This window comes from Dermacentor albipictus, chromosome 1, assembly GCF_038994185.2.
Source record: "Dermacentor albipictus isolate Rhodes 1998 colony chromosome 1, USDA_Dalb.pri_finalv2, whole genome shotgun sequence".
NCBI lineage: Eukaryota > Metazoa > Arthropoda > Arachnida > Ixodida > Ixodidae > Dermacentor > Dermacentor albipictus.
In genome coordinates, this window is record NC_091821.1 from 150,063,034 (window position 1) to 150,207,212 (window position 144,179).

At 46.2% G+C, this 144,179-nt stretch overlaps 2 protein-coding genes across 2 annotated transcripts; both read left to right on the top strand.

The window, feature by feature from the left end:
* The first annotated feature begins 36,390 nt into the window (after positions 1-36,390).
* Positions 36,391-52,270, top strand: LOC135902995 (MARVEL domain-containing protein 1-like). Its single transcript, XM_065433322.2, has 5 exons — positions 36,391-36,613; positions 37,800-37,937; positions 40,947-41,108; positions 49,460-49,564; positions 51,015-52,270. Exons 2-5 carry the CDS (start codon positions 37,809-37,811, stop codon positions 51,084-51,086), a joined length of 468 nt encoding a protein of 155 aa, XP_065289394.1. The 5' UTR covers positions 36,391-36,613; positions 37,800-37,808; the 3' UTR covers positions 51,087-52,270.
* Positions 52,271-70,934: 18,664 nt separating this feature from the next.
* Positions 70,935-111,897, top strand: LOC135902993 (lysosomal aspartic protease-like). The gene is made up of 7 exons (XM_065433321.1): positions 70,935-71,092; positions 90,340-90,439; positions 90,930-91,053; positions 92,767-93,208; positions 98,164-98,308; positions 109,791-109,889; positions 111,279-111,897. Exons 1-7 carry the CDS (start codon positions 71,031-71,033, stop codon positions 111,432-111,434), a joined length of 1,128 nt encoding a protein of 375 aa, XP_065289393.1. The 5' UTR covers positions 70,935-71,030; the 3' UTR covers positions 111,435-111,897.
* Positions 111,898-144,179: the final 32,282 nt, after the last annotated feature.

Sequence of the window (144,179 nt, forward strand, 5' to 3'; positions counted from 1 at the left end):
CGCGAGCTGCTAGCTTCTGGGCAGAACAGAAAGAGGACGATTCGGCGCGCTATGTCGGGAGGCTATCTGAAAGTACGCACGGAAGGAACGTGCAGACAGATTGCTTCTTCATGAAAAGAAAATTAATCACCGAATGCAGAAGCAATTGTTGTTGCCTGAAACCAAAAGGAAAGGAGGTTTAGAACGCGCGCACGACAGATCGTGAGGGACACTTGTCTGAGGAAGAAACCAAGCAAAGGCTTCAGAGCGTAACGTTAAGGTTTGAAGCACCGGAAACAAGGAGGGACCTAAGAAGTGTGCTGAGCCTTGTTAACTATAACGGCGACAATGCTCCTGAATATCCTAAGGGAGTGTGCCCGCTCCCTGACTTGTCTGACCGTGGGATACCCAAGGCGATCCTGCGGAATGAAGATTTTGCACAGTAAATAATGCCTTAGCATCACTGCCGTAGGTGGCGGCCCTGGTCATTGTCACGATTTTCTGTTGATAACCAATGCCTCTGAGGTACCGGTAGGGATCTGCCTACCGTAGTTTGTAAAGGTAGAACAAAAACCGGTCGCATTCCTCAGTAAAAAGTTCATGGTAGCGCAGGCAAAGTGCTTAATCATAGGCATGTTTGCGGTCGTGTCGAGACAGCGAGAATAAACATGGTCACAGATCACAATCCGCAAGCACTTCTGTCGGGCTATAGATCCACCACGCCGAGGTTGATGCGCTGGTCCTATGCGCTACAAACTTACGAATTTTATAAATGTTAAGGTGAGTAACACGTGATACGGGGAAGCGTGCGGCCAATGTGGCTCTCCTGAGCGTTTGTGTGTATATGCCTATGTGTGTGTGCGTGCGTGCGGGTTAGCACGCACGTGCCCGTTTCCAGTGTTCGCGAGTGCTGCGGGCGACCGGCCCCAAGGCCGACAGCGAAGATATTTGTGTCGCTTTGACCGCGGATACATGGTGGACCTGATAGAAGGTTTGTGCCCTTCATTCATGAACGGTAAGTGCGGCACTTCGTGGTGAGTCGTGTAGTGTTTGCGGAGGGTATGTGTGAAATGTCACGCCGATAAGTATCCCCGTGACATTATTGGTTGGGAGGAATGGAGTTCAGCGTTGTTTGTGCAGGTGGCTACACGTAATCGCCACGCGGTATGGTGAAAAGAGACACGAGGTTCGACCCCAAGACGGCGGCGGATAGGTATAGCCGCCGGGGGGGTGGGGGAGCCGCGGTTTACAGAGAGCGCGTAAGCGGTTTGACTGCGGGTCGGGGCTTCCGCCATTCGGTTCGCGGAAGCAGCGACGTGGCTTTGAATTCAACACCTCGCCACTTTACCGCCCCCATGCCGAGACATTCCGCGAACGGACTAGATGCCCCGTCGTGCGTGGAAGTGTTTTCTTTGGGCTAGTGGGTGTTGCGAGTTTCTGAGACAAGGGACCCGTTGCACTGCAAAAGATTTCTAGCAACGGCCTTGACGTATTGGAACTCCGGATAGTGTCATCCTCGAGCCCCGTTGTGTGCACACTGCGCGCGCCGCAGTGTGATTGGACGAACGATGGGGCGAGGGTGATGTTAGGGATGCTTTTAGGTACGTGCATGACCGTTGGGAGGGGATTCGGTGGAGATTTGGCTAAGAGAAAGAAGACCAAAATTGTAAGATCATTGTACCTTTTGACTCGTAGTCTGATGTCTAAGTAAATACTTTCCATTCTATCACTTGCCTCTTCTAGCTTAATAAACAGTTAACCCTTCGCAATCAGCGTCATAGCTTTGCCTACTGTAATGTGACTTCGTGACATCCACAACACCTTCAATTTTCCCTCACCGAGGTCGAGGCGAACATCTACCGCCAGCAAGCTCGAATGATTTGTTGGTTGCTAGAGCTCTGGAATATCGATACTTCTTTCCCAAAGGCATGTATGAATGGTATGCCATTTATTGTATGCTAAGGTGTGAAGTAAAACTTTCAACGTAATTATCTATGTCAGCGTGATCGATGAACTAATATAATTTATCAGTTAGTTCATATAAACTCAATAAATCCTTGAATTTATGGGACTGGTACGGAGTACGGAGCAATCTAAGCAACTGGAAGCAACGACAAGCGTTAATCGATTTCTTAAAGTTGTACAGATTCTGAGGCCAATTGCTGCGGTAGATTCTCAGCCAAAAAACGATCACCTGTTTCAACGGACCAACTACATCAGTCTTCAAGACTGCCACCATGGTAGCTACCGACTGCACCTGCGTCATGGAACGGCGCTGTGATAGTCAAGTCATGGACGCCACCCCCCATAACCTAGAAAAAGAGCTGTAACAAGTGCAAACTTCGCCGCTCTTCGCCAATCTTCGCCAATCTAGGCGGCTGGAAGTATCGGCAAGGGTTAATTGCTTTCTTCGAATCATGCAGGTAAACCAACTTGCATCTTTTCACAAACCAGAAGCACCTGGAATTCTCCGTGACTGCTCTTTTAGTGCATTATTTTATTGTTTGTTTGACCACTGCGAATAGCCTTTGATAATGACTGAGAAGCCACCGACTACGATTAAAGAATCGGAAAAATTGATTACTGATCCATCAAGCAAGGTTGACTCATGGAGGCGGGGTCGTGGCGCAAACGTCACGAGGGCGCAATATGGTAGAAGGCCAGGGAGGAAGGTCGCTTATTGTTATTAATTTGCTGACGCGATGGGAGAGAGCGTCTGTTGCAGGAAGGGTAGCTTGTATCCTCGCCTCACCACCTTGCAACATTTAATTTGCTGCTGGCTTATCTATTACTAAACACGTTTCAACATTTTTACTGTGGAATGCTCCCTCGACGGTACTTTAAGACTTCCAGTGTTAAAACAAGATTTACTAGGGGGCTTGGTGAGGGGCCCTTCGAGAAACAAGCTTTTATGTTGCCCTTTCTATCAAAGTAAATAAATGAAACAGGAATGTTCATCATGTACGTAGCAGTGTGCGAATATTCGAAATTTCGATTACGAATTGAATTATTTGCTATTGTTTTCGCATTCTTCTTTCTTCGAAATTGGTAAATATCGTTTCATTTAGAATATATTGGGGATCACAACACTTAGTGAAGTCTCTAGGAAGAGAAACCGTTGCAATTGCGGACTGCTCTGGACGATTCTGCTGCAAGAAAGTCGCGGTTGTTGCGCAAAGCGAAAGCATGTGGCAGATACCTTCTGCTCAATAATTCCCCGTAATTTAAGAAGAATGTCCCATTTTTAGGCAGCCTATAACGAATTTGTTGTCGGGACTTAGGTAGGTCAATTTATTATTTGGCCAGATTCGCCCATGTTTGGTTCCCTTTAAAACAATGCGCGGTGTTGTGCAGTGTTACAGTCATCGTCTTCAACGAACACAATTCACATGCATCTAGGGACGCGTTGTCCCCTTGTTTCATTACTGTCTTTGCCACGATGTACCAGATAAATGAAAGCAGTTTTCTCATTTACAAGCACTTCAGTTGATCGGACGCCCTAGTTACAAACGGCATTGCATGTATGTATAAAGTAGTAATGCACGTGTTGCATAATAAATAAGACAGAACAGAGATATGAGGTGAAAGGTGGATAGGTTAACCAGAATAACTGTCCGGCTGACAACTCTGCATTGGGACAAATAATGTAAACATGCCTCTTTCAGACTAAACGAACTCCCCGCAAACTTTGTTTCACTTTCTTTAGAAATGTGAAAATATTCGATTCGATACTCGATTTGATATACGGAGGTCGTTTTTGCGAATATTCGGTTCGATTAGAAAATTTCCCTATTCGAACATTCTTAATCTTAGGCAATCGCGGAACTAATTTGAATAAAAATATTTTCCATGTAAACTTCAAATTGCAGGTGTTGTTGGGACCAAGTATCGTTTGGTTTTGAAGTGTTTGCTAGAACAGGCGTGCGAACGCAACCTATAGCACGCACCCGAATTCAAGCGTCCTTACAGCGGCATTTAGTAACATGTTCACTCTTCCTATAAAATATGATTAGTCAAAATAGGGCAGGGATGTGTTGAATAGTGTGATGCTTAAACCTCAGGACGGTTAATTTGCAACCCCACTGCTTAGCTGATGCAAGCCCGGACGTACGGCTGAACGGCACAGGCCAGGATGCCGCAAGGTAGCATGCATATGTTTTGTGGGCAAGTTGGGCACGGATTGTTCACGCTATTTCCCTTGCCAGCTCACCTCGATGCAGGCCTTTCCTTCGAAAACAGTCGTGTTACCTATAACGCGTGATTCCGCCGTCGCGCACGTGCCCCGAGACAAGGCGGCTCTCGCAGCGCAACGGTTACGGGCGTGTTTCAGTCCTCACACGACCTTTGCAATAGTGGCCCATAGATAGCCACTATACAACCGATGACGCGCTCTCATCGCCGCCGCGTCAGCACGCGTCAACCGCACACGCACCGCTCCAGCGAGCGATGTATCGCGCCGGCTGTGGCGGAAACGGAGGCAGTATATGCATACACCGCCGCCACTTGGCTCCTGCCTGGCGTTGGCGTATCCGGTGCCCGTTTCGAAAGCGCCAAGGCGACCGCCGCCTACCCTCTCCTGCTGCGTTATCTGTGCCAGCCGCTTCTACACGCGTGAGGTGCGCTCGTCCACGGAATACGAATGCTTGTTGACTCCTGCCAGCGCGTGCTTGCGCGGCGAGCTGCTGGCGAGATGCGGCTCGTCGCCACGAGGGGATCGGACGTGCTAACCGTGCGAAATGTTGGCGGCGGCAGCACTTTCCTTCTTTTTGAAATGCTGCACGCACGTTTCCTCCGTGTGCTTTCTGCAGGCGTTCTTGTTCTACAAGCAAGGTTGATCACCCTGATTTAGTCTTCCCCTTTTGGATGCTTTGTTTAATCGAGCGAGCGCGCCGCGCGTAAACACGCGCACGCACGCGCAGACACACAGGCAGGACAGAAAAAGGAATCATTGAGAAATTTCGAAAGACAGCATCAATTGCAGCGAAATTTACTGCGCGCAAAACATTGACCCTATAAAATGACCCTTCATGCATGCACCACGTTTTTACTGAATATGAATGCTGCACGGTGAAAAAAAAAAAAAACTGACAATAATGAGAAACTATAAGTTTGAGCTATCTAAGAAGCGTAACTATGGTCCATCAAGGACGCCTGTAGCGGAGAGACTGCGTTACAATCTCCACAGTCGGGACATTCTAAAGAGCATGGTTTCGGTGTCCAGGGATGAAGTCCCCAATTGTACCGAACAATAGAATGTTAACTGCATGCGTGCTTGATTTGGGGTGTGGGGCGTAGTTGCATTAAATCGGGGGTTTACTTACTTTCGTAGTAATTTCATCTCTGCTCGGGTACGTCAGGTGTTTCAGCGAAGCCATTATGCCATTGAGCCATTAGCCAGTTCTTAAACGTAGTGTAATAGCAATAAAAATGTTCTTGTTTTTTTCCAGCACGTCACTTGCGCAGAAGGACATCAGAATTTGTGTGATGACCTACCGTTCGCCAATAATCGCCCATTGAATTGTTCTGTGGTGCATGTTGCGTGTCCTATCCACTAAGACACATCTTCAGGCCAACACCGCTCTCCAAGCATTAGTTCTGAAAATCTGCCGCCTATTCATTGGCGTTCCGCGTGCAAGTTTCATCAATGTTTTCGTTACTAAATGCGTGAAAAGACTGTTAGTAAATTAAAGAGCATATTAGGGAGAGGAGAAAAACTAGGCTGGTGAGCACATTCGATTTGCTTCCTTTCACTGGGTGAGGGACGAAACTTAACGGCATATTAATGCATTTAGTTTCACATTACGGAGGTGAATATTTCGAAACTGGCACTATTCTGAGGATACTTACCAAAAGAACACGCTTCGTACATTTGCCGGCTTCAATTTTGCCAACAGGTTTGCAAATTACACATTTATTAAGGTGGATTTTGCGCGAATTTTAACTAAAGATTGTGTGACAATTGTCACCAAATTTTGGGCGACCACATTCACGAATGTATATGGATGTATTGAATGTATGGATGTATTGTAATGTATGAATGTATGGATGTATTGTAAAAAAGAAAAAAAAACATAGAAAGGCCCTTTGATCTATAATGCAGTGTTCTTAAGGTATAACCTATAATGTTGCAGAACTTTCGTATATTTGATGAAAGGCTATGAATATTTCGTTAGAATAAAGCTTGACTAATTCTTACTCTACCGCAAATGTTTCCAAAGATAATGAAGCTGAGGTAGTAGTAAGCTACGTCAGGAAACTATTGTGACCGTGTAGTCGTGGTGAAGAACCAAATGGTAGCAAAACGCGCGTTGGTAATCTAATTATTTATTGGGCGAAATTGAGCCCAGAAATACAAGGAACGCTCGAATCCCAACGATAGCGGCGAGCACAGTCGTCGGCTGTCGAATCAGAACTGTCGGGTTAAGTCCGCAGGCTATTTATACATGCAAGGTACACTCCAGAGTAATCGCTGGTGTTTGCGTTTATTCACGCATATACAGATATGCAGAAATAAAGTATATACAAGGTACTTTCACGTACATTCGGGAATATACAAATCTCATTAGAGAACACTCTTTCGCTAAAGAATTGGCAGCAACACTCAGGAAGTGTTGGTTACAGTTAGCGTGTCTTGCGCCGAGCGATTAGTTGATAATGGCGATGATCCGCTGAAAGACGCTCGCCGGCAAAAAAGAAACAATACACGCGCGAGAACACAGAGTTTAGCACCTTTCGCGATTGTTTGAAGGCTGTCCGCAGTAAATGTCGCATATATGTAGCAGTTACAACAGGCGGGTACAAATGAGAGTAATTGGGGGAGTCTTGTCTTTATAAAAGAACAAGGAAAAAACAAATAAAGAAAGGCTTTGTTAAGTGTGACGCTTGTGCACGGAACACTGACCGCGAACGCGCGTCACGTGTTTTTTGTTGCCCAGTGACAAGCTCATACCACATATTTCGCTCAACATTCGTACCATCATGTAATCCTATGTTATTACGGCACAAATACTCACGTGTTGAGTGCGTTCAGTTGTGGTACGCTAACGCGACAAGCGTTCTTTAATGCTATGTGCATTACAAGGTCGTCAAAATTTGTCCACTGCCACTGGGAGTATGTCACGTGAATTTCATTAAATTCTGTCATCACTTGTTGTTCTTTTTAAACGTGTATTGCAAATTTTTTTGGTGATTCAAAACGTCCGGATAATAACTGTGTTACCCGTCGATATGCTTATCAGAAGCACAGTTTCGGACAACTATGATGCCTTATCGTTTCTGTAACAGAACTTATGCTGCACCTTACACAATCCTCGTCTACCTTCGCCTACAGTATGGCCCAATTCTAATCAAGAACTCCAGTCTCTGTTTACAAATTTACCACAAAGGCATAACCCCCTCCTCCCCCCCCCCCACCCGCCCCTCTAGAAAAAGGGTGCTGTTTAAGAACCCAAAGCGACACCCCGGCTACGCGAGATCAACTTGAACCCAAAGCAAGCTACACGAGCGCCCCACGTCCGGAATCAATCCCGCGACTTGGTTATCAGCAGTTGTCTGAGTAAAGCAAATAATACAAAGTAGGCAAGATATTGGCCAACTCTTCCATGACACTGCTTAAATAAAAAAAAAGGGAGGGATACTGAGTATACTTTGTTGAGAGCCCATTCTCTAACGCTGTTGGTGTTTTACACCTCGGCTTTATCGACAAACATTTTCCGCCAGTTAAAAACTCCGCGAATCATCGTGACAAAGTAATTGGAGCAAACCATTGTTAAGACCTTGGAAGGTTGTGGACCTCCCTGGCTTTCTGTAAAGAAATTTCTCTCCCCCTCTCTTTCTCTCTTTCTCTCCTGAAAGTTTGCAGTTCCTACTGGAGGACGATTCAGAATGCCTATAGATGTCTGTCTTTCAAGCAGGAGGTACTCGCTGTCTCGTGTTAATGCCCAGCAAAAAAGTTGGAGTTGCGCTTCCATAGACAAACTTAACTGAACGTTTATCCACGTATCATGCAAAGATTAAAAGCAAAAAGAAAATCAGGCAAGCAAAAGTTCCAGTCAGAATATAAGAGAAGAAAGTTGCCGTCCTTCGCGACTTGTCGCATCGCTGTCGCTGTTGACTTCCACCGGCACAGTCATATCTGTCTACGGCTAATCAAAACTTCGATGCAGGTTCCGTCTAGCTCTTCTTCTCAGGGAGCGACCTGACGGAAAAGGAAGCAGCGCGAGGGCTTGCACGCTGCGGGATTGTTCTTTCTGCGACACTTGCAACTGGTCGCCAAATCTGCCCGATCGACATCTCCGGCCCGGCAGCCCGAAAGACGTGCCCGGCTCCACTACGGCTGGCAGTGCTTCTTTCTTTGGAGTTGCCGATACACAAAGACCTCGGCGTCCTGCGGAGATACCAGGATGTCGTTCTTTCTTTGTAGACACGCAGCGAGGGCGGGGATTGCGACAGAATGGCGGTGAAAGTTGCCGCTTTCAGGTTTTGTTGAGCGTTTCTTTGGGCAACTTGTTATAAAAAAGGCACCTTGTTATTAATAAAGTTAAGATAAAATGTATATATTTTATTATAATTTATATTATTATACATATCTGTTATGTTCTTTTTTACCTTTTACATCTTGCTTAATGGGCAAGCGCCAATGACTGAGAACAGGGATTAGATTATTTGCGTACGATGAGCCGAGGTACGCGGGCATCGTTTATGCCATCCCGAACATCATGGAGCTTCGTGCAAAAACCACTAGAGTTCGTTCTACTGATGTTTGTGGCGGATGAACGCGTTTTTCCAGGGCTCCGCGGCGGCGACGAGAACATAAGCTTTTTCTGCATGCTTTGAGTTGGCGACTGTTTTGGTTTGCTGATTTTCTTAGCCTTTAAATAATCATTGGCTAGTTTTCTTTTTTCCTCTCTTTCTTCGTGCGCGCGAGTGTGTTTCGTGTATATTTGGTTTTGCAGGATAGTCAAAGCATCCTTTCGAACCACGTGGTTCAACACGTGCAACCATGTGGGACAGGAAGTATTTATATGCTTGAAATAGTAGTTTGGAAGTGGCAAGGCTAATAGCTATTAGTGGTTTTACAGTGTGTGCATTGGTATGGGGAATATTGCGTTGGTAGGATAGTGAGAGCGTGGCCGCGTGGTTGAACAGGTGTGAACACGTGTCATACCTTAAGTCTGTGCGGCATTTATTGCCTTTAAAACATTGTTGATAATTACTTTGCGGCATTTTAGGGGTTTAGATTCTGTGCGTATCGGCCTTTGCTAGAAGGCTCGTGCTCTGAAAGCTTCGGTGTTTGCAATAGAAAAAGTTAAGTGCAACACATGACAAGAAAGGCAGTAAAGAGTGCAGTGTGCTGCTGGTCCCTCGAGGTAGACGAGGCGATGAATGAGAATGGAAAGGAAATCAAGCCAATCCGCAGAAACTATGATGTCGGTGCTAGGCTAAAGAAAATGGAGGATTTCCAGCATGAGCTCGTGAAACAGGTCGAAGAGCTCAAAAGTGAGCTACATATGGAGCGCGATACACGCAAGGCGATGGAAAAAAGGCTTCAAGCATCCGAGAAAAAGCTGAACAGGGCCGCCATCGTGAATGAGAATGGTTGTGACAATGGAACGCAGGCTTCCAACGTGACAGGGCAGGGAGTATCAGCAAAGCACGTGGAATGCGTACAACGTGGGGAGGGGGTAGGTGGAAAGAGCTGCACCTACCTTGAGGCCGCCACAAAGGAAAAGCAGCAACGCAGGCGTCAATGTCCCTTGTCAAGTCCGAATTACACGGAAAAGGATGACAAACAGAAGCAGGGAGAGGCCTCGGCAATAGGAGAGAGTCAAAGGGTGATTAACGCCGGCGACTCAAACCTGGCAAGGTGCTGGCTAGGTCACCGCGCTGATATCTTCCTCTAACTGTTCAGCCCACTGCTCTAGGCTAAGTGCTGAGTCATGTGTTTGTGCTCGCTCTTCCCTAATCTTGCGAAAGTAATCCCAATCTGTAAAAATGAACTCTTTGAGGTCCCCACTTCTCACGTTGACGGAGGTGGCCAGGATGTTGTGGTCACTGCCAAGGTCCACTTGGAGGTTGGACCAAGATGCCAATTCCACATTCCGTATGAAAAAGAGATCGGGTGTGGTATCTCTAGAGCAGGAGTTGCCAATCCTGGTCGGAAAAGCCGGATCTGTTATAAGCGTGAGGTTATTATTGACTGTAATTTGCCATAGGTCAACGCCCTTGCGGTTAGCTTGTTGGTACCCCATGCTTGATGCAGAGCGTTGAAGTCTCCGGCCACCAGGAGTGGAAATCTCTTGGCCTTGCTTGTAGCCCTGTTGATAATTGCCGCAAATCTTTGCCTGATGAGAGTAGGCAAAAATAAATAGAAACCTTATCAACTTTTGTTTAGAGACAATCTATAAACTGGGAGTAGACAAAAATAATCAACACCTTATCGGCTCTCGTCTATAGACAGCCTATATAAGACGAAGAATGAACAACAATAAATAGAGACTGTATCGACTTTTGTCTAGGAAGTCTATACAGCGGAAGCAGACAAAAAGAAACAGCTTATCAACTTTTGTCTATAGACAATCTATAAACCGGGAGCAGACAAAAAGAAATAGAAACCTTATCGACTCTCGTATATACAGTCTATAGACAAAGAATGAACAAAAATAGAAACTGTAGCGACTTTCGTCTATAGGTAGCCTATATACTATAGAGGGGAAGTAGACCCAGAGATACAACCATCTTATCGACTTTTTCTATGAACCGTCTATAGAATGCGAGTAGACAAAATGAATTAGAAACCTTATCAACTTTCTTCTATGGATAGTCTGTAGACATTGTATCAGAAAAAGGCTAAATCTATAGAAAGGCAAGGTCGTCTATAAAATGTCTATAGATTTTCTATAGACAGTCTAAACTCATTTTTATATGGGATGACAGCTTCAAGGAATCAATACATCAGAAATAAAGGTGATTGTGAGCATGGTACGTTAATTTAAACATGGAAGTTCAGGAAGTTCACGTTTGGGCTCATTAGTAAACACGGAAGAGAATATATGATTAAGCACTTCGGCGATTTCATGAACAGGAATAGGTTTATTTTGCTCGTCACACAGTGAAAGTAGTTGGGAACTCTTTCGATTTATAAAATTCCAGAAATGTTTAGAGTTATTGCGCAGAATGTATGGTAAGGAAGTCGAAAAAAAAGAGCGTTTTGGTTGACTAGGAAGATATAGGTACGTTTTTTCAGCGGTGTAGTATTTATGCCATGCGCACTGAGAGTCGGAATGCCTAGGGCGCGGTAAAGCCCTTTCTTTTTATTGTTGAGTCGCTTTAGTGCCGTGCTGAACCACGGTGACGAGTGCTTTTTGGTTACAGTGATAATATAGGTATGTAAGTTTTTATCAGTTCATGTATATTGTTTTTGAAAGGAAGCCAGTTAGTTTCAAAAGAACGTTCCCAGAAACGGGTAAAGAGCGAGCTGGCAAATTTTGCGCGTTTAATATTCACATCAGTATAGTTGTCTTTGTCGTAAAGCGTAATAGTTTTTTCTACCTTTAGCGAAGGCAGAGATGCCACATTGGAATGAGGTATGTAGCACGGAATGGTCGCTAAGGCCGGGTAAATGCGTTCGTGGCGAAACATTATCGGAGTGCAAAGTGAGGATGAAGTCTAATCTGTTAGAAGACATCATTGCGCCGCGTGGGTTTACGGACGATTTGTGTTAAGCCAAAGGTAAGACACATATTAATGAAATCACTTTCAACGGTGCTTTTTGAGGCTTTTTCAGCTACGTTGGACCAATTAATGGCAGTGAAGTTGAAATCGCCGAACAGCATGATGTCAGATGGGGGATAAAGCCCTTTTACCGAGTGAAGTACCTCATGGAAGTCAGCTGCGAAAGAGCAGTCTGCGTCGGGTGGACGATAGCATGTAACGATAACAATGGTCAGGCGGGAAGCATTGCTTATCAAAAAGACAATTTCTAAGGGCATTGTTGCTGCTCTTTCAGCACACTCACGACTTTCGTCTATCTATCGCAAGTGATCAAATTTTCGTTTGGGTGACGTGAAAGCAAGATAAACCTTATCTACAAGGGCAAAGGTGATAAGGATAAGACCAGCTCGAAGAGGACATTTATGTAGGTGATATATAGCATGGCTATGCAAGCCATAAAATTATAGCTATCGAAATGGGTGGGGAAAAAAGATATGCTTGGGGAACTACAGAATGGGTTCAGGCCAGGCAGACGCTTAGAGGATAATATCTTTGTACTACGCTGTGCATAGATATTTCAATAGCTCAAAATAGACGTTTATAGATAGCATAGATATTAAAGGAGCTTATGACTACGTAGAAAGGGAAGTGCTCTGGGATATTCTGAAGCCCGAGGACATACGTGGAGCTGTTGAGGGAGATATATAGGGACGACGGACTACAAATCACATGGGAAGGCGGGAAATGCAATGAATTTGTGTATATTCACCGAGCGCTGCTCTGTCTCCATTGTTGCTCACGCTTTATGTCAAGGGCACAGAAGACGACTGGAAAGTAGTGAATTAGGGTTTGATCTATCTTACATGCTTAAAGGGGAAAATTTGCAACAGAAGGTTCCTGAGCTGATGTGTGCGGATGACACAGTGCTACTAGCGGACAATACAAGGGATTTATTGAGGCTTGCGAATATAACTGGCAATGCAGTGACAAATTTAGGCCTTAATATTAGCTCAGTGAAATCGGGAAATTTTGATATTTGATGAAGGGACGAATAATGACGTCGTATCAATTCAGTAGGAAATCATATCCATTGTCAAGCTATATAAATACCTCGCTGTTTAACTAAAAGAAGGAACGACCAACTCCAGCACCCACCGAGATATTCTAATAATGAAAGGGAAATGGAATGTAGCAATAATGAAACATAGAGAACTTTGGGGCTGCAATGACTACGAGGTGGTGCGAGGGGTTCGGAAAAGTGCCGTGGTGCCAGCGCTAACGTTCGCAAAGGAGTTATGTGCTATAAACCTGAGATCTTGTCGTGGTTCTAGATTAACCACTGGGCGGTGGGCCAACTGGCTTTGAGGGCCCACGGTAAAATCCCAAATGAGGCACTGCAAGGTGACATGAGTTGGGCTTCTTTTGAAGCCAGAGAAGTGCTGAGTCAGATCAGGTTTGAAGAACGACTAAGGAACATGGATGTAAATAAATGGGCGGCTAAAGTGCGCAATATCTGTACCTCAAAAGCTTAGACACAGAATGGAGGAAGAGGTCAAGATAGTCGGCAAGCAAGTACAGGGTAATAGAAAGTGTAAGTAGACAACCAGGAGTCATAAAAAGGAAAGTGAGAGAAACAGAGGCGGTGAATTGGATGCAACGAAGGAAAAAAAAGACCATAGAGATTTACAAAATCGGTAAGAATAAATCAGCTTGGAAAATCTGTATAACTTAAGAGGACAATAATAGCAAATATTAAGACAACGTGGGCTGTTTAAATACCATTCCACAAACCTTGCAGCGCTTGTTTCGTGGCAAGGAAAGTTCGTTTAAGAGAAAATTGCACCTGAAGGGTCCCCACACCTTTAGCGCAATTCAAATCACCCGCCCCCGAGCGGTGGAGTGGTGACACTGTGTGCGCTATCTCCGCCCTTTACAGCCGTCCGTGAGTAAAACGGTGCCCTACAGATGGTGTTGCAGTTTTTTTTTTGTGCAAAACGCAAACGCGCGGCCATGCAGAAACCAAGCCAAAACAGAACCTTGGATTCACCGCTGCAGCTGCTTTTGCACAAGTAGCGTGAACCATTCGGGCATCCCGCGACATCATATAGACGCGAAAAACTCTGCTACTTGCATTTTGTGAAAGTTTTGCGAGCCAGCTAAACCAGCGCAGCAATGTGCGATAACGAAACTACTGAAACGCGAAGGCGCGGGTGGTGCAGAGTGGAGCGATAACGAAACTTTTCGACTGTCTGAGTCGTTGTCAAGGGTAACGTCAATGAGTTATTTTTTCTAAACATCGAATAGAACTGCGCAATCAGCATTTTCTTCCGTCTCATAATAGAATGAAACTATCTCTTTATAACGATAAGTTGAGTACTAGCGACCGAAACAATAGGAGTGCCTTACTCATCGTGCTAGTACTTGAATCTCCCTGGTGAGTAGCAAATTGTGTCCTGCATTTATCTCAATGTATCGATTACTAAAGCATTGTTGGCGATAAAATTGATGCCTTAGGTGTCCTCGAGCATTGAACGATAAGTTTAGCTTGGCTTAATGCCTTTAGTGTCCCTTTAAAGAAGAGTACATGCCTTGCTATTTGAGGCCCAAGCTGGCTGCCTGAGGACAAAAGCATACCGGAGCAAATATGTGCCACAAGATGAGGCATGTGTGTGCTGCCAAAAAAAAAAGAAAGGCCGGAAATGACTCGGCGTACCATAATGGAATGCATAGATATTGTTACGCGAACGAGGAATTAAGCATCGTAGGCTATTTACAAGGTATATTTACAGAAACAAGTGTAGCCGCTGGCCAGTTCAGCCGAGAGACTCGGGAGCAGTTCGTCTTCTTCATCGGGGCGCCCGCGCTCAACGTCCAAAAGAAACACGCAATACATATGTAGCAATATCGACCCAGCGAGACCCGTAGGGAGTGTCCACCTTCCAGAAGCGTTGGAATTCAAAAAGATGGAAAGATTAACTGTTTAGCGGTCAAGATAAGCAAGAGAAGATTAGAGTATTGCTGGAAGAAAAGCAGGGAAGAGGTTGATAGAACCGGAGTCATGCAAGTGTAGGTAATAGTACAGTATAGGGATACATGTTTTAAATACGAAAGTTAAGATCGAGATCAGATAGGCGAAAGACTAGATATCAATAGATGCAGAAAAACCTCATTTAATCAAGCAGGATATGGGACTGGTTGTAACCGCCCCGTTTCACAGGGGATGCTACTAAACATCATACTCATCTAAAGGAAGGTGCAAGTATGGCGTTTCAGCCAGCACGGGGAATGATGGGCAGTATGCATGGATGTGGCAAAATTTCCTCCGTTTGTGTTCGAATGATCTTGTGCATTCACAAGTTGGTGGTTTTCAACAAAATATTGCGTTATAAATGTAACAATTCACGATAACTGTAGCAATGTCTTGTCGCGTTCCCCACGTCCCGTTCTTTTGCACTGTTCTGTAAATGAACCAATGCCGACTCGCCACAACTTTCAATTCTAAAGTACCCTCTACTAATTCTTGTAGGAAAGCTTATGCCGGCCCTACATCAGCCGCTCCCAGACAATCGAATCCTGCTATCTCTGGCTGTGAAGTCTATGTAGAGGAAGCCTATGAATGTATAGCCGAAGCTCCCATTGTAGACCCACGCTTTCGAAGAAGACGATCGGGATAAGTGTCGTCTGCATACAAGATGTCTGAGCTGCAGGCCCAGTATTCTCGTGTGATATCATGGTTCAAAGGGTAAATTCTTTCTGTTATCTCCGACGCGCTGACGCCACCCTACCCAGCACACTCGCAATCTCTAGAAGAAAGGGGAAACAAAGAAACGGCTACGTCGACGTGGCAGGTTACAGCACTTACAAGGCGGCAACGCCTGTGCACCTAAAGTAAAATTGTACAAACTTCTTAAGCGCCCAGTGGATCTATGCAACTATTCAGCGCTCCATTTTTCAAGGGATGGAACGAGTCTCCACGAGACAACCCTTCGTCTTAGGCACTTGCATAACTACGGATATCATTGTCTGTACACGAAATGTCTTGCGCTTCTCTATAACATAAAACCATCTTATACAGTAAAGGTGGTTGTCAGTCAGACAATATTGTGTTTGTCTGATTGAAACTGCAGTATAAACTGCCAGCTCCCCCCCCCCCTCTTATTTTTCCTTTTAAGGTTACAGTGGAAACGAATTGTACACTTCAGTATATTCTGTAGGATTTTTGTATTTTTGTAGACACGATATTTTTTTAACGAAAATAATATTTTGGATCGCGACACTCGAGCGTGTTGATTTCCACATGTCTGCGCAATATGTGTGCTGCGTACGGCCTGCGATCCGCATTACTGCAGGAACAGACGCCTTCGTCAGGACATACGGCCTTCATTCTGCTTCCTTTCTGTTGTAAAGAGAAAAAATCAATTCACTTCAATTGTAAAAATACAGGAGAGGAGCTGACATGGTCCCCATTAGGCTGAAATGTTTCTTGCAGTTTCTTTTGGGTGCTGATCGTGTTGCCTACCAACGCTTTCTGAGAAATCAGGGAATTGAAAACCCTTTGCAACGATGCATCTCAGGTCACAAAGCAGTTACCGAATGTTCGCGCTGTGATGCAAATTCTACAGATAACCCTTCTGTGTAAAAGACACACCGCAATTACTATTCCTGGAAGACGCAGGACGATGGCCTGGACATAAATGCTTTGATTGTTTTTTTAATTCTGTGGTTTTACGGGTCAGTACCACGATCCAATCAAAAGGCACGCCATAGTGACGGAGAGAAAGAAAACTTTATTAAATGTCTGTGCTGGGGTCAAGGGAGGCAGGAGCCGGGAGACTGACGCTTCGATTTGCCAATTCAGATTAGAAGTGACATAAGCGGTATTGCGAAGTCGCATATATGCGTGTTCCACAACGGTGTTCGAGCTAGTAGCATGCTGGCGCGTCATGGGTAAATTTTTTTCCCATAAAGCAAGCGGGCAGAGAAATGGAGGCTCGGACTTTGGTATAGGTAAGAGAAATTTATGCAGATGATGCGTGCGTACACACGTGCACGTGTATCAGTGAGTGAGATGAGTGAAGCTTTCTTTAGGACGGGCCAGCACGGCCTTAAACACTCTTCAATATCCTTCGCTCACCAGTCTATCACTGTACTCTTGCCCACGCTTGCCATCTTGAGTGCGGCAAAGCGAAGCAGCAGGTCAGGGTCTTTTACCGTGAGGACGGGATCGGAAGAGCAGGTTCAGTCTAAGTTGCCCGCATCACGTGAACAAACAGCAGATTCTCTGGCAGAGCTTGACTGCACTCAAGGAGTTTCTATACTAGACATTTTAAACATTTAATTCAGAAAGCACGAAAATCATTTTACATGAGGGAAAATGACGAGTTTATCAACTTTATTTCTGGACACAGGTGGTATAAATTCGCGCGCGCACGCACGCACGCACGCACGCACGCACGCACGCACGCACACACACACACACACACACACACACACACACACACACACACACACAAACACACACACACAATATTTGAATTATCCATAATTCGTGTAGCAATAACTAATAAATAATTAATCTTATGAGCTATCCACAGCTGGAACTTCTATAGAGCGTGTCAGAAAAGGTACTATAGGCTTCGCGTTATTTTTTCCACACTTATATCATCATTATGAGGTATAGAAATCAGCGGAACAAAAATGAAACGTTGTGCTTTCTGGGGTTAACCATCAGAAAGCCCAACATAATCTACAGAGTAGCCCACAGTGTAGAGAATGTCGCCTTTTCTTGTTATTGAAAATAAAATAAAAGAAAGATACAGTCACCATATAATCGTGACGGCTACTCCTTTCTGTAAAGCAGAAACAACGATATAAAAAATATATGTAGTAAGAAAATGAAACCGCGTCATAGGGTGTCAGGATTGGGGGCTCAATCCCATCGTCCGTGGTCCTTTGCCCAGATTGGAGTACGGCATGAATTCGAAGGTAGCTGGCCCATGCCGTCGTCCAACTTATTTACGCTGAGATCGTTGATGAAGTGAAGAACTGTTTCTCATCGAGAACGAGGAAAAGGGTTTATTTACAGAAACTAAATCAGTCTAACATGACTGCTTGAGAAAAAGAGAATTAGTCCAACAGGACTGCATGAGAGAAGTGACTCAGTCTAACATGACTGCTCAAGAGAAGTGTCTCAGTCTAACATGACTGCTCAAGAGAAGTGTCCTCAGCATTCGCACAACCACAGTTTTTATACACTCGATCCGCCGGTCCTACGACGCGGCGACTGTTCGTTTACTCATCACCAACTCGCCGCGGCTCTGCAGATCAGTTTACAGACACAAAGGCAACCGCGCTCTGATGCCCGACGACGGCGTTGGCGGGGTGCCGAAGCGTGAGACGCACCAAAATACGTTGTCCCCACGGCAGCTTGTCCATGCGTGTCAAATCAGCTCCGCGTTGGGGAACTCCGGAATCATTGTTCACACACGCCGAACTAGTTCCGTCACAATGTCGATGGGGCGGGTGGAAGGCGGCGGATTCCAGCGCAAAGGCCGCTTCTTTGAACGCCTCCCAGCTGCAGCGACGGAGAGGGAGAGGTGCGCGTCGTGTCGCCCTGTCGTAACTGTGTGGCAATCTTGTTTCGCAGCTCGCCATTCTTGACAAGGGCCAGAAATCCACAGCACACAGTCCTATACACACACGGACATATAAATATAAAAGGCAAATGCAAGTCGCACCCCAATGAGGTTGTAACACACACAAGCGGCCGTGATGTAGTCTGTTATCAGCATGTAAACTAATGAGAATGCACAGAATACAAAAGAGTGTATCACGTAATATACGAGCGCTAATAATTGCAAATAATAGAACCAATTTCTTGTTACATCGTGCGACTATTCAGCGCGATATCTAGTACTTGTTGAGGATGCCTGTGTCTTCGTAAAAATGCTCGAGTGCGTTCAATGCTTTTCGCTGTGCTATTTTTGATGGCCACGGGCCCCAGGAATTTCGCGAGTGAGAAAGCTCGATGAGGATCAATGGAGTGTAGCGCTTGTTCCAGCTGCCGTCTTTGCGTCGCGTGTCTGGGGCATTCGAGGTGGAGATGGCGGACATCCTCATCGTCGCTGCCGCAAGAGCAAGCCGAGGAAGAAGCCCGTTTTATGCGATATAGATGATTGGTCGGTGTATGCTGTCCCAAGGCGCATTCGATGAATTAGTGTGTCGGTACTTTTCGAAATTTCATATCCAGCTGGTATCTTAGTTGAGGGTCCCCTTCGTAAAGAATCGATTCCTTAATATTTTCATTGAACCAGGTTGACATACACAAGTTATTCTTTAGTACTATTAATATTAACATGCGTCGAGACAGATGTCGATCCCGAAGGGTCGGCTGGCCTTTGGACTCCGCCAACAAGTGCGTACATTGCATGGCTGCGCGCGGTCGCACGCACCGTATCTTGACAGGGATCTGCAGACGGCTCATACCTTTGTGTGCGCCGTGGCAATGTCGCCGCTCTTGCGTTGAAGCGACATACCGAACGTAGGTCACGTCGCTCGCTGCAGCTGCCGCGCTTCTCCACACCAGCGTTTTGACAGCGAGTGTTCACACACATCGAGTGTGATGGGTTTATGTTGGCTGGCGCGCGCTGACACCATGCTTGTTAATTAAGTTAGTAAGCGAATGTTTCCAAGTTTATACGGCCGATAAAGCTACTATCCTTATTTCCTATAGCTGTGTACTAATTTGCTCTCGCAATCGATGTTTCGCCTTTCGGGCGAAACTGTGAATTTGTTGCTTTAGCATGTGTAGTGTCATTGCGTGTTCCTTCTGTTTTTCTTGCACGCGTCTCTACTTTATGATAGTGTATTTTTCCACGTGACATAGATTTTCTAGCGCATTTGCCTCACTTTTTTGTTTACATTGCCACCTGGCTTGTGATAATATTGCTATCGACTTGTGTCAGATGTGTTTCAGAAGAGATGCTGCAACTGCTGCTGATTACTGTAAAAAGCGGTGTGGTAACCCTCAAGCAAAAGTAATTGTTGCCTTTCGCATCACGCTCCCATCTTAAAAGTGCAAAAATAAAGTCGACTTCGAATGTAGGAGGTTACAAGTATAGACGGTGTAAGCTGGAAAGGGCAGCTGATGAAGTGGGCCTCGTGCCCGTGGCGGAGACGAGTGCAGGTAAGTGACACGACCTTTTGGTCGGTGCGATTGCCAGTCAGGCGGACCGTATCTATATATTTAGCAACTTCACATGCCCCGTGTTTCGATTCTGCGGAGGTTTATGACCGCATTTTGTTGCGCCATACGGCCTTCGGTTCCGCATTAAGTGTGCGATTGTCACGTCCGGTGAGATGCGAGACGGTAGTGGCCGCATTGCTCACACCAGGTACTACAGGATGTTTCATCACGTTCCTATACCTTCGCAGTTGCTATACTAGATGACAAACTGAGTTCAGGTGCAAATCCGTTGCGGTCCAACTTAGAGCGTTTGTATAAGTACGTCAGCCAATTACGTTTGCGCTCTTCTATATTACATCATGGCGAAGGCGGGCCAGGGCGAACTTTTTTAAGTAAGATGTTTTGCCACTGTAAACAAGAGTTTATGTGGATCTGAAATATACCAAGTAGCTTCCGAGAGTTCTGTGACGAATTTCGTGTTCACTGTCCCTCACTTACGTAGCACAAATTGTTGTTTGAACGTCCTTCATTTTCGCTTCCGGATGTTGCCTTTCTACGCAGTGAAAACTTTGTGATATTGTCGTCTAAGTAGTACGAATGCTTTCTGATCGAGTGTTTCTTCTATGGTTCTTTCGCCTGAGTCAATAAGTTTCAACACGTTATGTACCTTTCTCGGGTCCCTTGGCTGGTTGCTGCATACAGATTCGTCTGAAAATCACTGCAGTCATTTAATCCCAAAATTAACGATGGTTTCATCTGAGCCAGTTGGTTCATGATTCCTGTCATGTGCAGCCTTAATGTACAGAGAGTGCATAAAGGAGACAACACGACACACGTCAATAGCAACTGAAATATTTTATTTAAGGCACAATAAATACATAACAATGGGACCATCTAGACACGCATAAATGAAAAATTTATTCATACGTAAGCATTCACACGTAAAGTTGACTGCTGGCTGGCCTAAGAAGCTATGCCATACTTACTTCACGGTCCGTTATACAGACAATTGGCAATGCCTCCCCCTTCCCTTAATAAAAACAAACAAACAGAAAACAACGTTAAAAGAAGGTAAGAAATGTGTAAGCAGACACAAGAAAGGGTGCATATGAAACTTCAAGGTTAAAAATATAACCACCAAAAGAAAGCTTTTAACATCTATTCAAAACTAGAAACAACACGTGCAGGTGAATTTTTTGGCTGAACGTGACATAGTTCGTATCGAAAATCTCGCTTCTCGTTGTTTATGGGTGAAGTTCAAGGAGTGCTGATGGTCGTTGTCTTCAGTGCGTTCTCTTGAAAACTGGTCCTTGTTACCAGCGACCAAGATTGGTGTTATGAAAATGTTACATTTCCAGTGTCGTATGTGGTAAGCCAAGGCCCGCTGAAATAGCCTTAGCTGAACCTACGTGCCCTCTAATTGAATCATTTCGGTATGTTCACTATGTATTTTACCACGAGACAAAGGTACCTAATATAGCTTTCGGGAACTTAGAACTAATGATGGTAGAAAGCATATAAACTACCAAATCCTCAATTTGTTAAATTTAATAGGGCAGAAAATTAACTTTAGTGAACGTTTAAATACAGAGCACTTTAGAAGTTTTGTCTTAGAATATGGTACTGTACAAAATTGAGTGCTTCTTCTGTTTATCTTGGAAAATTTTACTTATATTATTGCATGTGCGTTTTGAATACTATAAATGTATGCGTGAATGCATTGTATGTTCAAGACTGTTTCAGATAATTATTGTTCTCAATAGTTTTATCTACAAAGAGTGCATTTACACTGTGTACGTGGAAAACATTGTATTTGCATGCAAGGACACACTATCTGAGAGGAATGGGCCACGCTTAAGACATAGCCGGCTTCATTACCAAGACCCTACCTTAAGCCTTTGGTTACCATCAGGAGTGCACTGAAGAGACTTCGCAGACTATTTTTGGGCATAGCTTTCCCCACTGCCTACGATTTCCGTATAGTGTAGCTGCCACCGCACCCTGCGACAATTGCGGTAAACTTATCAGTTATATTCTGTGCCAGTGCTCACAGTATTGTGTGCAGAGTCGGTCACTCACCTCTGTGCTAAAGGAGTTGAATGACCGGCCTCTGTCAGAATAGATAATCCTTCAACATACATAGACGTGGCTCACCATCCCATCGAAAGACCGTGTGAAAGTATTGTGTCTTTTGCAAGCCACCGGATTCTGCGAGCGTCTAAAGTGCTTCCTGATTTTTTTAGTTGCATGAGCATCGAGTGACATTCCTGTTTCTTGCGCAGCGCTTCCGGTTCACCTCCTGACACAACAGGGGAGGAAATTCAAAAAATACCAGAACAAAATATAAAAAATAATACAGTACAAAATTCATGGGTTTCATTATAGATATGATACCAGAGCATAAGTTTAATGACAAGTTGAGTTACTGAAGTGTCTGGAATAATTAGAATTAATTAGAAATCACCGAGACGACCGGAGACGAAATTCAAAACTAAACAGAAAAAAATTGAAACATATTGTACAATACAAAATTCATGGGTTTTATTATATATATGATATCATATCATAAGTTTAGTGACATGTTGAGTTACTGAGCTGCCTGAAATAATTAGAAGTAAGTAGAAATCACTGATTACAGCACACCAAAGCACGGAATCGTAGACTATATAGAGACCCGCCACGTGAGCACGACATTGGCGAAATTCCTGGAAACCCGGAAGTAGAAGTCGGTAGTAATGACGTCACTAATGACGTCACACACAAGAAGGTAGTATGATATTTAACCTTCTAATTAATGGAAAAGAGTTGCCTCTGAGTGCGGCTCGTGCGTTGCGTTCGCCTAAAGTGAACCTAAAGAACACCAACGTCGAGGTGCGAATGCCACTAAGAGACACCCAAGTCAAAGATTATGGTCGGCTACCATTTTTATGTGCATGTATTTCTTATTATATCTGCATTCGTTCTAAACCACCTTTCTAAAATATCTGTATTCTTTCCAAACTCCACCTCCGTGCAGGGTAGCAAACCGGAAACTTGCTTCTGGTAAACTTCTGTCTTTCCTCTCTTTCTCCCTCTGTCTTAGTGCGTGGGCATCGTTTCGTTAATGCGGGAACTGTTTAACTTAACTCGTCGACTCCTTCATGCTGCGTCGGAAAAATACAAGCGCAGATCATTAAAGAACTGTGAACGTATAGAAACCTATTCTTGACAGATTTTTACATACTTTCAAAAATTCCTGCAACTTCGATTCGTCGTTACCTGTTAATGTGTGTGCAAGCATGACTGCGGAAATTACATAACTGTCTTCTTCCTCTATGGTGTACGGTGATTCGTATGCTCGGCCATGGTCATAACGGTGCCCAGACGTGTAGTGAGGAAACCGTAATGCGCTCATCTTATTTCATCCATGTTATATGTTTTAAAAACACGCAGCGGGACAATCTTACCTGAAGTGGTTTCGTTTTACTCTTGGACATCTCAGAATAAGTCAGGCAACTCACGTCCACGACGGATCCTCAGGAACAAATCCAGGACGTTTCCGGCTCTTGGTGCAACTATTTCCAAAAGCTTGAGACAATATTCGAGATAGACTTTGCTTTGAGAAAACGAAAAAAAAGCCACCGTTTGGCCCGAAAGGCGAAGCATCAATTAATCAATTACAATAGCAAATTAGTAGACAGCTGTACGAAGTAAGCCATAGCAGTTTTATCGGTCGTATAAACTTCGAAACATTCGCTTACTAACTGAATTAACAAGCATTGTGTCAGTGCGCACAAGCAAGCATGAACACATCACTCTCGATGAGCGCGGACACTCGCTGTCAAAATGCTAGTGTGAGCAAGCGCGGCAGCAGCAGTGGGCGAAGTGGCCTTCGTGCGGTCTGTCCCTTCAACGCAAGAGCGGCGACTACACAGCGCGCACAAAGGTATGAGCCGCCTGTAGATCTCTTTCGAGATGCGCCACGCGCGGCCGTGTAAAGTGCGCACTTGTTCGCAGAGTGAAAGACCCCCGCCCCCCCCCCCCCCCATTCCCTTCCGCGCTGTCTCCCTGCTTTCCTCCGCAAGCGAGATTGAGCCGTGATCGCCAGTTCCCCTTGCGCCCGGTCGCGAAACGTGCAGCTGCTGCCGGAGCAAAACGATGCTCCCATCCCCCCACGGCCTTTCGCGCTTTCTTTTTTTTCGCGCGCGCCAGATTGAGCCGCGATCGTCGGCTCCCCTCGCGTGCTTTCAATTGCACACACAGCATAAGACGCGCGGCGACGGTGTTATCGCCCGAGGACTTTCTGCGGAAAATCACGCCAAAAATGTGCCTGGAGTGTCCATACAACTACTATCGCAATAAAATGAATGATTCAATCAATCAATCAATCAATCAATCAATCAATCAATCAATCAATCAATCAATCAATCAATCAATCAATCAATCAATCAATCAATTCCCTGGCCGCGCTGCAGCGAATTGCGATATGAAGTAGGAATAAAAATAAAAGAAGCTTGGATGGTATAAATGAACTTGAATTCTCCACTAGGGCTTCGCCCATAACTTAGCTCGAACTTTGGGACTTAAAGCCGAACTTGTGGTCATATACTGCAGATTTGCGCAAAGTAACAGATCCGCCTTAAATTCTAGACATCCCCATCAGGTTCCTCGTCATCTTGAGACAATAATAGGTTTGATCTGAACGTCGCATACAGCCGTGTCTCCGTGGACTAGGCATCAATCCTTACGGTTATAATGTCGTGTGTCAGAAGCAGTAGAAATAGCAGAATATCAAGCTTTGTGTTCGGTCTTCTTTAACAATTTCTGCAATAATTTACCCGGTAACGTTATTTTTGTCTTACTGTTGCATGCCATGACGACGGTAAGTACGTTGTTGCGCACACCCGGCCAATATTTCTTTATTCAAGGTGAAACTAGCCCAACTATCAGTTCTGCTGAAGAAGACTTTCTGATTTTCAATAAAGAGCGTTTTCGTCTCTCTTTATTAACGAATCTCAATTTCACTTTGCAGCTGTGAGTTGTTATCACCTGACGGCACTATTGTTATCCAACACGAATGTGTTATGTGCCGGTTTTCCGCGAAAATCAGAGCTGCTTATCTTAAGTGTTAGGCCAAAGCGCTTGCACTTAGACCGAAAACGATGCCGCGTCGCATTGGTACTTCTGGGAGCGCTTGCGTGAGTTCGCTGTACAGATGCATATTACCGCTACTTAGATACATATACTCTATCAAAACAGAATGGCGCTAATGAGTACAGCGCCACCACGAAGTTTACTTTCCACCAAGATGAAATGGATTTGGCTGGAAACTTGAGGCGAGCGACATATAATTTAGGCACAAAGAGAGAGAGAGAGAGAAAACGTATGAGGAATAAAAAAATAACCTGCACTGACACTAAATCAGCGCGTCAAAATTTGTTAACCTGGTGGCATAGGGAATAAAATCTACTAAGCCATCAACGCACCATGCTTTCCAAGGTCGAAAAACGAATTCAGTTATTACAGGGTGTTGCGTGTGCCGAGGTATGCGTGGCCGGCAGGAGGTCAGGACCCCACTTCACGCAGAGTCAGAGACGAGGAGAGCTTTCTCGGCGAAGAATTCTTTATACAGTATGTACAAGTTGGCGTGGATATCAGGAGAGACCAACCGAGCAGCTCCAAGCTGCTTAAATAACACTTCCCCGTCCCCAGATTCCCCAGATAGTCCCTAAGGACGAACAAGTTCGAGAGAGAGAGGGTCCGGGCAGCCTCGGTGGTCCCAACGCCGCTTTCAGTGGCCGGCGCCTCCGGGCACCGCGCTGCGCCGTCAGGCTAATCTGGCGGTCGGTCGGTATGGGCGCCGGGCAAGTTCAGTGGCCCGGCATACGACAAAGGGAACGAACGATCTGCAAGGCAAGGTGTCGAAACATAGTCCTTGGGTGGTCGGTAAAAGGGTTGCCCCTTGGCGCCGCCGCACGAAGGAAGGGGTGGGGTGCATTGCTGTCCGCACGAGGAGGGGCCGAATAGCAGTCGGTAAGCCGACGGCCGCTTCCGTCGTTGACGCCGTGCAGCCGCGAGGACACCCACGCCGCGCACTTAGTCGTCACGTGCCCGAAGCGGGCACCATGTGGGGATTAACGCTGCCTCCACGGTCGACACACCACCGCACTGGCCTCCCGTCAGGCAAATCCCCAGGCACAAACATAACAAGGGGCCTGTTGCATAAGTTCTTCTTCGTGAACCAAACGTGAAGTGGTCCAGCCATCTTCTATTGTGACGAAAAGTCCACACAAAATCGACTGTTAACTGCGTAAAGCTGCACATACGTAGATCCAGCACATCTGGGCGAAAAGAACGAGATCCATTCTTGTATTCCGTCTTATGTTCCCTCCTAGCTCCTGATTCTTGGCCTGTCCCCGTAGTGTAGTAGGTACGTCCCATAGTTGAGGATGGCAGTCTCCATCGTCGCGAATGTGCGTCCCTGGCATGAAGGAAAACCTTCAAAGCGAGATCTTATTGCGCCAAGTTTTAAGGGAACAAGTATATCAGGTGTTTTTTGTTTAAAGACTACACCGAATTTACAAAATCGCCTGTAGTAGACAGCACAATTCTAATTCTTTAACTGGATTACTCGAAGAGGCTGACATTACTTGCATGATGAATCAAAATGCATAATTGACTAATTAACGAAATTGCACTAATTATGTTTATATATAACACTTTATGGCGCACAATGCAATTTACAAATTGTAGCCGCTCAGTTTGCAAGGCGTGTCACTTGGAACGAATTCTGAGGATCGCAGCAGTTTCAAGATATGCGCCGTCAAATTTGTGGTAAAAATGCGTTGTTGTTCCACTTATTTCTTTAAGAAAACGCCGTATTTCGCATTGAAGCGCAAAATTAACTAAACCGCGAATATACGTATTTCGTAGCACACTTTGGGAATGAATATCTGAAAATTGGTGTCATCTTGAGAAATCATTCTGAGTGGACACACCTTGAGATGGCGAACTCACCGGTAACAATTCGTAAGCTGCAATATGTGCCGTTACTTAGTTAGATAAAAACCTAATTAGATAGTTCTGTAAATAGTATAATGTGCATTTCGATTTCTCGAGAAAGTAATGTGCGCCTCTTTTAGTAAGCCGGCCCAAGGACTAGAATATTGCTACCTGGAACAGGCGATATTGAAAAATTACATTGGCTGGCCAAATCGAAGGTATTGGATGATTCGACCAGCGAGAGCGGGTGCTCACTGCAGACGAGGACATAGCAAGTATCAAGCGCAACGCACCGCCATTTACTAAACTTGGACGCCGTGAGAAGTTTCTCGCGAATGGAATACAGGACAGGAAGTTAATGAGGAGTCCAGCGCATCGATCGAAGCCCCTCGCCAACGGGAAGCTGGAAGGAAGGCCAAGCTGCGAGAATGTCATCTAACCGAGAATCGCGTAGGCGTCCACAGAATGTTTCACGAACATCCCGTCCAACATTCTTCTTCTTTTTTTTTTTTTTGAGAAGGAGTGCCAGAGGCTGCGGTGCTGATTTGTACAGTGCTATAGAGCGTGCAGCGTAGTGCCTTTGAGAAATGTGTGATGACCGCAAGTAGTTGGACAACATTTAATTGTCCGGCAAGCCAGCCAGCGAGGGTGGTTACGAAAACCGGCGCATTCATCAGGGTATGGTCAATGGCAGCGAGGGCGGCTTATCTCAGTGCTCTCATCTCCTCATTACTTTTGTATTAACTCATTCCATCAATATTTAAGCCAGTAATGTGCACATTGCTCGTGTCTCGCTCGGTCGTTGATTGGCTAAATGTCGCGAAACCGTGCACAATAGCAAGGCGCTTATCAGGTCAAATTGAAACTGTTGCACAGACCTGAAAGTTTTGGTCCAATCGCATTCAAGGCTGACGATCCGGTGTGGAGGTGATGTGGCACGAGGTGTGTTCGTAGCCTTTGGCACGAATCACGCGTCATGGGCTACCGGCCTTGGTAGAGCAGTGTCTACGGAATTTCGCTGCTGAGCTAGAGGTCTCGGGTTCGATTCCGGTGCGGCGGCCGCATTTCGGTGTGGACGAAACGGAAAAAGCGCCGGTGCACTTACATTTCGGCGCACGTCAACAAAACACCGGGTGGCGAAAAATTAATCTGGAGTCCGCCACAATGGCATGATTATGACGTGATCGTGGTCTGGCACGTGAAACTCCACTATTAAATTTTATGTACTATGACGTGCTCCAAACGATCATGTCAATAAAGATTCACGATGCAGAGGAAATGGGGCCATACAAGGGCTGTGCATCTGAATTAAAATTCGTGGACGAACAACAAAATCCCACTATTTCACAACACAGACATTGCAGGTTCGTGTATTGGGTGATTTCTTTGGAAAAGTAATTAACCTGCAAGTTTATTGTTGTGATCTTGTAGCACCCTTAATAATAACATTTAAATATGAACCGTTTCCTTACATAGCCTAAGTACAACAGAAAACGATATTTTGCTTCTCGTTTCTTTTAAAAACACGTCTACTTAGTAGAATGCCATTCAAGCTGAAAAGAGAAAGAAGAAGAAGAAGTCCCTCCGAGCGGCCGCTGCTTCTTCGGTGAGATATTATTTTCTGTTTTCTTCGAAGAATCAGTGCTGTGTTGAGACTTCACTGTTGTCCAGGGAGAACACACATCCCGTGGGATCCCTGTGTGCTAAAAATCACGCACAATATCGCGTGGTTTGGCTGCGCTCCGCAGCGCATCTACGCCTGCCACGACGGTGGGCAGCAAAGAACACCGGCACGAGCCATATGTCCGACAGCGCGTTCCTAGGCGCATGAGTGCCGCAGAATCGGCGCCGTACTCCGAAGTGCCTCAGCACGCGCCCAATGTCATCAAGCCGGCGACGCTAGTTTTCAACGCTGCCCTACCTTCAAGCGCACCTTCAGTGAATATGGCTGAGACAGGCGAAAGTGAAGCCAAGAAACCACGGGTTGACGACGACAAGACATCTACCTATGAGCTAAGTGATGATGAAGACATAGACTGCGATGAAACGCCGTTCTCCTTGGTAACATATAAAAAGAAGCGGCCTGAGGGAATTCCAGTTGTTTTTCGACCCTCACAGGAAGGACGCAACTTCTGGCAAATGAATCCAAACCGCGCTGCGTCGGAAATTGTCGCCGCGGCAAAGGAAAAAGTACAGTCATTCCGTGTGAATAGAGATGGAAGTTTTTCTGTTAACGTTACTTCAGTCTCATCTGCAAGACATCTGCTGTCGATGGGCGAAGTGGCTGGTTTGGGAGTCAAACCATTCATTCCGGCATCTTATACCAAGAATGTTGGCAAGATACGCCATGTGCCAGTTGAGTATACAGAAGAACAACTGGTTGACTTCCTGAAGGATTTTGGCGTGACATCTGCCCGTCGTCAGGCACGCTACAATCGCCAAGAAGACGGAGCGGTAGAATCACGCCCTCTGAGAACCGTCATCCTCCATTTCAGAGAAGACAAGCCAATGCCGCAACGAGTGCATTTAGGTTTCACGAGTCATCCCGTAGAAGAATATCACGGCCCTGCTCTGAGATGCTACAACTGCCAGAGATTTGGACATTTATCGAAGAACTGTCGCAGTCCACGTCGCTGCAAGATATGCTCCGAAGACCACGACCATTCAGAGTGCAAGTCTGTGTGTCAGCCAAAGTGTGCCAACTGTGGCGGAAACCATACAGCTTCCTTCTCCGGGTGCCCTCAGAGCAGAGCTGCCTCAAGGTTGCGCAGAAATGAGTTGAAATACGGAAGGCTACCTCCTCGTAATGCGCCACCACCCAACCTTGATGCTGTAAGAAGCGCGCCTCCAACTGCCAACAGAGAACAAGAACAAGTGGTCAACATGAACTATTCTGCAGCTCTAAAGCACTCAGGTCGACAACGCTCTGACAGCGAGCGACACGATCCACCACCAGAGAACACTACTCATCTTGCCCAGGCTTCGAGTGACCTTCGCCGACCTTCTAAACAACGCCCTCTGCCAGTGACACGGCAACCTCACCTAACATCTGAACAACTACCCCAACATTCGCCTCAACCACACCTGTCACCCCAGCGACCATCTCAGTCCGCTCTTCAGCGACCTGCTTCGAGCACACATAGAGCTTCAGCGTCGTTTGGTGATTACGCGTCTTTGCCCGTGGCACAGATGATCCTGCCCATGCTATTCGCAGCTCTGCGTGCAATTCTCAGCGCCATTCCACATGCAAACAACCTTCCAGAGGTAAAAGCACTGCTTTCTATGGAATCGTTGGTGCTTCCACAACCACCAACAGCTCCACTGCAGGCCTACAATGAATAATCGCTATAACAATGTTTTCATATTTCAGTGGAATGCTAATAGCCTTCGAAATAAGTCAGCTGATTTCCGCAAACTACTAGCTCAACATAACTTTCCTGTTTTATGTATACAGGAGGCAGGCGTACGAGATGACTTTCGTCTTTCGAACTATGTTATATATAAATCATCGCGCATTGCTGGAAGTAGCAGAGCGATGTTATGCGTGAGAAAAGACCTACCGTCCTATTTAATACAGTCGAGCGATATAAATATACCGGAGTTCGTAGCATGCAAGATATCTTTTAGAAATACAAGCGTCACAGTGATTAGTCTTTATCTGCAATGTTCTAGCAAAATATCAGTAGACAGCTTGGTGAACGTGTTTGGTATCGCGAACTCACATGTGATAGTTTGTGGAGACTTCAACGCACATAACGTCATTTGGGGTAGTGAATACAACGATTCCCGTGGAAGCATCATAGAGTCTGCCGCAGAAAAAAGTAATCTTATCGTGTTAAATGACAGCTCTCCAACGTTCTTGCGGGGGTTTCGTTACTCAAGCTGTATAGATGTCACACTCTGCTCACAAGACCTTCTTGATGGCGTTGAATGGTCAACAGACATAGAAACGCACGGCAGTGATCATTTTCCGATCCTGGTAAAACATCGCCTCATACGGAGTGAGGGGACCCGGCGCTACTCAAAATATACTAATTGGCAAGGTTTTCGGCACCAGTTAAGTAACTCATTGGGTGAAAACCCGAACTTTCAAAGTTTTGCAAATATATTGTGCGAGTCTTACAAGATCTGCACAAAGCAAGTCATTGTTCCGAATGAATACGCTGCAGTCGACGGGGAATATGAATGCCTAAGGGCAATTCGAAGACGCGCAGAACGGGCTTACCGCCGCAGTGGAAAACTAGATGACTACAAGATGGCACAGAAAATTCAGTCAAATTCGCGCAGACGCTTACAAAAATTAGGAACGAGAAGATGGCGAGAATACTGCACGTCGTTGTCTCCGTTTACTCCAGTTCCCAGAATATGGTCCGTTGTGCGATCTTTTAGTGGTCCAGTTACCCAGAGCCATCCCTTCCGAGCCCTTGCCGTAGCTCGAAACACTCCGTAAACATTTGTTGCTGACGAATTCTGTCAACTTATATCCAGACCGGGAATTTCATATACTTGCCTACAATTCGCAAGTTCAACAACACTAGCAGACCAGAAGGTTCGTGCATGCTTTATGTCACAACATCCTCAACTTGACCGTGAGTTTAGTTTAAATGAATTGAAAAGTGCTCTTTCGTCATGCCGTGCAAAGAAAACCGCAGGCCCAGATGGTGTTACGTATGTGATGCTAAAGAACCTAGGTCCAGTAGGAAATATGACTCTTTTGGAGATATTTAATGATATCTGGTTAAAAGAGACCCTCCCGGATTCATGGAAATTAGCTCGGGTAACTCCAGTGCTAAAACCAGGAAAGACCCCACTTTGCCTTGACTCCTACCGACCCGTCAGTCTCACAAGCTGCCTTTCCAAACTAATGGAGAAGGTGATAGACAGTCGATTGCAATGGTGGTGTGAACACACAAATGTGTTTTCCGACCACATGACCGGATTTCGACAAAATCGAGGTACAATGGATGCAGTATTAGACATTGCCACATGCGTCGAACATGAACGTAGTTGCGGAAATGTGACAATAGCAGTATTCTTAGACATTCAAAGAGCATTCGACACAGTAAGTCACATACACGTCCTTGCTGGTATGTTAGAGCTTGGCCTACACGGTCGAACGCTGCGCTGGGTATCAAATTTCTTGAAAGATAGAAAAATATTTATGGAGACAATTGAAGGAGAAAGTAATTATCACAGCATCACGCAGGGCGTTCCGCAGGGCAGCGTTCTCAGTCCGTTTTTATTCAACTGTGTCATGGCAGCCTTGCCACAAAAACTACCGTCTGGTCTACAGTATTCTCTGTACGCAGATGACATCTGCATATGGGCCTCTGGATCTCACATACAAGACATTCAAAGAACGCTGCAAGAGGGTCTTGATAGTATCGACACCTTTTTAAAAGAAAGAGGCATGAGTCTTTCATACGCAAAGACAGCCGTACTTCCTTTCACTAGACGACAGCTGAATAATTTCCAACTTACGCTTAACGGGCAAAGTTTGATGTTTGTGAAAGAGCATAAATTTCTTGGAGTTATTCTTGACCGCCAGCTAACATGGGCATCACACATCCGCGCAATTGAAAAGCAGACCAACGCAGTAATAAACGTACTTCGGCGACTCGCTGGCACAACGTGGGGAGGATCAGTCTCTTCGCTACTACAAGTTCACAATGCACTCATAAAACAAAAAATTGCTTACTCGGCCCCTATTCTCCATGGATTATCGCAAACTTCCGAGGACCATCTTCAACGTTTACTAGCAAGGGGGCTACGAGTGTGTCTTGGGGTTCCGCAGGCTACCTCGAGTTCTTTAGTAATTGCTGAAGCTCGTCACCCTCCATTTCCAGTCATACGAACGGTTGAAACATGCCGACATATTTATCGCATCTTAACCCAACATGAGAAGCATCCATTAAACCTCGCGCTCACCGAAAGAAACAAAAGCAAAATTCACGATGTTGTTCGAGAACATAGAGCATTGTTACCAAGATTTGAATTATGCAAAGTGGATGTTAATTACCCTCCCTGGATGTTAACATGCCCTAAAATAGAATTATCGGTTGACGGGATTATATCAAAGAGAGACATGTTCATAGTAGCCGCACAGCAACTAGCACTCTTCCAAATTTACTCATTATATCCCCAGTACATCCACGTTTATACAGATGGTTCGTGTCATAAAAATTCTTCGACTTCAGCATTCGTCATTCCACATTTAGCGCTAGAGCAAACATTCAAATTATCCCGGGAAACATCTTCCACCATGGCAGAACTATTTGCAATCCTGTGTGCTTTGCGTTTCATAACATCAGAAAAACACTCGCAAAAATGGGTTATCTTTAGCGATTCGCAAGCCGCTCTCACATTACTACAGAGCAATAAGAAAAATTCTCTGGACACTTCGCTATTGTATGAGACGCTCAAAGAACTTACTAAAGCAAACGCAATGAACCACGTAATTGCATTTCAATGGATACCTGGGCACTGCAATATTCCCGGTAATACTGCAGCGGACGCAGCTGCGAATCGAGCGCACAATAACGCAGAGACAACCAATCTTCCCCTATTGCGTAGTGAAGTCCGTCTGATCCTGAAACAGATTTCTTGTCGCCTCAGTAAAACTACCTGGTTTGACCAGCAAACTAAAAACTCGGAATTATACTCTATAGACCCTTGTATAAACTTATCAATGCCGGAAACTCTAAGAGACAACAGAAAATTTGAAACATTGGTACACCGACTGCGTCTTGGTACTGCATTTACGAAACACTTCTTGTGCAGAATAAAACGTGCCTCTAGTCCGCAGTGTTCTTGTGGCCACCCAGACGAAGATGTGCATCATCTTCTCCTCGAATGCACGAAATACGCTACACAAAGAACGGTACTGCAAGCTAATTTGTGTATATTAGACAGAAGACCATTCACTCTTAAAAAGATACTTGGCCCATGGCCAACTGCGGGCCTTCAAAAAAGAGCACTTCTTGCTCTGAAAAAGTTTTTGGAGGACACCAACATTTTGGGAAAATATTAGGTACCCGATATTCGAATACGCTAAATGAGTTACATAAATGTTGTTCGTGGTCCATAATTGGTTTATGTGATGATCGCAACTTTTACGCGATATGTATGACTCTGTTTTGTACTTGCAGTGTATTACATGTGCTGTGTGTTTTGGCTGTTCAAAACATCTGTCTTTATATATGTGTAGGTGGACTGAACTAATGCACAGAACTTTGCGACTCATGCACTGTTGGACCGTATAGTTTTTATTCACACAGTGTTCTACAGAGTGTTATATTTTGTGTCACTATTCACCCTTTTTACGTAAATTTGTTTCGTTTGCCAAGTGACAAGGAGTAGCCGGTGCCACCATAAAGGCGCCAACCTCTCCTAACATTTCACTTCAATAAAAAAAAAAGCTGAAAAGAAGACTGAATCAATATTTCTTGCACTTGGAGACCACAAAAGGGGTGGGGGATGTGTTGCAGTGTACAGTATCAATGAATGAGAGAGGGAGCCATCCTATACACGTCCCTTTGACGTCATCAAACGGGTCACGCCTGAGCGAAAGAGTGCAGGGACGCCGACGGAAGAGAAATAAGAGGAGGAGAGAGGGAGAGTACACGCGTGGCAACGTACCCCACTGTCCCACGCAAATTGATTGAAACAGAACAGGCCGCGAGTGAGGTACCGTAGAGACGCCGAGAAGTATACAGTGAATGTGTAGCTCACTGCCCCCCCCCCCCCCCCCCAATCAGCGATAGGCATAATAGGTTCGCAAGGCAGCCTGGAAATCAACATGCTTATTTTCGTCTGCAGGCATTGACCCCTTCGTTTTAGGCGGCACTCGTGATACTCCGTGCAGTATATGTTGGAAGAAAAGCTGGAGTGCATCTGTAATTTACTTGCATGTGCCCACAATCTTTATGGACGCTTCTTAGCGGCAGTTAATCAGAAGTCCTGTGAGGAGCATTGGACAGCTCCTGTGTAGTTTGTTTTAACTTAAAAAAAGGAAGCAAAAGCATTTCGTAATGGAACGCCGCGGCAAAGAAAGCGAGAAAAAAAAATAATCACCGCCCCTTCAAGTCCGTGAAGATGATCGAACAGCCAAGTTGTGTTAGTTACACCGAGTGTTACACCATACAAGTGAAACTTCGCAAGCAGCCTGTATTGTAAATATTTTGTTTCGCCATTCTTTAAACTCATTTTCGCTTTTGCGTGTTTCGCTTGGTGAGCGTGCTTTAGGAACGCTGCCGTTTAAACTCGGCATCTCTGGCGCGCAGTTCGGGGTCGGCCCTGCGACGACGAGCCCGTTCACGAGCCAACTCTCGCTGACGCTCGCGGTAGGCAGCTTCTTCCTCAGGGGTACGCACTACTCGTGGTCTTCCCACAGTTGTAGCTGGGATGGAATGTGCCGAACCTCGAATGCAAAGTTCAGCATATTGGTCGCAAGGCCCACCACTGGAGATGCGGGAGTTGCAATCGTTTTGACGATTGGTTGGATTGGTTTGACGATTGACGTCGCTCCTAGCACTGCGTTTCAATAGCTGGGTACAGTTCGTTGGCCGCAGAGATTTGCGTATAAGATAGCATTCTAACAGGGGGAAAGGGGTCACTCCAACCATTTTCCCTGTTGCGTTCTTCTTTTCCTCTCCCGCTGGGTCACGTGGCCCGTTTTTAGCGAAGTCCGACAACGACGGCACAGGGTCCGCATAAAAAGCTCCGCCGTAATAACGAACATAATGTTGTGCTTGTATGTCTAACAGTTTGGCGTATTTTTTTGGTCTCTCAAATAAATTAAGTCAAGCACTGTGTTTGGTCAGCCTTTGGAGGAAGAACAACTGAGAAATTCCAGTGTTCTGCAGTGAAGTAGTTTACGTGGCCGCCTTGAGTGATACAATTACGGTGTCCGTGAGAAACCCCACCAACCTGGCCCTCTTTGGCTTTCATCGAGCCGAGGTTATCGGGAGAAACGCCGCAAGGTGTCGATGATAACGAAGCTTACCACTTTTCCGTCTACAAGGCAGGAAGCCCTTAGAAATGTGTGTTGGCCCTTGCCGTTCACTCCACTTGAGTCTACAGGTCCCTTAGAGAACGTGAATGGAGTTTTGTAAAAAAGCTATAGCTTTGGCCATCGCTGGCTTCTCGCAGCACTGAAAACTAAATTCTCACCTATTGCACACTGCTTGATTAGACCCAGCGACAAGACAGAACAGTGTTGCGCATTAGGCGAAATTTATGTCGACACTGCCCCTTCGTGTGGTTGTCTTAGCGCCGACCCAAACGCAGGTTCTACTTGCTTCATAGCTGGACGCGCGCGGCGGTGGCGGCGTGAAAAAACAGACCGAGAAAAGAAGCACGCGGATCGGCGGGGGAGCACTTACGTTGGAGCGCTTCAAACGGGGGTCCCCGTATAAACAACTTCCCAACGCGGCAGCTCTGAGCCGAGCGCGGCCTTGGAGTGCGCTCCCCCACTCTTTCCTTCCCCCCTCCGGCATTCCTGGCAGATGCGCGCCGCGCGCAATATCGCCGCGTCTCGCAAACGAGCGCCTCTCCCCCAAAGCATACGAGCGACGCCCATCCTGACATCACATCCCGTTCTGGGCTGCCGGAAAGAACATCGCTGTTGTTCCGGAGCCAGCATTCAAGCTTCGCGCTCTGCGCAGTGTCGCGCGTCCCACTTCTGCGGTGATCCTTTGCGACCCGGCCGAAGTTTTCGCTCGCCAAGCTTCCCGCGCATCTCCAGTGCTTCACAAGGTAGGCTCGCTCTGACCTACTCCGATGCGCAGCACGCGTCCGACTCCTTGCTGATTCGGAACGTGTGCGCTATTATACACGAAGGGTGCGGAATGAACACATAGTGCCTCTGCACGTGCCTTTTGCCTAGTCGTAAGAGGGAACAGCTGGGCGACGTACGTGAAAAAGAAGGGTTCGGCACAGCTCGCTTTCGAGCGCTCTCAGCTGGAGCGATTCGCCGAGTCCTTAGCGCAAGAAGTGGGCGGGGCAGTTTTCCCGAGGTGCGCCGCGCGCACTGCTGTCGATACGAGGAGCGAATGAAGAGAACGCGAGTTTTGTTTTGTAAGCATGACGTATAAGTTATCCGAGAAAGAAATAAGGAAAGAAAGAAACAAAAAACGGCCACGGCGGCCGCATTTAGATGGGAGCGAAATGCGAAAACGCCCGTGTACTTAGATTTAGGTGCACGTTGAAGAACCCCAGGTGGTCGAAATTTCTGGTGTCCTCCACTGCGGCGTCCCTCATAATCTGAAAGTGGTTTTGGCACGTAAAACGCCATAATTTAATTTAATTTAAACAATAAAAGAATACCCTACACTCCGGTGAAACATGTATTCCTTTAACGGAATTACTGCAAAAAATCAGCTATGGGCCTCCGACTCTTCGGTCCATTTAAGAGACTCGCACGTGATTCTAAGGATCACCTGAAAAGCTCCTCAAAACAGTACGAGCATACCCAAAACTCTTTTAAAAGACCTTTCTACAGTCTTCTCTTTCATCAGTTTACTTACGTTTCAAACCAAAATTATTTTCGATGTAATATTCTGCTATAGCCGATCAGTAGATTATTCGATGCATTTCATACCCCCTTCGCTTCCCATGAGTATACGTAAAACAATTTCCACGGTAGTATTAATTTGGTTGTCCTGCACATTTTCCGATAAGCAATGGCGATTTAACGAACGTGTCAAAACGTTATCTGGTAGCTTGTGGAAGGTAAATGAGGCGGAGTGGTTCGAACGCTCGATTTGAGACCCATGATTGCTGGTTTGATCCCAGGTATATTTGCGTGGAAAAGCTGTACGTTACGGCGTTCTGTGTCTGAACGAAAGCTTGTTGAACGAAAGAGCACGCAGTAACTCTTTACAAGCTGCGTAATAAAACGTGAAAAGAAAAACACAGTGGCGTGCGTTATGACTACATGCAGGCCATTGCGATGTCGTCTAGCACCACAACCATTCGCCAAACCACGGTGACGACGTCCGGTTCGTCGCCAGTGGTTGCCCTGTCGGTGAATACAGCGTTCCTGACGAGCATTGGAGGCATTTTGACACTGCTTGAGCTGGTAAGGTGAACTTCTCGCGTCGTCAGGTTTTGTTACTTCGTTTCGCTCCCACGCATGCGCGTGACCCGCATATCTAACTATCTGTTTTATCTTCCATTCTTTCTACTCTTCGTCATAGGTTCTGACGCCGCCGTTGACCCGGCGCTGTATATAAGAGAGCAATGGCAAAACAGTTCTGAATCATTCTGGTAGGCGCAGAAAGATTCATGAAAGAACAAAATAGTCATCCACCTGACGGTATCACGAAGCTTTATGAGAAACCCGTATGGGTTTCCGTTGTAGCTTCGTGCTACTCTCAAGTTGATGAAATTTTGTTTTCTGTGGTAAAAAAACAAATGAAAATTGAACGCATCGTTATAAGATACGACTCAGAGCTGATTTTTGGCAGTGAGTGTGTATCGTAACAACACAAAATCGTACAATGGTCTGCAGAAAAAATTGCTCTCAGCCTTGGAAGTTTGGTGTGCCATGAGTGGCTCCAGAAGCCCCATCACACGGCCCAAAAGCACAGGTCACGCATGCACCGGTCTAGAAGTTAACAACGATGGCACCATGCAAAGGCTTGGGAGGAAGACGAGCAAAGTTTAAGTTCTGCCACCTGCGAAGGCCGCTGAAAGTAGCTGATTGATGTTCTCCGCATGAGCGATGGCGATATACGGACAGGAGTTGCTCATTCTTCTGAACATTGAAAGGGCAAATATGGTAAAGACGGCAGTTAAGGGGCTCCGAAACTTATCCGAAGCCGCTGACCTTGTAGGCGAACCAGTAGGCGAACCACTCGTCAGTACCGAACGCTCTTGTTTGAAAACGCCATCAACTGCTGCTTATCAGGAATCAACGCTTTTCGGCTACACGCTGCTGGCACCACGTGCGCAGTGCAAAAAGCGCTACACGAGGTGAAATCTGCTGATTGTGCACAACATGAAAGCGAGACGGCGAGGAACAGCGGGAGTGCGACTGCATGGGAAAAGTGTGCTAGTAAATGTATCAGAATTGATGTCCATCTTTTACAGACCGATGGACAGCTTCGACCATTGTGACGGTACGTGCATGACCTTGTTGGTGTCACGACGTGAATAATATTAAGGGACCGAAAAAGCCCGGAGAAGGAACGCGCCAGTGTGTGTGTGTGTGTGTGTGTGTGTTTTAGTTGTCGGTGTTGATTTAGGGGACTTTTAAGGAAGCATAACACGTAAGAGATTTTCGCAGTGTCCTGGTTCTGCACGTTTGGTCGCAGTAAATGTGGCGCCGACTGATTTGGCATTGGGTTTTTGTTGATTAAGTGTTTATCGTTTCTTTATGTTTTGTCCATGCCCAAGCGTCTGCACCACACCAACAGTCTAAGTGACATGTCTGACATTCGTTGCCTTTCGTTTATGTTATGTTAGCAACAGTACTTGAAATAAGTCTGCGTGCCGTTCTTAATGATTCTTTTTAGATCACTCACGCATTCAAACACTGCATGTGAGAATGATATCGAAATACAATAATAGCATTAACACAAAGTCGAGAGGTAGTTTTCTATCGCGAATGAAACGGTAAGTGACGACGCAATTAAACCACAGTGGTCGAGTAATGCTATCAAAATATAATAATAGAACTGGTGACTCATAACGTATCAAGCAATAAACACGACTTCCAATGTGGAAATGTTTTGACAGTCCCATTGCAGTACTTAACGTGACGCGTCACTTCATTTCCTCGACAAGTAATCAGCATATAGCAACTTCCAATCAAGAGGGCAAGTTTTCTTGTCTGGTAAATAACGCATGTACACTCACTCACTCACTCACTCACTCACTCACTCACTCACTCACTCACTCACTCACTCACTCACTCACTCACTCACTCACTCACTCACTCACTCACTCACTCACTCACTCACTCACTCACTCACTCACTCACTCACTCACTCACTCACTCACTCACTCACTCACTCACTCACTCACTCACTCACTCACTCACTCACTCACTCACTCACTCACTCACTCACTCACTCACTCACTCGCGTAAATCTGCACATACGTGTATGCGTTAAATTTGACCTGAACTGTGGCGTAAGTACCAAAATCTCGCTGAAGACACTTAATCGTTGTGTACATCATTGTCCGCACAACTTTGACTGCCAGCGTGCGTTGATAATACGTAGCGAGTCAGCCGCAAGCGCAGGGAATGACGTGGAGGCCATACAGCTGCAGTACCCTCTGAAAGCCAAAATGAATGTGCAAAGAGTAAGAACTGCTTCTTACGTACATTAATAAAGAAACTCGGTACATATGTTCATTGGGCTTACCACTCAATGTACCTCCTCCAGAACGCACTTCTCTCCCTTTTCTGTCTTACTTTAATTTTTTTTTTCACGGACACATAATCATAATTAAGCTTTCAATACATTAGGGAAGGATTGCGCCATATTTATATCGCTTTTCATGGTCGAACATGCCGCGAGCCCATAACGGTTGTTGATCAGTTTTTTTTCTCATAGAGAGACAATGGATAAGGTGCCGGTCACACAATGTCTAAATGGATATGCACGAAGATGTACGGGATAAATGAATAATTCAGTTAATTTTTATTATCTTTATCAGCAATATAATGATTCGTACAATTTCACCTTACCATGGTCCATTGCTGCGGTTGAGCGTATTTCACAAAATGAAATTCGGACTGAGAGCTCTTTCTCCGCTCCCTAATGCGTGCCATCCAAAGACTCACTGCGTTTATACGTTACTGTAGAGGTGTATAAATCTATATTTAATGAGAGAACCCGGATTGCGAATGACGTTAATATAAATACTCTTAGCAAATTCGCTCCGAAGTTCGCTCTAAGTCTACCAATGGTTTCATTTTCACTGGGCAAGACAAGGAAGAACGCCGATTACCAACTGTGACAGTCAGCTGATAATCAGCTATCTGTCTTGTTTTGTCTATTTAGTTGTCCCGCTTTGAACTGCAAAATAGCACAATGTCAAACCAGCTTGTTCAACCACGCACTATTGCCGATTACAGATTCTGGGTATCATCGTGTTCAGCCTGTGCTACACCTACACCGGTTACAGCTCGGGCATCTTCCTCCTGCTCATCTCGTTCACGTACTGGCTCATCTCCTTCTACATTCTGCTGTCCGCCTTCTTGTCGGCGTCGGGGACGCTGCTGCCTAGCACCTTCTTTGTAAGTGTTTAGCACGGCCTTGGTAGGCAGTGCAATTTCATCGTAACGCTTTTGAAGCTCTTCACGATGTGAAGCGAGGAGAGCTCTCCCCTGCAATTATTCACACAGGCGTCGCGGGGAATTTCATCCAATGAAGAAGCAGAAAAACAGCGATAAAAAGAAACAGCCCTAGAAGGGCTAACGAAGCACGAAAACATAGGCACTGTGGTAACAACCAACACTATAACTTATTTTCACGCTATGGCCTTTTATATAGCGAGTAAGTACAAAAAAAAAAGATGCTTTGATCTTTGAGTGCTGTGTTTCCTAGTTTCATTATTGAACTGGAGCGTCAGTTCTTTCTAGAAAAGCAGTGTTACTCGCTTGGACTGCCAAGATATATATATATATATATATATATATATATATATATATATATATATATATATATATATATATATATATATATATATATATATATATATATATATCTGGGTATATATATCTGGGTATATATATGTAGAAGGCAGTGATGTTAACCTGTCAAGATCCGGTTGGCTACCCATAACGTAGATACCCCTGTGGCTCGAGCCTTCAAAATGCTTCTTGTTTAAAATTAAGTCGATAGGATCGCCACTACGCCCTGTGTGCAACGAACGAGAGGACATAGACCAGTAAATCTGCTCTTTCAGCCTTCTCACATTCCAGGGGACAGCCCTAAATCAAGCACTGAACATACGTATGCATCCGTCGTAGATCTAACCTCGAGGTAGGAGAGAAACTTGCACGAAGGACTTTTACCATCTGTGCATCCCGCGCTACGAAGGCGCTTTTAACGTTCCTGCGAGACACTGGTCTCAGTTAGACACTTTAAATAGTTTTGCATATTGGGCGTTAACCTGTGGTTCTTTTGTGTTGTGTGTCTGTGGGATATCCTGTACGTGTAAACTTTATTTACCGTTGTTTTCATATCGAGCATAGTACGCAACGCGCACCAATGGGCGAACCTCTCCAGCTTTTATTAAAAAGCGCTGCTTGCTCTACCATGTTGAAACTCCCCCTGTTATTTCTGGGAAAGGCTCCCGTTGAGAGGTCGCTTACATTCACTCTTATCTATTACGTCATAATTTCAGGAGAGTAAACAAGCGAAATTATGTGGATGCCAGGTAACAATTTGCCAGGTAACAACAGCGCAAGCAACAATTGTTGTGTTCTCTCATCTGCTCAAAGTTAAGAATCAAACAGAAACGCATGACTGTTGGTGTTTTTCGATGGACAGCTGGCAAAAAATACCCTGTGCTATTTCGTTGGACTATACATTATTGAATTATATTATGTATCGGAAGGATGTATCATTCGGCGCAGCAGCGATATATCTATAGCATGTCATGCTGTGAAGTTATAATTGAAACGTTTGAACGCACGATCAATGGTACTTGTAAAAGATTATCATAGACTTAACGGGATGTACAATTTTCTGCATAACTGAAAATTGGCTCGAATGAACACTAGAGCGAGTGAGTGAGTGAAAACTTTATTGAGCTCTAGTAATTGTGTTTTTCTGCGGCTGGACGGATTCTTCAGGGGTGTCTTCCTCCTTGTGTCTTCCCCGGAGGTCTTCACCCGCTGCTTCGTCCGTCGTCTATCGCAATGGTCGGCTGCCTTTAGTCGAGGGCTCCGCTGGCATCTGCTGTCCGTCGTACACGCCGCACTAGGCCTAGCTGGTCTTCGCAGCGGTCGCTGGACAGTAGTTCCTCCCATTGCTCTGCACATGGGTGTGATATGATTGGGACTACGTCAGTTTGTTGACATGTCCATGTTGTGTGGTATAATGTTTGTTTCTCATTGCACCATGGACATTTGTCCTTATATGGTGTGGGGTGCATTTTACTAAGCATGTTAAGGTTAGGGTACGACCCTGTTTGTAGTTGTCTCCATGCGACAGCTTCTTCCATGCTAAGGGACTTGTGCGGCGGGGGTACCGCTTCCTGCTGCCTCTGTAATTGTCTAAAATGGCCGAGTACTGTCAGGGTACAGGCGTGGGCTCCTTGAGGTTGTCAACATTGGACGCTCGGTAATTAGTGTACTCTTGAGCTATCCTGTTCGCCTCTTGGTTCCCTGCCACCCCCGTGTGTACGGTATCTATACGATCTTGTGTCTGATCGCTTCGTGCGGTTCTGTGCCTGTTGTTGTGTTTCACAGTCTACTGAGCATAGTATGCGGAGTGCTCGGTTACTAATTCTGCCATGCAAGTAGTTGCGGCAGGCTGTTTGCGAGTCCGAGAGTATTGTTAGCGACGGTCTGATCGGATAGCCCTCCGCCGCCGCTAGAGCAACGGGCACTCGAGTCGACCATCGTTGCTACTGCATTTTTGTCTGGTGTATATGGCTGCGTCCACATACATCGTTCTCTTTTGGGGAGCGCAAGTTTTCTGGAGGCATTCAGCCCTTGCCTCCCCGCGACCTTTATGGAGGTTGGGGTCCATGTTCCTTGGTATTGGTGCTATTTTAAGCGTGCTGCGGTACTCGTCGGGGATAGCTGCGGTCCTCGACATTTCCCGTATCTGCTCAACGTAGTCCAGTCTCTAGAGGAGAGCTGGGCTTGTGGCTGTCTGTTATAGTCTGCACATTTGGGCTGTGAGTTGTGCTTCTCTTAGTTCTGCGAACGTGTTCTCCAGTCTCAGGGCTAGGAGTTTTTCGGTTGAGGTGTTTTGAGGTAGTCGGAGCACAGTTTTGTACCTCTTGCGTATATTGAATCCGCCTGTTGGATGTCGCTCTTGATGTGGCTGTGGTACGGGAGGCTCTATGCTATTCGGCTGACCACCAGACTTCTAACTGGCTTGAGTGTGTCTTCTTCTCGCAAGCCATTGTGTCTGTTTGAGACTCGCGTGATTATGCGTGCAACTTGGAGTGTTGTAGCCTTTAGTAGCGTAAGGTTGTGGGAACAGCACTGGTTTGACTGTAGCCATACCCCTAGAATTCGTATGATTGTCTTTTCAGGTATCGGTGTTCCTACCAGGTAGACTTTAAGCCACAGCTCTTCACTGGTCGGGACCGTTCTGCTTTGTTTTTCTTTCCATACTCGTAAAAGCTCCGATTTTTCGGTCGAGCACGCTAGTCCTCATTATTTAACGTAGTCTTCTACACAGGTGGCCGTTTTCTGTAGCTTCTCTTCTTTTTCGCTGAGTGAGCCCGTGGTGGTCCATATGGTGATGTCGTCGGCATAAGTCGCGTGTTGTATGCCGCCAATTCTCCCTAGTCTTCGTGCCAGTCCGATCATTGCCACGTTGAATAGCGTGGGCGAGATGACCAACCCTTGCGGTGTTCCCTTGTTAGGTGTTTGACACTTCTCCGACCGAAGTTCTCCCATGCCTGTGGTTGCCGTTTCATTTGACAAGAAAGCCTTGACGTAGCCTTGAATCCTTCGTCCGCAGTTCAAGTCGTCCAAACTCGTGAGGATTGCTTCGTGGCTTACATTGTCGAATGCTCTTTTGATGTTTAGAGCCATTATTACGTTTTCTCGGTACCTGGGAACGTTCAGGAGCATTTATTCATATATTTGGATGAATACGTCCTGTGTTGATAGCTTAGGTCTGAAGCTGAACGTTGTGTGGGGAACTAGTTCGTTATATTCCATATAGTTTTGTAGCCTTTGGGTTACCACTCACTCATACAGCTTCCCCAGGCATGATGTAAGCGAGACTGGTCTGAGGTTGTCTATATTGAGTTTCTTGCCTGGCTTATGTATCGTTACCACTTCGGCATGTTTCCACTCCTTCGGGACTGTTTCTGCTTCCCAATGTTTGTTGATGAATTCAGTTAATTCGGTAAACTTTTCATCACTGAGGTTGCGGACTAGCGCGTTGTTTATCTTATCCGCACCTGCAGCTGGGTTCTTGGTGGTGTTTCGTATGATCGCGTAGACCCCTTTATTCATTATGGGTCTGTCCAGCTTAGCATACTCGTCTCCCCGGTACGTCCCTGCGTAGCATTGCCAAAGCACCTGGTTCGCACCTTCTCTCAGAGTTCCGAGTCCGGTCCCTCGTATTGTAGGATTAGCCGGTATTTAGCTTTGTTGTTTTCTGACTTGGTTTTGGTCGGGTCGATGAGTCCTCCTATATAGGAGAGCACTCATTAGAAAATTATTTTGCTGATTTGCAATGTAGAAGTAGCTTTCTATGTATTATAATGCCCAAACATAGCTTGATTCAGTCCTGCATATTATTCGAAAATATATTCACATTTGTGAATGCCTAAAATAGTATGCATTTGCTATGCAAAGGCGTGACATCAAGAAAATGCATTAAAGTATGCCTTTTTAGTGGGTCCCGTAGGTGTTAAAACTGGTTTTCAACAGTCGTTCACATCATCAACAAGCATAAATGAGATGATGGTACACAGAACGATCATTCAAGAAAGGAGTAAACGTAAAAACAACAACACATTGTGCAGAAATCATCATAGATGATTATAAAACAATTAATGATAGCTTGTGTGTCCATAAATCGTTCCACGCATACCGCACGGAACTAGTATGGTCCCTCAATGAAATGTTTGGTGAAGTAATATAAGAAAGAGTTCAGTCACCAGGCGTGAACGGGATCACCGCATTACATTAAACAGTACAATTTGAAACGTTCTGCTGTCGTCCCTTGTCTAATGTGCTGTTATTGACCTATTATGCAAAGTTGAACTAGCCCGAATTTTCATTTTAGTAAACGAAAGAAAAATGCAAATGAGATAAATGGTGGCCTTGGTACCATTTACTCGTGGGCCAAGATCAACCAGTTAAAAATGTTTTGCTGTGCATCTGAGTGTCCTTGCCTTGTGTGACGAAACCTTCTATTTTTATCGCTGGCATGAATCAAACGACTAACGTCACGCAATCAACAATCATTTAGATATTATTGCGCGCCGCAGATTATTCTCCACTTTGAAGCTAGCGCAGCCGTGGCTTTCGTGCGAGGCACTAGCATTCGAGTGGCGCGTCTCAAGACATAAAGGGAAGTTGGCAAGGCGCCCGAAAGGTGCACGCATATATAAGTACAAGCGTTGTTGCCTAGCAGTTGGAAAATACCATTCTTGTTCACGCCATGCTGACAGTGACATGCGAGCTCTTGGCGCTGCCACCCCTACACGTAGTCTAGCTTCTATCTTATATCAGTTGCGAGAAGCCCCTCGAGCACTGCAAGCTGACGGCAGAAGCCGGGGAGCCGTTGACCTCTGGCTCCAAGTGTGCCGGTTCGGCATCCGCTGACAGCTGCAAGGTTTACGAGGCTGCCCTTACGTTTACTTGTTCTACATGCTTGCTTACAAAGATATATGTAGCGTCTGGGCGCTGGGTTTTCTGTGAAGAATACAGGAAGCCTGGTGTGATCCTGCGCAGGGTCAGGGCAACACGCTGAGCACCTTCCCTTGAGTGCCTTAAGGGATCGTACTACGTATTCCTAGAAAGTACTAATAGTACACGTTGCGTGCTCTGCTGTCTTTAGAAAAGCGACTTCTAGGGTGCAAGTGCGGTGCAGGTTTGTGCAATGAGGGCTACAGGTGCTATTTCAACAATTCCAAAATCACCTAAACACATTAGACGTGTGTTGTGAGGTCTAGATATTTCTCACTTTCCTTAATACACATGTATAGCCTGCGATGCGGAAGGTGCGTACTCACTTCAGCCCTAATTGTACTTGTGCTCGTGCCACTACTGCTCTGCGACCTGCTGTGCTGCGCAGTGCGAGTGTCGTAACTCTACCTGTAATTGGCGAAGATTTGTTCTTACACCGAAGTCACACAGGGCGCTATCGATCATGATCGATCTCGATTGGGCTGGATCACGATCGAAATTGCCCTTGGTGTACTAGATGCGCGTGATGTACCCGTTTCAAATGCTGTTACCTTTGAACAACTCACTACGAGGAAAACGGGAAGGAATCGCGCAACATTTACTTAGAGTAGTGCAGTTTCTTTTTTTCCACACAGTGTCCTAATAAAAGAAGAGCCTTCTTCAACGCTAACGTCCCCTGAATGAGAGTTTCGATATTAAGAAGGGCTGAGCTGCAGCCAGTAATAGGAAATCAGGTAGTGCGCATACGATGTAGGCATCTTATGACGAGCCTCATCACTCCGGGTGATAAAGGGAAAGCTCAAAATCGAAATATGCCATGAGCCATCACCGCAACCTGTCATTGCGCCGCACGGACCGCCCTTGCGCATACCGTCAGCTGTGGTATACATAGCTGCAGGCCACGATGATAACGTTTGTGACCCAAACTAGAGGGTAAACGACTACGTACGGTTATTTCGTGTTGTTTAAAATAATAAAACAAAACGTTCAGTAGTCAGTGAAACACATTTTTATTCGGAAAATGGTTTCGCAGAGCGCACACGTAATCAGACCACACGATAGCCGTGATTGCTGAGCAGTGCTAGGGTCTTATTTTCTATTAGCTATTTCGTCTTTCTTGCAGCAATGAAGCCGATGTCGCCGAGTCGAAGTGGCACCGGCGCCTTCGTATGCGTGACTCGCCGCGCTAGCCTAGGAGCCAAGGCGCTGCAGTGCGGAGCTCGAAATCGCCGGTTCGATCTCTCGGCCGCGGTGGCCGCATTTCAATGGGGGCGAGATAAAAAAAAAATGACGTTCTTAGATTTAGGTGTACTTAAGTGACCTCAGATGGTCAAAATTAATCCGGAGTTACCCATTATGGCGTCCCTCGTAGTCGTACCGTGGTTTTGGCACGTGAAACCCAAGAATTCTTTTTTGTTTTCGTATTCTTGATCGTTAGCAATAATAGCGCTTACCCACTACGGGGGTTTGCCAGTAAGCAAGCAGTTGTAAAATTGTTTTGTTTTAGTGAATAATACATTACCCAGCAAGTACTTAGAATAATAAAGAATGGGTGTGTATGTATGCTAGTGAGGCACAAATATTTTTTCGGACGTTAACAGAATCTTCTTGTTGAACGTGAGCGTTATTTCACGTCCATACGTGGGTATGTCATCGTTTCTTTTGCAACTGCGTTTTGCTTTTCATTCGCTTTCGTTGCTATAGCAGAGCGAAAACGAATGAAAACATCATTCGTAAATATATCTATAAATAACGTTTCATTATAAAGCTTTCTAGTACATCTATTGCTAGCGTTGCGGAATTATATAAAAATGGCATATATGTGACGGAAGAATAAAACGCGTTTCGTTGCAGGATTCACTCATTCCGTTCGGTCTGCCGTTGTGCGCGACCTTAACACTGTTTGTGTGCTCGGAAGACAAAGATTGATTTATTCGTTCTGTGACGTTTGGACGTCCAGAGTGCTATCTACAGGTGTCGAGCCGCGTGCGTGCCGCAGGCCAAACAGCTTAGCATGCCAGCAGGTGCTACGCACTAGACACAGAGTGTACCGGACTCGGGGCTGCATGGCTTGCGTATTCACATGTCTGACTCTGCGACAAGCTGTGTCTCCCGATCCGCTAAGCTGAAACATCGCTGTCTGTGTTTAGCACCAGTTTAGTCCAACGTTCTAAGCAGCAGTGTGGACGTGTGTTCTTGAGGCATGTGTTGCACAAAAAATAGCGAGAATGCGAGAGAGAGAGAGGGTGAGAGAGATGCATGGAACATAAGGGTGTTTACGTACCAGGGCCCCGTATCATTATGTTTTCTTCTTTTTTTTTCTCTCTTTCTTTATTTTTCTTTTTTTTCGCTTGAGTGCTTGCAAATCAGACACATTGTAAATCTGTACTGACAACGCACACTCTAAATGAGAGACATGTGAAGTGTTCAAGTTTCACGTTTTGTGTAAGTTCGTGATGAAGCACTTCGTGAGAATGTGCGGGAAGGTTAGCCTGTTAAATTATATTCTGGGGTTTCACTGGCCAAAACCAAGATATTATGAGGCACGCCGTGTAGGGGGGACTCCGGATTAATTTTGATAATTTGCGGTTCTTTAAGGTGCCCTTCGTGCACAGTGCAGGAACAACGTTTTTGCATTCCGCGCCATCAGAACGCAGCCGCCGCAGACGGACTCGACCTCGTCTCACGCAGCGCAGTGCCATAGCCACTGAGCTGCCGCGGCGGCTCCATTAGCTGGTTGAACGTTATCATGTCACACAGCGCGCACAAACCCCGCATGTTGCATGCGTGCGTGTATGTGTGTGTCCCAAGTGGCCCAAGCATGCATCCTGATTTCCGAACGGGACATTTATTTCTGCTACGTACGTCATCTTCTAACAGGCACATTTCTTCTGCAACAATGTGCCACCACTTACAAATGCCAACGTCTTGTGATGTTGCTATACTAAAAAAAAAATAACAGTGAAGTATACATGAGCAGCTGCTCGTTAATTTGACCTGGAATGACGTGTGATCCTCCCTCCTTGTTTCAGTATTTCCTGTTCCACGTGTTCGGAACGCTGCTGTACGCCGCCGGCGGCATCGCTGTATTGGCTCATGTTACCAGATTCAGCCACTCGGGTGCCATTGCTTCGGGGGTAAGAAAACTTTATTAACACGTCATTTTGTAAAGGTTCTCTTCTTCATTGTTGCCATTTGTCGCCGGTATCGGCCGCTCGGGGGGATGGATGATAAGAAATAAATAAAACCGAAGAAAATAATGGACTGAGTGGACCCAGTTTGTATTTTAAGATGACCCATGGATGCAGGAAAGCATAGGGCGTCCTTCCTGTCTTTGTCCGTAGAACACACAACGCTTGGAAAAGTAATTATTGGTAAAATTACCGTTAATGAAGGGAGACAATGGTTAGAATTTCGTCCTAAATGAGAAAAGAGAAAATATGAATATTAAAACAAACGGAACGGTTTTTCTTTTGTCGACAGGACCCGAGCACGCACTGTTTAATACCCTTGCCACACCAACTAGTTGCCCTTAACAATCGGCCAGAAATCGTTTGTTTTCTCTGTCGCGTGGGAGTGTACGAATGCTACCATACATGTATGCACAGCAGTCTCGACAGACGACATTAACTTCCCTGCAAATGTGCGCTTTTTTTTCTTTTTGTTGTTGTAATATATCGCGTAGCAGCAATATTGCAGCGTGAATTTCACGCATGGTTATATTTAAGAACTTGTTTGGGAAAGAAAAAGAAAGTGATTGCATTTCCATTGCCTAAAATGAGAATATTATTCTTACTAGCGATAAAGAGGTCGAGAAAGACGTAGCGTGGATTAAATTCAAAGGAAAGAAGTGAAAGGGGGGGGGGTATCCCCAGTGCTTGCGCTGGTAAGGCGCACTGCTTGACGTCTAGGCCACTGTCTGCGACAGATTCGTGCACTAGATGCACCACGACTGCAACAGGTGCACTATTGCGTCTGTGCCATGGCGTCCATTTGCACGCTACGATGCCGGTATGCTCACTGGGATCCCTCTGCCACTAGATTTCCGAGAACAGTGCGAAATTTCGAACTACGGGTACGGTGTTCGCGCCTGACGGCTCTGTCGTGATTTCATGTGATTTGATTTTATGCAAGAAGGAGATGCTCTTCCTTCTCGCAACGCGCGTTGCGCGTGGCATCGGAGGACAAAGACGCGCAAATTTCTGTAATGCTGACAACGACGGAGATTATTACGGCCCAACCCACGTGTAGAGGAAAAAGGAAAAGAGCCGGATACGCTTTGAAAACGACAACAACACGTGCCCCGGTCTCTGCCCAGGAAGAAGTGATAGCCCGCGGAGCCTGCTCAGCTGCCGGAATCGTTTGTTTAAATCTCCACTGCTGTGCTGACACCTCACTCTGCATATTGACTGACACGATTAAGGAGGAAATGGGAACCAAGATTCTCGCAGTATCTTATGCTTACAGCTAATACCGGGGGTGGAATGGGTGGTTGTTTAAACCATTTGAAAGACCATAAATGCAAAGAAATGAAAAAAATAAAACACATTAGCCACATGTCTTATTTTCTTATTGTTTTGTTTACAGGCTCTGGGACTGATAGCAGCCATCTGTCACGTGGTGCACGTGGCGTTCATCTATAAGGGACCTAAGCTGTAGTCATAAGAGAACTTAAGTGCTGCTGAACGGGCGTTGAATCACGCACATTGAGCCCAGTCTACTTTGCGTTGTGATGGGCGTATGATTACTCCACTGCCATAAAGTTTATACCGCGGATATGTTTCATGGTGCCTTAGACAAAGCAGCTTTACTTACCTTGTGAAATCAAGTTGTTTGTTGAATAGATACGGATTACTAAGGTGACATATACATGTGGTCCTGCGTAGGAAAGCTTAAGAAGAAAGTGAAATATATATTTGTTGAAACCATACGACAGCTGCTCTGTGCCAAAGCTTCGTGCCGTGTCTGTGTGCGTTTCTAGTTAAAGATACATTAAAAATAAAAGAAACTGAGAAAATTGATTTGCCTTAAAAAATGTTTCTCCTGGTTAGCCACATTGCCCTGTCCCGATAAGCAAGAAGTGATCTCTACGCAACATAATGGACCCGAACTTTAATGCAACTTAGGTGAAAGTGAACTTGGAAGCTAAGCAGACAACAACCAATGGATTTCAACGGGAAGCGTTTGCCATCAAGGTTGGTAGGATTCAGGTCTTAGAGCTATGGACGCTGCGAAAGGTAGCAACAGGAGTCTCATCATAGGACACTACATGACCACACTTTATCTAGGCCAGCCTGTCTTCGCTTACTTAGGCAGGGTCAGTATTTGAATCCTTAGGTCACGGGTGATGAAACTTCGTTCGCTCAAGTACAGATTGTAGAGACACTATATACTACATGCCGTTTCTGTGCGGCATTGTTTAAAGCCATTTGTATGTTGCATGGCCTAAATAAAGAAAGGGACGAAAGAGTGAGAACAAAGGTGTGACTGGTTGTTACAGGAAGTGCGCTATGCTCTAGCTAACGTTAACAGCTTTTCACTATTTTGTAAGATAATAATCAAACCATTATTTTCTTGCTGATGGTGGTGGTGGTGTCGTTATTGTGATTGCTTTGAAAATACCACCCATGAGAATGCCTCCTCTGTGAGAATTTTCTATCGAAGAGACAGTAAAATGTTGTTTTATTATTAAACTGTCAGTTATATGATGGAACGAAGTGTCATGAACAGATGAAAACCATTGTGGTCCTTGAAGCGCAGTCAGGAAGCACAGGAACCATGACGGTGCCGTCACCAGGTCCGTGTACTTTTCGCAACACCTGAATAAAGATCACGAAATTGAACCTTGTGTGCCTGACAGTTACATTGAGTCCCTGTTCGTGATTTGGAAACACAATGAATTTCTAGGTCTTATGGAATACCGCCTCGTCGAAATGAACCATGGTAAAAAAAAATCGCAAGAATTAAAGGCCGTATATATTCGACATAAGCATACTTATTCCAGATTCTCTTTGATTATTTTGATTGTCGGCGGTCGTTGCTGTCATTAACACGCATGTGATTATATGGCGCAGCCGTGTTAGTGCTTCGCGCAACCTTGCAATTTTTTAATAATACCGAGCGAGTGTCGACCGGAGAGGCGATCAGCGCCGTGCAAGGGAGCGCATCGGCGAAAGAGTCACGAGTACGCGCACGCGTGCAAAGCGCAGCCTAGTGCAAGTCTCCTCGGCCGCGCTGTTCTGCTAGGTGGAATTGCCCCCTGTTCTTTCTGCTGCATTATTGGTTCAATTGTTTCAATTTTCACGAACGGCTTATACCCCTGTCACACTGGCAAACTTAAGCGCACATTTAGCGAGTGCACTTCGCCGCTAGTGTCACTCGCCGGCTGCCACACGGCGACGCTTAGTGGCACTTACGGCCGAGCGCACTGATCGGCGAGTGTGTTCGGCAAACACATTTCGCGACGGTGAAGTGGGTATCCTCGTTTCGTAATGAGTAAAAAATAAGTAAAAATTATGTTAGGTAAAGGCAGAGTCAGGAGTAATCTTTATGACATATTTTTTTTAATTGCTAACGTTACAAAGTAATAAAATCTGCCACACTGCAAAAAAAAAAAGAAAGAAAGAAAGAAAAGGAAAGACAAGAAAATAAAAGGAAAAATCCAGAAAAGAAAAACAGAAAATAAGAGAAAAACCACTGTCACTCTCCGGCTGTTCACGGCTACACCGGGTAATGGCCGCGCAGTTGCTCGGCGGAACGCGCCTTTTGGACTGGTACTGGTCAATTCGCGGTCGCAGTCGTCGCTTGTTTTTAAATGCTGTTTCTAAGAATAACGGACTATTTTCGTGCATGCGTTTTTAAGTTAACAAATGTGTGCTTTGTCTTCCGACTCCCGATCGCCATCGATTTGAAAGAACACTTTTCTTTCTGGTGTAGCAACGCGCCGCCATAATGTCGCTCAGCGCTCTGAAGTTCACTTGCTCAAAGTGTACAATTTAGGTTGCCCGTGTGACAGGAGTGTTACACAGCAACGTGGAGAGTGTGTGCGTCGAGGAAGTCGAGATACGCCCAGAGACGTTGCTGTTTGTGGACTAGTACGTTTTCGGCGTAGATCATTTGTTTGGCTAGATAAGAAATGTAGCTGTATTCTGCCAGCAGACACTGTAAGGAGGAACTGCGATCGTAGCATCAGGTAATAAACAACGCCTTTACCGCCCGTATCAGTAGTGACTTTTGCGCGGGGTGTACACACATGCCATCTCGAGTATTAGAGGAAACCAGACGTTGCGCTATATATGTCGCTGCAGAGCGCGTCCCTGAGATCGCAAACAGATTGGAGATGACTGAAGCCACTCTTAACAGAATCGTGCAGGCGTTCGGAGATGAGGGACGCATTGGTGATGCGGCAAGAAATTGTGTCCGCAGGACTGCCGAAGAAGAGGACGCTGTTTTGGTTGCTGATGCTAATCCTTTCATGACAGCTGGTCAGGTCAGAGATGCGGTCAGCCTCGACGTCAGCACAGAACGGGTGCGACAGTGGCTTTTAGAAGCAGCTTTAAGGGGCCGAAGTGCTGCCAAGAAGCCGCTCCTTTCCCATGAGGCGAGCGCGAAGAGACTAGAGTTCGCTCAAGCGCATCTTCACTGGACTGCAGATGACTGGCGAAACGTTGTGTCCCCCGACCAATCGATGTTTTGCACAAAACCAGGTCTACCGACAAGACTCCATTAGGTGTGCATTATTGCTGAGTTTTTATTAGGCTTAATTCCGAGCGTTTTTGTTCATCCTCGTTACTGTAATTGTATAGTGATCAGTCTTTACAACAGCGTGCACACACACATCGTCGAAAAACGCCACAATGTCTTATTTCAGTAATCACTTTGAAATTTTTGAGGTATGGCTCCCTCTACGTTCAGCAAGTGAGAATCAGTGGGCGCCAGAGCGTGAACATTCGGGGCATGATAACCAAACATGGCCTTGGATCTCTCCGCAGGATTGAAGAGCGAATGTGCAGTGAAGCCTATATAGAAATCATATATCAAGGCTTCCTTGCCTGTGCACTAGATGGTCCTTTTGCAGCCGGCTACTACTGGCTTCAGCGAGACTTCTCGCCCGTCCATACCTCGCGCGCCATGCGAGCGCGCCTGGAAGATCTTGACTAATTATTACACTAAATTATTAGGAGCAGATATGAGTATTATTAAAAACACTTGGGGCATAACGAAACTCAACCTGTCAAGGTTACAGCTCCGCCATGCAAGTTGTGAATAAGTGTAGGCTGCGACTGATGGACAGTGGGAGACCCTGAAAAATGGACCCCTACATGATTCCAGCACTTTACGACTCGTTGCCTCGACTTCCTGAGGCCGTCCAATCTGCCGGAGGCTTTTCTTCCTATTGATCGATCATACAAATGCACATAAGGAAACATTCTCTTCTTTTTTTAAGTTCATGAAACAGCAGAATAAAGTAGTATTTGTCACGACGGCAACGTGTCTTCATCGATACGTCATTGCGGCCGCAGGCACGAGAAGACAATAGAAAAAGCAAAATTTGAAATTTCCAAGTACTCTGATCAATTGAGGTGCCTTTAAACTTCCATATTTTTCTTCTCCGCGAAGACAGCAAGCATATAAGTAAAGAAATAAAAAAAACAATATAGGCAAACGATAAAACAAAAATTAAAGGAAGGCAATCGCGCTTAGCTGTGGACCGCGTGCGTCGAATTCTCGGTGCTCACACGCTTCTCGTGGCTTTAAGCAATTATATGTGAAATCGCCTATAAAAATGCAAAATGAACAAATGAACCGATAACGCAGCAGGAAGCACTGGTGACGATTCCGCCTAGCAGAACAGCGCAATCGAAGTAACCTAAACTCACTGGGTTGTCCCATGTAGTTTAGAACAATAATTACTAGAGGGAACTCTGCCGCTAGTGTCTACGGGAGCTGCAATGGGGGAGGTTAAGCCATCATGTGAATAAGGGCAAGTACGTAGATTTGCCTAAACTGCGTCATTCTATATTCAAACGGCTTCGCGAACTCATAATTTTCGACAATGTACTGCGTAATAAATACCGACAGAAACATTATGAAAATTGCCCCGCGGCAGGATTCGAGCACAGGACCTCTAGTGCAGAAGCACGGCATTGAAACCATTACGTCATGAACGCATGCATCGACAAGGGGCATAGAACGCCCTTAACAATTTTTCACGGGCAAGCCAGCGCGTTGAGATGGTTGGTGCATTTCGATTTGGCCACCTCGACAGGTGAGCCGCCGCAATTAGCAGTGATTGTGATTTGAGTCTTATTATGAAGGTTTGATGGGGAAAAAGACATGTGATATCGAAAGGTTTAGAACTGACTTCTCGCCATTAATGCCAACATTATTAGACGAGGTCTGCAAAGCGCTCGACAGACCAATAAGCCTTTCAGAAGTTGAGGATGCGATTGACGAACTTAGTCCCGGCAAGTCGCCGAGACCTGATGGTCTGGGAGGGGCTTTCTATAAGAGCTTTAAAAGTGGAATAGGTGTAGCATTACATCGCATGATAAGGGATGTACGAGAATAAGGAAGCACCTCCTTCTTTTTGGACATCGCACGTTATTTTAACGCGATAGCGTTAAGGAGCTCGTGTCGCAGAAAAGCCGGTGTCGTCGGCGTCGGTGTCGGCGTCGGGTGTCGGCGTCGGCGTTTTGCGGCGTTGACCGTGAGCGATAAATCACGGCAGGCACTCCATAAATAAAAAGCAACTTCCAAGATGGGCTGGGTGGGAATCGAACCAGGGTCTCCGGAGTGTGAGACGGAGACGCTACCACTCAGCCACGATTTCGATGCTTCCAAAAGGTACAAACGCGCCTCTAGTGAATGCGGTGTTGCCTTCGAAACGAGCCGTGGAAAGTTATACTGTGGTGTATATCGGTAATTATGAACATGTAACTTACAGAAGTCGCAATTACACGAGTAGCGAAGTGCGTTTCGCTGCATTTCTTCTGCGCTTTCCGCACACGGAGAGCCATCTTGCGGCAAACACAGAAGACCCCCTCCTCTCCATGTACGGCGCTGCCCCGACAGATGGCGCGCCAGGCGCGCATTGGAGCTGTCGCGGCTCGGACTCTCTCCCCTGACAACGCTTCGCCTTGCTCCCTCTGTAGAATCAAGCGTCCTTCCTTTCTTTAGATCACTATCTCTCTATCTCTCTGCCCGTGCCGATCACGGCGTTTGGCTGGCGTGCATCATTTCCCCCTCCGGGATACCGAGTTCTTTGGTTCGCTCCGCTTGCTCAGGCGCACGTTTCGTTGCTGCGCCGAACGCCGCGTTGCTCGACCATATGGCTCGACGCTCACCGCGTCTGATGCGGGGCGCCTCGTAAGTGATGGCTGCCCTGTAGCCCATTGTCTTACACCCATCGGCGGGTCGACGGGAACGCTATCGCGTTCCACTCTTGAAGGCGAAGCTTAAGCGTCCTCCAATTTTTAATTCCTAAAGTAAAAGATCGTGCGCGACATTTGGCGGTTGAAGCCTACAGACCAATAAGCTTGACAAATACGGACTATAAAGTTTACACTAAAGTTCTCGTGCGACGATTGCAGACCGTTATAAAAGAACTTGTGGGCCCCCATCAGACATGCGGTATCAAAGGCAGATCGATCTTTTCGAATATACATACTGCAAGGACCATACTGGAATGCTGCGATGAAAGAGAGGACAGAGTCGCTATGATACAAATTGACCTTGAAAAGGCTTTTGACAGAGTCGTCCATGATCTCATACTTTTACTCTTGGAACATGTTAAAGCCGGTGCAGTGATAACAGATGGAGCAAGAATGGTGTACAAAGATTGCACCGCAAAGTTAGTAATTAATAGAAAATTAAGCGCCAGTATAAAAGTGGAATCATCAGTAAAACAAGGATGCTGTTTGTCGCCTCTTTTATTTGCCTTGTATTTAGAGCCTTTCTGTTTGAAAATAATTAAAAGCCAATCTATTCGTGGGTTTATCTACGCAGGAATTGTGACTAGAGTTCTGGCTTATGCAGATGACGTTGCATTTTTTTGCCGTGATACAGAAAGCGTGAATAACATTATGAAAGAAGTTGTTTCCTTTTGTGCCGCAACTGGAAGTGTTGTCAGCTGGACTAAGTGCCTAGGTTTATGGCACGGCAGCTGGCCACAGGTACCCGAGTTTTTTTCGCAATATGAACTGGAGCGTTACCCCTGGAAAATATCTTGGGGTGCCATTACAACATTATCGTGACAGTGCCGCGTATTGGATCGAAGAAGTAAAAAGAGTTAAAGATCAGACAGAAAAGTGGGGCGGGCATAATTTTTCGATGTTTTCAAGAGGTAGTGTTTGCAATTTGTTTTTAGTTACAAAGTTGTATTATGTACTACAAGTGTTATGCATGGCAAGGATTTCGGTGCAGAAACTTCACCGAGTGTTTGCGGTATATATATGGGGATCCACTTGGGAGAGAACTAGCCGGTGTAACTTTTTTCATTCGGTGAAGAATGGAGGAGTAGGTTTAACACATTTGTTTTTGAAACAGATTGTTAGTAGGTTCTTTTTTTTAAGGGACCAAAGTGATATATTTCTGCGTACTGTTATTCAAGTGAGATTGAGTTCTTCCTTGCCTGAGTGGGTTGTCTCATCAGCAAATGAAAGTACTCGAACACCAATTGGCTTTCTGAGGGAAGTTGTTATGTCCTTTTCTTTACTGAAAGCGCATTTTTCGAATGAATTTTTGACTTCAGTGACGCGTAAGAAACTTTATAGTGATCTGGTTGATGTTTCCTTGCCGCATCCTGTTTACCGTATGATGTATAACTTAGGACCTGAACGCAACGTGCTGAAACGCGTTAGAAAAATGCCGGTTAGATCTTCAGCGAAAACCTTCTTTTTTCAATTGCATTCGGGCACTCTCCTTGTGAAGCCATGACTGCAAAGCAAGGACTTTTTTGTTCCATGGTCTGTTAACTGCATCATATGTAAGAAACCTGAAACTATTGAGCACATCTTCTGGGATTGCCATGACTCAGTTTTCTCGTGGGATGTTCTGAAACGAACTCTGAAGAAAGAACTACCGTTAAGTCCTTTCGGTATGCGGTTCTTACCGTGTGCAGACAAAGGGGGAGTGCCGGCTGACTTGGTAATGCTTTTGTGTATGAGCAGCATGGGGAAAACGCGCATGGATGTCAGGAATGCCCGCGTAGATGAAAGGTCTGCGAGGGAACACCTAAGTGAAAGTCTTAGGTACACGCGCGATGCCCTCAAGCACATGATTGAACCGCCAGAGTGGTTTCAGGAGCTTGACACTTTGGTGTCTGTGATATCCTCTTTGAGTGCCTTTTAAATATGTAGTCTCTCGAAGTGATGTAATCTTATTTTTCTGCACCAAGTGACTTACTTTGTAGGCGTTTGAGTGGTGGTGAAATCAAGGTAATAAAGAAAAAAAAAAGATTGTGTGTGCTCGCAGAGCCTTCTCCGCTTAGAAAAGTATTGAGTGCTCTGAAATTTAGGGCAATGAATGCAGATAAAGCGTAACGAACGAATCCACAAGAAAGTCTCAAGCCACAAGCACGAAGATCAGGCCAATCTACATACTTCCCTTCATGCCATTGGTGGCAGAACAATCGCAGCCCCAGAGTTCCCGCTAGTGACTATTGGAGGAAACTCTGTGTAGTGCGCCTTGCTCGCACACGCGTACTCTTGCACATATCGCCGATGCGCTCCGTTGCACGGCGCTGATCGGCTCTCCGGTTGACGCTGGCATGATATTATTAAGATATTGCAAGGGTCTACGTACGATGAGAAGTCCTCTTGAAAACATCTGGTAGGTAAGTACGAACACGTAAGATACGAGCCCCTCAGCCACAAGCGCCAAAGGCATGGCAGTTAACATGATTTCTTTTGTCTGCGCCGTGCTGCAGCATTCCACCTGCCCCGCGTCTCTGCAATATAACTTATAAGTTATACGTAAAGAGCACGGCGCAGTAGACCAGGACAGAAGAAGACCACAAACGACCGGACCGCGATGTCGTTTGTGTTCTAGTCCAAGCAAGAGTTTTATTTTACTTGAGCATTTGAGCATAAGTTATGCGCTATATGCCCACCACCCAGTTGGCACAAAGTGAATGTATAGCGAAATGCCTAGGAGTCATGCAAGAGTTGCGATAGTGCACATCAGTAGTACATGTAAAAGGAGTGACTGTGTTGTGGTGATATATATATATATATATATATGTGTGTGTGTGTGTGTGTGTGTGTGTGTGTGTGTGTGTGTGTGTGTGTGTGTGTGTGTGTTGGCTTCTTATGATATAACTAACAAAAATCGGGCTCCTTGGTTTCCTTTCTCCTCGTTGTTACATAACGAGGGTCTCGAATCCGGCAGCTTTGATGCCTTCGGTAAGCATGTGTGGGTTTATTGACCAGTTGCCTCCAGCCGAAAAGTTCACGTGACGCCTGCGGCATAAATGATGCTCCACATCCGCCGCCAAGGCCGTGAGCGTTAACGCCGCGCTGGTTAAAAGCCCAAGGGTTAGTTCTAGTAAATAAACATAAATACCCCAGAAAGTAGATGGGAAAACGGCACAGCGACAGCTCACTTGGTAAAAAGAGCACAGCACGCGTAATGCGAAGACGAGAGTTCGAATCCCACCTGCGGACAGGCGTCTTTTCATCCACTTTAATTTCCATTTACTTATCATTTGTTTGTTTCAACTAAGCACTGCAGTTAATTTTCCCTATATTGTTATTGTTTTTGGTGTCATTGTTTGTTGACTTGTTTGTTGTTTGAAGCTCCCGTGCATTGAGGCACATTAGGGATCCCCAGGTGTCCAAACTAATTCCGGAGTCCCCCCTTATACGGCGTGCCTCATAATCAGATTCTGCAAAAGATGTAAAACCCCAGAATTTAATATTTTGCGGATGTACTTGTCTCTCCCTATTACGGCGACCGCATTTAACCCGTTAACAGGTTAGAGTTATCGCTCAGCGCAATAGGTGCCTGGATGACTTGAAACTTACTTGGATGTTATCGTTGTTTCGATATGTTGTGTATATGTTCTCTCAGACTGTTAGCGCAACACGAATAGTGTTGTACTTTTAGAAATATACACGATTGCCAGAGATTACGCTAGAACCTTAGACGAGTCATGCATAACAGCAGACGCGCTTGACCCGCAGATAGATTTTCCACGATCGCCGACTGTACTCGTCGCTATCGTTGTGCTGTGAATGTCACATGCTTTTAGGGGCGCAAGTTCGCCCAATAAAGGGTTGGTTTTGTGATACATACTTTTAATGCGAAAGCGTTCCATGTCCCATGAGGCAGAAAATCCGGCGTGATCAAGTAACGGTACCAAAAATGGCCGACGGCGCAAAGAGTAAAAACGCGTCAAAAATACTCGGATTGACGTCGCATTTCTCAGGGCGGTTCCTGTAAAGGAAGTAAATTAGTACCTTTGAAAAGAAAAAAAAAACGCGAACTTCGGTCTCGGTGAAAGACGAACACCGGCCTCTGGGGTTAGCTAAAGACGAGCACGCTTTCCCGACGCCACGGCGGCGTCACGGCTCCGGCTGAGAAAATGTGTGTCAAGTGCGTGCGCCATTGCACACGTCACGTGACAGTCATCTGGGTGAGTAAACGTGTGCCCTAGTGCGTGCGTCGTTGGGCACGTAACGGCGCAGGCAATGGAGTGAAGGTGACGTCATCAGCGTCTTGCAAACCTCAGTAGTAATACAGAGGCTAGCAAATGGCATAATGGCGTTAATTAGTAGTGATTATGGGTAAACAATATGAATTAAAATGCATTATGGTGAATTATGAAGTAAAATTAATTAATGTTCGAACAAGTAGAGTAAGGTTGCCTAAGGTGGAGTAATGTGATTTAAGGTGAAGTGAAGTGAATGAAGAGAAATTAGAGCGGATTAAGGTGGATTAAAGTAGATTACGACGTGTAAAGATGAGATGTGAAGTAAGAGTAAGGTGTAGTAAGTGAATTACGGCGAAGTAAACTGAATGAAAGTGAAATAAAGTGGAATAAGGTGGATTTGAATGCTTTCTGATTCAAATCACGTAGGATAGTTAAGTGACTGTCAATTTTTTCGCAACTGTGTTCTTCCCCGTCACGACTAAGTGGCATCTGGTCGAGGTACTTATGCGTTCATGTCCCGCAAGCCTTCGCAAAGGCGTGATCCAAACCCCAACCACGAAGACAACGCCAGCGTCGCCCCGGACCATCAAGCTAGCCACGCACTACAAAACTTGTCCCCGGTGCACGCACTTCTAGCCGAGACTACTAGAAAAACCAAGGCCAAAACAGCCGCCACGATGACGGATGCAGCATTTCCCACAGCCATCGTCCTGTAGCAGCCAAGGAAGCCGCCTATTTTCCGTGGAACCTCGTCAGAAGACGCAGATATCTGAGTTTTGAAACGATCTGGGCATTCAACAAATTGAACGCTGAGGAGAAGTTGCGCCATGTATACTTCTACTTGGAACGCAACGCGAGGACGTGGTTTCAATACCAGAATCCACAACATGGGACCTGCTTAGTATGAGCTTCCTACAGACCTTCACAAGCATCGTGCGCAAAGAGCAAGCTAAACCGCCGCTGGAAGCCTGGATGCAGCTACCAAACGAGAATGTCGTGATTTTCACCGAGGAAATGACTCGGCTATTCCGCCACGCCAACCCCGACAAGTGCGAAGAAGGTTTATTTCCTGTGAGTGTACAGCAAGAGCTCTTCACCGGACTGATGCGTAACCCGCCGATGACAAGTAGCCGAATTCCTGACAGAGGCGTCGTCAATTTAGAAGAAACTGGAAATGTGCACCAGATAATTCAATCACCGCTTGATGGCAGGCAGACTGCGCAGAAGCCCACGCACTCGGCTCAATATATTCAACAAGCATCTGAGGAAAAAAAAATCACTAACGCGCGCACCATGTGGGCGCTGCACAACCACAAACAAATATTTTGCATGCTCTAACGTGAGAATCTCGTAGTCAAGTGTGATTTTGGCGAATTGTGGTAACAGGGTGCATGAAATTTCTTGCAATAATAAGTGTAATACACCACCACCACGACGAGAGCATCTGTTCAGGTAATAACTTTGGTATCCTGGTAAGCGGTGTACATGTGATCCACAGCAATACCATATTTCCGTGAACATGATTACATGAAATCTAACAAGAAATTCACTAAGAAGCATACGCAATTCACCGCACTTGTAGCGCGCAGACTGTGTATTGCAATGTAAAAAGACTAGATAACCGCTCTTCGCAGGGAAAGTGATACTTCCGGGGCAGCCATAGTGATAGAGCTATCACATGCGATAGATAAAAAATACATGATTAAACCTAACGTGCGTCACACATCTTTGCCAGGTCAGCTTCACAGCTTATCTGGAGGGGGCGGGACTGCTCGGTTTGCCGTGCGTACACTTTTGCAGCTTTCGTCCACGCGAATCACAGGTTCATCTCTCTTTTCATTGTCATCGCGAGTGCTTTCTTTACTTGCGGGCATAAATGTTCATTTACGAAGACTGCCTTCTTTACGGGAAAACTTAGTTCATTTGTGGCAACACTTGTCTTCTGTGTTTTTCCAAGCACTGCGTCTCGCTTCGCACGATTCTTTAAAACTACCACGATGCTCGGACTCGCATCAGAGCTTGGGTTCTGACCTTGGAGTGGATCCCTGCCAGTTGTGGCACGCTAACTATTTATACTTGCGGTATTTCTGCGTGCAGGAATACGGTGGCAGATCTCGACGTCATGCTCTGATATTTGTTCTCCGAACGGATCCCCAACCTTAGCGAGGACGACAATAAGGTTCTCGTTTGTTTCCTGTGGGATTCCTTTGACTTCCAAATCTTTGTTCCGCGAATGAAATCAGCGTACAAAATATTCCAGTACACTGCAACCAGGGTGAAATATCCACGGTATTTCACGTGACTCCTCCTGTGGTGCTGATTGCGCTAGTGCTTCCCAGCGCAGCCCGTGAGAGGATGGTCGCCCTCACTCCCACACCTGCTGGCGTGGGTTCGCTCGCCCTCGCTCCAGGTGCGTTCGCCTGATTTCACCGTGCAACGCGAACCTTGGCCGAAAAGGGCTCCCATAAATCTGGAATTGAGGCACTTCGACTCTTTGAAAGTAGATTCCTCAGAGTCATTATCTGTGAGCCGGATCTCCCCAATACCGTTCGATTAGGTTAAGTGACATGATCCGTGATAAATTTGTTCACGTTGATTATCTGGCCTTGAGGCGTTCGTGTCGTCTATCTCTGGCAGTATGAGCATGGTTGTCGTCCACTCTCGACATTAACTAAGGCAGGCGAGGCACTCAGTTCTACCTCACGATGACAGCCACTACGTGCGTATAATTGTTAAAACGAAGGAGCTCACCATACTTTCACTCTCATCACTGCATAGACTTTTCCTTGGAGTCGTACTCGAGGTAACTGAGTGCCGTGCTAAAGCTACGCCCGGCCCCCGGATGTTCGCCGGAGAGTGTAATGCTCATCATCCGCTTTATGACAGTTCTAAGCTGAATTGCAGTTGCAAAATATTATCGAATCGCTATGTTTTCTGTCTCGACGATGGTAGCTCGGCGTATCTGCGAAGGCTTATATGGAATAGTTTATCGTATTTTACCCTTATCTTTTGGTGTTTCGAATGCAGCATGTACCAATGGTTTCCAGACGTAAAACCACTTGGGAGTGAGCGTATACTCCTTTACTTATCTGAAGATCGGGAGCCTATTCAAATACATTTTATTGCGATAGCAATTATATGAACATCCATCCGCATTTTGCCGTCACCGTCGGCGTCGCAGTGATGTTCTGTATATAGCACAATGGCGATAACACCGTCGCTGCGCGTAGTATGCTGTATGCGCGACTGAAAACACGCGGAAAGCCGACAATCGCAGCTCAGTCTGGCGCGCGCGAAGGAGGAAAGCTGCGAGCAAACGCGCCGTCTTTCGCCGCGCGAAAGGTCCTGGTGGGATGGGCGGCGTTATGCTGAGGCGGCAACTGCGCATTTCGCGACCGGGCGCAAGGGGAACTTACGATCGCGGCTCAATCTCGCGCGCCACATATTGAGGAAAGCAGGAAGGGGGGGGGGATGGAAGGGCTTGGACTTCGCCAACAAGTGCGTACTTTGCAGGGCCGCGCATGGTCGCACGCGCCGCATCTTGAAAGTGATCTGCGCATGGCTCATACCTGGTCGCTGGTCTTGCGTTGAAGCGTTAAACCGCACGAAGGTCACTTGGTTCGCTGCTACTGCCGCGCTTGCTCACACCAGCATTTTGACAGCGAGTGTCCGCGCTTATCGAGTGTTATGGGTTTATGTTTGCGTGTGTGCGCTGACACTATGCTTGTTAATACAGTTAGTAAGCGAATGTTTTTAAGTTTATAGGGTCGATAAATCTACTATCCTTATTTCGTATAGCTGTCTATTATTATACTATCGCAATCGATGCTGCGTCTTTCGTTCGAAACTGAGTTTTTACGGCTCTCCGACAACTATAAATTCTAATTGTCGCTACAATTACACATGCTAGCACGGCCATCTCTCAGATCTGGTACAGGAGATTAAAAAAAGCTGTGGAAAAGGCTAGGCGAACTAGTCAGCCCTTCCCAAAGTATGAAGAACTTGAAACTGAACTAAGCGGCTACCGGCGGGTGGAAAATATGTAGAAGCAAATTAGGTCTATCTACAGCCACAGGGAGGTAATATTGACACAAGATTCGCGCACAAAAGATTCAGCGCAACGCAGTGCAATATCAGTGCTGCGTGTAGCAGGAATCTCGTCAGCACTTCTCTCAGAAGTGGATAACCGTGCGGGTCCTTCACTTATCACTGCAAAAGCGTCTGCCGTTGAAACTCCTCGTACTGCACTAAGGTCCACGAGAGATTGGCAAAGCCAAGCAAGTATGCGCAAGACTTGCTGGCTTGCAGCCCACACGTGGTACTGCCGCATCTAGCCATGCGATACTTGCCGGCAAGTGATCCGCACGAGCGCCTCCATTCTGGAAAGCTTAAAAGGAAAAAAAAAAGGTATAGGTATGACTTTGTGACGTTGTCTGGTGTCTTCATAGAAATACGATATCGTTGATGCTAATATCTTGCAACGACTCCACACGGGAGTGCTTCAACCAAGTATTTGTGCGCTGTAGTGAGTCCACGACACTTCAACAAATTTTGGCACAATATAGGGTCAGGAATTTACGAGTTTCAAACCCTCGATTTCATCCTACAAATTGTGTTGAGCATTACCGCCGCCTTTCTTTGGCAAGCTCAAGGTAAGAACCCGTATGAATATTTGTTTTCTGTGGACGAGCTTCAAGCCGTGGGCCACTTGCAAGCATTCGTCGCCTCGGCCTTCTGGTTTTACTTGCGTGGTGCTCGGAAATCGTGGCCAGAAAGCACGACAAGTACATCTGCACCAATACAATGAATGATTGCGCAATGCTTTGGTATTGCAGCGATTCAGATCTAGTCGCCATTAGCAGCTTGGTTCCGATCCCTACAGGCATTGTAAATTCCCTCTATATTTGTCATTAACAGGGTTCCAGTGTTCTGGCCAATTCCATCGAAAAGATGACTGAAAGAATAGTGTTGATGTGGCCTGTAGTGGCACCCAGATGGATTTAGCGTGGTTGTTCAGCTGTAGAACACGTTAATAATTACGTAACCTTTGAAAAATCGTATGAAAAGACAGCATGAAACCGCGTGAAAACAGCATAAAGAACGCATGAAACGGCATGACTGTGGCATTCCTCTCATTAGAAAGAGCGCCTGCAACAATATAAAGCATCAAGACAGTGACACTGATTGACGTGAGAATTCGTGGTCCTGCTTTTCGTTGGATATGCAGTTATTTGAAAGACAGATATTTTTTTAGTAGTAACCGAGGATGGCACCACGACGCACCATCGCCAACTGACAAGAAGATCATCTGCGAATTTTTGGGGCTCTGCGCCAGCTATCGGCACTTCGTGAAAGGCTTCTCAGGAATTGTCGAGGTCGACGTACAATTCTTGTGAGAACTGCCACAAGAACTGTTTAGCACCGCTTGCATTCACCAACGACAATTAGTATTTTGCGGAGGATGATGATCCTGAGATTCACAGAGACACAAGTTTCGCAGGACTTGGGGCCATGTTATTCCAGAAGAAAACGACAATATACAAGTGGCTACTTTCCCAAGCCGTGCTCTGTCAAAATGGGACAGCCATTACTCGACGACTTAAAGTGAGTGCCTTGTTATTATAGTTAGTATAGTTTCACCCTGAGTGGCGTGACAGATCACTGAAGGTCGTGAGCGACCAGGAAGCCCCTGTGTTGGCTCACAAGTCTAAAGGACCCGTCATACCACCTAGCACGCTGGTGCTGGCGGCCACATGAGTTTGTCATTACCACGGTCTACAAGTCTCGATAGAAATTTTGTATCGCCGTCTTTCTTTCGAGAGTGCCTGTGTATCAACTAAATCAGGATGACACATTGCTGGAATTAATGACTAATGAGCGTCAGTTCTTTAGCCCTGAAGCGGCGCGCCGACATAGAGCTGCGCGCCTTCAATGAAGACATATAAGGCAATAATGATTCACCTATCGGAATATTCAGGCGGGGGCTGTCATTACCCCTAAAACGACGCACCAGTGAACAAGGAAGTAGCACCGGACGGAGCCGCTTGCCTTGTCGTCGTACTATCAGTACTCCACGAATACATTCCGGAAGCTTTCCACGAGGAGTCAAATGCAGGGCACCTTTTATTCACTAGTAGGAACAGGAAGCGGAAGCTACGTTAGTTCCGCTTGACGCTGGAAGCTAACGGGCTGCGTGGGAGAGAGGCGTGAAGGAGGAGAGTAGGTTGGCGGTACTTAACCTGGTCGGCGGCGGCGCGTGGATGGAGGTGCTTTAGGTGCCCTGAAGTACTGATCGCCGGCAGGGGAGCAGCGTGGATGGTGGAGATAACAAAGCAAATTCTGTGCGTCTGACACTAAGTCGCACTAACCACGGTTTAATTTAATTTAATTAATTTAATTATGGGGTTTTACGTGCCAAAACCACTTTCTGATTATGAGGCACGCCGTAGTGGAGGACTCCGGAAATTTCGACCACCTGGGGTTCTTTAACGTGCACCTAAATCTAAGTACACGGGTGTTTTCGCATTTCGCCCCCATCGAAATGCGGCCGCCGTGGCCGGGATTCGATCCCGCGACCTCGTGCTCAGCAGCCTAACACCATAGCCACTGAGCAACCACGGCGGGTCTAACCACGGTTGGATGACAGCATATATTCTACAAAGAAATGGCCACAAGGAACGCTTGACGTGCTAGTAATGCTAGTAATGTACATACACAGACGACTAACAGGAGCTTGAGCGCCAGTGTGCGGCGCCTAACTTTTGCGTACGACACAGCATAGCTGAAATCGATGCATCCTTACTCCGTTCGGGCTCGTTCGTGTACGGGCCGCAAGCCCCAACAATGCTAGACGCAATGTTTCTGTATTTACCGACGAAGAAGTCAACCCTCACGTGGAAACGTTCCTTCAACACGCAGAAGAGGCTCGGCAGCTCGGCCCGCCACACATCAAGGGCCAACAACTCATCAAAGGCCAACAGCTCAACCTCCGGCGCCATTGCCAGAAGTACTCACCTGGAAAGAATCTTTGGGCGTGGACGCCCATTCGCTGGGGCGGACTATGTGAGAAACTCTGTCAGGCTAAACCTGCCTCATAGCAACATTACAACCACCACCATCACCATCACCACCGCTATCACCATGGACCACCGCCAACAGTGAAAAGCTGTTCTCTTTCTAGCTTGTCCTCTACATGATTGTGCCATGTGTTGAAGAACTCTTTTATGAAGACTTCCCCGATAGAGCGACACAGTCGGAGTTACGCCATGCACTACCGGAGCTATGTCCAGGTCACGGTGGAAGAACAGATAAGGTGTCTGAACGAGACTGCCGCACCGACGATTTTTTCGGTCGTGGTTTAAGCCTCTCTCAGCAGATGGCGCGGCGCGCGGGGCTCCTCAAACTTGGGGCTCCATCTCAATAGAATCGATAGTAAATTGTCCCATATATGCCTGTGTACCAGTCTAAGCATCTGGCGAGCCTTCGGGAAGCAATCTTCGGTATGTTCTCCTAAATGTCTGAGCTTAGTAGCGCTATCCAAACCTTATTGTGCTTCGCAACTCGCGAAAGTCCACTGTAGATACAGCGTTTACCAGTGCTCAACTTTGGTACACATGCAAAACCATCTGACTATTGCAGAGTGCAAAGTTCTTCAAATTGTGCACATAAGGCGAGAAAGCACGGCTTTCCAATTGCCACGATGTTCGTGGTTAGCATGCACGCCAAGCACGCACATTGCTACTAACCGCGCAAGTTATTCTTAATATTCGTTATTTTAATCTAGAGTATATTCAAAGGACAGACTGGTGGGCTAGACAGACTGGATAGCGCTGTGTCGCGCCTTTTTATTTCGTCATCCATGTGCTTCAGCTCTACTGTGTAAATAATATAGTATCTTGCAAGTGTCTTTATTCGAACTTTTTATTTACGCCGAGTAGTGTCCACCTAGTCTATTGAATGCTAACACGGCACGCTGGTGCGAAAATTCAAGAAACACAAATGCACAACTGTATAGACATTTCCCGACGGGATATATGTATATTAATGTCTGAATGATGCACGCGATAGCTAGAATAATGTGATGCGGATTGTTCGTGACCAAAACAAGTGAAACACCACAGGAGTTGTCGATGCGTAAGCATACCCCAAGTTTCAGTCGGCCGACCCCAAAATTTCAAGTTGGAACGCTCCCAAATTTAGGTTGGCCCCACGAATTTCAAGTTGGCCCACCCCCAAATTTAGGTTGGCCCACCTCCAAACTTCAAGTTGGCCCAACCCTAAAATTCAAGTTGGCCCACCCCATATTTCAAATTGGACCACTCCCAAGTTTGGGTTAGCCCACTCCCAAAATTCAAGTTTGCCCACCCCGAAATTTAAGTTGGTCCACCCTTACCATAAGCTTCCACGTGCATTTTCTATGGAGCACAAGTATTCCTGTGGATATTATCTATGATATATTTTTTGCTTCAGTTGCTGCTTATCGCTATAAAGCTACCAATCATTTACGCTATTATAACGATTGTCTTCGCAAATTACGTGTTTTTGTGCAGATACAAAGCATTATACTTCTCGCGTGACGGGCTGGAGCAGCAGACGTCAGGAAATGATGACCACTCCCTCAACACTGAAGTGCTCCCGCCGGCAAAGGGATGACGGCCGAAAAGAGTTGCAGTCAGCTCAATCTGCAGACAGACGGCGCGGTTCGAACAGGGACGGGCACCTGTCTCTGTTCTTACACCCAGGTTAAAGGGAGCCATATACAGTAGCTCTAGTCCAGGTTGTATAGCTGACGCTGTTTTTTACACGTTAGCAGGATGTCGGACGTTGTTAATTTGCTTTCTGTTTCTTTACTTTGCTCTGTTTTTTCTTTACTTTGCTCTTTACTTTGCTCTTTACTTTGCTCTTTACTTTACTTTACTTTGCTTTTTCTTTTATATGGACATTTCTGTCCTTGTTTCATGCGTTATTTTCTGCATCAGGACGGCGATATTTAAAAGAGGGGCACTACCACGCGCATTTCTGTTTCTCGCCTTTTTGAGGCACCCATGCGTACCTGTTGGTGAATTCATCAAGGACATCAGCGTGGCAGTTTGGGCACGTTGGTAATCCATAAGAACATTCAAAAGCGCGAACTGGAGAGGGACAAAAAAGGCACGTATACACTAGTATCAAATTTGTTATATGTGTAAATAGCGTAGTATACATGGTTCCGCGTCTTTCCTCCCCCCCTCTCTCTCTATTCCCTCTTTTCCATCCCCGTGTAGAGTAGCCAACCAGACGCATTTCTGGTTAACATCCCTACCGTCTCTCTTTATTTCCTCCTCCTCCTTTCTTGCAGTAAAATGCAAGGGGGACAATCCGGAAAGATGTGTCAACAATCACCTCGGAGAACATCAGACTGTATTAAAGCCCTCAAAATTTTCACATCTTGCGACCTATTGCAGAAAAGGCTGTTGCTGTTATATTTTGAAAGAAACATATATTTTTTATGACATCGAGAATAAACTCACTCATGAGGTTTCACAATCATACCATTTCAAGAAATACTATACCATATAGGTTGAAGCGTCAACCAACAACGTTTTTTTTTTCATAGCGCTGGGCGATCCTGAAGAAAGCAGGTTACCTGTAGAAAGACGCACTCTTTGGAAATATTTTTTTTCTCTGCGTTTTGAGGAGTCATGACGAAGCGGTAAAAAATAAAAATGAAAATCTCGCTGTTTGGAAACGCAGCCTTGGTGATTCGGTGGAGTGTTTTCTTGTAGCGACGACGTGGTGCCTCAAATCAGTGCTTTCGGAAACTGATGAGGACAGCAGCTGGCGATAACTTAAGCGGCCTGCAGGTCGAGCGGGATCACTTGGGGGTCACACCACCAGGACTGCAGAGTCGTTCCTCGGATTTAGTTTTTCCAGTCTCGTTTAACCGTCTGCACGGGTCTACGACGCCAGTCATGAGGCCCCTGGTGCTAAGTATCCTCCTGGGACTACTGGGGGTTGCTACTGCCCAGTTCAGGTAAAAAGAAGTGATTCCCTCTTGCCTACAACTTCAAGCAGTAGAGAGAGATGAAGGCGATTTTATTGCCCGCGCGTAAATACCTGAAATAGAATTGGCGCAGAACAGATTTGGGAGCGAAGGGGAGTACATGTTATTTCGCTTGAGACAAAGAGCAAATGTAAAGCTGAGCAAGTGATGTAATATGCAGAACCGATAAGCGGTGGTACATTGGAGTAATGTAGCAAAGTAGTAGATTGACTAATTGGGCATTGTAGGTACAAATTGGGTTCTGCTCGCATTATAAAGGGGTTATTGAAGGTCGACGAGAATGAACCTTTTCCCTTAAATGGATTTGGTTAGGCTGCTGCGGTAGGGAGACTCCAGTGGTGGCTATGAAGAAGCATTGGAATGATAAATTCGTGTCGCTCGGTTGACTACATTACAAAGATTTTGTTTCAGCGTGGACATTACACGGAAAATTGAGACAGTGTGTAATACAGTCACAATAATAATATACATAGTGAGATAAGAAAATGAACATAGCGTTGTCGAAATCGTTGAGGCCCGGGCCACTACTCATCGATAATGTTATCTTGGAGTGCAAAAAAAAAAGAAAAAGAAAACAGAAATGTGGAGACAAAATTCAGATTTTGTATTTGTGAATACAAATCCCGGCCCGATGAGCAAAAGAAGCAGTTTCATTTCTTCTTTTATTTTTATCAGGCAAATCAGTGTCTGCGAAAAAGGAAAAAAAAGAAAGAAAAAAGGAGGAAGGACAAATTCCAAGTGGCCTCGTCGAAATGACGCGATTTCAGCTTAGAACGTAAAGACATCAGAGCAATACGAAGGTAATGTTTTTACTCGCGAAGCTATACATCAGAAGTTATTTCAGTTAATAATAACTGGAGTAATGTCGCAGAGACTTGTTTTCTGCAAAGAAGAAACAAGATGTACCTGCGTCGAATATGTTACTACGGAAAATAATTGACAAACCTGCGAAATTTCGTAACACTCCCTTCCGCATTACTTGTGTTAACTGGATAAGCCACCGAAGCAGAGTATTCCATGGGGTAATAAAGCTTCTTCTGTTGACGAGAGCTTGTTTCAAGCAACCTACCGGTGTCTACAGCTGCAGGTACTTTTAAAGGATCCCAATGCAAAAAGCTGGTAACTTCGAAGTCTTAATGTCGGACGCCGTCACTGATGGTTTCATTTCTGTTTTATCTGGTTCAGGAAACGTAGTTGATAACTTCATTGATCACATGGGGACTTATTCTAGTAGAATTTTAATAACTTTACTCAGAACATTTCTTAACTACTCTTGGTTTAGCTTCATCAATGCATGACCGAAACATACCATTTACAGGGGCTCAAAGGTTATACGGCTTCGCAGCTCATTGTGAGGTCGTGGGTTTGAATCTCGGTTTCAGTGGGTGAATTTTGATGGGCACAGGTGCTGAAACTACGGTGTGCCCAAATCTCGTGCAAGTTAAAGACTCACACCTGTTAAAATTCAATCGGAGTACTAAATTATACAGCGTTTCTCCTATAGCCGGGTGTACAGGTTCGGGATACTATAGGCTTCAAGCTGACGTTTTCGAAAGGCACAGAACAACTTCGAGGGTGTGTAGTGTGTGCAGCAGGGTCTGTAGTTGAACTAATCAGTTCCTGATAAATTTACACAAGCGCAGACGTGTAAGAAATCAATGCATAGCGTCTTTAGGTATATACGTATATCATTTAAAGGCTGTAGTGATCGCTTTACACGGGCTGTTAAAGCAAGTATAGGACCTTCAAGCAACCATTCTGCCCATTTAATCGCTTCCTATTAAGCTAGCGGGACGTGTTCAACGCTATACTAGAAAATAGGAGCGGGGAGAACATAGATTAGTGAATGCAAGAAAGAATTAAAGCGTGTTAGTTAGGTTTTCACAATGGTCCGTGTCCTTCACGTGCGTGCTACTTTTTTTTGTTCTTTTGCATGGCTATACCTAGACATTCGCCCTACTTGCCCGTCTGTTGTGCACATGAATCGAGCTAATTTTCGTTAACTCGTATCAGAGCATCAAAGAACTCTGCTCGTATCAAGCATACCGCTGAAATTATTTACATTACATATGGTCTGAAATATGCACAGAGAACCAATTGGAGGTAAATGCACGCATTTCTTCATACCCAGGTTCCCTTTTGTGGTGTTATGATGTAGTTGACCAACGTTGTCTTTATTTATCTTGGAGGCGGCGACGTGGAGGGGCGGGGAAGCGGGGGCTATGCGCAAAGCAGACAAATCTTCGGTTCGTGGAAAAAATGTACACCTTTGAGTCTCATGCAAAAGTTCGTTCAGGTTGTAACTGTTGTTTTCTTTTCCTTTTTTTTGTTTACTTCAGACCACGCACTCGTATGCTTCTCGTCCCTCATGTTTCTGGAAACGTAGGCTTCATTTCGATGGCTGGCCTCGAAGTCTAACGTTGAGGCGTTATTTCAACGCTCAGATTTCACCTATACAACACACGCAACTTGCTCCTTACTGAAGCCCTGGTGGGCGTAGCGGCTGTATCACGTAACTCGGCACGCACGCATCAGAGAAGCGCCCAGAGCACGATCACACGCTCCGCAGCCTGTGAAGTGTTTCCGAGAACGACATAGCCGCTCGTTCGCTTTTGACGACAGTGCTGATATGCTAGGTCCGCTGATCGCGATGGGGAGGAAAACGTATGCTTCGAAATTTAGTTGATGCCGTTGTTAAAGCGAAGACATGGCCGCGACTCTGTTAACCTTGCTGTATGTATGACAGAGACGCCAGGGGATGCCGTTAAACTTACAAACTGTGATGGTGCGGTTTCTCTGCTTAAACAGAGAAACCGCCACTTCCTAAACAGACACTAAGCCAATGATGACTGCCATCGGTAAGAGTTCGCTTACGAACGTCGGCAAAAATGCCTCAGTGAATTAAGGTTATTCATCAGTGGTGTTAATATTCGTGCTCGAATTTCTAGAAGCGCTCGATTGCTCCAGTATCATTTTTCACCCTCCTCTGCGTTCATCAAGAAAGAAAGAAAAGAACGACCACAGTCGCATACCAACTATTGCTCCAGTGAAGGGGGGGCGGTAACACCGCAAATGATCTGATAGCTCTCTCTCTCTCTCTCTCTCTCTCTCTCTCTCTCTATATATATATATATATATATATATATATATATATATATATATATATATATATATATATATATATATATATATACACATCAAATTACTATTAGAGTAAGTGAAAGGGCCTGCAAATACGTCTGTCAATTACGCTTATTTTTAACAGACACAGACCTATTTATCAATCACACGTGGTGAACCATGGGGGCCAGAAAAATCATTTCAATTTGCAGTTATTTCTTGCAACTATATAAAATCTCAAGGTGATACATGGACAAAAGGCCATGAATGCCTCACAGAGGTCCCTTATTCTGCCCAGTAGCAGCCGTACAGTGCTCACAAAAAATATGCGTTTGCTATACACAATTTTAATAATTAAACAAAGAATTTCACTTGATGGGTAAGTCTACAGCATAAATGTATCGCTAGATTACATAATAGTGTTGTCGAGGTTATACGCAACGAAGTGGAATCAAGATAAGTGGCAATATATTCCCAAGAAAGAAAGGCACCAGACGTGGGCGACCTTGGGAGAATTACAACCCGATTTCCAGCTAAGCTGAAACCTCAGCTTAGCTAAGCTAAGTTATATATATATATATATATATATATATATATATATATATATATATATATATTGTTGCGCGCGAAGGGGACCGTTTGTAACCCTTACGGATGAAGGGGACCGTTTACTTTAAGTCGCGAAGGTGAGCGCAAGAGCGGTCAGCTGGTTTATCAACTGAGCGTCGTCCTCTTCTTCTTTCCTCCACCCGGGACCGCAAGCACGTTCACTGGTCTTCGTTTTCTTCATGCGTAACATTCCTCTCGTCGCAGACGAAGCCCGCCGGGCGAGTCAATCCATGTGTCTTGACGTGAACAATTTCAAGCGGGCGACATGGACCACTTGTGTCTTGGCAGCTCTTCTACCACTCGCCGTGAGGCGAGCTATATTATACGTGACTTCCGTGAGTCTGTCAATAATCACAAACGGTCCATCGTAGGTGGCCAAAAGCTTTTGGCATAACCCGCGTTTCCGTACTGGAGTCCACAGCCAGACTAAATCACCAGGACGATAGGTTACCGGACGGTGGCGCATGTCGTAGCGTGCTTTTGATCTGTCCTGCGATGCCAAAGTGCGCAAACGAGCAATACGACGAGCTTCTTCGGCGAGGCAGAGAGTCTCGGCGACAGTAGGATTTTCGTGACTGCAGAAGGGGAAAACAGTGTCGATTGTGTACCGGGGTGGCCGTGCGTACAGCAGGAAGAAAGGGCTATAGCCGGTGGTCTCGTGCTTGGCGGTGTTGAACGCGTACGTGATAAAAGGCAGTACGTCATCCCAGTTCTTGTGGTCGGATGAAACGTACATAGATAGCATGTTTACAATTGTTCGGTTGGTGCGCTCCGTAAGCCCATTCGTTTGTGGATGGTATGGTGTCGAGTGACGCAAGTGGGAATCACACAAACGAAGTAGCTCCTCTACGACGTCTGCTGTGAATTGTCGTCCACGGTCGCTGATGACCACACGAGGCGGACCATGTCGCAGGATCACATATTGCAGGAGGAATGTCGAAACGTCAGTGGCAGTTGCGGAGGGCACTGCCGCCGTCTCGCAGTAGCGTGTGAGGTAGTCGACGCAAACAACTATCCAACGGTTTCCCTTGGCTGATTTTGGAAATGGGCCTACGAAGTCAATGCCCACTTGTTGGAAAGGCGTGCTTGGAGGCGGGATCGGCTGCAGAAGACCTGCTGGAGCAGTAGATGGCCGTTTGTGGCGCTGACACTGCATGCAGCTGGCCACATACGTCTCAACAGATTGTCGCATTCCAGGCCAATAAAAGCGTTCCTGAATCCGGTATAGCGTCCTCGCCGAACCTAGATGGCCAGACGTAGGGTCGTCGTGCATAGCACTCAGAATCGCTGTGCGAAGGCTCTCCGGCACCACTAAGAGAAAACGTGCGCCAGTGCTGGAAAAGTTCTTCTTATAGAGGAGTCCATCACGTACACAGAAATGGTTTGCTGTCGTCGAGGCGGTCGTAGCGGTGAAGAGCGGTGTTAATTTACCGTCTTTTCGCTGTTCGGTTTCGAAGTAGTCGACGTCTGGAAAACGCGGTGACACAGAAGCTACGAGGTGATCGAAGTCGTCGGCGTCACAGTCCGTAGTACTAAGTGGCATACGCGAGAGACAGTCCGCATCAGCGTGTCGTCGACCACTCTTATAAGAGACGGTGAAGCTGTATTCTTGCAGTCGGAGCGCCCAGCGCGCAAGGCGGCCACAAGGGTCACGAAGATTCACAAGCCAACACAATGAGTGGTGGTCGGTGACCACTGTAAAGGGCCGTCCATACAGGTAAGAACGAAACCGCTGAACCGCAAATATTACCGCGAGGCATTCTTGTTCCGTCACAGTGTAATTCTGCTCGGGCCTACTTAATGAGCGGCTTGCATATGCGATCACGTGTTCGCGGTCACCGTAGCGTTGAACTAGGACGGCACCAATACCTATGCCACTGGCATCCGTATGGAGTTCTGTCGGAGCTGAAGGACTGAAGTGTTGAAGAACCGGTCGTGACGTCAGCAGGAACTTCAACTGACGAAAAGAAGAGTCGCACTCCGGAGTCCACTCAAAGGGGGTGTCCTTTCGTAGCAGGCATGTCAGCGGATACGCAACGTCGGCGAATTTAGGAATAAATCGGCGAAAATAGGAACAAAGCCCCAGAAAACTACGGAGCTCCTTGACACAGCGCGGTGCACTGAACGCTTCAACGGCTGCTGTTTTCTGGGGATCAGGGCGGATGCCATCCTTGTCGACGAGGTGCCCAAGCACAAGGGTTTGGCGGTCTCCGAAGTGGCATTTCTTAGAGTTTAAAACTAGACCAGCGTTTTTGATGCAGTTCAGGACAATATCTAGACGCGAGTTGTGTTCGCTGAAGGTGCGGCCAAAGATGACGACGTCGTCGAGGTAGCACATGCAGATGTTCCACTTCAAGCCACGCAATACAGTGTCCATAAATCTCTCGAAAGTTGCCGGAGCGTTGCACAATCCAAATGGCATCACATTAAATTCGAAGAGCCCGTCAGGGGTTACAAAGGCAGTCTTCTCCTTGTCGTCAGGATGCATCGGAATTTGCCAATAGCCGGATCGTAAATCCACTGAGGAAAAGTAAGAGGCGGAATGAAGGCAGTCTATTGCGTCATCAATACGTGGGAGTGGGTACACGTCCTTTTTTGTTACAGCATTCAAACGGCGATAGTCGACGCAAAATCTCCAAGATCCATCTTTTTTTTTAACAAGAATCACTGGAGCTGCCCACGGACTTGCCGACTCTTGTACGACTCCCTTTTTCATCATTTCGTGCACTTGTTCGTTGATAATCTGGCGCTCTGATGGTGAAACACGATATGGCTTTTGTCTAATCGGATTTGCCGAACCCGTGTTGATGGTATGGCGCGTTCGAGACGCCGGGATTGCAGGTATAGTGTCCTTCTGCGCAAAGTCGAATACCGAAACGTGCTTCGAAAGCACACCCACTAACGTTCGGCGTTCACTCGTGCTGAGCGATTTATTTACCATCGACAAAAGGGCCGTTTCCGAACTGTGGCCATCTGGTTCTTCGGGCACATCTGTAAGTTCAGCCACTGATAAGGACGCGTGTTCCCTGGCGAAGGCTAATTTCATGCCATCTGATAGTATAACGGGCTCCTTAGAACAGTTTACGGTCCATAAGCCAGTGCGTCCGCCTTTGATCGACACCACACAATGTGGCACCAACACATTCTTCTTCATACAGTTAAAGTGCATCGGTTCTACGGTAGCTTCGAAGCAGTCGGAATCGGCGCCGCAACAGACAACGGGAACGCAAACGGTAGATGATGCAGGTATGACCGTATCACCACAAACATAGTGCAGTTTCGCGATCTACAGGGTTCTCCAGGAGTCCTGATGGAATCCTACCACTTAAGAATACTTTTCCTGTGCGGCAGTCGACAGTAGCACCACACTCCCGCAAGAAGTCGATGCCGAGAATAACATCATGAGTCGACCGAGGAATAATTACAAACTCTGTCGTAATAACATGGCCTCCCAAAAATACGTCAGCACTACACACACCAATAGGTCGCAACGGCTCACCACTCACTCCACAGAACTTTGAATCTTCGTCCCATTTAAACAAAACCTTTCGCCCTAACACGTGTTTAAAAGAGACACTCATGACCGAAATTGTTGCGCCTGTGTCCACCAGAGCCATCACAGGGACATTATCTACAAGCACGCGCACTTTGTTTTTCAGCATCAACACAGGAGGTATTTCTGTCAGTAGCACGTCTCCAGCGACCTCACCTCCATCGGCCGCGCTAGCTAGTTTTCCGGTGACGAAGGGGACGCGGTGCGACGCAGCGGTGAGGGAGAACGGGGAGCACGACGTTGCGGTGGGGGTGTCAAACTTCTGTCAGATGCTGGGGAGCGATTCCGGGAGCTGCTCGGCCAATGCTCGTCGCCAGATGATACGTGTGCTGGCCAAGGGGCACCGTGTGGCCGTTCGGAGGGCCGAGAAAACTCTGACGGCTGGCCATACCACGTGGTCATACGCTGGTTGCAAAACCGGGATATATGACCCGGGACGCCACAGGAATAACACACCGGGAGAGGTCGAAACCTTGGTCGTTCGTCGATGAAGCGGATATTATCATTTTCCCGCGTGTAGTGGGGTGGTTCGTGGCGTGTGTCACGAGGATACATCGGGCGTCGAGAAGGCGTGCGCTGAGTGCGTTGGTCATAGCGCGGAGTCGGCGGGCGTGTTGTCATCCTCGACTGTGGGGCTGCGCTGTACTCCACGGCCGCTGCGGTAACCATCGGTTGCCAAGGGGCCGAATGTGGCGCCGTCATAGCCTCTCGCGACGTGTACATGTCATGGTGGTCAACAGTTGAATGCAACAACCCTTCGCGGCGGGAAAGTTCCTCGCGGACAATCTGTCGGATGGTCGAAGGAAGGTCGAGGCAAGGACTCGTGTCCACACTGGCAACCGTCGTAACGTTTGCCAACCGACCAAACTTTGGCGCAATCCGACGCATCTTGAGCGTTTCAAAAGTTCTGCAGTGCCGAATGACGTCGGACACAGAACTGAGGCTCTCCTTTCCAATTAGAAAATTGTAGACATCCTCAGCCACTCCTTTCAGCAAATGTCCCACTTTATCTTCTTCCGACATGTGAGCATTGACCACCTTGCACAGCTTTAACACTTCTTCGATGTATGTTGTGCATGTCTCACCTGGTAGCTGCGCCCGTTGAGACAGTGTCTGCTCCGCACGCTTCTTTTTGGCGACTGAGTCCCCAAAACACGCCTTTAGCTCGTCAACAAAATGTTCCCACGTCGTAAGCGCGTCCTCGTGGTTCTCATACCACACGAGGGCGGTATCGGTCAGGGAGAACACCACATTGGTGAGCTGAGCGGTTGCATCCCATCCGTTGGATTTGCTCACTCGTTTGTAGTGGACGAGCCACTCGTCGGCATCTTCCCCCGCTTTGCCTCCGAAGGTGGGTGGAACTCGGTAGTATGGCAGTGGACTGCTAGGCGCTGCCCTCGGAGTGGCTCCTTCTTCCGGCATGTCGAAGATGGTCACGGCTGATGGCGGGAGGCCGGCAAGTCGACGGCTTCGACGAAGCTGCGGCAGTGATGGTTCCGTTGTTGTGAGCGGTACCCCGCACCTCCACCACTTTGTTGCGCGCGAAGGGGACCGTTTGTAACCCTTACGGATGAAGGGGACCGTTTACTTTAAGTCGCGAAGGTGAGCGCAAGAGCGGTCAGCTGGTTTATCAACTGAGCGTCGTCCTCTTCTTCTTTCCTCCACCTGGGACCGCAAGCACGTTCACTGGTCTTCGTTTTCTTCATGCGTAACAATATATATATATATATATACCAACTTCATCATCAGCGTGGTTACGCCCACTCTTCAGGGGAAAGGTCTCTCCCATATTTCTGCAACTACTCCGGTCATGTACAAATTGTGGCCAAGATTATATATATATATATATATATATATATATATATATATATATATATATATATATATATATATATATATATATATATATATATATATATATATATATATATATATATATATATGACTACTCCGTTTGAAACCTTGCCCACATGTAACGCTTTCGAGCACTTCATGTAGTGAATATTTAAAAAAGCAGGTATTTCATCAATACACATGTTACTTCGCCATAACATTTACCACGGTGTCATACCTCGCTGCCCCCACCCCCAACTCAATTTCCGCTAGATTTGATATCGGCTGTGTTCACAGTTCTGCCAGAACAGCGGGATAAATTCTCTGTTCGCAAAACACATTCATAAAACTCTGGGCCGCCTGCATGCGTAATTTACTGCAAATGCCATAATTAGTCTACTGTCTTTGAAGCTTACCTACATATTGCCCCTAACGCGCCCTTTATTTTCGGCAATTATAAACGAAATGTATTGATTAGTTCACCGAGGGTATCTGAAACCCAGTCGGAACACGTTATGACGCCTGAAAACAGGGAAAGAAAAACAATGGCTTAGTGAATATTTGCAACGCTTCTAACTAGACAGGGAACGTAAAAATTTTATCACACGTTTCAGTTACCATGTCCTCCATCCACTTTCCACAAAATATAAACCTGTTGTAAAGTACAGCTATGTCGGGACACTGGGAAGCATCGTTGACAGCAGCCATAGCACACGCTCTAACACTTGAATTACAGTTTCTTTTTTTACAGAGGCTGTGTTTGATCCAACCCTACTTCGCACAGAGAGTTTCCATAGCGTGCCACCAGTTTTCGCTAAATTTGGTCTTGGTGGCTTTTATAGTTCTACCAAGGCCGCCGGCTTAATTTTCTCCCGCTTGTTAGGCACGCTCACAACACTGTGGAGTGCTTGCATAAGTAATTTATTGCGAAGGCCCCACTTACCCCTCTTCTTTGAACTTCCGCTGCACATCAACCATTAACTTGTCTTTACAGTCACCAAACATGAAGAAGCTGCCTCCTTTAGTTGAGTGAGGGTACCGGGCGAAACTAATATACCCCGCATGAAAAAGTAAAAATAAACAAAGAACACAACAAAAAACAAACATGAGGGTTCAATAATTATTCGTAACGCTTCTAAATGAGCCAGAAACGTTAACACTTAAAATGCTGCCTTCAAATTCAAGGTATAAAATATATGAAACGCAAAGTTCTCTTGCGACATTGGGAAACCTAGCTAACAGCAGCAGCACGATACTTTCGAACACTTGCTTACAATTATTTTAACCCTGTATTTGATCAACACGCATTTACCATCGCACATGAACTTGGCGGATTCTTCCCTTTATGTTCGCAACATTTGCCTTAAGTTGTAGTTATAATTATCTCAGCGCGGCCGTCTAAGTTTTACACCGCTCGTAAAACAGACTAATAACGCTATGGACTATACTTGCATATGTATTATAGTGGAAAATACACATTTAACCCACCCATTTGAAACATTGCCCCCACATTGGCCACACCATGCCCCTAATTTTCCCCCGATATAAACAAGATGCCTTGTTTAGCTCACCGTGGACACGGAAGAAACAAACTACGAATCTAGCTTGATGCACGAAAACACATGGAAATACGGGGATTTAGTAATTATCTGCAACAACTCAATTTAAGGCAGGAAAGTGAAAGTTTCGCAAATAATTGCTCTTAAAATTATCTCTATATTTTCCTGGAATGTCAACCGTCTCTTGTACTGTTGCTTTAGGAGTCTAGGAAACATTTATATTAGCAGCAGTATGATACTCTGGAACGCTTCAATGAGTAACTTCATACGAAGGCTATAATGAACTTACACAGGATAAACATATATCCCTCGTCACACAGAATACTGCTTCGTACATCGAATAAAATATGTGGTGGACGCTTAAGCTGCGCCTTTAAGAGTGGAACGCGATATTGGTGAAAGATCCCTGACTGCTTCCCACGCTTCCCGACAAGTGCAGCGCATGTAACCATAATTGTTACCGGGAAACGCTCGCGGCGAACGCTATGCACGAAGGCAGGCTTTCTGGTCGAAACGCAGCTTCTTGCAGCGAGGATGACACAACTTTTTTAAATAGTAGGAGAAGGGGGAGTCAGGTCATGGAGGGAGGTTAGGTGGGGCCCCAGGGGGCCGCCGTTGTCGCCGTCCATTCCGCCAGCCTGCACTGTAATTCTTGGTCGACACTTCTCAACGCTTTCTCCCATTCCTCATGTGAGGGGGCTAGCCTCAGGAGCTCTTTTGGGGGCGCGTGACGGTCGCATCCCCATGAATGTGATGCTGTCCAGCCTGTCATCATCATCAGCTTGGTTACGCCCACTGCAGGGCAAAGGCCTCTCCCATACTTCTCCAACAATCCCGCTCACGTACTGATTGTGGCCATGTCACCCCTGCAAACTTCTTAATCTCATCCGCCCACCTTACTTTCTGCCGCCCCCTGCTAGGCTCCCCTTCCCTTGGAATCCAGTCCGTAGCCCTTAATGACCATCGGTTATCTTCCCTCCTCATTACATGTCCTGCCCATGCCCATTTCTTTTTCTTGATTCCAACTAAGATGTCATTAACTCGCGTTTGTTCCCTCACCCAATCTGCTCTTTTTTTATCCATTAACGTTACACCCATCATTCTTCTTTCCATAGCTCGTTGCGTCGTCCTCAATTTGAGTAGAACCCTTTTCGTAAGCCTTCAGGTTTCTGCCCCGTAGGTGAGTACTGGTAAGACACAGCTATTATACACTTTTCTCTTGAGGGATAATGGCAAACTGCTGTTCATGATCTGAGAATGCCTGCCAAACGCACCCCAGCCCATTCTTATATTCTGATTATTTCCGTCTCATGATCCGGATCCGCAGTCACTACCTGCCCTAAGTAGATGTATTCCCTTACGACTTCCAGTGCCTCGCTGCCTATTGTAAATTGCTGTTCTCTTCCGAGACTGTTAAACATTACTTTAGTTTTCTGATGATTAATTTTTAGACCCACTCTTCTGCTTTGCCTCTCCAGGTCAGTGAGCATGCATTGCAGTTGGTCCCCTGAGTTACTAAGCAAGGCAATATCATCAGCGAATCGCAAGTTACTAAGGTATTCTCCATTAACGTTTATACCCAATTATTCCCAATCCAGGTCTCTGAATACCTCCTGTAAACACGCTGTGAATAGCACTGGAGAGATCGTATCTTCCTGCCTGACGCCTTTCTTTATTGGGATTTTGTTGCTTTCTTTATGGAGGACTACGGCGGCTGTGGAGCCGATATAGATATCTTTCAGTATTTTTACATACGGCTCGTCTACACCCCGTTTCCGTAATGCCTCCATGACTGCTGAGGTTTCTACAGAATCAAACGCTTTCTCGTAATCAATGAAAGCTATATATAAGGGTTGGTTATATTCCGCACATTTCTCTATCACCTGATTGATATTGTGAATATGGTCTATTGTTGAGTAGCCTTTACGGAATCCTGCCCGGTCTTTTGCTTGACAGAAGTCTAAGGTGTTCCTGATTCTATTTGTGATTACCTTAGTAAATAGTTTGTAGGCAACTGACAGTAAGCTGATCGGTCTATAATTTTTCAAGACTTTGGCGTCCCCTTTCTTGTGGATTAGGATTATGTTAGCGTTCTTCCGAGATTCCGGTACGCTCGAGGTCATGAGGCATTGCGTGTACAGGGTGGCCAGTTTCTCTAGAACAATCTGCCCACCATCCTTCAACAAATCTGCTGTTACCTGATCCTCCCCAGCTGCCTACCCCCTTTGCATATCTCCCAAGGCTTTCTTTACTTCTTCCGGCGTTACCTGTGGGATTTCGAGTTCCTCTAAACTATCCTCTCTTCCATTGTGGTTGTGGGTGCCACTGGTACTGTATAAATCTCTATAGAACTCCTCAGCCACTTGAACTATCTCATCCATATTAGTAATGATATTGCCGGCTTTGTCTCTTAACGCATAGATATGATTCTTGCCAATTCCTAATTTCTTCTTCACTACTTTTAGGCTTTCCATCCTGTGATAAGCCGCAAAACGTACATGTCGAGACGCTGTCATTTTTCAGGATGGCCGCTAGTCTCCTGGGGCTGAGCACACTGCGCGTTTGAGCTCAGCGCAGGACCTGTTGTCTGTTTAGGCCGCCGCATGAAGGCGGGTAAATCTGTCGTTCCTCTCTTTGCCGAAGGAGGCGATCTCCCTAACTTAGTGACAGTGTTTCAGGGTTTTCCGGAGGAGGTTGCGCCTCGGCCCAGTTAGTAGTTGCGCGGCCTGTGAGGGGGGCAGCTTCGTTGCCGGTGTTTCCCTCGTGGCTAGGGACCCAGAGAAGCCTGATGCTTATCTCCGGCCTCTGTCGTTTTTCTGCCGCGGGTTGGCTTACTTGCTCCGATCTGAAGCTTTTAAATCGCTGACATTAAGTCCGATACTATGAAGAGCGTTCGTGCGACTGCGGTTGAACTAGCAATGGCGGCCTCTTCCGCTTCTAGGATAGACCTCGCTGCGATTTCCTTGGTTCGGAGGATCCGCCGTGTTCCGTCCACAGCCGCTATCGCATATGTGCCGTTCCTCCAGGCGAGGCGTCCACATACGTGGCCTGTTTGTTTGCTGGAGCCTTCTTAAAAGATTCCGTGCGTGTCTCTTGTGTTTTCCCATGTTCTTCGGGAGTGGTGGAATGACCGGTTTGTTCTTAATGTCTCTCGGAATTTTCACTCTCTCGGTGGTTCCTTTGTGTGTGTGGGGGGGGGGGGGGAGTGATTGTAGGATTTCATGCTCATGCTGTGCGCATGACAGCCTCCACCATTGCGCCGCTCTCTGCGCTTCTGCGATTTCGGTGACGGTCTTATGGAGTCCTAATTGCATCAGTCTTTCGTTGCTTGTCTATGTAGGAAGTCCGGCGGCTACTCTGTAGACTGAACGCAGGAAAGTGTCCATCTGTGCGATGTCGATCAATCGTACTTGAAGGAAAGGGCATGTGTATTCTGTCCTGCAAACGAAGTAAGCCTGGATTAGCCTGCATGCGTCTTTCTCTTGGAGTCCAAGCTTGCGGCCAGTAATACGTCGCAGCAGCCCGATTTCCTGGCGAGAGGTGCTCGCCAGTCTCTTCATAGTTTCCTTGCACTTCTTGTCCTCTAGGAAGAGTCCCAGTACTCTGATGGTGGCGACTTGGTGTACTACTTCTCTACTGACTACGATTTTCAGACTTTCCAGAAAGCGGGCGCGCTGCTCCGTGGACTCTGAGATATTTACGCGCCGGCGTGCGCAAATGGCGGACGCCGTCTCCGGGCTGTTCATTGCAGAAACGCTGGAAAAGGGGTTTGTTTGAGTTTTCGCGTAACAGAATTATATTTTCTCGCATATTCAAATTAGAATCCAAGAGCTTGCCTGTTGGTTGTGTATAAGTCGTAGTTTAGGATTTGTCCATGTATTTTACCTTGAGAAATTCAATTAGTTCAGTGAATTCCTTGAGTCAAATGAACGGCCTTGGTTTGTGTGGTCCGAAAATCTTTTTTGTCGATGCGACGTTTGACTCCCCACGCGCAACGCCGGATAATCTGTGGCGCGGGCTCCTTAACGCTCTCGCGTATTGACCGAGGAAACCAGGAGAAAGTAACTAAATGCCGTGTATAACGCATAAGAATTGGGAGAAAGCGATTACCAGTAACTAGTTTCAGATCACATAAACAACCTACACAGTGCGAATTTCGGGTACACGTCACTAAAAACTGACCCTCATTTTTCAAAATACGGCATATATTCTCCTGCTGGCAAACAAGTAATAGAGTAGCTCTTATTTAAAAACAGCCTGACAATGAAATCGTCAAAGTCAGCAGCGACAGATTCCTTTAGAAAAAATTCAAGTCTGTATTCTATTGGTATTGAAATGGCTATGCACGTTCGACCAAGGTCATTTTTACTAATATATCTACGATAAGTCGTGATTGCACAATGATATTCGACAGTTATATCTGTAAGATGCTTGATTAGACAGAGATTAAATAGTTCCAGCATTTGATAAACCTACGATTTCATACCGTAAGGCACACCAGTCGTTAGGCGTGGCTGATTGTAATACTTTATTCGGACTTCCCCTCGCATGCAGGTTAAATGTACCAAGCTGATTGTGTTTTCGAATACCGAAATAGCGATCCCAAAAAACTGGGCATGATGCAAGTTGTGCTAGCTTCCATTTGTTAGGGCGGTAATTAACTGCCCAGCGTCAGGCGTTCTCCGCAACGCGAGCGTGTATGGCCAATCCCGCGCGTCGTCCACTACAGGGCGTCTCGAGAAGGCACATAAGGCAATCCTCGCTGGCTGTCCAAGCAGGGTATGCAAAGTAAAACAAAAAGCATTACTCACGTGTCCACTCTATTAAGGAAAATTTAGCATCAGCTGTAGTTTTGTTGGACTTTCCAGCGTGCAGCCGAAAGTGCCCGCTTTCAAAAGTGGGGGGGGGGGGCAAGTGCCCCCCTTGCCCCCCGGTAGATACACCTATGAAGGACCCCGAACGTGCTGCTGTGGTAACATAAACACTCATCTGGTATCGAAATAACGAACTATACATGCACCGCTTAACAAAGAGCTATGACACCTGGGCCGCTATTTTGTAGCGATGCCTTATGCCTTATTCTATGCTATTCTTATCATCCACCACACACAGCCGCCTGATCGCGTTGATAATGTGGGCAGACCGTCGCTCTTACCAGTGGCCAAGCGCAAAAAGCCTGAAAAAGCATAGAATCGGAAAAGGCATCGCTACAAAATACCGACCCTGGAAGTGACTTGTCACTTGCCGCGTACCTGACCAGCATACATCTTATAATGCGCAAATTCCGCCCAGAGAACCAGTGGACGACGCGGCACAGCTGTCGCCGCCCAAGTGTATCGTTATTGAGACCAAACAAATGTGAGCCTGTACTTATTCACGACAGCACGTCTTGGTGTATCTGTCGCTCGATACTGACTGAAGAAAAAGTGCCCGTTTTGTTACACGTGAGATGGCGGAAGTTGCCGCAGCGTAGAGTACATGGATCGGTGGTCACATGGTGCGGAACTGCTATGCTACAAGCGCGTGCAACTTCCAGTGCCGCTGAGGCCATGTCGTCGTTTACTCGCGTAAAAACGTACTTGAAAACGTTCCGGAATATGAAAGCGATCAACTCCTTATCTGGAAAACACTACGCTTACTTCACAAAGTTTCACACCGGTGGGAAAATATTGGTATCGATCGAGCGCTTTTCCCTATTGACCAAACAATTTTCGCTTCCACAATTGGCAGGCGCGTGTTCTGTCTAACATCCAGACTAGGATCGAATTCGTAATGCTTTTTTCTTCGTAAAAACCATGTTTCCTTGCCAGGCTCCCTCGAAAAATATTGCGCTCACTACCGCAATGAGCCAGCGCCTTTTTCGATGCAGTGAAGAGCAGATATATCGTGCGGACTCCTTAGTGAATACTGGCCATGGGCTTGTATTCACTAGCGGTGTTACGATCGGCCAGAGGGGGGGGGGGACTACAAACCTCTCTCCGATTTCCTGAGATGAATTGCCGAAACTTTGTGAAATTAACAGTACATTCCATCAGTCAGAACAGTGGCGACACCATGGAGGTACGTGGTTGACGGAAAACAGCGTGGTTGGTGGATGCTACCGGTCCGCCGACCACGAGGTTGGGACAAAGAAACTCCCTGGAAAGTGCGTTGTGGCGACATTTCGAGACGGCCACAGCAAGTCGCTCAAACTAAAGCCCCTCCATCCACGCGTCACCGCTGCTTTTGGTCGGCGAAAATGTGTATGGAGGGGCTTCAGCTCAGACCACCGTCCCAAGAACCAGCTAACTGTGGGCCATTCCATGAGCCGAGACGCGTCTGTTGAGACAAGCGTAAACCCCCCTATAAACGTGTGTCCCCTCCTTCCTCTGGGGCAGTGAGCGGTGTGCACCCGAGGGTACTTCCCTGATTGTGTTCACTGTACAAACGAGCCGGAGTGATTATGCGCACCCTCGCCCTCAAGACTTCGGACGCTCCGGTTGGAGGAAGATGTCCCTGCAAATTACCCTGACCTGGGGATATAGGGAGGACAAAAGGGACTTAAGGGGACTTTTTCGTCTCCTCTGGGGTGCTTGAATTCAGTCATGCTCGAATGTACTCTGGTGTGCTGGCGTGTCCCGAGGTGCTCTCGTGGTGTGCTCTCCTGAAAGATGTAGTGCGGTCTGATCTGTAGCTCATGCTACGAGAACGATGTACTGCGCTTCTTGCTTCGGCCAGTGCGAGTATTCCTTGACATGAGAACCATCTTGAAGTACAGCGCAACGGGACGGCACAACAGAAAGGTAAACGAACACTGGCGCAGCAGAAGACGAACATTGTCCCTCTGGTCGTCTTCCTTTCTGTTGTGCCGTCCCATTGCGCTGTACTTCAAGATGGTTCTCATGTCAAAATACCAACTAGCCCAGCTTTTCACTCTTTTAAATATTCCTTGTTCTCTAAAGAAGTTTGCCTCTCCCATGTAAATAAATCCATTGTTCCGTTTATCCAAACTCTGTACCTCTTACTCATCCACTAAAGAAGCCGCTCTCGTCAAGTAGGCTCGGACGACGGTGTGGGCCCGCTTAGCCTCCGTGTGACGCCCCGTAGCATAGGCCAGCTACCCATTACGAGACACACCGGCGGCGTATACAGGCTTGAAAGCGACCCTCTGTGTCACGCCAGACTCCGAGGCCACGACCGCCGAATCCTACAGCGGTAAATTTTAGGCTCTATTGGTACGTAACAACATGCGCTAAGTTGGTGCCGTTGCCGAGTTATTAGAACAACCTGGATTTGGAACCATGGCCGGTATTCACAAAAAACTTATTACACTAGAATTGTCCCCAAGAAAAAGTTCCAGCCATCGCTGATGCCGTACATACTATTAGCGAAGGCAGCTCTATTGGCAAAGAGCATGCACTTGCGAATTATAAGCTTCGTGAATTCAGTCCCTGATTAAGAACTCAACGGGCGTCGCCTAACTCGGCCAAAGAGCCTCTTATTACTTTATGAAATATTTTACGAGTAAAACTAAAAACTAAAACTAAATTATGCTCTTGAAGAAAGCTACGACAATTTTCGGCGTTCGGTTGAGCCAGGAGTAACACCAAGACCTAAGTTGTTACTACCTCGCCAATTGGAGGCAGTATATCTTCGACTTCAAACGAACGTATCACCGACCCACTGATCGTTGCTCTGATAACTGTGCTCCTTCACAGACCGTTCAACATATATTTAGTGAATGCAACGTGCATCGCGAGGAAAGATCTTGTTTTGAGCGCCAAATGGGCATCATTCCTCACGCTCCCTTATCGTTTAGTGGCATCTCAGGCTCTTAGGTAGCGTGTCCTGCCCTTGGATACCACGGCAGGCCATAATTTCCTGTTCTCGAAGCTTTCTAAAGTTGACCATTGCGCAAACCTATAAGGGAAGCTCGCTTCATGTTACCTGAATGCGTGAAATATTAGCCATCATCTCGTCTATAAGTATCAATATGAGAGTTATTGGCGCATTGCATTTTTCTGTATTTTATTGTTTTTTTTTCACTGTTCTAAAATAGTTATTCCCTCGACCCCTTCCATACATGCAGAGTAGCACGTCTGCGGTCATACACACGTCTGCAAAGCATATCTACCTTCCAGTAAAGAACTCCCTGTGTCTATCTTTCTGTAATAATTGTTGGAGAGACACGGATTGAAAACAGAGACTAACAATTTGCAGTATTTATGGGTTCGCTTAAAATGCTTACTGCGTTGAATACAGCTTGCTTGGAACTGCCGCAAGTATTCTCTCTCTGTCGTTAATTTGGGTTTGATGTTGAACATAGTATAAGCTACGTTGTCCTGCAGAAATGAAATGAATGGAGGGAAAAGTGAAGACAACATGAGAGCAATGCTCAGCTCTAGCAACCAAGACAAGGAGCAGGATACAAACGCAACTAATATCCTTAAATGACTGACGACAACGGAGGGTTAAAAATTAAATGAAAAAATGAGGTACTACAGAAGACGAGTTTTACAAGGAGGAGAAATAATGAACGCATTTTTTCTCTCTCTTTTCTTTAGCATCTCCTTGTGGAGAAACACGACGGACATAGAACGGAGACAGCGAACGTGGCTCAACGCACCTTCCGTGATTGCGGAAGAATTGGAAAACGAAAACAACGTGAGTACTTCACCTCAAAGGAGGTGACAAAATGTTAAAAGAAATAAAACACAGAATTTATGAAAGCAGTATTGTGTCCAATGAATGCACCATTGTGTACCGCACTTAGCAAACACTAACTAAAGCCTACACGCAACAGCAGCCACATGTTTTCCTTAATTTGTTCCTGTAGCACTTGGTGTGATGTTTCTGTGTTCATATATCATATTCAACGGATACTCATTAAAATGGTCGGCTCAGCTAAATAAAAAAAAATGTTGTCTATCTGCAAACAAAACACGAACAGGCGTGAAACCTATGCCAACGAAATTTGCGAGAAATACCTTCGATATAATTTACTTAGGCATCCCTTATCCGTCTGCTAGACAATTCCCCGCAAACTTCTTTATTGCTTCATTTGCAAGAAAGTGGTTGTTCCTATCTCTCTGCTTATCGTCAAACCCGAAATGAAAGCTGTGTACGCGTGGACAAATACATCCTTATCCTTCAGCTGCACTATTACGGGCTCATCGGTCTTGGCACGCCCCCGCAACAATTCAAGGTCATCTTTGACACCGGTTCCGCGAACCTCTGGGTGCCATCGAGCAACTGCCCCGATACGCAAGACGGCTGCAGTAAGTACGCCGTCATAATCTCTCGTCTATTGCATAGTTGGTCGGAGTATCAGGACCGCGCCTGCGCCACTTTAGGTCAAGCCCCAGCCCTTCACTTTCTTTTTGTTCATTGATTATAAAATATTTAGCGCACGTGACCACTTAAATAATCAAATGAAAAATATCGCACCACATAGTACTCTTTGGTATACGATTGCATTTAAGGCACAGCAGGAACATGCTCAATTATTCGCATGGAAATGCTAAGTACACAGCGGGTTTCCCACTGCATTCACAAACCGTGCAGCTTAAGTAAATAACACTCAATAACAAGTACTACGTGAAACTTCAATCCGTTGATATGTCACTTTTTTTTTTGTTGCATTTGCTATAAGCGTGTTGCCCAATTTAGCCTAAGCTCAATCCCCTGAGCACTGGCAGCGGCTGGATGAGCCCGACGCTTTATATAATCATCCCTCAGCTTTCGGCCCAGCCGTGTTCACCGTACCGTTTCTAAGCAGCTGTATACATGTTAAGCTGCTTGGCAACAAGTAACAAACTTCTCACCGTCGTGGGCATCAAGCTGTGCCAGCACCAGACGTGCTAGCTTTGCAACGTGTCTTGAAGGCAAGCTATAACATACGGACTGTAGCACGCTGCCCAGACGGCGTGGGTTTCTCTTGCACACTTGCCGTACACTGAGCTGTGCCTGAAATATTGCAGTGTAGCCCGTATTTTCAGTACAGCATGCACAAGCGTATGAATATTGCAAATTTGCAATTTTCTCCTCTGCATTTCATGCTTTTTAGGAAATTTGGGAGCAAAGAAGGCCCTGAATGGGATGTTAAGGAATAACGCTTTTGAAACATAAGAATAAATGTACTCACCCAGGATTACCCGCCGTGGTTGCTCAGTGGCTATGGTGTTGGGCTGCTGAGCACGAGGTCGCGGGATCGAATCCCGGCTACGGCGACTACATTTCTATAGGGGCGAAATGCGAAAACACCCGTGTACTTAGCTTTAGGTGCACGTTAAAGAACCCCAGGTGGTGGAAATTTCCGGAGTCCTCCACTACGGCATGCCTCATAATCAGAAAGTGGTTTTGGCACGTAAAACCCCATAATATATATATATATATATATATATATATATATATATATATATATATATATATATATATATATATATCATCATCCAGGATTCGCCTTATGAACAACAACAACAAAAAATATCAGGCGCGACGTGGTTATTTTAGAGGCTGGCAAACGGATGAATGGCGCACTTTTTCTGTTCTTCATTAGGAGGAAAGATGCAACACGTGCACTTGTGTTTGCTCTATGGGACTTCAGAAGATCGTACAAGATAACAAAAAAAAGAAGAAACAATCCAAGCATGAGTGCAGTTATACTTCTGTGACGATTGCCACCAACAGTTAATTATGTTCACGTGGCCTAGAGGCAGTAAGGAAACCATTGGGATAGTTAACTATAGTTAAAGCAATATGTTCGTCGATAGTAACTAAGCTTTGAAGACGTACTTCTTTTATTGGTCGCAGATAATCAAACTTCGTACTGCGATTACCTCACTGTCTTCGTAAAAGTGCATTATTCCGTAACTGAAATATCCATCTCAGAGAGAAGAGAGAGAGAGAAAAGCTTAACTATATAGCTATACAGCCGGGCAAGGAGGTCTAAAAGTAACCGCTATGTCTTCTTTTCTTTGCGTCAACTATAGAGGACAAGAGAAAGTACAACAGCGCTCAGTCGAGCACTTACAAGAAGGACGGCCGCAAATTCCGCATCGAGTACGGAAGCGGCATTGTCGAGGGTATCTACAGCACCGACGTTCTAAGCGTGGGAAATGGCAAGGTTAACGCACAGACCTTTGCCGAGGCCACAAAGGCACAGGGTGCCATCTTCAAAGCAGCCAAGTTTGACGGGCTTTTGGGTCTCGGTTACCCAGCTCTCGCCGAAGACAACGTCTTACCAGTGTTCGACAACATGATTAAGCAGAACCTGCTGCCCCAGCCGGTCTTCTCCGTCTACCTCAACCGAAACCCCAAGGCCAGTCCCGGAGGAGAGATATACTTCGGTGGCATCGACTCCAAGCGCTACACGGGAGCCATTACCTACACCAGTGTCACCAAGAAGAGCTACTGGCAGTTCAAAATGCAAGGGTACGTGCAAACAATGCATAGTGGTGGCAGCCTGCAGATCCGCTCGAATATTACACGCGCAGAATCAGGCACTACAATACTTTTTCCCTCGCTCCGGGCCAACTGCATTAATTTCTTCCACCGATATGACGAGTTTTCGCTGAAACTGGTTAATAACTTTTTGAGTTGACTATCACTGACACGTTCTTATAAAAAAAAGAGAAAAAATAAAAAATAATTATGCAAATACAAGCCACATGTTGGAATGTCTGAGAAGCAAAGCTTTCGTGAAGTGCCTAATTAAGGGATATACAACCGATTGTATTCTGCGCAGCGTTTTGGCCCATAGCGATTTCGCGCCTGACAAGATTAGAAGCAAGATAGCAAAACGCGGATACCCCACCACGTGACCACGTGACCATGCATTATACTGTCACACTGTAGGGGTGGTGAAGAACTGCAGTGACACAACGCAAGTCATCAAACCAACTCTTTATTGGGTGAACCTGTTCCCAGCAAAAACAAGTAACACTCAGCACAATTATAGCGGCGAGCACACTCCTCAATGGTCGAAATCTGAAGTGCGGATCAGACGCGTCGGCTTTTATACACGACTCATTGAACCTCCGAGCGCAATCGCTAGCGCTCGCACAAGTTCTACAATTTACACCAGTATTCTCGTCGCGGTCGTAATCTGATTGATGAAAGCTCAGCGACAGCATAAACAACAAAGAGGCCCAGGATAACACTCGATAAACTTCCGATACAGAAAGGCGCGTCTTGCCCTGGGCGATAAATTTATCATTATTTAGGTGATGAAAGACGGTCACCGGAAAAGATAATTAAGCACGCATGGAAATGCTCCCCTCACCTCTCAAAAAATGCATGCAGCAACTCCTCTGGGAGTTGTCTAAGTATGCGTAAGCATTGTGCCACTTGCTCATCTCCACCCAGTCCGGTGTCATTATCAATGTTATGAAACTTGATCCGACCGGTATAAACGACAGCGCTGCGGCGAAACGCGGCGCAAGGTGAATAGATGGGGCAACGAATCTACTGCAGGTGACGGCGCCAGGTGTGCTGATGACGTTATGATTATTATAAGCCGTTATTGCTCTTTCGCTCTTTAGCGCCTTATTCATCCGCGCCGACCGTACTCTGGCGGCGGCTGCGTACCGCGCGGGCGCACAGACATCTGTCTTGAAAGGGATCTGCGATTGCGACCCAGTGCGGCGAGTGCAGATAGCTTCGTGAGCGTTGTGTTCTCGCCGCTTAGTTCGCGTTGAAGCGAGAGGCAGCACGAAGGTGAATTACTCGCTGCTGCGGGCCCATCTTGAAAGCGATCCCTTTACGTGACGGATGGTCGGAGGGACGGAGGGACGGATGTTCTTTCTCGTTGGATAGGCATAGGAATGCGTACACATTTAAAAGACCTCGTCCCGAAGCTGCATGCAGAACATGAAAACGAAAACGCAAAAGCCGACGTAGAAAAGAAAAATGACAAAGGCATAAAGTCCCAGAGGTCGTTAGTGCTGACAGAACGGCTTAAGGCGCACAACATGGACTACTTCAGGTCGTGTGTGGCGCCACTGTGATTGCGCAATGCCGTCCGTTACGGCCTTATAGTCCAGAGCGCCAATACGCAGGATGATTTTGTGAGCTACGAAATAGGCGCCGCAAAAGCTTTACACTAAATCATCGTCGGCGTATCGGAGTCCAAACCCAAACACGGTCGCCAGAAAATATAAATAAGTTCGCGTGGCCATACTGTCTCCGGGATCAGCCAACTTTGATATGACTATCTCTAGGGTCGGTGCATCGACTACAGGGGGCTTATCGTGGATATGCTGCAATTGTAAACTGCGCAAATTACTCGGCGACATATCCAGCCAGCAGAGGCGCCACACCCTGGGAATGTAGGCCTAGAAAAGTTTGATTTAACAAGGCAATTTCTCTTGATGACGCATAGTTGTTGCAGTGAGGCTCCTTAGGTACCATTTGTTGTATGCTTGATTCCGTAGAAAACAAGGCCACAAGCCAGCACATCTGTAGGGATAGTAAAGACGGGAATGGTGTGCAGTGTGTGAGCTACTCGGCAACACAGCGGCAGCGGAAGCGAAAAAGGCCAAGGAAGAGGCAACGAATGTTTCGCTTTGAAAGTACGACCTGGAGGTGCCTATTCACGCGGCTCGTGGAACGGGCGGTGGTAGGCACGCGATGCCGTTTGAGCGGTAGAGGAGAATAAAAAAAACAAATAAAGAGAAAACTTACAAGAACTACTGCAATTGAAATATGTTTACGCGTTTTGTATAGAACACCACTGTCGGTTCCTTGTGGAATAGTTTTACCCATGTAGAATAACTGCAGCGAGTTCGAGAGCATTCATATCACATGGACGGCTGACGGCAGTCTCAAAGGTGCACCATTCCTTTGTGTTGAATCGCTAACGACTTTGATATAGCACATCAAGTTTCTCTCGGTGTTTAACACAATTTGACATTTTAGCCTCAAAACTTCCCCAAGTAATTTGGGCCTTAGTCCCGGTTGTGCAAAAAGGGTCTACTGTACTTCTCCTTCCAAAGATGTTGAGAAATAGGCGCCAGTAAGCATGTTACTACTCAAAATGGGAATGGGACAAGTAGGGCAGAAAGGAAGAGTTTATGGCATGCCCGAGCCTTGGGAGGCATCCGAGATAAGGTAGCGGGCGCGTCGTCTCGGAAGCCATGGAATGAACCGGGATCCTGACCTTCATACGTGTGCTGAAGCGCTATAATATAAAGCTACTCCAACCTGCTTCCATTCCTTTTCCTTGGTTAGCCTTTTGCAATTGGTCTAAGGTTTTGGGAGCAATGTGCGCACTTCGGCTGTATCACGACATGTCACGAAAACTGTGAGAACTCTCATTTCGAGGTGACGTGTACGCACTGACTTTGCGTGAATAGGCTGAACGAAAGAATATCAGTTATTTCCGATTAGACTTTCACGATTGGTGAAAATGCTTTTTTTAATGTTTTCGGCTGCCTGCCATGCCACGTCACAAAATCGTGGAAACTCACCCCATCAAAGTGAACCGTACAAACTCAAGATGCATAAATATGCCGAACAAAACTGAACTTTTCTTTAGAATAGCCGGAGACTGGGCGGACTGGGACGCGTTCCGAAAGGACTAGAAGATGGCTGTTCACTCATTGCTCCGGCACTGTGCACTCGGAGCTGCGGGCGAGAATTGATTTCTTTCCGTTAAATACAAATTTTGCGTGGCAGTTTAACGTAACCGCGGCACGTCTACGGCATCACTCTGCCAAATCTTCGATGAACACTTGTATTGGCGGCATTTCTAACAGCCCGTTGCACAACACCGCAGTAATCATCGACGAGCCACCAGAATCTAAGCAAGGGGAAGTGGGCCGATCGGAGACACCGGCACCGCTCTTTTCACCTGGTTAACTACGTTCACTGTACTAGCTCGGCCCCATTGAAACTCTCTCCTTTTCTGCGCGCTCCTCGCTTCTCGTCAGTCATTGAAGTAAAAAAAAAAAAGAAAAAAAAAACGCTGCGGTGGTAGGCAATACTCATCACTTTGAAAGCAAGCAAAAGTGACCTTCTTAAACTAAGGAGATCGCTTGAGTGGGTAGTTAAAACAACGTTGCGGGCCACCACCCGGGCTTGCGTCGGCGGTTACGTAAATTTGACGTCAGGCGATTGGAATAAAAGGCAGTTTTAGAATAGCGTTTGTCGCTTTACGTACGTTAAACGTAAGCATCTTTGCGGGACGTTATGGTGCGCGTCCTTTCAAGTCTTTTAGTTTACCTTACGGAAACATAAACGTAAAGAAAACGTTATAAAACACGGCGCCATCTGGCGCCTCGCGCCAAACGTATCCAAGCCAAGACGTTCCATTAGCAACCATCCTGCTGTTGCTATATGGACGCATCTCGTTAGGCGTACGGGCGCCAGAATCGCCGAACAATCACAGAAAATGGACGCGCTATGCGCTCATAACTAACCTTTCAGGCGAGTTTAGAGAAAGCGAAAGCTCATTACAATAGTTACTGGCTATCAACGCGAGTGAGAGCGTAGCCATCACGAGAATTCACGCTGAAGCGGGAGCCATGGGTGCCGCCATGTTCGAAAATGCTTTTTCTTAGCGTCCGTAAACGTTATGGACGTTAAACTTGCCAAATAACGTATGTTACTCTAGCGCACGTAAACCGCAGAAACCCAATAAGCAAGGAAGGAAGGAAAACGTGGAGAAGGAAAGGCAGGAAGGTTAACCAGTTTGGCTCAACCGGTTTGCTACCCTACACATGGGAGCAGAGGGGGGATAAAAGATGGGGAGGAGAGAGAGAGAGAGAAAGCACATAGCACAGCCCACACATCGTCAGTTACAGTCCGTCACTCTTTTGTGGTACGTGGCATCACTGTCACAGCCGCTCGTCCAAGCCCGTCTCTTTCAAAAACCGAAGTAGTCCCTTTGTCGCCTTTAGCTGTAATGTCTCCTGTCGGCGACATGTGAAAACAGTTTAAACTGACAATGGTCTATTGTCAAAGATCGCTAGAACGGAAGCCAGAGACTGTCTCTGATCATTATATTCAGGACAGTCACACAGAATGTGTCCTAGCGTCTCCTCGCAAAGACAGGCATTGCAGAGAGCGTTGTCGGCCATTCCAATGCGAAATGAGGAAGATTTCGTGAATGCCACCCCTACCCATACGCTTTTCTTTACGTACGTAATGCTTTTACGTTCAGTTGCAAACGCTAAACTGAAACTGTCTAAAGTCAGACTGAAATAACGCTACGCTTTAGCCCCCCATGCCGGTCGACCGGCGCTACTGAACGAACGACCGTTCTTTCTGACTAGCACTTTACGTACTACTATGAATGTTGTGCAGGGAATATAGCTTGGGTTTCATGCTTTCATGTATATTGACCCTCCCCTCCCTCCCCTTTCGCTGTCTTTTTGTTCCACCGACAGCATGCAAGTGAAGAAGGACAAGAACTTCTGCGCTGGAGGGTGCGACGCTGTGGTTGACACGGGCAGCTCTTTCATTGAAGGCCCCAAGGACGAGATTGAGCGGCTGAACGCTTACCTGAGAGCCAAGGAGGAGCCTAGTGGAGAGGTGTGCACCCGTCTGACTTTGAGTAACCAACCGCCGCGGTTGCTTAGAGGCTTAGGGCCAAACAATGAAAGCTTCCTTACCTCAGTAAGGAAGCCTTCATTGCAGTGAGGCTACCTTATGTCACTCTGAAAGGTTCCTTACTGAGGCGCCCTCGGTGAAGGCTTCCTTGGTACTTCCTTGGTACTTCCTCAGCATAAGAAGCCAAACAATGAAATCTTCCTTACCTCACTAAGGAAGCCTTCATTGGGGTGAGGCTACCTTATGTCACTCTGAAAGCTTCCTTACTGAGGGGCCCTCGGTGAAGGCTTCCTTGGTGCTTCCTCAGCATAAGGTAGCTCCAAAGCTACCTGCATGCGTCCTTACGCCGCTCCTGGCCCTGAACGAGCGCTTCACCTCACTGCTTAACCACGTGGCATTCGCTTGCGCATGCGCACTGTCGCCCACTTGCGGAGAAGCGCGAGCACGGTACGTCTTGCCAGGCATGTTCGATTCAGTCACGCGTGCGGCATGCAAGCATTGCTAGGCGTTGCTAGGCGTTGCAAGACGCCGGCGTGCCAGCGTTGCTGGAGCACATCAAGTTTTGCACTGTAATGCGCAACTTTTTTTTAACTTTAGTAAACGAAACTAGAAGAAAGCGTCCACGCTTCTCTATATTAGCTATTCAATTTAAAGATTGTGCGACGATACAACATTTTTAATAGAATAATGGTGTTCGCGGAAAGATTTGAAGAGATAATCTCGAACCCAGGCACGCGGCAACCGCTCCTTAGGTGAGGACGGGTGAAGGGAGCTTTCAGAGTACGCTTGCTTCCTCCGTCGGTCCTTCGCTGTAAGGAGGCCTCACGTAAGGTTAGGAAGCGCTCGTAGGAAAGGAACTAGGGGTATGCGAATATTCGGAATTTCGAATACGAATCGAATATTTTCCATATTCGAAGCGTATTCTATTCGAGAAATGCATGTTCGGAAATTCACGAATATCCGAGGACGGCCGAATAACGGTGGAAACCGCGAATATTCGGATAGACTGCGAATAATTGAGCAATTAACCAATTGTATGCTTGCTCCGCATTCTCCTAAGAACATGTTTATTAACTGAGAACTTCGCATGATCCGCTCATTATCTTTATGCTCTGTTTCAGTCTATCTGCTTCAGGCATTTGAGACATGATCAGTTTCGGTTACTTTTTCACCAAGCTTTATAATTCCAATTATTTTGGAATGCCCCATTGCCTTATTGCCTTGAAGGTTGCAAAGGCAACTCAGGGTTTGCTAACATTGATTCAAAATGTATCAAGGCTCTTTGTGCGGAGTGGAAATTTGATGAAGTGGCCAGCGTAGGCATGTTTCTTGATCCGCGCTTTATGGCCACAGTTCATCAGGCATCTGGTCAGATGATCTGGCTGAAAAACCTTGTGACAAGGGAGCTCCAGGAAGCCGTCGTGGAACACCGCGGGGACACCGCCGTGCCAGCGTCGACTTCGTGTCCACTGGTGGCATCGAGTGTATGGAATGCTTTTGACGATCTAGTGATGAACAAAGAGAAGACACATTTGGCATCTGCCCCTGAGAGGGAAGTTACAGACTACGCGCAAAAGCCTCTTCTGGAAAGGGGCATGAATCTTTGTGAGTGGTGGCAGTCCATTGGCCGCTTCAGGTACCCGCTTTTAAGTGCACTCGCCCGGAAGTACTTGGCGATCCCTGCCACTTCAGTTCCTAGTGAAAGAGTCTTTTCTACCGGTAGAAATGTGACAGTGCATAGAGAGCGTTTATTTTCTGGCCATATTGAGCAGTTAATTTTCCTTCACGACAATCTGTAACAAGCGTTTTACTTGACTTAGGGCATTACCTGAGTCCATTATCTATAATTGAGTACCTCTTTAATTTGAAGCAACCTTGTAAAATGCAATGTTATTTTTAAAAGGGTAATAAAGCTATTGTTACCTCTCTTGCAATTTTTTAATACTACACATGTATTCGATATTCGATTCGATATTCGAAGAGAGTTCTTCGCCTTATTCGTATTCGATTCGTAATCCAAAATTTCAATATTCGCGCACCCCTAAAAGGAACGTTTTATTGTTTGGGCCAAGCTACCTTCATGCGTCCTTACGCCGCTCCTGGCCCTGAACGAGCGCTTCGCCTCACTGCTTAACCACGTGACGTTTGCTTGCGCGTGCGTGCTGTCGCCCACCTTCGGAGAAGCGCGAGCACGGTACGTTTTGCCAGGCACGTTCGTTTCATTCACGTGTGCGGCATGGAAGCGTTGCTAGGCGTTGCACGACGCCGGCGTGCCAGCGTTGCTGGAGCACATCGAGTTTCGCTCTGTAATGCACTGCTTCTTTAGATTTAGTAAACAAAACTAAAAAATAGCGTCCACGCTTCTCTATATTAGCTCATCAACTTAGAGATTGTGCGACGATACAACCTTTTTTATTGAATAGTGGTGTTCTGGTGTTCACCTAAAGCTTTTAAGAGATAATCTCGAACCCAGGCATAACGGCAACCGCTCCTTACGTGAGGACGGGTGAAGGGAGCTTTCAGAGTATGCTTGCTTCCTCCATCGGTCCTTCGCTGTAAGGAGGCCTCACGTAAGGTTAGGAAGCGCTCGAAGGAAAGGAACGTTTCATTGTTTGGGCCTAAGTTGTCTGACTGCTAAGCACGAGATCGCGGGATCGAATTTCGGCCTAGGAGGCCGTATCTCGAGGGGGCGAAATGCGAAAACACCCGTGCACTTAGATTTAGGTGCACGTTAAAGAACCCCAGGTGGTCCAAATTTCCGGAATTCCCCACTACGGCGTGCCTCATAATCAGAGCGTGGTTTTGGCACGTAATAGCCCATAATTTAATTTAACTTAGAGTCACCAGATCAAAACTAGCAAACGATGGGGCTGATTCCACGGAGATTTCCGTCATGATGTCAAGAGTGTGCTAAAACGACGAGAATTGAAAAACGTTTTCTGTTACTATTGCAGTCCACCTTTACCTAATAGGTACCGTCGAGTCAGCCGGCATTTACCGACTACTTGCCATCGAGTTGAAGGACATACGCTGTAGATGGGCTTTTGCTAGCGCGGACTTTCTGGAAAAAAAAAGCCTTTTCCAATATTTTAGGTTTTGGAGACATCTCTTATTGGTCGTCATAGGGTGCAACAATGAAGAGAAGCTTGTAAGCGCAAGCAACGTGGCTAACTGGCTTGGCCATGGAGGCATTTCTTCCTATATCCCGAGAAAGTGATACGTCGCCCTGATCATCATGCGTCTTACCGATAGCCTCTCGCCATACAGTAATGTAGACGCCATATTTAAACTTGACAGTGGTTTTGTGGACGACACTGCAAGAAATATGAAAACGCGAGAGTTAAAATTCATTATGTATCTCACTAATGACCCCAGAAAACAATTTTTTCTTTGCAGCAATAAGTACGACTTCCGAATTGTTTAGCCAGTTGGTATCATTAGTAAAAATATAAATCCACGCTCTTATTATGAGCATGCCGTTGTGGGAAACTTCGGATTAATTTTGACCACCTGGGGTTCTTTAAGTGCCGTGCAGCCAATGGACGGTGCACGAACGTTTTTGCATGTCGCCTCCATGGGAATGCGGCCGCCGAGGCCGGAATATGAACCCGCGTCCTCGAGGTTAGCAGCGTAACGCCGTAGCCGCTACGCTACCATGAAGGCTTGCGGTCACTCTTGAGGGTACGAGAAACACCAAGGGGGACGGAACTGGAATAGAAAAAAAACAAGGGGGTCGTTTGGTTACGACGTACATCGACAGGAAACTAAATTTTGAAGACCAGTTAGTGTTTATTTATTTATTTATTTATTTATTTATTTATTTATTTATTTATTTATTTATTTATTTATTTATTTATCTATCTATCTATCTATCTATTTATTTATTAGTACCTCAAAGGCCCCATTGAAGGGGTATTACATGAGGGGGTGGAATTTCAGCAGTACATTCCTTCTATGGATGATCTGAATGACGATGAGTCAATCTGATCAACGATGGCGTTTGGCAGGTCATTCCAGTCCTTTGCTGTATGGACGAAAAATGATGACAGATGCGCATTAGTGCGGGCAGGGGGAGGGTAGACGGCCTTCCCGTGGTTTGTGCGATTTGAAATGCGATGGGCGCGGCTGATAATAGAGTTCAGAGATGGAAGACAAAATAATTTATGAAACAGGCACCGTCTGGGAATTTTTCGGCGGTTCGCTAAAGTTGTGAGATGAGCATTACGTTTTAGTTCAGTTACACTTACATGATAGGAATAGGCGGAGAAAATGAAACGAGCTGAGTGATTTTGTACAGATTCAAGAGTAATGGAATTCTTATTTTGATGAGGGTCCCAGATCGCGCATGCATATTCTAATTTGGGACGGCTAAGTGTTAAGTAAGCAAGGGATTTCACTGATGGGGGTACTAGTCGCAGGGTTCATCGAAAGTAACCAAGGACGCGATTTGCCTCGTTAGTAACCTGTGATATATGAAAAGACCAATTTAGATCAGGTGTCAAATGGATTCCTAAGTACTTGTAAGTTGATACTGAAGCGATTTCTGCATTCCCGATTAGGTATTTTGAAGATGGTTGTGAGTAACGTCGGTGGAATGATAGCAGAGATGTTTTTTTTTCACATTTAAGGACATTAGCCATGAATTACACCAGGTACGTGCTGAATGTCAGACTGAAGAAACAAGATGTCATCGGTGTTAGTAATAGGCCGGTAGTTAACGCAGTCATCAGCGAATATGCGGATGTTAGAACATATATATGTTAGCAGGCAAATCATTAATATTGACACGTGTACTTATCCTTATCGGGCGACCAAGTTTCGCCGCCTAACAAATGTCGCACAGCGCGGGACGCGCCTGCATGTAGCCGAAGTTTCTGGAAATTTATCGATGCTTCTATCCGCAGTCTGTTGTCGCCGAACCATGTGTTATCTGATTTATTCGCCTGACGCGAATGGTGTAGAACTTTGTAGAAGGCACGCGGGTCCGAACGATTAGTCTGGAACAATCGACGACTGCTCTATAAAAGCCGACGTGCTTGACCCGTGGATCAGATTTTCGACGATCACCTTAGGCGGCTTGCGACAGTATTAAAAGCCATCAATTCATCAGGGCTCACTCTGAAGCCGGAAAAGTGCCGCTTCGCTTATGATGAGCTTTTGTTCCTAGGCCACGTCATCAGCAAATCGGGAGTACGCCCCGACCCACAAAAGATAGCTGCCATCGCAAAGTTCCCGCAGCCAACCGACAAGAAGGCAGTGCGCAGATTCCTTGGCATGTGTGCCTACTATAGGCGCTTTGTCAAGGACTTTTCACGTATCGCGGAGCCGCTAACACATCTAACCAAATGGGATGTCGAGTTCAAGTAGGAAACGCAGCAGGCCAAGGCATTTCAAGAACTCAAACGACGCATGCAGTCGCCGCCGGTACTTGCACACTTCGACGAGGACGCCGATACCGAAATCTACACTGACGCCAGTAGCCTAGGCCTCGGTGCCGTCCTAGTCCAGAGGAAAGAAGGAATTGAACGGGTGATATCGTGTGTTAGCCGGTCGCTGTCAACAGCGGAAAGCAATTATTCTACGACTGAAAAGGAATGCCTCGCCATCATTTGGGCTACAGCTTAATTCCGCCCTTACCTCTATAGCAGGCCATTCAAAGTCGTCAGCGACCACCACACGTTGTGTTGGCTAGCTAACTTAAAGGACCCTTCAGGACGGCTGGCGCGGTGGAGCCTCAGACTACAAGAATATGACGTCACGGTAATATACAAGTCCGGAAGAAAACACTCCGACGGCGACTGCTTATCACGCGCCCCAATCGATCCCCCGCCGCAAGACGACGAGGACGACGACGCCTTCCTTGGGATAATAAGCGCGGAAGACTTCACTAAACAGCAACGAGCAGACCTGGAGCTAAAAGGCCTCGTCCAGTATTTGGAAGGGAACACCGACGTTGTCCCTAGGGCATTTAAGCGCGTGTTGTCTTCGTTCACACTACGAAACAATCTGCTCGTGAAGAAGAACTTCTCACCAGTGCGCGCCAGCTACCTTCTTGTGGTGCCGTCAGCGCTCCGTCCAGAAATACTGCACGCCCTGCACGACGATCCAACCGCTGGGAACCTCGGATTCTCCCGGACGCTGTCGAGGATACAGGAAAAGTATTACTGGCCGCGTCTGACCGCCGACGTCGCCCATTACGTCAAGACATGCCGAGACTGTCAACGACGCAAGACACCACCGACAAGGCCAGCAGGATTACTACAGCCGATCGAACCTCCCCGTCGACCATTCCAGCAGATTGGGATGGATTTGTTGGGACCGTTTCCGATGTCAACATTCAGGAATAAGTGGATCGTCGTGGCAACGGACTATCTCACCCGCTTTGCTGAAACCAAAGCTCTACCAAAAGGCAGCGCAGCCGAAGTGGCGAAATTTTTCGTCGAGAACATCCTGCTGCGACATGGTGCCCCAGAAGTCCTCATCACCGACAGAGGAAGGGCTTTTACAGCAGAGCTCACCCAAGCCATTCTGCAGTACAGCCAGACAAACCACAGGAGGACAACTGCCTACCATCCGCAGACGAATGGTCTTACGGAGCGCCTGAACAAGACCCTCGCCGACATGCTAGCAATGTACGTCGACGTCGAGCACAAGACGTGGGACGCGGTCCTGCCGTATGTCACCTTCGCCTACAACACGGCGGTGCAAGAAACAACACAGATCACGCCGTTCAAGTTGGTTTATGGCAGGAACCCGACGACGACGCTCGACGCCATGCTGCCACACGTCACTGACGAGGAGAATCTTGACGTCGCTACCTATCTCGAACGCGCCGAAGATGCCCGACAGCTCGCCCGCCTACGGATCAAGACCCAGCAGCGTACCGACAGCCGACACTACAACCTCCGACGACGCTTCGTCGAGTACCAGCCCGGCGACCGTGTTTGGGTATGGACCCCGATACGCCGGCGAGGACTCAGTGAGAAGCTGCTGCGACGCTATTTCGGACCCTACAAGGTCATCCGAAGTATTGGCGCACTAGACTTTGAGGTCGTGCCAGACGGCATTTCGCACTCACAGCGGCGCCGCGCACCATCTGAAGTGGTCCACGTGGTGCGCCTTAAACCATTTTACGGACGCTGACGAACTTCCTTATTTTGTTGTTTTCTTTGCTACGAGTGCTTTTCTTTGTCACTTTCGTTTGTTTGCAGCATCGGGTCGATGCTTTTTAAGAGGGGGGTAATGACACGTGTACTTATCTTTATCGGGCGACCAAGTTTCGCCACCCTAACAAATGTCGCACAGCGCGGGACGCGCCTGCATGTATCCGAAGTTTCTGGAAATTTATCGATGCTTCTATCCGCAGTCTGTTGTCGCCGAACCTTGTGTTATCTGATTTATTCGCCTGACGCGAATGGTGTAGAACTTTGTAGGAGGCACGCGGGTCGGAACGATTAGTCTGGAACATTCGACGACTGCTCTATAAAAGCCGACGTGCTTGACCCGTGGATCAGATTTTCGACAATCGCCGACCGTGTTCGCCGCTATCGTTGTGCTATAATTGTAGCCTGTTTTTGTGGGCACAGGTTCGCCCAATAAAGTTAGTTTCGTCTTTCACAGTACTGCGTATTGCTACTGTGTTCATCAACGTCACCACCACGTGACAATATATATGAGAAAAAGAAGAGGGCCCAAGACGGTGCCCTGAGGTACTCCAGATATAACAGAGGAATAAGAAAATGAACATTTATTAGCAAAGACAAACTGCTGCCAGTTAGTGAGAAAGCTGCATATCCAATTAAAAACATGTTCGTTAAGATTGAGACGAGAAAGTTTTAGGAATAGTCGTTTGTGAGGAACTTTGTCAAAAGCTTTTTCAAAATCGAGGAAGAGGGCGTAAATGGGAATGTTAAGGTCAATGCTAGAGCTAAGGTCGTTAATAAAGAGAGCTAACCGTGTTTCGCAAGACAAACCTTTTAAGAAGCCATGCTGGTTAGAGTGGAAGAAGTTGACGAACACTAGAAATTTTATAATTTGAGAGAAAATTATATGTTCCATTAGTTTAGAAGTGATACATGTAATAGATATTGGTCGATAATTATGTCGAGAAGATGAAGGCCCTTTTTTGGGGGCTGGGATGATTTTGCCTTTTTTCCAGTCATGGGGTATAATGGCTGATGAAAGGAATTGCTGAAATATATGAGACAATATGGTGCTAGTTGTATGTTTTGTATTTTTCAACACTTTAGTATTAATTTTGCCGACACTAGCTGAGGCGGTCAATTTCAAAGAGTTGATTATTTTGACAATGCCATCAGGTTCGAAGCGGAAGCCCGGAAGTTAACGGAAGGGAAATCAGGTAATTCGTTACCCGGTTCATGGGTGAAAACTGAGCTGAATGATAAATTCAAAACTTCCGCAACGTCATGATCTTCAATTGGATTGTCTGATGCGGGGAAATATTTTTTTGCGGATACAGACTCCGAAACAATTTCGCTAACATGCCAATGACACCATTACTGGATCATAGCTGGTATAATGTAGCGATTCCTTCCGCTCGATTCTAGCTTCCTTTCTTATCATACACCGCTCACGACGAGTCAATCGTTGCGATAAACTAGGCGGAGCGTAGTTTCGACAACTGATGAAGCGTGAAAAGGAAGAAGAATTGCAATAAGGCCGTCACATCATCCCGGCGTATAGATTGTAAAATGCACTAGCCTTTTTCCTCACGACAAACTAAGGGAAGACCGACATTCTGCTCAAGCTGTTGCTTTTGAGGACCAAATTTTAAAGCTTAAAGCGAAGTTTCCTTTGCTTCTTCTACAGCTTTCACACTGATGTTGCTGCTTCTGGCTGCTTTCTTGCCGAAGAGCCCTTGCCGAATGCGTAGGTCATACTGAATGTAATGTCCTCGTCACGCTATCGTCGTCATACAACCATCATCCCTGCTGATTGCTGGCTGATGGCTGCAATCTTGGACTATTAGCCGGTACTGGACATGGTGCAAACAAACACCGGATATAATGCAAATCGAGGTGACCCGCTGCGGCAGGGGATTCACGTGAGCACGGATGTAGGTTGCAACACCAACGTCGTTGTCATGCCATCGACGTCATTTTATTGTCTTCGTGCCATTGTCATCATTACCTAGACGTCATGTTATCGTCGACCTTCCGCTGTTTCCGCTCTCTCGCTGTCACTGCGTTGCCATATATTGGTCATCCCGTGGCCACGATCGAGCCGTCGTCGTCATACCGTCATCGTTGTGTTGTTCCAATGCCATGAAGCCGTCATTGCGTTGTCATCAAATAGTCATCCGTCATGCCACCGTAGTCATTCCATCGTTGCCATTTTGTCGTAGTGATTGCACATTTATCTTCTCAGTGTCGTCATGCCTTTGTAGTCATACCGTCGTTGTCATTCCATCACCGGCGTTTCTTCTTCGTCATGCAGCAATCTTCATGCCATAGAGTTTCTCACTATAACACCTAGAGAGAAATCTGGCGCCACCGTCTATGGGAATTTCCTAAGGGGCGCTGTGCCGTCATGTGAAGGACGGGATATGTGTCTGCGAGGCTTGCGTTGGCTGGTGTTGTAAGAGGCTTCGTCTAAAACGTGGATATGGCTACGCAAATAACGCGTTCTTCAAGTAAAATCTTCATAAAACGTTTCCATTCACTCATATTGCATTTCCAGCGAAGTTTACTCACCTACAATGCATAACCAAGCGAAGTAAAGCAAGAACAGACGACAAACTGTTCTAAAGCGAGCACAAATCTTGTCGTCTGCCCTCCAACTTTAGCGGCCCGCTGACAGTTTTGACATTTCGTATAATTGTACATGCAATAACAAGTTCTCATAGTTAAACAGAACATGTTTTTCTGTAATAATAAAGCCAAAACAGATTTTTACGTGTCGTTTTAGTAGAAAATTAATCATTGTGACAGACGGAACGATGCTTGCATGGCTCTCCGAGAACGATGTCAATCCGAAGTCACAATATACCGGCATTCCCATGCATACCACAGCACAGCAGCGCCAGATTTCCCTCTAAGTAATATAGTGAGAAACTCTGTGCTTCATGCCATCGTGCTCATTCCATCATAGTCATGCGTGCCATGTGCTTGATCGAACGCAATATGTTTATTTCCCAATTTTGAGCGATGTGGTTCCCAGTGAACATGTGCCCAAGTGGGTCGTATGGTCTCACCTGCAAATGGTCGCTAAGCCGGAATAGCGTTCTTCACAAACACCAATGAAAGCTTCGCTTAAACCGATTCCCACAACGTGTGGGATACGCAAGTCTTTTAAAGTATCAATCGGTCGGGTATGACTGATGCCAGAACGGAGAGCTGTATTTTAATTTCTGCCCGTTAGATTGTTTTACCATTCATATAAATTAGGTACACGAGAATTTTTTATTGACATAATGTAAAAAGAGAGGTCGGCATCATTACGTGGTACAAGCTACTCATCATCCCGTGGCAAACAAAATGAAGTTACGAAATGTGTCGAAAGACACTGAATAAAGTCAGAGAGCATGAACACAAAGTTCTGCACATGAGTCCAAGGAGTCATTAAAAATAAGCTTGCACCCCAGTTGCATAATGAAACACAAGTACTTGTAATTGTTCGAAAGCATATGCAAGAAGGAAGGAAGGAAACCAATAGGTGAAAGGTAGAGAGGTTAACCAAATGAAGTGTCCGGTTGGCTACTCTGCACAGGGGGATCGGGTAAGGGACAGAAAAGATAGAAAATACAAAAGCACAGTTTTACAGGCGAGTACGCAAAACGTAAGTACACCTACATAACATAAGACATAACTACTTGACATCATGACAGGCTTAGACTTACAGCACACATATGTTCTTTAGAGGACACTAAACTTTAGTTTAATCTTAGTGGTCTCTTCTAAGAAAACTTGCCTCTGGAAGTGAACCTGCGATCTCCTGATCAGCACAGAGCACCTATTCTCTGAGGCAACATTGCGTTTGATATTGGTCCACACGACAATGCTGGTGAAGAGTACTGAGCATACTATTTAAATTTTTCGCATTCATCTGTATGGTTACAAGGCAGTAGCTTTTCCAGTGTTGCACGATTCCACAATTTTGGCGGTTTAGGCGAAGTTACGACACAGCCCTTCGTGAAGACAAAATGTAGAGAAGGCATGAACTGAGCGTTAAAGAAGGACCGCAAAGGCAACGCTCAGACCGTTTTAAAAACAAAAACTAAAACAGAGGCACACGGAGAAAATAATTCTATTTTTAGAGTGGTGCTAACAGGTTTGTTTTCTCCTAATTTGCTTGGACAGCTGCGAACTTTATATAACAACAACCCTTTTATTCAATAGCATATCGATATCTATTATGAGAACTCATATATATAGTCTTCCATATGAGGTTTAGAAGAAAGCCTTGTTCCCCGATGCATAATTTACACTTTTTTTTTCAATTTCAGTGGCGTGTGAAGTGCGCTAATATTCCGAAGATGCCAAAGATTTCCTTCACTATTAGTGGAAAGGAGTTCACCATGACTGCCGACCAGTACATCATCCAGGTGAGAGGCACAAACGCACTTATTTACAGAAATTTATTGGCCTCCTGACCCACAAGGCTACCGCCGGCCAGAACAGATCAGTTTTCCATGCTTATAGCTCGAAGCTTATCGGCTCCTTCTAAGTGTTATTTGGTCCTGGGATGCAGTAAACCATTTCCTGGAATTTCTAATTCCTGTAGAGTGTTGGATACATCCCCACGTTAAGTTACGGGCACCTCAAAGTCCCAAAGCAAATGTCGGGTCATGAGAGACGCCGTATTGAGGAGCTCTGGATAAATTTAGGCCACATCCGTTTCTTGAGCATGCACCCAACGCGTCGGTACGAGAGCGTTATTGCATTTCGTACTCATCGGAATGCGGCCGCCGCCGTCGGCATTCGAACCTACGGCGTCGTACTCAGCAGGACGATGCCGCATCTGCTGAGCCTCCGCGACTGCTGTTATATCCTCTCATGAAAGGTTGTTCGAGAAAGAAAAAAAATCACTAAGTACGGCACAAGCTAGAGTTGTAACTGTGATAGCATTGCGAGATGATCTATTGATCTGGGAAGAGGTGCGCTTTACGGGCGGGTGTGGAGCGTCGAGATGATGATGCTTATAATGATGAATTATTGGCATCTCCTTTGAAACGGGGTGCTGGCGAATAGTTATTTAGCCTTCTCGAGTTAATCAGATATGCTGTACATGCTTTTCATTCTAGATAAGAGGTGCAGCTTATCCAGCACTCCTAGTGCACACATCTGTAGTGTGCGTTGAGTTCGAATTTCACGCTTGAAAGGACAAAGGTTTCTAAATGTGCATAACTATGCGAGCTTCTGACTACAGCGTCTTGTGGCGGTATAACGTTCCGTGACCTGTTTCGTTCTCAGTGAAATGAACACAGATTTGACGAACGCTTTGTAATGCATAAAGTGAAAAGAAGGGCCTCTGAAGTTTTTCAATTTTCTAATTATACAATATTAGAAAGTGCATTTGCGTGAAAAACTCAAGGGATGCTGTACCGCGGTCCAGGGCCTATTTCCGTAGATAATTTTTTTCTTTGAACATTCTACTGCTATCAAATGTCACGGAAATAAAGAGAGTTTGCAACATTGTATACTCAAGGAACATTAAAAATTTTGCTCTTTCTTCTTGGCTTACTATACGTTGGCTTACTATAGAAAAACGGCGACACAGGAAGAGGCAAGAAATGGAAGGTAAACGAAGAAAATGACATGGCCCTTAATTTTTACCTACCACGCGCATAACTATCAAGTTAAGCACTCGTTACCATTAACCCGAGGGCTGCGATGTAATATGGCAATACATACCTTGTAAACTCGCAATGACCCGCGCTTTATCCATCTATTGGATTTCAGCATTTTAACAGACAGATTGCTGTTTCTTACAGATTGAAACTCCAAAGAAGTTGAAGTGCTTCAGCTCTTTCGCAGTCTCTGACACTCCTACGAAGAAATTCTGGGTTCTCGGCCAGGTGTTCATCGGAAGCTTCTACAGCATCTTCGACAGGGGCAGTGACCGTCTGGGATTCGCGATCGCCGCCTAACGGGCACTCCCGACGGCAACCAGTGGCAAAGACAGACGACTATAGTAGCGTGCGCCTATAGTCCTATTAAAAAATATATTGTAATTGCAGAAAATAGAGATAGAGAACACATTGAAACGACGCTATTGCAAGAAATATATGGCCTCAAGATTGAAAGCTCTGACTTTTGATTTCTGCAGTAAGAAATACCCTAACTTTTCTGAAGTAAGTTAGAAGCGTGAAGGAGCCGGTGTACATGGGAAATCTGTCACTTCTAAAAAAAAAAGTGATCTGTTACTTCACGTGCCACATGGCGATCTGAGGTGTGCAAGTTCTGCTATTTTTGACGTGTGCTCACATCGGCATTAAGAGAGTCGTTTTCTTTTTTCTCTTTTTTTATTTCAGTTATGACTCGTGCGGATCAATTTAGTTACTGCACCACTCGGAGCGAGACCAATAAACGCAGCAGATGTTTATTTCCTTACGTATTCTTAGCGATAATTTTCAGCTTCGAATGTCGCTAAAACGAATTCGAGCACCGCGTCACAATGGGTGCCCCGCCAATGTTGCAGGAAAGCTGCAAACAACGTAATCAATGGGAAACCAGGGTGCAGCGATATTTTGCAGGCAAATTTGGGTATACCTCTAAAGAAGTACAACTGCACTAAAAGAGATATTAGGCTACAATTTGTCTGTTCCATATTGATACTGTTGATACTAATTCTGGTGACTTTCAAGTTCAAATCTTAGCGATTCGTTGGAGCCAAGAGACATCGAGCGCAACCACAGGATTGGCCGCTTCAAAAACAAACAAAAATAGGCCAATCATTGTCCGGTTTGCCCACTTTAAAGACAAAGAGCGCATCTTGTCCCGAAGTGCGCAACTGAAGGGCATATACCACAGTATCACCGCAGATTTCTCGCCGAACACCCGACTTGCACGCAAAGAACTCGCCCAATTCGGGAAAACACAGCAAAAACTATTCAAGTTTCGCTATAACAAATTAATAATTGCAAATACAACCTACGTTTTCGATTTATTTGAGCAGACAGTCATTGCACAGCCGCGATAGCTATCACCTAATGCCAGATCTTCTGACAGAAGCATTACGCGTACTGCTGTATCACTAATTTATACCAACATCAGAAGTGTCTTGCCCAAGCGCGACTTTCTTTCACATATAGCCGAAACAACTCATTGTAACCTTATAATTTTAACCGAAGCTGGGCTGAATTTGTCAGTCCCCGATACTGATTTTGCTTCTTCTTTACCCGATTTCCGTATTTTCCGTCGTGACCAACTAAACAAACGTGGCGGTGGCGTACTGGTAGCCACTCGCAACAGCCGTGGCTGCTCATTGGTTATTGCGTTGGGCTCCTGAGCACGAGGTCGAGGGATCGAATCCTGGCCATGGCGGCCGCATTTCGATGCAGGCGAAATGCGAAAACTCCCGTGCACTTAGATTTACGCGCACGTTAAAGAACCCCAGGTGGTCGAAATTTCCGGAGTTCTCCACTACGGCGTGCCTCATAATCAGAAAGTGGTTTTGGCACGTAAAACCCCATAATTTAATTTAATGTGTTCCACCATCAACGTTCCCCCCGCCCCCTTTAGAAATGTTATTCGTATGCTGCCACACGTACAACACACCTATTATAGTCGGCGCGTGTTAGATGCAACTTTTGTTAGACATTTCCACGACGCTATTCATTCCATTACGACAGAATATCATAAGGCTCCGTTCATCTTCCTCGGTCTCAATCGTAATCTTACATTTATCAGCTATAAGCGATCACGATATTCTTCACTCAACATTCAACTGCTACCTACCTAACCCCCTCAAAATAAAGAAAATAATAACATTATATGATAAAGGTAACCACACTGCCATAAATAATGAACTGTCACTTTTTCCAAAATCATTTCTTCCCGGTTATGCCCTCCGCCCTATCGAAACTAACTGGCACATCTTTAAAACTAAGCTGCAGCAAGTAATCCAAAGTTATGACCCCACCATCACAATCAGTGTGCAGTCAGACTCCCCGTGGTTCAACGCTGCACTAAAACAATTTAAAAACAAAAAGAAGCGTCAATTCCGGTTCACAAAGGTCTTAAATACTAGATACGCCTGGGAAACGTACCGCACCACACAAACGTTATTCAATTTACCAGCTGCTGAAGCCAAGCAATCATTCCACTCATTTACTTTACCCGGCATGCTACGCAACAACCTCAAACAGTTCTGGAAAACTATCAACCCATCATGCACTACACCTTCATCGAACATTGTGCTCAGAGACAAACATAATAACTTAATCGCAGAACACTGCGTTGCGCAAGTACTAAGTGAGACTTTTTGTACAGTTTTTACAGTAGAACCTAATAACGGACTACCTCATGCATTTCATGTGAATCACCCAATCAAGCATGAAATCCGGTTCGACGCCAATGGCATTGCCAAAATCATCGATTCATTAAAGCTGGTATCATCCACTGGTATAGATGAATTCAATGTTAAACTACTGAAGAATACTAAAACCGCAACAAGTTTGCTCCTATTGCATATATTCCAGCAGTCTCTTTCATCTGCAGTAGTACCACAAGACTCGAAGGTGGGTAAGGTCATTCCGATCCTAAAGAAAGGTACGAAAATTTTTTTCGTTAAGTGCATTTACAAATGTATTTATGCATTTAAATGTACCTAAATGTATACACCTGAGAAGAGCGGGGAACAAATTGGCGCCGTTAGTTCCCTACGACCACTAAGCTGCCCCTCCAGACGTCGTTTTCCAGCTATCGTAGCCATCTTGCGCGAGGCCATTAAATATAGAGACGAGGTAACATAATATTCAAGAGCTCACGCTGGCATACTGGAGGCCGTAAAGCGTCCAGAGCAACAACAAAAAAGAGCAACTAAGCGGGCGAACGCGTGTGTGTGTGTTTTGTTAATGCTGTCTTGCGGAAGCAGATAAAGTGCACCGTAAACAATTTGAGCACTGTATCTGCAAATAACAATTTGAACAACTTGCTGCAGGTGCGGAACGATCCCACGTCTTCACATTACCCGTAATACGAAGACATGGGATCCTTCCCCACCTGCGGCAAGTTGCTTTTTCCTTCACTTTCATTCCCATAAATTTAACATTTATTTAGTTCAATCAGTAAACACAAGTAATTTCCCGTGTTTTCCTTGGTTTCCTTGTTTGTCGGCCTCTTATGGTATTCCTGCGCTATATTCCTGCCTCTTATTCCTGCGCTATAGCTTACCTGTACTGGGTGGGACCAGTAAGACCAACCTCCGTGCCCTCCAGTCTGTACAAGCTCAAGCTCTGCGAATTTGCCTTGGACTTCCCAGATGTGCATCCACGGCAGCAACAATAGCCATCGCGCACGACCACCCCATCGATACGTATCTTCAAGTCGACGCTTTAAGGATGCATATCAGACACTTCGCGCGACTTCCATCGCATCATCTCGCCTCCCTTCCTGCCACTCGACCTCGTTCAGCGTTTAGCAGGATTATTGCCGCCAACCACGGAACTTTACCATCAAGCTTCACGCCTGCAGCACGACCATCTCTACCGCTGTGGTGCCTTCATCCACTCCAGGCTCTTCTTCATATTCCCGGTATCAAAAAGAAAACGGAGATGTCATCTTTTGCCCTCAAACAAACCGTGCTTTCATTCCTTCATGACAAACACAAAGAACGCATCCACGTTTACACGGATGGTTCTGTCTGCTCTAATAGCTCAGCTGGAGCAGTGGTTATTCCCGCAGAGTCTGTCACCCTCAAGTTCAAGACGTCTCACGTAACATCATCGACGGCTGCAGAACTCGCAGCTATCCGTGCTGCTTTAGAGTTTATTAGTCACAAATCGTCACAGTCATGGTCCCTCTTATGTGACTCGAAGGCAGCTCTCCAGTGTCTGATGTCCCCTTTCAACCACGGACCAAATATGCAACTAGTGGCAGACATCCGACTACTCCACCATCAAGCAATCAACAAAGGGCACAACGTCATCTACCAGTGGATACCGGGTCATTGCGGAATTGCGGGCAATCATCATGCGGATGACGCCGCCCGATCGGCCCACGACGGTGCCCGCGTTGTACCACTACCACTGTCACGAACAGACGCAGCCACAAGTCTTCGCTCTCTCGCTCGCGAGCTTACGCAGAATCTGTGGAACACCAGTGAGTTCACGAACGAACGTCTCCACAGACTGGATCCATGTCTGCAACTCCGGCTACCACCAGGGTTACCACGAGCGGAAGCAACACTTCTGTGCCGCCTGTGGCTCGGCGTCGCTTTCACGAACTCCTATTCATTCCGTATTGGAATGGCCGACAGCCCTACTTGCGGAACCTGCGACTGCGAGGAGACGATTCAGCACCTCCTTTGTGACTGTCCCAGCTACAAAGTGCCAAGAACAGTGCTCGTAACCGCGCTCGAAAAACTGGACAATCGCCCCTTTACAGAGGAGAAGGCTCTAGGACACTGGTCCAGACGGGCTTCGGCACTCAAGGCCTTAAAGGCTTTGCTGAAGTATCTAAGGACTTGCGAATTGTGCGATCGCCTTTGAGTGTTGTATCGTGTAGTATCGCGGTACTGCGTGAATTTCCTTAATTTTTTTTTCTCCTCTTCTTCTTCTTTCTCCTTTTACTCCCTTTACCCCTTTCCCCAGCACAGGGTAGCCAGCCAGTACTTACACTGGCTAACCTCCCTGTCTTTCCTCCTCTTTGTCTCTCTCTCTCTCTCTTATGGTATGATTATTAGAAATTGGGCCCCTCGGTTAACCCCCTTCTCGTTTATATACACATCGGGAAACACAATTTTATCCGTGTGCACATTTTCACAGGGAAGAGAAGAAAAGATCACTATCAGTGACGTTAATAACGTCGTCTTGAAGCCAGTTCTATTCCTGTGTTCTGTAAAAACACGAATTACCTCGAGCGTATATTTTTACGGGGCTTCTAATATTTTCCGAGAAAAATCTCGACGAAGCGAGACGTATATCTGTTCTGAGAGGTATTCGTGAGGATTGATGACTGTCTGATTATATAGATACAGTGAGAAAATTTAAGCCATAGTTTTTCCTTCTCACTGTCAACAGCTCCAATGCGAATGCCCTTTTTATTTCAGAAATACTTGAGAACGGATCATAGCTACTAAGTACAAATCCAGCTGCCTGATTTAGCTCTTTTTCTAGTCTATCGATGAGATACTGCTGATGAGGATCCCAAATTACACTAGCGGATTCGGTCTCATCACATGAGAATGTAGCACTGTTCGTTCTTTTTATCTTATAAGGGAAGCTTTTAGTATACGCAGTGCCCAGTCGAAGCCTATGAACTCTTGTTTCAACAGACTGACTAATTTTAAACGGAACATTGAATTCTATTCCAGGATCTATATTATATAATTGAGAGTTCTGCGCATCACTTATGAATTAAGTTTCCTTGTACAATCGACCGCATAATTTGTTCAATAGACATCGCACACCAATCACCGCTAGAGGAAGTAGCGATAATTCATTCGTTTGATGTGCCGCGCGTGCCATATGATCAGCTGTTCTATTTTCTATGATTTCACAGTGACTTAATCCACTGGAAAGTTACGCCATGCTGTATATCTTTCGCTAAGGCGTATGTCTTCTGTATTTCGTATGTCAATGTGCTGTTTGCTTTTCTTAAGCTGATTTCATTTAAGCACAGCAATGACGCTTGTGAGTCACTCAGAATTGCCCTGCGAAGTGGTTTTGACGGCTGATATATGTAACATAAAACAGAAAGTATTGCGTAATGTTCTGCCGTTGTGGACATTGTAAATTGGCAAAGCTTATAAGCTCTTTTCTCTTTGTATGCAGGTATATAAAACTCAGATGTAGAGCTTTCTTTCGAGCATGATCCATCGGTATACAACGCGAATGCGATCTATGTACTTAGTGTAAATATGTGATAAAGGTAATTGCTTTATCGCAACTGCGGGCACATCACATTTGCGACCTACTCCAGGAATTGAAGTGACTATTTGTGGAATTGCTGGTCCACATGGGGGATGCCTACGCAAGTAGGCCAGTATTTGTAAGCAGGCAGTAAGTTTTTGCATTGCTTTATTTATTCATGCATGCGTGCAGCGGTTATACCCTGAGGGTGTTTGTAGAATGGATGATTAGCGTGTTATGTAGCCAAAGAAAAAAGTGACGACAAGTTTCCGTAAATCTTAGTGCATGAAAAGTTGGTTGGCGGAGCTCAGTAATTACCGAAGCACTGGAAGATGCACGTGGAACACCAAGACTTACGCGAAGGCTTCTGGCAAGAAATCTTTGAAATATATCCTCTAGACTACAGGATATTCCATGTAGCATAGGAGCATAGTATGCTATTATTTGTCTAATGATTGCAGACTGAATACGTAATAAGGAAGAGGTTGAACTACCCCATCTCACTCCAGCAAATCGACGAAGAATGTCGATTAGGCAGTTGACTTTCTCCTCTAATGCTTTTATTTGGGGAGCCCATAATAGCCGTCTGTATATGATAATAGCCAAGAACTTGTGTTGTCGCACAAGTTGCAGACGCTGAGAGTCTAGCACGAGCTGGAACCTCCTGAGGCATTTCCTTGTAAAAGGAAGTACAGCAGTTTTATCATGGGAAATAATCATACCTATGCTTTTCAAAAACTCATTAATTAGTGTTAGGTCAGCTTGGAGCTCTTGCTAAGCGGCTTGAGTACTCGAGTCATGTGCCCTTATGCACAAGTCGTCTGCATATAGTGAATAATTCAAGGTAGCAGGCAGGATATGGGGTAATTCAGCCATAACACAGTTAAATAGAAACAGACTGAACACACTACCCTGGGGAACACCTTGATTCACTTTATGCTCTGTGCCTTTGCCATTAGCATTTTCCATAAAGATTTTCCTGTCTTTTAAGAAATCCGCAATCCATCTCGGCGTTTGGCCAACTACGCCCAGCTGAATTAACTCATGTAGTACGTGGGTGTGGTTGGCTGTGTCAAAGGCACGCTTTATGTCTAGAAACACTGCAATGGTGATTCTTCCACAGCTCCTCTCATGATCTACGCATGTAAGAAGATCTAAAATAGCATCCATCCTACACCGACGCCTGCGGAAGCCCGTAATATTTTCGGGTAGTGCGTTGGTGCATTCTGTCCACCACTGAAGCCTAGCGTCTATCATCTTTTCCTGAAGTTTACATAGGCAACTTGTCAGACTGACCGGGCAGAAAGAATCTAACGATAAAGGAGTTCTACCCGGTTTTAGAATCGGAACCACTGGCGCAATTTTCTAGGAAGGAGGAAGACATTCCGATTTCCACGCATCGTTCAGTCATTTCAACAAAGTTTTTGTAGCCACAAGACCCAGGTTTTTCGGAAAAGCATACAGGTATGTGACCCCATCAGGACCAGCCGCCGTCCTCTGGCGACACGATACAAGTGCGTTCTTTAATTGCTTTAATGAAAACGGCTGATCTAGGTCATGAGGATGGCTATTGATAGAAAAATTGATCGACACATTGACTTCTTCCACAGAGTTACTACATTCAGGTGAGTTTACTGCTGCACTTGGGCGTGAAAGAGGCCCGTCAATGTGGAAAGGGAAATATTTGTAGAGGATTGTAGATGAACACTGACTATAGTGATATTTACTTGGCTGAACCGAACATCACATGCGACGTATTCTGGGATGTCTGACACTGCAGCACTTAATAACGCACATGGCAGGTCTTTTCTAACACAGGTCATCGCTCTGCTTAGTCCTGAAGATTGAGAGGATGTATAAACAACGTAGTTAGCTAGTCCGAAAGCGTTGTCTACACCGGCCTCTGTAATACATAACACTGGAAATGAGAACTGAGATACCAGATTAGTAAGCGGTCGTGTGTCCCCCTTCACGTGTCGTTGTCGATTGTGCACGCTAAGTATTTCACTATAAATTCGTACCAACTCGCCCAACTATCAGTTCTGCAATCGCCAGCAATTCGGGCACGCCAATAATCAGTCTTCTGCCTACCATCCTGTCCTCTCAGGCTTGCCTCAGGGCATGGTCTTAGGCCCACTATTATTCCTAGTATGTATCAACGATTTACCGAGTAACATTTCTTCTAACATCAGACTTTTCGCAGACGACTGCGTCCTATATCGTCAAATTAACACCCTGCCTGAGGTTCATTCACTTCAGTCTTATCTTCATCGAATCGAAATCTAGTGCAACAAGTGACTCACGTCATCCAACACAAATAAAACCCCACTACTTTCTTTTCATCGCCGGCAATATTACCCACCGCCAAATTATCTGATCTATAACTCCGAAATTTCATGTGTAAGTGCATACAAGTACCTAGGTGCTAATTTTTCGCCAGATTTAACATGGGCCCTTCACATAACACACGTTACGATAAAGCTAACTGCGTTCTTGGTTGTCTACGTCGTAACCTTCATCTAGCACTTCCTTCTGTCCTACTTCTCGACTATCAGACATAAATCTGACCAAACCTTGAATGCGCATGCGCTGTTTGAGACACTCACCAAAGTAACCTCAATAAAATGGGTAGAATCTGTACAGAACTGTACAGCCGATTCATTTTCTCAGAAGACTAATATCATTCTACTTTCACCGAACTAAAATCTCGTGCAAACCTTGCTAGTGTTTCAGCACGCCACCGACTAGCACATCTGCGCATATTCTTAAAGTTTTATTACACGTCACTCTGTACTCCTGCTATCACGCCAGCCCATCGTCATTCAGATAGCACCAATCACGAAAATACTGTATACCCACTATCTGCTCGAACCACTGCGCACCTTTTTTTCATTTTTTTTTCAAAACATCACAAGATTGGAATGATCTTCCCTCTGAACGTATAACGGTTTCCAGCAAGTACGGACGCGAGCATAAGTAAATAGAAACGGACAGGACAACGCTGGACATACAACTGAAGTTCATTGTGAATACATTCCACAAATCTCCGCCACGCATGCGTATACACGCAAGAACAATAACAAGGTTTGTAGTCAAATATCAACAAAATATATACACGTAGACAAAAACCAAGTCACACCCCTTCCCGACAAAGGCAACAACACTAGGAAAAACATGATAAATTTAGAAATTGAAGTTCTTTATCATTGATTTGAACCGAAGGTTCACTCACACATGTATGCGCACCCAACTTTTTTATGTGGAACGCTTCGCTAATTTCTCTTTCCAGTTTACTGCGCTCTCTCCTCACTATGGATACACCATCAAAAACTGGTCGGCAATCGTGCTTTTTGCAATGCAATGGCAAGTTCCCTCCTGTACCTGTAGGTAGCAAATAGCGATGCTCACGCTTGTGGTCATTAATGCAACGACCTGTCTGGCCAATATAGGACAGTCCGCATGAGAGAGGTATGCGATACACAACCGAAGATGCACTTTTTGTGAAAAAAGGTGGTGTGCTTTTTTTCCACAGCCACTAGTACCATCTTTCTTCTCTCCTGCGATGCTTTTGCTCAACCTAACCAGTTTACTCGGTGCCGAAAACACTAGTGTGACGCCATTTCTAGTGGTCACCCTCTTAAGATTATGAGACAAGCCATGCAAATACGGCATCACTACGACCTTTTCTTTTTGAAGATTCATTGTCGTCCGCGGTTTCCACGGTTTTCTTTTTTGTGAACTTTCTAAACAAGGATTCTGACACAGCCATCAAAAGTGAGACCGGGTACCCTGCCGACATTAATGTCGCCTTCTGGGCTTCAAAACTCTCCTGCAATTAGTGGGCGCAACTCTTGTTAAGAGCATGCGTCAAGTCAAAGGAAACTATGCCACGTTTTATGAATTTGGAGTGGGACGATTCGTCCGGGAGGAGCGATTTTTTCGAGTTAGGCCAGCCAGAAATCCGAAGTAGGCACAGATATCCGGAAATCGCTGGAAAAGTGAAGGAAGGGAGCTTGTGGATTCATTATTTAAGTCTAAAAGCCACATCGTGGTATATCATCTGCCAGCTCTCTATGGCTTCACAACGCCATATTTCTCTGGTAACGGGCGGCACCATGCCATACGGCTCCAGTGTTCCAGCAGTGCGCTTCTGCTCCTATATAGATGAGGAACCCACAAAAGTTTTCTTTTAATTTTAAGGCGAAACATTCTTTGTCTCCCTCCTCCACTTTCCGATGGCCTGTCGGTCTAAATCTCACCTGATTTCAAACCCGCGTGTGCCTCGCCGTATTTCAGGTCTGTGGTAGTTCACACGCATGTTCACACGATAAGGAGCGCCACGCCCCATGTTCGCACAGCATGTACGTGGAGTGCTACCCAGTCCCCTCGCAGTATGGGATACTCGCACTGTCGGCTCGTCAGCTTGTCTGTTAGGAAGCATCTCTGAGAAACGTGCAGGTGGCCCCGAGACGATCCCGAATCGTCGAAGAACTTCAAGAGCCCCATGAAGAGGCATTCAACTGCGTAACGGCGTCGTTGTTTCGGCCGAGACATGTGCCGAGAGTGAACGACGGTTGGTGCAAAAGCGGCGACGTCGCGAGTGATCGAAGGAGCACATCTTTGTGGATCAGTTGGTGAAACTTATCTATGAAAATGGGGCTCAAATTAACAGACACACACAGATGTAGTATACATTGGACAAGCGCTACGCCATGTCTATACTTCATCTGAGTGTGCGCGCTAACTTGCGCCCCTCTTTTAATAAAAGAGTCGCTGAACATTAGCGAATCTGAAAGTTAACAAGCGGAATCATGTTCAGAGAGGTGTAGATGAATGGGCTCAGCAAATTGTATTGGTATACTTAGGGCGGCAGCCGATATGCCAGTCATTTTGTAAAGGACGAGGTAGGGGTGGTGAACTGCGTCTGCGACCAGTTGTGATTTGGCTCGAACTAAAGCCCCTGCATCTACGCGCCACCGCCGGCCAAGCTAAGTACCGCCAACCTACCCTCCTCCTCCACGCTCCTCTCCTCTCACCCCCTTAGCTTCCGGCGTGAAGCGGAACTTACGTAGCTTCAACTTCCTGTTCCGAGTGGAAGTGACGCTATGTTTTTTAGCGTTGTTTACTTTCGCGTCGATAGAGAGGCTTTAATTGCACCAGCTGCGGTTGAAACTGTGAATGCGATTCCATCCAAGAACCACCGCCTATTGTAATCGGCGATCTGGTCGTGTTCGCTGCTTCGCGTCAACCTGCGACGGGTTGTGCCACGAGAGACAACGTACAGTGGAATGTAGTGCCTGGGCGCTTGGAGACCGCTCCCGTTTTTCGTGCATTTGGAAAACAGCGGCCGCGAACTACTACTTCAGCGGAATACAACAGCTTGTCCCCTTTGAATTCTTCTTGTTTTGAAGCATACATCCCCTCCAGCCAGCACGTATGGAGGGACTTTAGTAAAGGAGTTCGCGACGCCAATTTGTACGGCAGACGCATAGAGTTTATGCTGTTGATTCTGAGGTTGAAGTTGTCTCGTACGATCGAAGGTAGCGAACGTCCCAAGTGCGTGCACTACGTGAAGGAGTGCAATGACGTGAAGCTATGAAATATAACAAGTTCAAATTTGCGTGGAGGGCATTCAGTGACATGGTGAAAACAAGTGTGCTTTTCTTGTGCGATATGAGCGGAGGTGTGCAGTGAATTGGTGCGTGTGCGCGTGTTGTAACGCGTGCAAAGGTGGACGGCGAATTTCCAGGTCGATACATTCCAGGTCGTTATCGCCGAGAGGCGCCGGGGCGGGTCATTTCCAACATGCCGGACACATGCAGCAGCCGATGATGCAGCCACAGTCCATGGCTCTCCGCACTTTGTCAGCGAAAGAGGACGACAGGCAAAGCGTGTGGGCGCAGCGTACGCAAACAAGCGCGTAGATGCACGCGAATGACGCTTGGTGGAATGGCTAGTGCGAGCAACTCAGATTTGCACCGGTTGCTTAGCACGGGCGCCTCACCATCGTCTGCAATGGCAGCGGAAATTCTCGCAGCGCAACTCCAGGAAGCGGAAACGCCGGAACCGGAAATACCGGAAGCGGAAATGCCGGAACCGGATTTGGTGTGAGGGGAAAAGGCGGCGCACACAAAGGTTGGCGCTACTTAAGAGAGCGGCGGTGGCGCGTAGATGCAGGGGCTTTAGCTCGAACGTGCCTAGTGCGCCTTACAACGTGCCTACTCTGGCTGAAGTGTTTTAGGGAGAGGACGTGTCGGTTTCTTAGTGCGTTCCAAATACAGAGCGTTTACGTCTCCCGACAGAAATGGGTCGAGTCGGCTTGTCGGGCTGGAATGGGCCTGTCGAGTTCAGGTAAACACCAATGGGTCGTGTTGAGCGAGCGTCTAGTCGGGCTAAGCCAGACTGACTGCACGGGGTAGAACCTAGCCCGACCTATTTGCAGCACGCATGTAAGCGCGGACGGGTTCACATACGCATTGAGACTTGCGCGGCACCACTGAGACGTGAGCGTCCTTATGCGCCTGCAGCGGGAATGGTATGAAGACATGGCAAAGACAAGCACTGCGCTATGCAACCTCATTCATGTAACGATAAAATCCATAAATAAAGCTGTTGCAGACTGATACAGGAACTGGAAGCCCTGATGTAACGCGTTGACGGTATCGTCTCGACGCTGCGTGCCGCCTTTGTCTAGACCCGTCAGAAACGAATTCATGCAATTACGTGCATGTCGCGCTTGTATCGGGTAGTACGCAAACGTAGCCACAGAGGATCACTGAACAAAGACAACTTGCCCCATTTATCGCGGCGCCGGGCACGGATCCAGTTTTTTTTTCAGGGGAGGGGTCTGACATTGGGGGTGGTGATCAATGATGATGATTATGAAGATGACTGCATGGTTGCTTACGATCAATATTACTGCTACTACTACTACTACTACTACTACTACTACTACTACTACTACTACTACTACTAGTACTACTACTACTACTAATAATATTAATCATAACAAATTTATTGGGCGTCCCCAGGGAGTGTTATAATGACACATTTCTTTGTCATCAAGGAGCGTTTGCATTCAATGATGCCGCTTTATTTGTGTGCTGGCTCCGATGCAATTGATTTCCTGAGGCATGTAAAGACATCAATAAGGCAACTCTGTGTCAGCGTTGGCTGGATGTAAAAGGAAAAAAAAATATGCAAGGTCACCTAAGCACTTCTTATGAGTTGTAAATGCAAAAGCATCGGTGTCCAATTCAACACCACTGAACGGTTCTTAGAGTTTTGCGCTGCGAGTAACGTTTCCGTTAATTCTCGTTCCGCCCGCATTGTATTGGTCGAGTTGACGACGATGGTAGATTCCGCTACCTGCCTCTTCGCTCGTTTTGCTGCCTTCTTCCGCTCCCTTACTTCGCTTACGCTCTTCTAGTGGGGATGGCCACGTTTCGCTAGTTCCGAAGTTGTGACCACCGACAATGTAGATGCTTCAGACTCCATAGCGGCACGTACTGCCCTAGCCAGCAAGCCGCAGCAGCCTGCGGTGCCAATGGCGCATGACACCGACGCTTCGCTACTGCCGAGATTGCGGTCGCAGACGATGTAGATGCTTCGGACTATATAGTGGTACGGGCTACGCCAGTCAGCAAGCGTCATGGAAGAAGGAAAATATTGAGGAGAGGCCCTACCCCCTCCGCGCGCTAGGAGAAATGTGTGAAGGAAGTGACGCGGTAGGTTCTCCTCATTTTGCTTTCTTTTTTTGTGTGTGTGTGCTGTAGCGGCCATGCTTTCGGGCCACAATGGCGGTTATGCTTGTTATGGTTGTGCGCGCTCACACGTGTTGCTCCGTAGGTTTCATACCGTGGCAAAGGCGTTGTGTGGGCAGGTTTCCGTTAGTCTCCGTGTGTTGTTGCGCTGTGTTATCCGGGGCCTTGGTCTCCAAGATATTGCTGCGGCCAGGTGCGACAGGAGGAACTAGAGCTCGTGAAATGAACGCGCAAGCAACGCTGTACGCAATGTACCGCGCCACGGCAACGGCAGCGGACGAAGGAATAACCGCGGGAAACATTGACCTCTTCGGCGGAATCATGCTAACCTTCCATCGCAGGTCGAAACCGATGCGTTGCAGAATCTGTACACTGAACGCCTTATAGGTCAGTGATTCCTGCTTTCGGCAGTGCATGGTGCATTTTCAGCACGTAGAACGTATACGTTATTCAAGAATGCCTAATCCTGGTTTTAGAACTTCGTGTTCAGTAACAATTTGCTTTTGTGTATATTAAAACACATGTTTCTCAACTGTTGCTTGTTTCTTGCAGAATATGTGCATTTCGCTGCCCTCGGCACCCTGCGCCTGCCAGCCGACGCTTCATCCTGGAATATGGGAAAGAAGCGGCTGCTTTGACTTGAGAAACGCATCCTCCCTACCGCAGGCGTGTCTTATCTGTGCACACGAGAAGCGCAGGGAAGTGAAGGTTAGCGGATGCGCTGCAAGGCTGTGCAAGGCTCCCCAGAACGTACGCCTGCAAACACATGAAACGGCTGTTGCATGGTCGCATGTAGACCGCGTCTACGCACGTACTGTTCTGCACCGTGCGCCGGATATCACAAAAATTTGGTTCCGTGAAGCTTCACTTACCGGGGGAAGAAGGCACCTCAGGCCGTAGTCAATGTATTTAAACGCGCAGTCAGAAATGACGTTCTGCCTCCTCGCCGGCGCGCTGTGGTAGTGATGCGCGGCCCCCCGAAATTTGTTCAATATAACACGACGTTTCCTCAAGCCACAGCGAGAATACGTGTTTGTGCTCATAAATTCCAGAGCGATCGCAAATCGGTCGGTGTGTCGTGCGTGTTTCCTGTATACATTCTTGCAGTGCAGTGGGAATGCATACATTTTTTTTTTTCGTATCGCCAGAGGTCTAGCTCTCAAGTCCGTCTGAGAGCCCCAGGAAGTCCAAGCAGAGAAAAGCAAGTAGAAGGGGGCGATAAATGTGATCGTTTAAAAAAAAAACACACAAGAACTGGCCAACGGCTGGTACCTGTGGTTGATGAGAACAGTTCAGTTGGATGGCTTGATAAAGCATGTCTATTTTCATAAAAGGCGGTAAAAGCAGCGGATTCGACTTCACGGCCCAATTTGCGAAGTTCATTATTACCTTTTGCAACGTGACTTCGGCAACGGTAATGCAATGAGGCATCGCGATTACATCCTTTTGTTTAGTATTGTTGCGGAGCGCGCATGTCCAAGCAACCTTGTTGTGCGCAGCGCGGCATGAATTCCCGAGAAATGTAAACAAGAAAGGAGAATTGGCCCGACATGATGGCGGGGGCATGCCAACTTCTGGCTTCACTTAGGTTCACAAAGAATGACATCAAGGCCCCTTCTCAGTTTCTTCCTTCCTTCATGGCAAGCGTGAATCAGCGTCACGAGTGCGCTACAGACGCCGCTGGTTTTTTCGCTCAATGGGCCATAGGACGCTTTCGCGGCAAAATATTTTAAAGTTAAAATGTGCAGGCTGGCTGTGTGCGCCCCGATAGCCAGTACTCAAAGGGAAACTCGTCGTTTTTTTAACCATATTACGGTATTGTCATATTCAAATGGCACTGACAGTCCTGTAACCGGTAGGGTAGTTCAATTTGCTTAGAAATTCATCAATAATTTTATATAAGCAATAAACGAGATACCGAAATCGAAACAGGTAGTTGCTTCGTCTGACGTCACGATGAGTCGATGACGTCAGATAATACACTGCCATATGTAAACACGCAGTACACGTGGCGCTAACGCCAAAGAAGCCAAGCTGATGAAGTCTCCTGGCGACACAGGGGGCTTTTGCAGATTTTCCGAACTGGACAGCGGTGATTTCAGCGTCGATTTCAGCGACAGTGGCGGTGCAGTCTCTGACGTCACAAACACACGATGGCCAGTAGAGAGTGATGAGTCGGGAAATGAACTGATCTTTAAAATTCATTTTCAGGAAAACTAAGTGACTTACAGGCTTATTGTTTGCACACATAATCAAAATGAAAAATAGAACGTATGTTCAAAATTTTATTAAGGTCAGCGGACATCGAAAAATCGCCGGCGTTGCCCTTTAATATAGTCAGCGTTAAACAGGATTAAAAACAAATAAAGCGCGTGATAGTGGACTTGCGATGGTTAGTGGACTTTCTTTTATCAGAAATACAACTTGCTTACGACATCAGTATTAATAGAACCTTGCGTTAATGGTGATAGCGATGCCGCGGGCCTTTCAATGAGTTCCTGGGCTCCAGAAATGCTGCCACGCTGATAAGCATGGCATTGATTTACTACATTGACAAAAGCATCCAGGATCAACAAAAAGTAAAAAGAGATCCAAATACAAGATGCTCTATAAAAAACTGAAAGTACAAAAATGTTCTACGGCGTCTGTTTTACTCTTCAAGTACAGTAATCATTAATTGCTTGGGCCGAGGGAAAAGCTTGTTACCCGTTACTTAACAGGCACCCCTGAAATAATCTGTGGCGATTTGTCTGTCGATTTGTTTTACAATGCGTACGTCTACCAATCGCGCCCCTCACATGCTTTCTACAGGCACCAAACAGGCATGTCGGAAGGACAGTTACCAGCATTTCAGTGGACTTGGAGCGTGGGACACTCCATACAGAACACGCCATGTCCGCCTTGTATGTTGGAGAGCCGAGTTCGACATCCGTGTCAGCTTAAAAAGCCGGCGAGCATTTTACGTGCTGGCGGGTTCTCAGTGAATTCTGGGGTTTTACATGCCAAAACCACGATTTGATCATGGGGAAGGCCATAGTGGTGGACTCCGGAATAATTTCGACCTGCAGGGGATCTTTAACGTGCCCCCAATGCACGGTACGCGAGCGGTTTTGCATTTCGCCCCCACTGAAATGCACAGCCACGGGCGGGATGTGATCCCGCGACATCGTGCTTAGCAGCGCAACACCACAGCCCCTAAGCCACCACGGCGGGTGTGGCGGCTTCTCTTCAATAATCAATAAACTTTTCTTGTCTCGCCAGAGGAAAAGAACAGTAACAGCTGAGAAGAGAGACTTCATTAGTTTGTTACGTGCAATACGCTGGCGCTGCGTCACAGAAATTTAAGGGTGGGAGAGGGGTGAGGGGAGGATTTAGAAACATCCGGACATCTCCCCTTTGTCATCCCGTGAGCGGAACAACCGGTTTAATTATCATGAGCGACCGCAGCATTACCCAGTTTGAACGAAATAATCAAAAACCTGGTTTCGCCACGGATCCCGCTCATATACGCGAGTACGGATCAATGTACATGTACTTAATGTACGCGGACAGTTGCAAATCATCGCATGCCTCGCATAACATCAATTTCTGACAGTGGGTGGGATCTGAAGACCTTTTTATGTTCTGGCTTTCAGGGATCCAATAACTGGGCACTTCAGTCATTTGACGAGCTCACCTCGATCGACGAGCTTTTGCTAAGAACTTATATATAATGCAACGGGCGTTTAGTTGTTCCTTGTTTGTTTTCAACGACTTACACATTTATTTTCTGCTCATAGTACGTAGTTGCGGATGACATACGTGTTTGACTAGGCTTCTTTGTAGTTTACCTTCGAGGGATTAGGAGGGCGGGGCCAATCAAGTTGCTTAATCTGCAACTTTTTACCTCGCGCTGTATACTGTAGTAATGGGCAACTTCAATGCAAAAGTAGGGAAAAAGCAGGGTGGTGAACAAGCAATTGGCAACTACGGCATGAATTCTAGGAACGCTAGAGGAGACATGCAGGAAGAATTCACAGAAAGGAATAAGCTTCGAATAATGAACAATTTTTTACAGTAAGCGTAGCAGCAAAAAGTGGACCTGGAAAAGCCCTAATGTTGAAACAAGAAATGAAACTAACTTCATACTTTCTGCTGATCCCAGCATAGTGCAGGATGTAGAAGTGATAGGTAGGGTAAAGTGCAGTGATCATAGGTTAGTTAGGGCTAGGATTCACCTCAATTTGAAGAGAGAAAGAGCAAAATTGGTCAACAAGAAACAGGTCAACCTAGAGGCAGTAAGGGTAAAAGCAGACAAATTCAGGCTAGTAGTTGCAAACGAATATGCAGCCTTAGAACACAGACATGATGATGACATGGAGCTAATGAATGAAACCGTAACTAGGTTGGCTTCAGAGGCAGCGATTGAAGTGGGAGGCAAGGCACCAAGGCAACCAGTAGGTAAGCTCTCCCAGGTAACGAAGGACTTTATAAAGAAAGGGCAAAAATGAAAGTGTACAACTCAAGAGATAAGACAGAATTCATGGAACTGTCAAAACTGATCAACAAGGCGAAAATAAGTGATATTAGAAACTATAACGTGAGAAAGACTGAAGAAGCCATACAAAATGGACGCAGCCTGAAATCAGTGGGAAAGAAACTTGTCGTAGGACAAACCAAGGTGTATGCACTAAAAGATAAGCAGGGTAATATCATCAGAAATTTCGAAGATGTAGTAAAAGAAGCGGCAGAATTCTATACTGAACTGTACAGTACCCAGAGGAGTCAGGATACCTCAATTAGAAACAGCAATGAATAGGATACAGAAACCCCTCCTATATCTAGCGAAGAGGTCAGAAGGGCCTTGCAAGACATGAAACGAGCAAGAGCAGCAGGAGAAGACGGAATAACAGTCGATTTAATCAAAGATGGAGAAGACATAATGCTTGGAAAACTGGCGGCTCTTTATACGAGCTGTCTGCCGACTGCAAGGGTCCCAGAAAACTGGAAGAATGCAAACATTGTACTACCCACAAAAAGGGAGACGTGGAAGAAATTAAAAATTATATCCCCGTTAGCTTACTCCCAGTATTATGTAAAATATTTACCAGAATAATCTCCAAGAGAACAATGGCAACACTGGACTTTAATCAACCAAGGGAACAGGGTGGATTCAGGAAGGGATACTCTACAATGTATCACATCCATTTCATTATTCAGGTTATCGAGAAATCCGCAGAATATAATAAGCCTCTCTATATGGCTCTCATAGATTACGAAAAGGCATTTGATTCAGTAGGGATACCAACAGTCATAGAGGCATTACGTAATCAAGGAGTACAGAATGCTTACGTAAATACCTTGGAAAATATCTACCTAGGTTATACAGCTACCTTAATTCTACAGAAGAAAAGTAGGAAGATACGTATAAAGAAAGGGGTCAGACAGGGAGACACAATCTCTCCATTGCTATTCACTGCGTGCTTGGAAGAAGCATTCAAGCTATTAAACTGGGAAGGCTTAGGAGTAAAGATCGACGGCGAATATCTCAGCAACCTTCGGTTTGCCGATGACATTGTTCTATTCAGCAACAATGCAGACGACTTACAACAAATGATTGAGGACTTTAACAGACGGAGTGTAAGAGCGGGATTGAAAATTAATATGCAGAAGACAAAGATCATGATAAATAGCCGGGCAAAGGAACAAGAGTTCAGGATCACCAGTCCACCTCTAGAGTCTGTGAAGGAGTATGTCTACCGAGGTCAATTAATCACTGGGAACGCTAATCATGAGAAGAAAATTCACGGAAGAATAAAAACGGGATGGATCGCATGCGGCAGACATTGCCAGCTCCTGACTGGAGGCTTACCATTATCATTGAAAAGGAAGGTGTACAATCAGTGCATTGTAACAGTGCTGACATATGGGGCAGAGACTTGGAGACTGACAAGGAAGCTTCAGAACAAGTTAAGGACCGCGCAAAGAGCGATGGAACGAAGATTGCTAGGCATAACGTAAAGAGACAGAAAGAGAGCGGTTTGGATCAGAGAGCAAACGGGTATAGAGGATATTGTAATTGACATCAAGAGAAAAAAATAGAGCTGGGAGGGTCATGTAATGCGCAGGTTAGATAACCGTTGGATCATTAGGTTTACAGAATGGGTACCAAGAGAAGGGAAGCACAATTTCTAGACTAGGTGACGCGATGAAATCAGGAAATTCGGGGGCGCTAGTTGGAATCGGTTAGCGCAGGACAGTGGTAATTGGAGATCGCAGGGAGAGGCCTTCGTCCTGCAGTGGACATAAAACAGGCTGATGACGATGATGATTACTCGTCACAAAGTGTACGTTGTACTTTTGTGAGAAATAAAACCATCTTGAAAGCAAGCCATAATTACATAGCCGGCACTTTAAAAACTGATATTACGCTCTTTTGTTTGCAATGCGCCACGTGCAGCATGACACAGTTCTCCCAGGTAATTAAAGGAAAAATTGTGATGCATGATGACTTCAGGAAATTTATCACAAGCAAGAGGCTATTCTTCCCAGCGGCAATACGAAATGAATTAATCCAATCTCTTGGTACTTTGGAAAAGCAGACCCTTTCTAGGCTAAGTACTTGCTGAAACCTATGGACTGCTTCTGAAGTGTAGAAGAAATTTACAGTTGGAGTAGACAACGCCGTAGAGTTAAGCAAACTCCTTCATTCATCCGGGCTAAGAACAGCGTACCAGGATGAACACCTTTGAAGACGGTATCAAAATCTTGAGTGGCTCGTTCGGCCACGGAAAAGAAATTTTCAAATATTTTAGGATGTCAAGGTATAATTTTGGCAGGTGCCATGGTCCTCGATTCCATAATAATATAACAATAAGAAAAAAATAACATGAACAATCTGCTGCATCTGATGGGCAGTTAGATTACACATTGGATATATACTGACCTTTAAATTTACCTCCTTTTCTGGCACCACACAGGCGCCCGGCTTTTGCCGCCGCCTAGCGATAGCGAGCAATACTATACCCTAACGGGGGTTGCGAATAGATGTCGCCACAAGGACGGCAGACTCGCGTTCAACCTGGCGCCAAAATGAAAGAAGAGCGGTGCGCTCGGAGATTCTTACCTTGGCGAAATTGTTCGTGTGCGTGAGCACGCAAAATATGATGAAGGTTTCGAGAAACCATTGTCCAGAGGCTGAATTCACGGACCTTCTTGTTCGTATAAGAAAGCCGATACGATTGGCGGACAGCGGTAGCTAATATTATGTATGTTATCATGATTGGCCGTTGCCTGTTCTTGCAAAGCTCGCCTTAGTGTAAGAAACGCTTTGGGAATACGACCGCCGAACCACCAGACACATTCTTTTCTCCATTCGACAATAGATCGCATTGCGCAGCGACGCCGTTAGCGCCGGAATAGGCCAGCGAAATCAAAGGGTGCAACCTCGGTTCATGGAGAAGTAGCAGAATAAGTGTGCTACAGGTTAGCTTGTCGCGTTGTTAATCGCTTGGAGGCACCAGCGCACGTTTCACTTATAGCAGTTTATCGGTTCTTCTTTCCGGCCAAATTCCACGTACTCTTCCGTGTACCTATCGAGTGCTGCCGGGTAGATACAAGTTTCACGATTCGCCATCCAGAAGCGTTGGACTGCGTTAGAGCGAGTTTTTTTCGGAATGATGGGAAGGCCCAGGAAGCCGCGCCTACTGCCGTAGCCTTCAACCAGTAATCCTGCGCGACGACACCACCTAGATTGCTTGCCGGCGCAGTACTTGCTGTGACTGCACCGTGAATGCAGAAGCGTATATACATAGCGAAGTCTACGGCATTTACGACCATACAGATATACAAACACCAAGCTTTAGGTTCCCAAGGATAGCGTCTAAGGGTTCCGAGAAACATGAAATTAAACAAGTAAGAAAGTTGCAGCAGTGGGAGCACTATTAAAGAGTATTTCATGATATTGTCAAGCGACATAACAAGGAAATACCAGTCATTTTTTTTGCATATGTGTTTGTTTCAGTTTTTACGTTAACGCTTATAGTGATCAATAGAGATGGTGCACTAGAATAACGCCAAGTGGCATGATGACCTCCAATCAATGTCGTTATCTCTGACATTTCCCTGTTTCCATCCATTTCCCTCCTCTTTACCGATCCTTCCAGAATGCTGATTGAGGGAAAGAGAGATAGAAAAAAAAATAACTTTTACGCCCACGTCCGGTGCAATTTTCTGGTCGCTACTTCTGGTCGCTGTCGCAAATTTATACTTCGCTCTTCCTATGGCAGTCAAAACGGAACGCGCGACTTTCAAGGTTTGCACATATTAACGTGCTTTACTACTCGTGAGTGACTATTTTGTAGTACAACCAGTGAGAACCATGCAGGACGTACATGCATGCTTTCATTTACTTTCCAAGCCATTCTTTATTCACGCTGAGGTTCCCTTACCACCTTTCTCTTTATGGCATTTTCGGAGACATGAAAGTGAACTCTGGAATATAACAAAGGAATATGAATGAGCAGTGGCTTCGAAGGCATGCAGGTAACTTGTCCAAAGAAAGATTCCGCAGCTCTGTACGCGCCATATTTGGACGACTTTAAAGCACGCCCTTTTTGGAGAAACAATGCGTTCAAATTTGCTTACAGTGCGTTCAAACAGTGCGTTCAAACCGTGTGTTCAAACCGATAAACAGTGCGTCCAAACCGATACTTACTAAAAAAAAGAAAAAGACAGCTTAATGCTAGGTGGGTAGACACACTGCCATCAAACTGACGTTTTTTTTTCCTGCCTTCGATTGCGGTCGCTATTTTCCAGTTTGCTGTACGTGTGACATATCTAATGAGCTCAGTCGAACTCTGCATGAATTTTTGGGGGTGCTAGACAGCGAAAAGGGGGTGTCGTCAGACTCCGACAGTGACTAGTCGCTAAGATTAACCTGTGTGCGTGCCTGTGTGCCTTTGTTTGTTCCATGAAATTGTTTCAACACGGTACGCGTGGACTGAGGTGTTAATTATAGCCATTGTGGGTAATTCATGTGAACGAAGTGAATAAAAGGAATTAACGGGAAGTAAAGTGAAATAAAGCGAATTGAGGTGAATTAGAGTGAAGTGAATTAAAGTTAGAACAAGTTAGAGTAAGGTTTCTTTGGGGGGAGTAAAGTGAACTAAGGTAAAGCAAAGTGAATGAAGTTGAATTAAAGTGGATTAAGGTGGTCTAAAGTCGACTAAGGTGGATTACCGTGGATTCATGCGGATTAAGGTTGGTAAAAATTAGAGAAAGGTGGATCAAAGTGGATTAATGTGCAAAAAAGAGGACTAAGGTGGATGATTTTATGTTATACTCGAGCGGTAATATAACTGCACGTTACAATGGGGGGGGGCGTGGTAGAATCGTACAAATGCGGTAAGTACGTTGGTCATCATTTACGCGAGAGCAGGAGCATCTTTATGGCGGTATTACTTGCGGCGGGTGCTTTACTTTAAACGCCATATCCCACTTAGTCTCAAATAAAGATAGGTATGCAGAGCGAGTAGCGTTAACGAAAGCAACGACAGCCCTTTATGGTATGTGACAGGAGCTTTGGATGCCGTACCAATATCTAACTACATCGGTGTGCGGTTCTTTTAGTTAAGCATCGGTGATTGCGCACTCTGTGCGAAAGCGAGTTACTTAGATTTATTTACGCATCCTTAGGCGCAATAATAAAGAACCGCAAGCCCAAAGTGTTTCCTTTGTTTCTCTTGTAATTTTTTTCATAGGATAAGATTCTATGCCGTGTAATCGCGTTCTGGTTGTTAGTGACTCCATAGACTTCGCGGTATCTCGGCAACAGTGAAGGATAATAGCATTCGATAATAAAGAAAGGGGGAAACCAATGCCATTGAAACTTTGCACTTGAGGGGACGTGATGTGCCACATGTGAATTTGTAGGTGTAAGGGGGCAGTGTGATTACCTACAGTTATTATGGGGCTGAAACTGATGCACAATATTTGACCGACACGACCGCCCTTCGAATAGATGTCCAACAGCGCAGTCTGCCGCTGCGTTCATTCCAGCAGCAAACTCGGACACTGCAAGGCGCTAAAGAGGATTTGGTGCACCCAGAGTGCTGCTCAATTGGTAAGCCATCAGTGCTAGGGCTAGGGCGAGTTGATCATTACGACATCGACTTACGTAGAGACGGCGAACAACTTGCTAGTCTCGGTGGCCCGATGAGCTCCGAGGCAACCATCATTACGTTGTGCAATGGGGGTCAAGGCAGCAACGAGAGATTACAAACGACTGAGAAGAAATGATGATTGCAGAGGAGGACTTCGCGCGTACTAACGACGGTTTCCTTTTGTCACTTTTTCGTTAAGAGATCATTGCTTTCTCCTCAAGGCTATAGGGAGAGAAAACGACCACAAGCATTTATTCACTAGAAAAACGTCATTGTCTCGGCACAGAACTTTCCTATTTTGTTTGGCCGCGCGCAGAAAATTCATCCTGCTTAAGTATGACTATATCATTAATTATCGCAGAAAAGCTTAATAAAGTGCAGACGACCAATATATTGTTGAGTAGTGCGTGTACATTAGGGGGTGAGGAGGACGAAGGAACGGTCAACAGTACTGGAAACGTAAGGTTGTCATAATATATATTGACTTCTTTTTGACATCTGCAAGATGATTTTTTAAATCTGAAATTTACTCAATCTTAGGAAGACATGTTACTGATATAGTTCCGCATCCTTTTGCTTCGCTTAGTTGGCGGCATTCAGTCAGCTTCCTCAAAGTTGATATATAAAAGCAAGTATTCCGTTCTTAGACAAAACAGCAAAGCACATACAGGTTCTCTTCCATTCATATGTACAGTAGTAATCACTTTTGGTATCGAGAATAAAAGAAAAAAGAGACTACATCTGATTTAGTGGAAATATGACTAAATCAGGAAGCAATATTTTTTTCCCTCCAGTTGTATCAAAAAGTGAGGGTTCCCTGTTGATGACACATTGTCGCTTTCGCCGAGCTGTGCGGCAGCGTTTGATTCCTCCCTTGTATTTGGCGTAGTGTAAGTTTGGCGATGCCCAGCGCGCACAGTAGGTTGCCGAACCTGACTGGCGTTATACAGCAATGTGCTTCACAAAGAGGTATAACAAGCTGGTCACAGAAGTTGTCTCTCCATTTTTTCGCCTGTAGTAATCTTAACTGCATTTCGAAGTACCGTGTAACGCTGTTTGCGCATTGTAACGTCACTCGCAGACAGGTCGCGCTCAGCAAGGCGTGTAACACGCGCTCGAGCGAACGCGTTAGATAAACGGAGAGGGTGCAGCAGGAGAGGCGAAAAAGAAAAGAAAGGAAGGCGCGGAAGGAAAATAAGAATAAGAAAACCTTACTGAACAACGCGCTGCTCTGACTGTATATGGCTGGGTCGGTGGTAAGGAGATGAAGGCCGTATCGCGCACTGGTGGGAATTTTCGTATCACCAGGAACCGGAGAACGCGAGAAAGGGAAGAAATATGTAACGTTGCATAAGCCTACTCATGTATGACGTTCTGAAACGCAATAAGAAGAAAGCAAAATATAATTTTTTCGGAAGCGTGTTGCTTGAATGATAGCCTTGAACGTACGCAGCCACAGCGGTGGATGGAACGATTGAAATGGCCCTTCACCTTGTACATTTACCGCATGAAGATATAGACTTGTCTGCATGCCATTGTCAAATCCACGTGGACCCACTGCAAAAATATAAGAAGCCAACGATGGAGTTGCCTCCTTTCATTGCACGCAGAAGCAGTGGCGGATGGAACGACTGAAATAACTCTTCGCCTTGTACGTTCGTAGGTTGGTCTGCGTATTTCCTATATTTTGGCTGCTATGACCTTCGTTATTTTTTGTGTGCTGCTGCTGTTGCTGCTGCGTCTTTTCTTGTAGCACTGATTTTTCAAGAGACACCATGTCGTACAAAACTGAAATCTGTTTATCTTGTCCCAAGGCCGTCACGAAATATTCGGTTGATATCAGCTGTTCTGGAACTGCTCGAGTGTGATAGAGACAGCAGTAAAAATAAAACCGGACATCGCATAAACGGGGCCTATGCCCTGCGGGCAAAGGTTCGGAGTTCAGGGGCAGTCGCAAAAATGCGTATAAACTAAACCCGATGAAGACGCTCACATCACGGTAAAGATAGGAGTCATGAATCAGAGAATAGCCTTTGCTGTTTCCACTCCTGCATGAAATTGATGATCTGGTAGTCATGAAAGAGACTGTTCAATGTATCCATATAGCATTAGCTTTCTTATCCTCAATTTATCATACACTGATGGCCTGGTCACTGCGCAGTCAGAGGAAGTTGCTGAACTTAGGGCAAGAGTCGATAAAACAACAGGAAGGGAAGGAACAAAAAAAAAAAACGAACTCAGTATCTTGATTGGTACAGCCGGCTGCAAGATGCATAAATGGATATACCAGAGCAATATGAGGATTGGATTGGAAAAACTTTAATAAAAGTCCTGCAGGACGCACGTCAGCGCGCAGTGGGCGTCTCCCACGCAGGGACCGACAGGGAATACCTGGCGGCCGCTGCGCGAGCCTGCTGGACGGCCCATTGCTGGTCTTGTAGGAGCGGGCTTCTTAGGGTCTTCTCCCACTTGTCGGAGGTAGAGTCGGGCGGAGCGCTTCTACACTCCCAGAGCACGTGTGCGAGTGTCGCCGTGACCCCGCACGAGGGGCACGCATCGTCTGGGTAGACGTCCGGGTAGATTATGTGTAAGGTGGCCGGGTTTGGATAGGTATCCGTCTGTAATAAGCGTAGCGTTAGCGCCTGCGGCCTGTTTAGTTTGGGGTGCGGGGGCAGAAAGAGTCGTCGTCCCAAGGAAAAGTGTTTGGTTATTTCATTGTATGTTATTGGGGCATCCCTGTTCGCCTCCAACTCATCGAGACGTAGTTGCCCGGGGGTGACGGCGCGGTCGGTAAGCGCGCGCGCAGCGTCGTGGGCTGTCTCGTTGAGGTTGCGCGGGGCGCCCGGAATCCGACCCAGGTGGGCGGGAAACCAGATGACGGTGTGGTGTTTGAGGGTGCTTGGATCAGCGCCGCGGAGGATGCGTAATGCCTTGACGGAGACGACTCCTCTCTCGAACGCTTTGATGGCTGGTCTCGAGTCGCTAAATATTTTGGTTCGCTTATCGTCGAGCATTGCCAAGGCTATGGCCACTTGCTCCGCCACCTCGGGATCACGTGTGCGTACCGTGGCGGCGTTTAAAGTTCGTTGCGAAGACGAGACCGCTACCGCGGCGAAGGCTCGGTTGCATCGGTAGGCGGCGGCGTCCACGAAAGCGACGTCATCCGCTTTCTTGTTTACTCGTTTGAGGAACGCGGTGGCCCGGGCTTGGCGCCTGCCTCGATTGTGTTCCGGATGGACGTTTCGCGGAATGGGCGCGATCGTGATCAGGTCGCGGAGCTCGCGGGGAACCGGCGTAAGCTCCGGTGGATCCTGGGTGTTCAGTGGGAAGTACCCGAGCTCGCGCAAGATGTGACGGCCGGTCTTCGTCATCGTCAGTCGTATCATCTGCGCTCTCTCCTGAGCCTCAGCGATCTCTTCGAGGGTATTGTGCACCCCGAGCTCGAGGAGTCGATACGTCGGCGTCGTGATCGGGAGCCCAAGGGCCCGCTTCACTACCTTTCGGATTAGTGTATTGAGCTTCTCACGCTCCGATTGTTTCCACTTATGCATTGCTGCGACGTAGGTGAAGTGACATAGGACGAACGCATGTACGAGACGCAGCAGATTGTCTTCTTTGAGGCCGTGGTGACGGTTGGCCACCCTGCGTACAAGTCGTATTGCGTTCTCCGTCTTTGTCGTCAGCTTGTGGACCGTTTGGATGTTGGATCCGCCTGCCTCGATAATCATTCCCAGTACTCGGATGGAGTCAACCCTGGGGATTGGGCGACCGTCTCTGGTGCGGACAGTGATGTTGCGCTCGGTGGGTGGTTTCCATCCGTTAGGCCTTTTGCCTCGTCGTTTTGGGCTGTACAACAACAACTCCGATTTGGCGGAGGAGCACTTGAGGCCCGTGTGGTCGAGGTAGGATTCGGCAGTTTCGACTGCCTCCTGCAGAGCGGATTCGATAAAGCCATCCGACCCCGCGGAGCACCAAATGGTGATGTCGTCCGCGTATACCGTATGGTTGAGGCCTTGTATCTTCGACAGGCGTTCGGAGAGCCCAATCATCACCAGGTTGAACAGCGTCGGCGAGAGGACGGAGCCCTGGGGGGTGCCACGCTGTCCGAGCTCGACTTCTTCCGACGTGAGGTCTCCGACACGGAGCACGGCCTTGCGACGGGTTAGGAAGGAGCGGACGAACTCGTAGAACCGGCGCCCGAGCCCTAAGGCCGTGATCGCCTTTAGTATTGCCGAGTGCTGGATGTTATCGAAAGCCTTCTCCAGGTCAAGGCCAAGTATGGCGCGGGTGCCCCAAGTAGCCCCGGCGTCTATGATTTGGCGTTTCAGGAGAAGCATCGTATCCTGAGTCGAGAGCCCGGGCCTGAAGCCGATCATGTGGTGTGTGTAACAGTCCTGGTCTTCGAGATACCGGCCGACTCTGTTGAGTACGACATGCTCGGCCACCTTACCCACGCACGACGTTAGCGAGATGGGGCGAAAGTTATCGACGCCAGGCGCCTTGCCCGGTTTCAGAATGAGGATCGTCTGGGCTAGTTTCCAGGCATCAGGTAACTCGCCCCGCCCCCACACGTCATTGATGGCGTCCGTGAGGTACACGACCGAGGGGTCGTCTAAATTCCGCAGGAGCTTGAGGGTGAGCTTGAGGGAGCTTGAGCAATATGAGGGTGAACATATTTTAGGCAAAGTCATTTTTGTAGCCAGGACACTCAACTTGGCTCAACTGACGTCAAAAGCTGTTGACGCAGTACGCTGACTGGCTTCTAAAAGCAATAAAATCCCTTTTGTTCTAGTGGGGTTAAGGTCGCGCTCAATGAAGGAGCAGTGGTCGTAGCAGGAAGCACTCTTGCGAAGTAAGCGTCCTGGCACTCGCTTCTTTGACAACCTGTCCAAAATAGGAAATTGTTGCGGTTGACTAAAGCACAGGCTACTGAAAAATCGCGCTAATATGAGGAATAGCAAAATTCTTAGTCAGGAAAATTCAGGGTGACCGTGCCATTAAAATAAGGACAAAAGACGAATGAACGAACATTTTGTAAAAGCAATGTCTCATTGGGCATACCACCGCACATTTATGGTCTCTGTTTACGAACCGCCTTTGAATTACTGTTACCTCGAGACTGTTTCATTTAAGAGCGCCATGCACAACATACAAACAAAACAATGCTTTTTTTTTCAATACACGTAGTTTACGGAGAAACTGCAATGAAGTTGCCTCTTACTTGATAGCGTTTCGGCACACATTTGATGTTCTAGGTTTTACGGATGTTCGGTCTAGTGATTGGTCGGATACAGTGCAGCTTAATAATCATCGGTGCGAATCCTTGTGTCACGGCAGTTGTCGTGGAGGAGGCGTTGCAGTTAATACGTAGAAAGGACTTTCGTATGATTGCATAACATCATTACTCTAGCAATTCATGTAAAACTTGATAGTGACACATTGATAGACTTCTGCTTTACAAACTCCTGAAATGATAATGCGTGTACAGGTGTCTTCACGACAGGAAAAGGTGACCACATGTCAGTCAGTCAGACAAGAACTTCATTGAAGTGCTGAGGAGTTTCAAGCCGTTGGAGATCCCACGTGGGGAACTCCTCCGGCAGAAAGCGTAGGCGACGCCCAAGTAGGGACGGGAACGTGGTGACGCTCCGCCAGTTCTTGGGCCCTCTGGACGGCCTTGAGTTGGAGTTTGAGGTCCGGGCTTTTGAGGGCTTCTTCCCATTCGGGCTCATTGGAGAGAGGGCCCTTTGGTAACGCGGTACACTGCCATAGCATGTGCGAGAGTGAGCAATAAAGTTCTGGGCAGTATGGGCAATTTGCCGGGATTTCTGTATTTTTTTTGGCAATTACAGCCTGAAAAAGGTATCGAGATGATATTTCCCTCGTAGGCTTAAAATTACTAATAACATTTCAGGATTCGGCAGCCTCTTAAGTGATGTCCCCTAGAATAATGTCTTAATCGTAAAGAACCCGAATATTGCGTGGAACGTATTTCCTAACAAGCCGCACGAATAGAAAGAGGTCGCATTTTGAAAATGTAACGCAAAAGTATGCATAAACGCGAGAAAACTGCATCCCAAAGGACTTTCTAGACAGGATAAAGAATCACGATACGGTTTTTCAGACAAATGCAGTGAAGAGAGACACTGGAATGCTTTCTGTATATAAAAAAATTATAAAGAAGCGAAACTATGATTTAAATAAAGGATGTACGGCGTATTTTACGTACAAAAGTTTAATGGAAGTTCAAACAATAAATGAAAAAGAATATGTTGCCTTTTCGTATTTTCATAACACAAAAACACAATGATGTATGTGAAGTATTGAGAATTGGTGGAATCACCTATTCTAGCGCAATTCTGGCAGACAAATTCAACAGCAATTCTTTATCTTCTTTAAAAGTACAATATAAGCAGCAAAGGCAATAAAAAAGTAACACTTATCGGAAAGAAATCAGGTCTATTTTTGTCACCCACCAGGGGAAGTAGAACTTTTCATCAAAACTTTGAAAGACGCTTGTACAAGTGCTTACAACGAAATAATAGTGACACCAGTAAAAGCATGCTCTGATATTTTATGTACACCTTTCTCCCACATTTGCAATATCGGGATGGAACATGGCAGCTTTTCTGAAAAAGAAATGAGCATAGCCCACGTGTGCGCATCACAAGAAGGTGGAGATAAAACTATTCTTGGCAACTATCAGCCGATATCAGTTGCGCCCGTCTTTTTTTTTTAAATCACAGTGCATGGGTCTTATAGCGTAAAACTACTGCAGTCTGATTTTATTCCAATCTTCTACCGTGAAATTTGCGTAACCACCGGCGCAAGCATCGGGCGGTGACCCGCAGTGTTGTTTGAACCGCCCAATCATACGCTCTTCTTGTTTACAGATCACTTTGCTTTTAAAGCGAATAGCATTGCCTACCTTGCCAGGTTTTTCTTATCTGGGGGAACATTGTTTAACTGCGCGAGCAAACGAACCACAAAGACAGCGAGAGACAAGGACGGGCGCAGACTTGCAACTAAAGTTTATTCCACAAGGTACACATATAAATACACACCCGACACACACCACTGCGCGTGCGCGAAAAAAAGGAAAGGTAAAAGAAAAGTAAAACCTTGTATATGCGAAACGCGATCTACCTACGCTCGTCAATAAACCTAATCTCACTGGTATGTAAATAAACTGAGGTGTCACTGACACATTGTTGTCCCTTCTTTTTAATATGGTACGCCTCGAGTAGCTCTCTGGCTCGGCTATCTCTGCAGCGGCACAAAATCTTTGTTTCCTTCATGATCGGCTTGCACGTGTCGGGTGTGTATTTATATGTGTACCTTGTGGAATAAACTTTAGTTGCAAGTCTGCGCCCGTCCTTGTCCCTCGCTGTCTTTGTGGTTCGTTTGCTCGCGCAGTTAAACAATGTTCGCTAATACCTACCAACTCGCCCAACAACAAGTTCTACTAAACTATTTTCTTATCTGTTTGGCTGACAAGAGGCAAGAAGCAGGCACACGTGGAGGGTTTCGGTGGCACTAAGCTTGGCTAAGCTAGCGCATTTAAAGAAGATAACCACATGAGGAGGGTGCCGGCGTCTGTGATTCGTCCGCTTCCCTTTACTTAGCTTGCGTTGTCTGGTCGAAAATCGCGGCGGCGTGCAACGGAAGGTTAAAAATCTCGCTAAAACGGACCCTCAACGAACAATAGTTTGTAGAGCGTTGTCGCATACGTGACGAATGGGCTCCACAGCGTTGTACACGCAATTTATACTCGCATTTTATGACACGCAAATAAGTCGATTCTCCCCGGCTGCTCCGAGTAGCCAGTGCCGGAGTGATAGCTGGGAATACATCTTCTATACCTTTTCGAATGGGGCAGTCTCTGGCTATTTAGAAAAAGAAAACAGTTTTGTTCGGCATACTAATGCATCTTTAATGCCGACACCTCACTTTGACGTGGTGAGTTTTCGTGGTATTGTGACGTGGCATGACAGACAGGTGCAGTGGACGCAGCGCGAAAGCATTTAGACAAATCGCAAAAGGCTGATGCTGAGAAAGACGTAGAATGAAAAAAAAAAAAACGGATCTATAACGTAAAGCTGTTCCAAAATTTTCTATTCCAACTCTGCAATCAGCCCTCCATGATTTGTCAAAAATATTTAGGGCCACCCTCACTTCGCCTGCCTGTCACGCGACGTCACGAAAACCGTGAAAACGCTCATCTGATGTGTGCACACTGATTATGCATGATTGGTCCGAACGAAAGAAAAATAATTATTTCTGATTCGACGCCTTTTTCTCCTATTTCTCTGCCATTGATGATACGTTTTCGGGCTGCGCCCACTTCGCCTGTCTGTCTCGCGATGTAACAAAATCATGAAAACTAACCGTGTCAAAGTGACGTGTGCGTGTTAAAGACGCATTAATATGCCGAACAAAACTGAATTTTCTTCTGAATAGCCGGAGACGGCCCCATTCCTAAAGGAAAAGAAGATGGCGGCCCGGCGATTTCTCTGGCACTAGCTAACCGCGGAACGGCCAGGCAGCACATATCTATTGGCTTATAACAAACATTTCTTCGTGAAAGTACAACGTTAACGAGATCTTTTGGAACGTATATGACATCACTCTGCTAACTCCCTTTTGCTGAGGATCTATTCTGGCAACATTTTTAACGTTCCGTTGCACGCCATCGCGATTTTCGACCAGCCACGTCAAGCTAAGTTAGAGGAAGTGGATCAATCGCAGACGCCGGCACCACCCTCGTCATCCGGTTATGTGCTTTCACTGCGATGGCTAGGCTCCATCGAAACCCTCTCCACTTGAGCGTACTCCTCGCCTCTTACCAGCCATTTAGATAAGACAAGCCGCTCAGTGTAGGCAAGGCTATTCGTTTTTAAAGCAAACAAAAGTGA

Coding starts and splice junctions, on each gene's coding strand:
- LOC135902993 (XM_065433321.1), top strand. CDS start 71,031: ATGAGGCCCCTGGTGCTAAGTATCCTCCTGGGACTACTGGGGGTTGCT. Junction 71,093..90,339: donor GTTGCTACTGCCCAGTTCAG/GTAAAAAGAAGT, acceptor TCTTTTCTTTAG/CATCTCCTTGTGGAGAAACA. Junction 93,209..98,163: donor TGGCAGTTCAAAATGCAAGG/GTACGTGCAAAC, acceptor TTCCACCGACAG/CATGCAAGTGAAGAAGGACA.
- LOC135902995 (XM_065433322.2), top strand. CDS start 37,809: ATGTCGTCTAGCACCACAACCATTCGCCAAACCACGGTGACGACGTCC. Junction 37,938..40,946: donor TTTTGACACTGCTTGAGCTG/GTAAGGTGAACT, acceptor TGCCGATTACAG/ATTCTGGGTATCATCGTGTT. Junction 49,565..51,014: donor CGGGTGCCATTGCTTCGGGG/GTAAGAAAACTT, acceptor TTTTGTTTACAG/GCTCTGGGACTGATAGCAGC.